Genomic DNA, 144,179 nt, shown 5'->3' on the forward strand with positions numbered 1-144,179 from the left:
TACAACGCCAGAAAATAGTAGACGCGCTCTCCGTTTTTCAAGCTTATTTAAGGCATTGTCAGACTTTACAATAAATTGCCATCAAGGCACAACTTACAACAAATGAAACAGGGGTATCTCGTACCCAACCTACTGGGCCATAGCAGAAAATAACAGAATAAGTAATTGGCCCGCAACACCAAGTTGAATGGAGGCGTGTACTTGCACTCCTACATGAGACTTCTTAAATCCTAAAAGGCGCTAGGCCGATGAAACAGGGGCTATTAACCAAACTATGGAGGTGACCCGTATAAAGAAGAAATTTAAACATTAAGGAAAAGAAAAAAATCAGTTACCAAAATGTAGTCACCCCAGTTCAAAATGAAGCGGAGCTCGAGAGGATAAGGCACTCTCTATCCCCGATTTATAGTTAAAAGTATTTACATAAGCCGGCAAAAATTACATTACAGAAAAGTAGGTTACATGGTAAAAGTTTCGGGTCTTTCCCGCGGGTTAAACTGCTGAGCTAGCAAGAAAATTAAGATGTTAAACGGCCATTACCTTACTGAAGAGCTGCTTCCTGATGAAAGAGGCGCTTTCCGCCTCCTGCTACACGTCCATACAATAGGTTAGATGTCGATGAAGTGGCCGAGAGACAAGAAAATCAGCAGTTTTTATACCCTCGGGGAAATTTCGAAACCTTTCATGAATAAAACCGACACACCCATGTAATTTTATTGGGTCGCTTAAAGTTACACCCCAAAATCGAAGAAGAACCCTGTGATTGGTAGAGAATTAATTACAGAAATTCTTGATTGGTTAAAATCAAAACAGGCGGAAGGACAGGATAAATATTGCCAACCCAAAAATGAATGCACTAAATTTAGTAAAGAACAAACAAAGTTCCTTCACTTAGCACCAGGGTGCATGATCATAGTTTTTTGCAGAGGCATCTATGAGAGAATGTCCACAGTTCTAGATAAATAGGAAACAAAACAAGTCGAAATTCACACAATGACATTTTCAGAGGAAAAATTCAAATAGGTCCAGTTTTAAGTTCAGAGTTTCTCCTATAGAGGAGGATTTATTGGCGCAAGATTTAAAGGTGCGGCGTAGGGGTGTACCATTTATTTCATATCACCGCAGAGAGCCCAAGAAATGCCATTCATTTGCTCTCTATTCTCCCATTCTTCACGTCGATTAACCTGAGACATTATAACTTCCGAATTCCTCAGTTAATATATCATTGGAGACTCTTTTGGGCATTCGGCCTTCTCATTACTTCTCATACCGTGTATCCCAGTTTCTCGGGTACAGGGGTTATCATTATTTTTTTCCTCAGCCCTTTATACTGTATATCTCTTCGCTCACTGTAAATATTCCGACCACTCTTTCAAGCACCCGGTACCACAGCACTTCACAATGATTACGCACAAAAAGAACACTCCAGACAGATTCTGGTAAATATCAACAATCAACCTAAACTTGCATATTGTCCCTAACATTATCTACCTAAATAACACAATTTTCTATCTCTGTCAGAATTCTTCAGACTTGATGTTCATACCTTTATAGTACGTATCAGTTAGGCATGCATTGTCCAAATTGCCCGTGATCTCCCCGGCTATTATCTACGACAACCATATTGAACATGAATTGCAAATTCTTGGACATGGTATCCCTCATTCATCACTCACTACTGTTTCCATTCGATATAGGGAAACTCAAAACGCTGTTCTATCCTCGTTTCCAATACTCGCTGGCATATTACTAATTACTAAAAATAAACTACCCCTCACGATGGACTTATCAGAAAGAAAAATATGGTCCGTCCGGAAAGTTTAGCTCTCTTAATTTTACGTTAACATGACAAATAAAAACTCAAATTCCATATTAGGACATGCATTATTTACATTATTATTCTTTAAAAGAAACGAATGACATCATCTCATCTGTTTGGTGGTTATTTTTCCTTCCACGGGACAACAAAGGTAGAGTCCTACTCGTCCATCTTCTCGACGCTATAGACGAGAGTATCAGCCTTCGAACCTGATCTGCGACAGTCCATCATCCTGAATGGCTCGTTAAACTGCTACAAATCTTGAAGTAATCCAATTGATATCAGCTCCAGCACTCGTCACACGTTCTCTTTGTCTACGACGACACATACACAAAATTTACGCAAGAGTTCCCTTACGGAGGCAGGTCACTCTAATCAAGGGCGGCACCCATTAACACAGTGAGTAGGGTGACTCATAAGGCTTGAGAAACCCTTATTCCGAATAGCGGATTGTACCTGTCGACGCAATTCTACCGCCGAACGTTATTGCCCTGAATTGGATACCACTAATTTACTGATAGTGGGTACTAATTTATGCCGGCAATGTTCCAGCCAACTCCCGCTATTGACTTCTACAACTTTTTCTAGCGGCCTACTTAATTAATTACGCACAGCACTGAGACTTTGCCTAGGCTCGCTTGGCTATTTTTAAAGTTCCAACACACAGTTCACAAGGTTATAAAGTTTGTGATCGCGATTGGCAGTGACTTCGTCTGTTGGTAGTTGCCCAGAGACTCTGCCCATTGACTGCGCAGTGTGGACTAAGACCGGCCTTATATTGTCAGCTCGCTGGCCCTGGTGTGGGAGACACCTTGACGCTGAATTAAGGAAATCGGCTCCGTTAATACCTGAAGTTCAAGACATTCAAATGGTGCGTATTGTAGACCTCCATTCTCTCTTACACCTGACCCGAAATGTGATCGCAATCTGATCGGCAGTTTTAAGCAATCAAGCTCCCACCGTTAATTAGAGCACTCGCGTCCCTTCGTGGGAGGAGTTAACTTTGGGCGCAATTCTCGGCTTGGGAAACGCGCTATATTCACAGGTGTTAGCAACACATTATAGATGGACACCTGGTGACCTCAATTCGCCCCGTGAATTAAGTATTCCATATTTTCAATCTGGGATACAGAGAAAATTCAGCTCTAGCTCTATTCATTAATGTGCCTCACATATTTTTCTTTAGTCTCGATCACAATATCACAGAATTTTGTGCGCCAAAATTCGGCGTTGTCACACGTGAAATATGAAAGAAAAAGCAGGAAGTTTTTCTGCTAGTGTTGAGTCCTGTAAAATAGGCCACACCTGTGCGCGTATTAGACTGTTCGTTGCATCGCATCTTATCTCCTACTCTGCCTTACACTTAAGAGCCCTTGTTTCGCGTGGCTTGGTTTCAGCCATACCTTCCCATTGTTTTCCGGGCTATCTCTCGCGGGTCCGGTTCTAACACGCCAATCGAGCCCCGGCAACGTTCCTTTTACCTTACATGCTGCAAATGACGTGACTTCTGAGATGATTTTAATGAGATGGAAAGATGCAGATACTGATGATGAACTGTACAGGACACTATACGGTTTCACTACACGTTTGACCGCCATAAATAGATTCACAAGAACAAGGAATCATATTCCAGGATTATCCTCCCACCATCCCCTAGTCCGTACTTTCTACAGCTAAGTTTCCTACATCCAATAATGATGAATGGGATGCGTAAGAGCCAGTTTTCAAAGGAGCGTTACAACGTGATGTATTTCGTATGTTATGAAAAAAATAGGAGTCATTTTACTACACTCATTCTGTAAACGAGTGCATTTGTAAATACGCCAAAGGTGCAGAAAATAAAGTTGAATAACGTATTAATTTACACGTGCAGACATTCCACTTTATAAAATAGGTGTTTGTATCAATGACAAGCTAATACAAATTATCTTTGCTTCAAAGCTCAGAAAATAAAAATAGATCTACTAGAACGTTTTCTTCTACAACAATAAATATGTTCAAAAGCATTTACTAATGGTGCGTGCAGGGCTGAACACGTATCGTAACGTCAGTATTTCAAGTATATCTTCAACACGGGCCTCTTCGAATTCGTTATTGTAATTGTTCAGGATTTTCTAGCTCGCTTTCGTACACTTTTGATTTGATATAGCCCCACATAATAATTCCACAGGGGGTTTGATCAGACGATCGTGGTGGCCACTGCCATGGTCTATCACGACCTATCCATCGCTCAGGATATCGTGCATCATTATGTTTCCTGTAGGATCGAAATTAGTGAGCTGGTGCATCATCATGTGAAACCAACGTTGCAATACTAGCTGCAGTGGTATATCTTCTAAAATGTTTTCTATAGACAAGTCGATCTCTAAATATTCCAGTGAGATTATTGGCTGCAAAAAAACAGGTCCAATGATGTAGTCTCTCAGACTACCGCCCAACAACTTAACCCCCCACTAGAGTTTCACATGCTGTGCTCGAAACCAATGGGGGTTTGCTGGAGCCCAATAGTAGAGATTGTGAGAGCTGATGGTGGAATCATTTGAAAAGTAATATTCATCGTTCTACAGAATATTCCTGGTAAAATGTGGATCTTGCTGTAATTCAGTGGCCAATCTTCGGCGATCAAAATCATCTCCATAGAGTTGCTGATGTAGGCGCGCGTTATAGAGTACCATTATCTCTCCTTCAGGATCATTTTTATTGATATCCGGGGCATCACACCAGCAGTCTCCTTTACCCTGAGTGACATTAAACATGTTCATATTATAATAATGATGGTTTATATATTATTATTTATTATTATTATTATTATTATTATTATTATTATTATTCATACACTTCTCCACAGGAAATATGGGTAGTAATGGGGCACGGGATGCACCAAGTGCCTTACATAATTAATGTATTTACACATTATAATACAAACGTTGATGTACAGGTATATACGAAACTTTAGATTACGGGATCTTCATTCTTGCAAGAGGAACGATCGCACAATGTTGCATGTTGACAGGAGGACAGAATGTTGCATAATTTTGTAGATGTTCGGTGGAAGACCCAGTTCTCGCAGACTCTTGTGAAGTGTGTGTGGAATGAGGCCGTTGACTGACAGAATCACACGAACTATTCGTACCAGTTTCATCTTCCAGATCCTCTTTATCTCTTCTGCACGTTCTTTGTACTTGGAGATTTTTCACTGTATTTCCTGTCAATGTTGGTGTCATTGGGGATAGCGATGTCAATAATGAAAGTCGTCCCAGTTTTCTTGTTTACCAGTATGATGTCTGACCTGTTATGATTGACTGTTTTGTCTGTCACTACAGCAGTGTCCCAACAAAGCTTCTTATTATTATTACTACTAGTAGTAGTAGTAGCAGTAGTAGTGGTAGTAGTAGTAGTAGTAGTAGTAGTACAGTAAGGTGAATTTCAACTTACCATGTGAAAGATTGCGTTCAAAGTACTGTGTTACATTCTACACAACGTCAGTTTTGTCGCAGATGGGTGCTTGTAAGTGCCTTGAACGATCACCTTTTAATTGCAGCACTGTTTGGCGAAATGCGTGTATAGAAGACAGACGTCTATTTGGAAACTCTTGCGCACACCGTCTGTGAGCTTCGGCTGAATTCCGTTTTTGCTGAGCACAACAGCCATTTGTCGATATGTTGTCAGCCAATGTAGTGTTGCTGTACTAAATAACAACTTAGTACTATGCGATCGAAAACGAGGCTTACTAATGCAAGGTGGTGCATTAGACGGATAGCGGTGAGAAACATGCAGAGGGCGACCGTTCGGTTGTAATCTCTTCATATTCTGTTGTAACCCGCGTGCAGGCAGTAGTATTCCTATAAAAATAGTTTGTAGTGAACCTATCCATCACTATTGCATGCAGAACACTCACAAGTGGAAGTTGAGGCACTGGGGGGGGGGGGGGGAATCTGGTATATCCCATCACAGTTTAAACCAATAGGATCTTTAAAAGATCTGGATAAATTGCCTGTGATGCTTTAGGCTCATAGATGTCCTTGATATTGTGTCTTGTGAAAATATTGCCAGTCCTATCCGTGGTAAGAAGCTCAGACTCAAATGATGGGAAATACTTGTCAATCTGTCTTTTGGCTTAGGATGTAGCAATTCGTTTCATTTAATAGGCATTGCTCAGGAATGTGCTGGTTAGGAATTCAAGTTCACCGTTTAATTTATCCTCCTCACAAACCTCTTTTGCTTGGGTGATAAGGGTATTAAGCACAGAAACCTTCGGGTAAGTATGGTGGTGAAGGATTCATGGTGATGTATATTAGTATCAATATCTAGTTTAAGAGATCAGTTATCAGTGACATTTAGGGGCATTTTGCTGATCTACTTTATAAAAATTAGGTCTAACAATAAGCTGACTTTTTTCTGCCCTTTTTTGGTTGTCATTTCGTCAAGCCGTAGCATTCAAGCGTATTCTGTTCTCCTTGGAGATAGATGGTCTTTGCAACATCGATGGCTTCCATGGGGTGAAGATTTTCAGTAAACAGAGTTGATTAATTTCCTAAACATTAGCCAAGGTATTCTTTCTTCAGTTAGTGCAATAAATGTCAACTTTAGTTTAAAATGACAAGAATAACAGCGTTGGCTAAGTACTAGTCAAATTTGTAACTTTTCGTCTGGCACCGGTATATAGCCAACGCAACGTGCACTCACAGTGTTGATTTTTTGAACGACATTTCTCCCCTTGTTGCTTCTTATACGTGTGCATCCATGGGTTCGTTAAGACAAACGGTACTCCCCGTCTATATTCTTTCTTTCTTAATCCGTATACCTCCAGTGTTGGTTTCTCCTTCGGACCTCAAGAGCGGTATCCTGGAGCGTAAGACTTTGGGTCGTGGTATATAATTTGCTTTACGTCGCTCCGACGACGATGAGATAGGAAAGGGCTAGTAGTGGAAAGGAAGCGGTCATGGCCTTTCTTATATACAGCCCCAGCATTTGCCTGGTGTGAAAATGGGAAACCATCAAATCAAACCCGGGCCTCCGGTGATGGCAGGTAATCACACTAACTAGTACACCACAGAGGCGGACTTCCCAACTATTTTAAGGAAGAAAATAGGTACGGTATATTCAGGGCTGCCGACAGTGGGGTTCGAACAGCTGCGCGCCCCTAACCGCACGGTCAACTCGCCCGGTCATTGCGATAAAACTGGTGTGGAGGACGAGTACCTCGCCCAAGCGGCCTCTCCTTCCGTGCTGAACTGGGTCCTTGTGGGGGGGATGGGAAGATCGGAAGAGATAGACAAGGAAGAGGAAAGGAAGCGGCCATGGCCTTAAGTAAGCTACCATCCCGGCATTTGCCTGGAGGAGAATTGGGAAACCACTGAAAACCACTTCGAGGATGGACAAGGTGGGAATTGAAAGCCCCTCTACTCAGTTGACCTCCCGAGACTGAGTGGAGCCGTTCTAGTCCTGGTAGCATTTTTCAAATTTCGCGCAGAGCCAGGAATCAAACCCGGGCCTCCGGTGATGGCAGGTAATCACACTAACTAGTACAGCACAGAGGCGGACTTCCCAACTATTTTAAGGAAGAAAATAATTACGGTACTCTAAACCAGCTGCATAATTTGCAAATTCGGTAGATACTGAAAAATTCACGCCCATTATTGAATAGAGGGAATCGGTTTGATTTCTTACTTGATCCGTCATTTCTTCATATATTTAGTTTATTGTGAATCCTATGTTCTGTATCCTCCATTATTTAAGTACAAATTTTCCTCGTAGTTCAAGACCTTGGAACATCCCACATTCATGGCATTATTCCATTTGTGTCCTCTTTAATTTTTTCTTTGTTTGCTTGGCTTCCTGTGAAAATTTTGGAATCTCCATTGTGTAAAATTAATCTCACATTAAATCCCAAATTCATCAAAAATTATCTTGAGCTAACTTCGAAATATTTTATTTTAAAATGATAACAAGTACTTATCAAGCATAGATGAAGCATTTTCTTTCACGTATGGGAGGAATACGAGGCCAAGTGAAGCTGTAAGTTTGAATTAAGCAGATAGTTGGTTATGGGCAGATATAAAGAAGGCTTTCCATGTTTACACATTTTCACAGCAGGTAAATGCTGGGGCAGCGCCTTAATTAAGACCACGGTAGCTTCCTTCTCAGTCCTATTCCCTTATTATCCCACCGTCACTAAAAGAGCTTGTCTGAGTTGGTGCGACTTTATCCCCCAGCAAGGAAAGAAAAGGAAATAGGGAAGAAAAAAATCCATATTAAAGCAGAGGCCGCATTAAACTGTTGTGCACTACGTGACACTCCTCTCCACTGATTTGAGCTAATGTTGAGAGAGGGACAGTAGGCAATGGCATGATGATAAACGGGGTTAAAAGTCAGGTTGTGAGTTTCACAAATAGGAAAAGTCCTCTCAGTTTTAATTACTGCATTGATTGGGTGAACGTTCCTTATGTGAATCATTGTAAGTACCTAGATCTTCATTGGGTTAATCACATAAATGGGATTGTAAATAAAGGGTACAGATCTCTGCACATGATCAGGAGGGTGTTTACGGGTTGTAGTAAGGCTGTAAAGGAGACAACATACATAATTATCTGGTAAGACCCCAACTAGAATTTGGTTCCACTGTATGGGACTCTTAGCAGGATTACTTGGTTCGAGAACTGGAAAATCCAAAGAAAAGCAGCTCGATTTGTTCTGGGTGATCTCCGACAAAAGAGTAGCGTTACAAAAATATTGCAAAGTTTGAGCTGGGAAGATTTGGGAGAAAGGAGACGAGCTGCTCGACTAAGTGGTATGTCCCGAACTGCCAGTAGAGAGATGGCGTGGAATGACATTAATATACTAATAAATTTGTGTGGTGTCTTTAAAAGTAGGAAAGATCACAATATGAAGATAAATTTGAAATTCAAAAGGACAAATTGGGGTAAATATTTATTTGTAATGAGTTAGGGATTCGAATAACTTACCAAGGGAGATGTTCAACAAATTTCCAATTTCAATGCAATTATTTAAGAAAAGGCTAGGAAAACAACAGACAGGGAATCTGCCACCTGGGCGACTGCCCTAAGTGCTCATCAGTGGTGACTGACAGATGATTGAAGAACTAACAGTGACTTATTACCGCAATAAAATTTGGAAATAATTTATAATGTTTAATATTCAGAGCAAAATATAGGCTACTTTTATTTGATTTGTAACGTAATATTTTATTATATTTAAATGGCTTAACAAAGACACAGTTGATATTTTTCAATTCATTTCATATTTGTTTGCAGCGCTTGCCTGGAGGTCTATGAGAAAGGGGAATTTCTCACAAATTATAGCATGTTCCCTCTACATACTAGCATAAACTAACTCTGTGTACACGTAATGTGTTCATGCACTATAATTATAGGAGTTTGTCTCCGTTTCATTATAGCTATGGTGCCTGTTGTGATGTTAGTATTTCTAATAAAATCGGGGAGTATTTGTACAAAATTCATTCCACTATTATGATTTAAGCCGTAAGCTATTAAAATATAGGCAAGTACCGACTGCCAGATACTCATAGGAAAGAGTCTATAGCCACCCACTTGCCCAATCTTATTAGTACCTAAATAGTCAAGTTGATTAAACAATCGAGAACTTTGTTTTTAGTCTTAGGCAAACTTATTGCGCTTTAATAAAATGACTTTGCAACCATTTATGATAGCTTCCTAACATGATTTTGTGATTCTCCTCCACATAGATATTACAAACCTATGTTTTTATTCATTTAAACAGGCCAACATCCCCCAATGTTCGATGTAAAATTCCAAGGATCAAATGCAAATTTTATGTACTTACCAGATAGGACAGGGCTCAATACGGGTAGTCGACCCATTCGAGAACGTGCGATTCCCTAGGTTGGAACGAGCCGAAAGACGTGAAAGACGTGATTTAGCAGGTAAAAATGTTTAAGGTGATATTTTTGTCCATGTCTAGCGTGTTAAATGCGATCCCCATAGGCTTGGTGTATGTAACAAAGAAGCAAAGAAAGAAAGAAATAAAGAAAGAAAGAAAGAAAGAAAGAAAGAAAGAGGCCTGTACTGTTTCTGCATATAGCGAGCAGTTCATCCTAAAATTCGTGTTAAACAAGCCGCTCCTTCTCGGATTATGTAACGGTCGCTGTTTGACAACAACACTCTTAAATTAACGCTTGTATGTCTGCAAATAATAATAATAATAATAATAATAATAATAATAATAATAATAATAATAATAATAATGGCGTATGACCTTCGGAGATGTAGGCGACTTGCATGTCTGTGAGGTTGGGGCCCTTTTAAAGATGATTTATAATGTTGATGACAACACAAACACCCCGTCCCCGAGTCAGACGAATTATGCAGTTCAGGCTCAAGTCCCCGATCCGACCTGAAATCGAACCGAAGACCCCTGGGCCAAAGGCCAGCGTGCTAACCATTTAGCCATGGTGCCGCAGTATGTTTGCAACGTCATGTTTTCGGAGATAGCAGTGATAATTTGAGCCAGTAAGCACTACTCCCCTCCATTTTCCTCACAATGGACGTCGTTTGTAAACTCTCTGCGTCCGTTCACCTTGTTTAACAACATTACAGTTACAAATATCGCTCTGAGCTTGTAGGGTCACATAAACTATACAGGTTGGGAGATTGTACGTTGTAACAGTGTTTGAACGATGGCAGTTGTCACGAGTACTTCGACATGCAACTAGCGCATGGTGAGGCATGGACAGAATATTCGTCGTGCAAAGCGAATTTATCGGGATGAAATCGCTAAAAGACTGTTGCTGAACCCAGCAATGTTGTTTGAAAGTAGTCAGCGTATTCGCGATAAAGGTTGTGTGTCACTGTAGAATGAACATCGAGGGCCTATACGCCCACGTTCAATCTTAGACCTGGAAGAAGATATCCTGGTAATGGAGGAAGATGATCCACGGTCCAGTACTCGAAGTAGAGCCTGGGTTGTTTATCCACCGATATCGTGAACCGGTCTGAGTAGCTCAAACGGTAGAGCGGTGGCCTTCTTATCTCAAGTCGGAGGGGTTCGATACAGGCTCATCCGGTAGTAATTGCAGGTGCTCAAATACGTCAGCCTCGTGTCGGTAGAATTACCGGAACATTAAACAACTCCCTGTCGGACAAAATTCCGACAACTCGGCGTTTCCAGTAACCGTAAAAGTAGTTTGTGGGAATTCAGACCAATGACATTATTATTATTATTATTATTATTATTATTATTGTTATTAATATTATTATTATTATTATTATTATTATTATTATTATTATTATTATTATTATTATTATTATTATTATTATTATTATTATAACACTATGAGGGGAGCTAATGTGCCCGTACCATAGTCAACACGTGTAGTGTCTCTCACAGGCTGATTGTCTAGCCCGCGAGCACATCTGCCATTGGTTAATCGATCAAACACGCAGTCCAGACTTTCTAACGAGTGCGCTAGCGACCGACGAGGCTATTTTCACGTGGCAAGGAGAGTTTAGTGTGTGCAATACTCACACATGGGCTGTGAAACATTATAACAAGACAAGAGGGGTAACTTATTACGTAGCTTGTCAGTGAAAGTGGAATTAAAAACTGAGTGTAAGAAGGATGTTGAGACCTCTGGAGTCTAGTGTACGTCAGTTAATGCTGGAAGAAGTTAGAATCGGCTCCTTATTCTAGCACAAGATGCACGAATATATTTTGGCGTATGTTCTTCTTATCCTAACAACTTAGCAAAGATATTAAAAGCGAGGCTAGTTCACTGAAAGGACGTCAACATATTAGCAGCCAGATTTCCTCTTCCGGAGAGCCACGTAGCCATAAGTTTCAATCAGGTTACATCACAAATGAGTACCAGCTTAATTCCAGGGTTCAAGAGCAGCCAGGCATAGAGATAGCCTTCTTCTTCTCTTTCGTAATCGTATTATCCTGTACTACTACTAATAATAATATTAATATTAATATTGCAACACCGCCAGTCGAACCGCACAGTCGTCACTTTAGTAGACTTTAAAAAAGCATATGATTCTATTGACCGCATCACTCTGTTCAATATACTGCATGAATGTAGGGTGGATAGCAAAAAAACTGCGTTAATTGAACAGCCTTTGACAGATACAAGCTTTAAAGTAAAATTCATGGGTGATATCTCCGAACCTTTTCAAATCAGAACAGCAGTAAGGTAGGCTCATGGGTTGTCCCACTCTTGTTTAATCTGGTACTGGATAAGATCATCACAACCTGGGAGAAGGAAGTAACCGGAATAAGAATGGGAACCAAAGATAAGAGAATCAACATAAAGTGCCTTGCCTTTGCTGACGACCCAGCAATAATTATCCGGACTCCTGAGAAACTTCATGTAATCGCCATCAAAATTGGCCTCCAAATACGCAATATATGGACTCCAAGAACCAAATCCTGGCATCACTTTCAACCAATTATGGCAAGATCCCACAAGTTAAGCGCCTCATGAACTTTGGTGTAATTATCGGCAATACTGGAAGCGAAAAAATTAGGTAATATACCACGTAAAGAAAAGAATATGTAAAGCCTGCACAATCACTTGGAATATTATGTACGATAAGAAATCGCTTTTCAGGAAAGCCAAACTCCGCCACTACTACACAGTTGTTCTCTTAGAAGCACTCTACGCGATTGAGATGTCACCCTTAACCATAAACATCAAGGACATAGTGAAAATTGAACATCACATACCCAGGAAGATATTTGGACCCAAGATACAAGACGGTATCTGGATACGTAAAAGCTCAGAAGAACTATATTTTATGACCTAGTGATTCTTCTCAGTAGCACTGAAGAGGCGTATGGAATTTTAGGACACATAGCACGAATGTACGACTCTCTACTGACCAAAAACCCAAAAATTATTCTTCATCATTAACGGAACCCGAAAAACCGATTTACGCTGGTTGGTATACACTCAAAGCGACCTCGCAGAAATTAATATTGACCCACTGGCAACTACACGGACCACATTCAGAAAGAAAATAAATACACAACTGGCAACTGCACAGACCACATTCAGAAAGAAAATAAATTCACAACTGGCAACTACACGGACCACATTCAGAAAGAAAATCAATTCACATAAGTTCACATCCAAGAACCCAACAGCCAGGAACTTGAAACTCAAAAATGCTTGAACACAAGAGAGAAGACACCACGAACCTACTACGGTAGCGTAGCAGGGGGAGAGGTGATACTCCCACGTGGCGCGTCCAGGTGGCGGATAGGGGAGTCCTAACCGGCTTGCCGGCGGACTTGAGGGAAATAAAATACCTCTCGCGGACCAAACACACAACCCCTGTGGGTGGGGAGGGCAGACGAATAATACCCCCACGGTATCCCCTGCATGTCGTGAGAGGCGACTAAAAAGAGCGACCAAGGGATGATTGCATTTGAACCATGAAACTACTTGTGATTAGTACCACCACGCGGAGAACACCAAGGGTCGCTTTTACTTGCGCGTAGTACCACTATATTAGGTAGGAAATAGGTTTGTGATTAGTAGCACACAGGAGCACCGTGCGGTCGGCTTTTGCAGTACCTGTGATTAGTACCACCACATGAGCAGGGCCATGGAATGATAGCTACCATGGTTCTGCCTTGCCTGTGATTAGTACCCACTATATGAGGAACACCACGGGATAGGGGAAGGTCCCTGTGATTAGTACTCTTATGTGATGAACACCATAGGTTTGCGTTGCCTGTAAATGGCGCCGCAAAGTGAGAAAAACATAGGTCTGTATTATACGTCGAATTTCATAACCTCTGAGTAGTACAAGAATGTGTGGAATACTGCAAATCTGCTACTTTTGATTAGTACCGCAACATGACAGATACCATGGTTCTACATTACCAGCGATAAGTATCATTCTGAGGGGCCTTTGACCTGTATTTTGGACCCATTCAGACACCAAGCATCCTCGATTCAGGATTGTGCTTTGGAAGTGGTCCCTTGGTCAGTAATGCTATTAATTATGATCCACTGATTGTTTTAAATTCATGTTCATTCATTCATTCATTCATTCTTGCATTCATTCATTCATTCATTCATTCATTCATTCATTCATTCATTCATTTATTGTTCATGAAATTTTTATTTTGGTCAGTGGATGATTTTAAAATTTTACTTTGTCGTTTCATTTGGTACCATTAGGGGCCGATGACCTCGATGTTAGGCCCCTTTAAACAACAAGCAAAAAAAAAAGAGAGAAGACAAGCCCATAGTGAACGGATGAGGAAGTTTAGGGAAGATGTAAAGAACAATAGGTGCAGTGCTAATAATGGTTCTAGTGCTCCTTAAAGGTCAAAACGTATTATATAATAAAAAAGACAGGATACATGACCTGCAACAAACAAATACCAAACTTCATGGAGACAATATATGGCAAAATTAAACGAGTATCACAATTTAAATATCTTGATGGAACAATTCAGGAAAATGGACTCGAAACAAGAGCCAGTGGAGTTAGTCGCCAAAAAACTGAAACTGCATATCGACTTAGACCTACCCAAAATATCTATAACAAAATATGTATCCCAAGCAAACAAAGTAAGGCATCACACTAGCGGCATTAAACGAGAATTCTTCTTCTTCTTTTCCTGCCGCTTTTCCCACACCTGTGGGGTCGCGGGTGCGAACTGTGTCGCACAAGTGGATTTGGCCCTGTTTTTACGGCCGGATGCCCTTCCTGACGCCAACCCTCTATGGAGGGATGTAAGCACTATTGCGTGTTTCAGTGGTGGTTGGTAGTGTAGTGTGTTGTCTGAATATGATGAGGAGAGTGTTGGGACGGATATATACACCCAGTCCCCGAGCCAGAAGAATTAATCATAAGCGATTAAAATCCCCGACCCGGCCGGGAATCGAACCCGGGACCCTCTGAACCGAAGGCCAGTACGCCGACCATGCAGCCAACGAGTCGGACCGTCATTAAACGAGAATATCTTTATGAATAAGAGACGCTGATTTTGAACAGGAAAGCAGACATTGAAAACACAGAGAGAAACGCAAAATCATAAGAAACATTCTAGGCCCAAAACTCACCGATGGACAGTACCAGCTTTGAGGCGGACAGGAAATTCAACAATACACAAATATTCACGGTGACATTAGAAAATGCGGGCTAAGATTCTATGGGCATGTTAAAAGAATGGATCCAGACAGACTTACCAAACTAATAGTCGAATTCTGTGAAAACAGGATTAAAGCCAAAACAGACGCAATGAAATAGATTGGAGAAATCAAAACCGATTTGAAACTGGTAGGAACTACACCAGCATATGCCCAAAACAGGGAAATCTTCCGATCCAAAATTCACAAATGGCAAGTTGACCAAGAGGAAAGAACAAAGAAAAAGACTGGATGAACCTGGTCTGATGACAGGTAAAGGAATCTTACAGTAAAAGAATGAAAGAAATATGGGCACAAAGAAAGGCACTGACTGACAGAGCAAATGCAACACCAAGAAGGAGTGGTCAGAACATTATGCCAATTGCAGGGTAGACTGACGTCACTGAGGTATGCTCATGATGTGAAATACGCCGCTGTGCTGCGCACGTAGCGAACGATAAATGGGACACGGCGTTGGCGAATGGCCCACTTCGTACCGTGATTTCTCAGCCGACAGTCATTGTAGAACGTCTTGTCGTGTGCCACAGGACACGTGTATAGCTAAGAATGCCAGGCCGCCGTCAACGGAGGCATTTCCAGCAGACAGACGACTTTACGAGGGGTATGGTGATCGGGCTGAGAAGGGCAGGTTGGTCGCTTCGTCAAATCGCAGCCGATACCCATAGGGATGTGTCCACGGTGCAGCGCCTGTGGCGAAGATGGTTGGCGCAGGGACATGTGGCACGTGCGAGGGGTCCAGGCGCAGCCCGAGTGACGTCAGCACGCGAGGATCGGCGCATCCGCCGCCAAGCGGTGGCAGCCCCGCACGCCGCACGCCACGTCAACCGCCATTCTTCAGCATGTGCAAGACACCCTGGCTGTTCCAATATCGACCAGAACAATTTCCCGTCGATTGGTTGAAGGAGGCCTGCACTCCTGGCGTCCGCTCAGAAGACTACCATTGACTCCACAGCATAGACGTGCACGCCTGGCATGGTCCCGGGCTAGAGCGACTTGGATGAGGGAATGGCGGAACGTCGTGTTCTCCGATGAGTCACGCTTCTGTTCTGTCAGTGATAGTCACCGCAGACGAGTGTGGCGTCGGCGTGGAGAAAGGTCAAATCCGGCAGTAACTGTGGAGCGCCCTACCACTAGGCAACGCGGCATCATGGTTTGGGGCGCTATTGCGTATGATTCCACGTCACCTCCAGTGCGTATTCAAGGCACTTTAAATGCCCAGCTCTACGTGCAGCATGTGCTGCGGCCGGTGGCACTCCCGTACCTTCAGGGGCTGCCCAATGCTCTGTTTCAGCAGGATAATGCCCGCCCACACACTGCTCGCATCTCCCAACAGGCTCTACGAGGTGTACAGATGCTTCCGTGGCCAGCGTACTCTCCGGATCTCTCACCAATCGAACATGTGTGGGATCTCATTGGACGCCGTTTGCAAACTCTGCCCCAGCCTCGTACGGACGACCAACTGTGGCGAATGGTTGACAGAGAATGGAGAACCATCCCTCAGAACACCATCCGTACTCTTATTGACTCTGTACCTCGACGTATTTCTGCGTGCATCGCCGCTCGCGGTGGTCCTACATCCTACTGAGTCGATGCCGAGCGCATTGTGTAACCTGCATATCGGTTTGAAATAAACATCAATTATTCGTCCGTGCCGTCTCTGTTTGTTCCCCAACTTTCATCCCTTTCGAACCACTCCTTCTTGGTGTTGCATTTGCTCTGTCAGTCAGTGTACTTTGCATAGTTCTAATGGGCTTATTCGCATATAATAATAAAAAATTATTATTATTAGTATTATTTTACAATCTGCTTTACGTCGCACCGACACAGATAGGTCTTATAGCGACGATGATTAATTAAGGTACAGCCCCAAAATTTGTCTAGTGTGCAAATGAGAAACCACGGAAAACCATCTTCAGGGCTGTCTACAGTGGGGATCGAACCCATTGTCTCCCGAATGCAAGATGATAGCTACTTGACCCAAACCGCACAGTCACTTGCTTGGCAATAATAATAATAATAATAATAATAATAATAATAATAATAATAATAATAATAATAATAATAATAATATACGTACCTGTATCTACTTTTACTGATACACCGATGTACAGGAATTTTGTCCCTTGGGAGTTCCTTTACGTGCCAATAAATCTACTAACCTGAGACTGACATCTGTCTGTTAGGCCATCAGCCCAAAGGCTGGTTGGATACTCAAATAGCACCACCAAATATTATGAGTTGGAAACCTCAACAACCGATGTCGGCGTCAAAATTAGGCGTACTAGGGAAGACGAGGAGTGAGGTAGTTTGCCATTGCTTTCCTGTTCGGGCCAGAAAGTGCTGATCCTACGATCCTACGATTAACACATTTCATAACAATGAGATACACTGGTCGTGCTCTGTATGACATTACTCAGCACAACGCATACCCCAGCAGCTTCCATTTTTGCCACAGCCATGGACGAGACTGGGACTTCGGTGGCAGCTACAATTTGCTCTGGGCTGTCTCATAAGAGAGATGCAAAAGGAATGCATCCGTCAAGAAATGGCTGTAGGCCTAAATACACGTGTGTTACGTGATATTAAGAAAAGGAGGGGCACACTTAGAGTTTCTTAGGAAATGAAAAACCATGCTTATTTAAAACCTCGTTATTTCATTTCTTCTAGGCCAATTCTATCCTCCTCTTATTAGCTGAATTGGACTTCCCTATTACCCGCTTACTGAAGTCTGGATTGAAGTGTACCATCTTCTTCTCAATTGATAACATTACCAGTGGTTCATTCTTCAACAGCAATAAACCCTGGGAGAATGTTCGCGACATGTTACTGCCATTATAAAAACGGAAATGACCGGGCGAGTTGGCCGTGCGGTTAGGGGCGCGCAGCTGTGAGCTTGCACCCGGGAGATAGTGGCTTCGAATCACTCTGTTGGCAACTCTTAAGATGGTTTTCCGTGGTATCCCATTTTCACACCAGGCGAATGCTGGGGATGTACCTTCCCACTCCTAGTCCTTTCCTGTCCCATCATTGCCGTAAGACCAATCTGTGTCGGTACGACGTAAAACAAATTGTAAAAAAATAACAAAAACGGAAAAGGAGGCATTACGCTATTGTTTGCGATTTTTCAATTATGTTAGCAATTTTGTAGCTTATAGTTTAGGATACATTTTGAGGGGTTATTTGAGAGTCTTTCTCTGTATTATGTTGCGCTATTGGGAAATTTTCTCAACCAAATAATTTTGAAAGACAATCACGATCTAGTTACTGCAGAAGTAACTATACAGATAGAATTATGACAGCGCAACAGTGAACAACCGCAGAATTAGTCGCCCTAGACCAATGGACAACAATTTGCTTTTCGTCGCACCGACAAAGATAGTTGTTATAGCGATGATGGGACAGGAAAGGGCTGGGTGTGGGAAGGAACAAGCCATGACCTTAAATAAGGTACAGACCCAGTATGTGCCTGGTATGCAAAGAGGGAACAGAGGAAAACCATATTCATGGCTGTCGACAGTGGAGTTCGAACGCTCTGTCTTCCAAATGTAAGCTCACAGCTACGACACCCTAACCTCACGGCCAACTCACTCGGTTAGACGAATGGTAATTATCGTAGTCCCTCATCTCACCTCTCCCAACTGAATGTATGAGATCTTGTAACAGAATGCGTCGGAAAGTCCGCACTGGTCTATGTGTCCATTCCTATGTTGCCAAGTTTGCAAAGGCGTACATATATTGAAATAAATAAAAAATTGGCGATTTTTCTTACAGAGGATCTATTTGAATCAAGTGGCATATTTTCGGATAGATTTAATATCCTTTGATAGAGGGGCACGTGACCTTGTGTTTCAAAGGCAGCAACGCCTCTGCCTTCATATACTATTGGATAAATCGAGGGTCGATCCAGCCAAATTGAGTTCAGCTAATCAGCATCACGAAGAAAATTAAATTTCACCACAACATGCATTCTGAAAAACTACTTTCGTAAACTTGATACCGTCTAGTGATGGAACATAATTGTATTTGCTCTACAAGTGTCCATTTACGGCTTTAAGTTCACTGGTGCTTATTGTTATAAATTTGTTGTCTTTCTTTCATTGTATTTCGGATAATGAGTTGTATTTCAGATTATGAGTCATGCTACATGATTTATGTCGTATATATAAATTAAACGGCTTCTACACGTATTTACTATTGAAAATGATCCTTGATTAGCACTCAGATATGCAAACCAATAAAACTGAACAGCTGTATTTTCGTCACATTTTTCGCATCTCTATTTCTGAAACATTGTGGTCATCTTTAGTGTAATAGTAAACTATTTTGTTTACCATTTATACGAGTGATAAAATCTGAGGAAATGTTTACATTCTGAAATAGCCTACGAATTCTGTTATAAACTAAACTAAATTAAACTAAATGTACTAAAGCCTGGGATAATTTCAGTGTGTTTAAAAGTTATATCATCACATCCGTGGAAGTAAGGAATATACGAAGAAATTTCTCTGATGAACTGGAATTTATCTTTGGTGTCTCTTAGCTCAATCGGCTTAACTATCGAACACTTAGCAAATTATCTACTTACCATTTCAACAGTTCGTTGCTTGAGTCCAGCGTACATTCGTCATTTTTCGTATGTTTATTGGATTCTGGGTCACCGGAAGTGTGTAACTGTTGTTCGAGTGGACGAAAGAATTAAGGAAAGGAAGTTGAGCGATGAGAATATGGAGAAAAACGGGAGGGAATGATATACAGATTCATATCCGGTACAGTAACGTAATATGAAGCTACCTATATATTATATCTAGGGGAGCTGAATGAAATATTCATTAGAGTTTTGAGACAGAAAAAGTATTGGTGAGAAATGGCTCATGCTCTTTCTATGTAGCGGAGTCCCTGAGGCATGAAAGGGAGAAAAATATCTCCCAAAGTCATTCCGGATCTATCATCACCATCGAAATTAATTCTATAATAACTAAATATAAATGATGTAAACAAAGATATGGGATCACAGTTAAGGCTATTCGCGGGTGATGTTATACTGTATAGAATAGTAAATTAATTGTAGGACTATGAGCGACTTCAGGGGGACTTAAGCAATATAAGGAGATGGACAGCAAACAATGATATGAATATAAATGGGATGAAAAGTCAAGTTGTATGTTTCACCAAGAGGAAAAGTCCTGATTATTGTGTTGATGGGACTATAGTACCTCACGGGAAACAATGTAAGTACCTAGGTGTTAATATAACGAATGATCATTGGGGTAATCATATTAACGAGATAGTTAAGAAAGGTTACAAATCTCTTCACATGGTTATGAGAGTATTTAAGGGTTGTAGTAAGGATGTAAAGGAGAGGGCGTTTAAAATCGCAGTTAGAGTACGGTTTCAGTATATGCGACCATCGCCAGGACAAAATGATACGGAAAATTCAAAGGAAAGCAGCGCGATTTGTTCAGGGTGGTTTCCGACAAAGGAGGAGTGTTGCTAAAATGTTGCAAACTTTAGTTTGGGAAGACTTAGGAACAAGTAGACGAAATGCTTGACTCCGTGGTATGCTTCAAGCTGTAGATGGTGAGCTGGCGTGGAATGTCATAAGTAGAAAAGTAAGCTTGAGTTGACCTTTTAAAAGTAGGCAAGATAAAAATGATATAAAGCTGGAATTCAAGAGGACAAATTGGGGCAAATATTCAGTTATAGGACGAGGAGTAATGGATTGGAATAAATTATCATGGGAAGTGTTCAATAAATTTAAAAATATTTAATAAAATGTTTGGGAAAAATTGTTAGGGAATCTGTCACCTGGGCGACAGCACTAAATGCAGATCATTGATTGATTGATTGATTGATTGATTGATTGATTGATTGATTGATTGATTGATTGATTGATTGATTGATTGATTGATTGATCGATATGGGATGGCCCCGCGGTGTAGGGGTAGTGTGCTTGCCTCTTGCCCGGGTTCGATTCCCGGCCATGTCAGGGATTTTTACCTGGATTTGAGGGCTGGTTTGAGGTTCTCTCAGCCTACATGATTACAGTTGAGGAGCTATCTGTCGGTATAGAAAGCCAAGAATAGGGGCCGAGAAGTTCCGTCGTGTTGACCAAACGACACCTCGTAATCTGCAGGCCTTCGGGATGAGCAGCGGTCGCTTGGTAGACCAAGGCCCTTCGGCGCTCCTGCGCTATGGGGTTTGGTTAGGGACAGATACGCTAAGATCAGATTACAAATTAGTAAGGCAATAACATACCTACCTACTTACATGTAGGGCAAGCTGGTAGTATCCGTTTTGTGATCAGTGGACCAATCTAGGAAGGGTATTACCAAACTACCAGTGAAAATACACTCGTTCTTGTGTCCTTGTGGCAACCTGTACTCGTCAACATTCTCGACAATCTACAGGAGCGTTATGAAAAACGTGAGACGTGAAAGTGCTTATTTTGAACACATATTCTACAGAAGCCATTTAGATACCTGTTGCCATCGTCACCTTGCATATCGCAATGAGTTCAGTTCAGAGCGTATTTTTAATTTCAGTACTCTTTATTTTGCCAGATTTTCTTAGGACGCCGTCTCCCTGCGAACGTTGGCAATCCATTTGATTGTGATAACTCGCGAAACAATGGCTTGAAAGATTCCAATAGAAGTTCGGCGCAAATCTTTAAGCGATAAATTTCACAATCTTCCCACTGATCGTAGTCCTTCAATTTGTCCCTCCATGATGAGTTGGAGAAGTTCATATCCTTCAACTATTATGATGTACCCGCTGTACCTGAGCACCTGAGCCTTCCATACTTGATGGTTGTTATAACCTCTTTATTCTTACTTAACAAGTTGCGGACTTTCTCATTCGTCTTCCTTTCTATCCAGGATATTTGAAGAAATATTTTGTACAGCTACATTTAGAAAGCTTCAACCCGCCTCTCCAGCAAAGGGCATATCAAAGGGCGGAGAAAACATTGCATCGCAACATCCGAACTCGGAGCTGAAAGTTCAGGTCTCTACTGGCGAATGGAGCCCTCATAGTCTTGAACAAATATTTGGCTTGCTCAATTCTCGATTTCATTCTTGGGATTGAAATGTATCTATGACCACCCTTGATGAGTTGGCGGTATTATGTTTTTAAAAATGTAGGAAGTCTATCAATATGACGTACTTCGTGGTCTTTCCTTTCCCTTACCAATAACCACATTATTCAAAGGATCGGACTTCTTTCGTTTTCTTTTATGAGAATTGTTAAGAAGGGGATGATTATCTAGTTGTTATTCCCTTAAAACAATAATCACCGTTACCAACAACCTTCCTGGACTTTCATTTTCTCGCCTCTTTAAGGATCTTATCATTCTTCGAGTTGTTGGAAACCTTTATGTTTCTCTAATTAATGTCGTTTTTATTATCGAGTAGTTTTTCCGGCTTTAATAATCACCATAATTATCCATAGGCCTGATGATCACTACCTTATGCAATCCTGGAATCTCTGAGGTGCTGCAATGCGTAACTTGCGAGAGATTTCTGAGTTTGAGCCGCAGTGGTCGCGATTTGTCAATTGATCTGTTGGATCCCTCTCTCTCGTTGACCCATACCTAGTCTGCCATCACCATTCCGGAGGGGTTTCTATCCCGCCTGAATTATTTACCACTGAGTTTCCGTAAAGTAGATGTTCGACGCGTGACCCGTAGCTCTCCGCCTTTTGCTGCCAACTCAAGAGACACTTGTGCCAGTTTGCTTTAATATCTCCGAGAATCACGTCTTCTGGATCTCTCGATTAGCGAACAAATTCTATACCTACGACTTCTGAATTACATGACGTGGTATAAGAATGTTTACTTTCTTTACTCCCCTTCCAAAAGGGATAAATTTTGCTCTATTATTAATTATTATTATTATTATGATTATTATTATTATTATTATTATTATTATTATTATTATCATCTATGTATTAAAAGAATTTACTAAAACAGACTTGGCAAATCCGTCCGTCCATTCTACTGGACCGATTTGCTTCATTGTTGTTTTATTCTCTCCGGAATTACCTGCCGGTGAGTCATGAGTAGAGTCCGGATTATTAGGTGCTGATAGGTTAGAATGCAAACTGACTTAAGCCAGTAACAAGTATAGCCTACACTGTACACGGTTATGCTATGAGCTTTGCATATATATTAGGGGTACAGCCTATAGAACTTCTTGAATTTATGCTACTCTTCCTACATTTTGGTAGAACGGGTTGCATAACACTTCCTACATACCAAATTACTTTGCATTCTAACCTATTACCACCTACAAATCCGAGGTATATTCCTGAGATATTGATAGCTCTCTATGATCAACCTACTTTGAGTAAACTTAAAATCAAATCATTAAATAAAGAAAGAAATTAAATGATCGCTCCAATAATTTCAGGAGAATGCCTACCAAAACATGCAATACATCCTGCACTTAAAAGGTTGGTAAGCGACTACCACTTTCATTAATATTCTGATATATGTGATTTTCACCCTGAGTAATTTCATTGCATGCATCCATGTTTGATTACTACCTGTGAAGCCAGAGAGTATACACTTTCCCTTTTCACGGAAGAATACCATTCCCTGCTAGATACTCTTTGATTTTCTAACCTTTCCCAGCTCTTAAATATATTCAACAGATGTCAGAGCGTTCCTTATAACTTACATGCTGCTATGAGAAAAAACAGTCTACGTACAAACAGACCCCAACATGACATACGCTTTAGAACAGGGCCTCTCAAACGCCCAAAATTTCACGCGTGCGGACAGCGGCGCAAGGTTCCTGTGCACAGTGCATCGGTCCCGCTCGGCTCAGCTCGGACCGAAGCTTCGTCTCTGGGCTACTCGGCTAAGCTCAGCTCAACTCGGCTCAACTCGGCTCAACTCAGCTCGGATTTGGAGCTCTACGGAGCAAATGAGGAAGAGGGAGAGAGGGGGAACGAGCGAGACAGGCGTGGGGAAAGAGAGAGACAGCGCTGTTGCTCCAAATCGAGGAGTTGGGGTCTGCACTCTGGTCAACCAAGCGAAGTCGTCTTTTGCACCGTGCACAGTGCATGCACTCTGAGAGGCCCTGCTTTAGACATTACCTGGGAACACCTATCGAAGGACAACCTAGCTACACTAGAAAGAGTGAAGGCCATGTATCTTGAGAAAGTTCTCTCTCTGGCAAAAAACGCTCCTTCGAGACTAACCTTTGAGCTCTCAACACAATCGTTCTATATAGAACTGCGATTAGAAATACCATTGCCTTCTACGACACAATACCAAGCTTTAAATCATAGACTGCAGGATAAAAGAAGCGAATATTTGGATAGATTTTCACCAAACAGACGGCATGATACCTGACTACGAACTGCGCCATACGATAACGCGCTTATGAAATATTCATAATATAGGCATATCAAGATCAGTTATCTGATTTATAACTAATGCCTTGGAGCAGCACAGGTCCTCTAATTATTATTATTATTATTATTATTATTATTATTATTATTATTATTATTATTATTATTATTATTATTATTATTATTATTGTACCGGGCGGTACACCTCCACGCCGCTAATTCAAAAGGTGCGCCAGTTGAAACTCCTCTGCTGGAGGAAACCTGAACTTTATTGACGGTATTAATTTTCTACTTTCTCAGAAGATGTCACTACCTGTAAATTTTGGAGTTTTAGAACTGTGTCATTTTTGATGTGTTTTTGTTTTGCTTGAAGTAAGAAGTGTGAACTTTCTCTTCTAGAGGACACTACTGAAGAACTACAATAGTGCACCCTAGTGCGAAGAAAATAACTGTTCTTTGGAGAAAATTTTATTTCAAGAGTTTGTTCTGTGTTAAATTTCTTTCAGTTATTGGTTAAGTTGGCAATATTACCCCTTTCTTTCCCCTTGTTTTAAATCTAGCCAATCCCGAATTTCTGAAATTAATTTTCCACCAATAATGTGTTTCTTCTTCATCTTGTGTAGGGGTTTCTCTTTATTCTCCAATAAAGTGATTGTGAGCGGGTGTTCTCATTCCCCTAACGCCTAGAACCTTCCGCGAGAGTATATAAACTGCTGATTTTAGGGTCTCTGCGCCACTTCTGTTCCATCTTTCAGTGTGTAAAGTACATAGCAGGGGGCGGGAAGCGCCTCTTTCTTCTCCAGCTGTTCAACACCAGGTAATGGCCTCTTAATAACTTCTTTTCTTGCTAGGTCGGCAGTTTAACTCTCGGGGCGGGTTCGAAGCGTTTCTACTATGTAACCTTTTCCTAAAATGTAACTACTCTTTTCATCTATTCTCTTTTAAAGCTGCATATTGGGATAGAGAGTGCTAACCCTCTCAAGCTCCCATTCATATTGTTTTGAGGTGAACTTATTTTCTCAACCTATTCTTCGTTAACGTAAAACAAATTGTTCTTTTCTAAAGTCACCTCTGTAGTATGGGATTAGCCCTTGCATTAGTGGCCTAGAGCCAGATTAGGTTTTAAAAACAAGTGTATTAGGAGTGCAGATCGCCTCCTCTCTAATTGTTATTTTAGAGGTCATTTAATTACCCCTTTTCATTTAATAGACCTCAGTAGGTTGGGTATTTTACCCCTGTGTCTATGTCCAGTGAGGACAACTTGAAGGTGGAGTTTGGTGTGGCCTTTGAGAGGCTTAAAATTGAGAGCGAGTGGCTCGTTTTTGAAAATTGAGTGTTGTATGCCTCGTGGAGGCTTTTCTGTGTAATTTGGAGCAAGGGCTCCTAGGCATGAATGGGGTTTTCTGCCCCTCTGTTGAAACTTGTGTTTGGGGTAAAACTGAGCTGATTGCCTAAGCATTGTGAAGTCAGGGCGCGAAGCCCAAATCATGTAAATATTGTAACTACCCTTTTGACTTGCTACTTTGTACCTGCCATGCTTGTTGTTTCCTTATTTTGAAAAGAAAATATAACCTTGTTAAATTTTAAATTAATTTTACTTTCGTAGCTTGAGACCCGTTCACACCCGCACCTTCTTTCACCTCTACCTACCACGGAAAGCTCCGTAACAATTATTATTATTATTATTATTATTATTATTATTATTATTATTATTATTATTATTATTATTATTATTATTATTATTATTATTACCTATGGCATCGACTGTCATAGTGTAATTCGTATGATTTGATAACACACGTGTTTGCTATCTATAGGAATTAGAGTTCCTTTACTTGACGGTATGAATGGCACGGCGTGTTATGAATCTTTCTCCATCTTCAAATATCCAGCAACATCGGTCGCGACAGAACAGGCAACATTAAGAAAATAAAAATCTAGCACAGTAACCACACAACCTTTATTAGAGATGAATTTCAGCTTCCAATTCAGTAATTAGTTTTCACGTTGCATTTTCCTTCAAATAGGCTTGCAGCTAGCAGGTCGTGTCAAGGATATATTACGAGCGATGTTAACATATCATAAAATATATCGTACACCAGTGAGATTTGAACCCAATGAGAAACGATCGGCGACTACACTTGAATCCACAACCATAGACTATTTACCATATACCATATGTACTTGTTACGATCTAATAGCTGAAAGTTTATCTGCACTTCAGTTCAAAATAACTGACCACTATAGTTACCCCCAGACTTCTCACTAGTTAGCCATTGACATGACACCAAAGGAGATGTGGTTGTTAGAATTTCGAGCAATATACTTGTGTGTTTTAAAGTCACGAGGATTCCTTTATAATTTCCCCCTGTGGGTGGGGGCGGTAGAATAACACCCACGGTATCCCCTGCCTGTCGTAAGAGGCGACTAAAAGGGGCCTCAGGGGCTCTGAACTTTGTAGCGTGGGTTGGCGATCACTGGGCCCTTAGCCGAGTCCTGGCATTGCTTCCACTTACTTGTGCCAGGCTCCTCACTTTAATCTATCCTGTCCGACCTCCCTTGGTCAACTCTTGTTCTTTTCCGACCCCGACGCTATTAGGTTTGCGAGGGCTAGGGAGTCTTTCGTTTTCACGCCCTTCGTGGCCCTTGTCTTCCTTTGGCCGATATCTTCATTTTTCGAAGTGTCAGACCCCTTCCATTTTTTCACCCTGATTGGTGTTACGAGTATATAGAGGATGGTTGCCTAGTTGTACTTCCTCTTAAAACAATAATCACCACCACCACCACTTCCTTTATAATTCCAGATAAAATATAAATATTCGTTGGTTAATAATAATCATAAATTTAGCATTCATGTAAAATTGTAAATTTTTTAAATTTTCCCACGGTTATATTGGCTTTCCTTGATACAGAGGACTGGAATAAGGGCCAGTCAGTCCTGTAAGAGCTATTAAGAACTCAGATGGTTGTAAACGTACCTAGCCTCTTGTCGAAAATAGACATAATAGCTGTAAGTTAAATACTTTAATCAATCCAGTGCATACCAGTGTATACCTGTACACGTGAGATAAAGCAATATTGGGGTTAGTAATCTCGGCCTATCTATTGACATAAGTGCCTCTAAGTTTGAAAGAACTAGACAGTGTGATCCACCCTCTCAAATACATGCCTATGCATTTGCAATGAGCGTGATTTGAGTCGCGGATTTCAACCCCACTATACCCAGAATTGATGCTGACAGCTACGCGATGGTTTTACATAGTTTCCCATTTTCATATCAGGAAAATGTTGGGACTATACCTTAATCAGCATCATTGTCGATTCCTAACAACTTTTCTGTCGCATCGTCGCCAGATGACCTATCTGTGTCGGTGCGACATAAAGCGAATAAAGAAAGTGGAGTGAGTTTATAGTAGGTTCGATATTTCGGATTCTCCCATAGGAGTGAGGGGTTCTGAACTTGACCTTAGCATGTAGTAAGATTCCTCACTGGCATCTTTCCACTGAGATAAGTGCTGAAGGATTTGAATGGCATGTATTACCCGTATTTTCCAGTATTTTTAAGGTCCATTTTGAGTAAAAAGAAAAGGTGAGAGGTTGTGTAATTCACTATCCAAATCTACTGCTTAATTTACGTCAATTTCCTCTGATATCAATCCGAATTGTACGTAAGATTCGTTGTTGTAATTAAGAGTACCTTACGACAAATTTTAGTTATAATCGTGAATAGGACATCTAATGTGATTTTTACTTTTTGTCTTTATGTGAAGTCCTGTTAACAACTACGGTATTGCACCGGGGTTCTCTCCTCATTCCATACAAAGATGAGAAGCTTCATTTTATATTCAATCACTTTTTCATTCCATAAAGCAGACCTCGGTCATGATTTGCCTTCAAGCTAATGGATTTCCATGACACAGGTAATTCGGACTATGGAGCACAAGGTGGTCTTTAACATCCGATATGTCGCTTCTCCTAAAGATCTTGTAGTACAGCATGACATTCCAGTGTGGGATAACTTAACACATTGAGCACGTTCAGCTCTGAAAACACACCCCTATTTTAGTTGCGGCTTAAGAATCACTTCTATGAAGACAATTTACCTGCAGGCCGGAGACAATTGAATTGACTGATACTAGAAATCTCCATATCACTTCTAATATAAGTTTGGAAAGGGCTATGTTTTGATAGACGTACCAGTTGAAAATCAACCGAAGTTCCGTTGAACATTATTACGGGGGAAGCAATACAATTGATGGCAGACAGTGAACACAAAGAGGTACATTCTGACGGATACCACTTTACATAATAGAGGAGGTTGATGGAGACACCTAATACGATTTGGACTGCTTACTGGAACGTCCATCTGCGACCTACCGTATAATCCTGTCTGTGAAATTTGAGAAGCAGTGGCACAGTGCTGTAACTGAACAGTTATTTCGAATGTTCTTTTATAAGTATTTACCGTACACAGTTCAGCTATGAAGATTTTAAATACGGTCGGATCAATAGAATAACTGTCAGAATGATGTGCTAGTATATCGTCGTGAACTATGACACTGTCCAACACATAAAATGCAATGGATATGAAATGAGCCAAAATATGTTAATCTGGTGATACTGAATACGAAAGAGACGTTAAAATTCATATCTTGCCTCTATTTTTTGAATTTCAGACATTAACATTAATTACGATTTTTGCACTACAAGTGGAGCCTCCATGTATAAGCAGATGGCGGCACTGCCCGAGCATGTCATAATAATTATAACAGCATGGCAATCCTTTAGAAATGTTTCGAATGGTTTCCTGGGTACCTTCAAACTGGAACATTTCAAGGAACTTCACATTTACTTGTACGATAGGCTACATAGAGTAAATATCATTCTCATAAAATGAGAGCCAATCAATATGTAAGCTTCATGTTTAGGTTCTGTTTCCAATAAATATAATGAAACCATATTCTCTTTCTTCTTCTCCTTCTTATTCTTATACATTCGTTAATGCCTCTGTAGTACCATAGTCAGCTTTGTCGTAGTTTGGTTTTCTTCTCTTCCTAAAACCTTTTCATCCTCTCTCTCTCTCTCTCTCTCTCTCTTTGTCCTTCGCTCCCGTTCTTCATCTGATATCTCCAGTATCCTCTTCTCTTGTCTCTCCCACTGGTGCTTCTCTATCCTAATCGTATACCTATCTCAGTCATTGAGATCTAGCATATTGGTTGATGTGAATTTATTTCTCCAGTTCTCTGCCCCTTCCACCTTGATCCCCATCCCAGTTCAGTCCTTCCGAAGTTCGACAACCCACTTAGTTTGCGTCTTTCCTTTCGTCCTACCCCTTGTCTACCATATTCTAGTCATTCTCTCCATGTCCATCCTGATCATATTTCCAGAAAATCTTGCTCCTTTGGGTCGTATTTCTTCGGAGTTCGTCCTCATATTTCGGTACAGTTCGTCCTTTAATTTTAGTTCCCACCTTTCACCTCCTGTTTTTGGTCCCTGTATCCATCGAAGAATTTTTCTTTCTTCTCTCTCCACGTGCTCTGCCCCATGTCTTCCTAGTGTTATCTTCTCGGCCGCGTACTACACCGCGTTCCTCACTGCTGTTTTGTAGTGCCTCACCTTTGTGTCTGTTGATAAGTTTATTTTATTGTTCACTTCTCTGGTCGCAAATCCTCATCTTCTTCACCCTCTCTCTTATCCCATCGCTGTTACATGCTCTCCAAGGTACATAAACTTTTCTACCTTCTGCACAGTTTCTTCTGGCTATCTTGCTCATGTTGTCGAGTTGTACCTTTGCATCTTCTTCCGTCTCACTTACTATGGCTATTTCGTCAACAAAGGCTAGGCAGTCCATGTGTGCCCCGTTATCCTATTCCCTTTACCATACCATTTGACTATTCTAAATTTGTTTAACAGTGTTATACGCAACAAATCAAATGCTACTGAATGGTTGCCTGAACATATTTCACTGAAATCCAAGGATGCTTTGCTGTTTGACATACGTTGCATGCATGTCCGAGGAAACCCATTTACTCGGTGTGAGTTAAGAAGGCTTATTATGGTTGAACTGACTGTCAATATATTATTCATTAACGCGTAAAATGTATTCGTAAATTGTTTATATACTAGACTTTCAACAACAGCATACTAAATGACGTAGAACCTACCGCTGTAAACTGTATGAGCACCATTTTTCTGATGACACTGGGGGCGTATGGGATGGCATTCAGTTGTGCATGCATCTATAGTCCAAATACTTAGTAAATATCCTTCTGAGTGACCGGCGGGACGTGATCATGTAGGTAGTGTGGGAGGTTGGCTTAGCGCGCGCGCTATCTCTCTTTCCGGTTCGCTATCTATTAACTCGCGTGTTGACACGTTGTGTTCATTATTAATAATCTTGACCATAGTGGTCGGTATTTGATCCGTATCGACATGATCACAACGTATATGTAGGTGGATACTAAATATTAATTATTTATATTTATTTACATAAGTGTAGTACATGTTTCGAAAATCTTAATGCTTTCCCTTCATCAGCTAATCAAATTAAAATTAAAATTCCTGTACACAAAAAGACCTAATTAAAAGGGGAGGCCCATTAAGGAATCCAAAACTATTGCCAATGCAAATGGACATTTTAAAAATCGAAGAGTGGATGCAGGGAATTTAATTACATCCAGTCGAATATGATAAAACACAATAGAATAAAGTCTGTATGAATTAAAATATTGAGCGCAATGTTCTTGTTGTGGCGTTAGATCACTGTGTACTTGATGATCCGATGATTTCTTGTAAAATTCAATTGGAGTTAAGAATAAAATAAAATAGTGCAAAAACTTGTTGTCGTGCCGAAACCACCCGTTAATGAGTGTGTTATGCAGCCAGGTGAAATGAGCTTAAAATGAACTGTAAGAGGGAAAAGTAAAATAGAAACTATAATCGGAAGACTGTACAGTAGCATAAACAAAACGAGAATACAACGCGTAAAATTATTAAAACTTACCAATATAATGATACAAGAAATACGTGAGACTGTCATGTAACTATTAAGGATATATAAAATTGGCTGTAGTTGTTCCACGGCTGATTGCGGAGTTGCAGTGGGAGGCGCGGTGAACGCACGGAGGATGGGAGAATAATGCCCCTGTGTTCTAACGTCATACTTCCCCTCTAACGCGCTTTTCTTCCTTCTCTTTTGCTCTCTTCATAGCGTATTGAGTCACCAATTTAAACAACTGGTTATCCTCAGCCATGTGCTCGTTAAGGCAATTTTCATTATCACGTTTTTGTAACATGTAATTTTCTAATTTCTCAAGGGTATTCATTTGTTTACCTTTGTTTAGCGGGTGTAATAGAAACATGTCCCGTTCAAAGTTAGTGAAGTGATGATTGTTTTCGTGCATGTGTTCGCACATGGCAGAGTATCTAGAATGTCTTCGTGCATTCACATGCTCTTTATACCGTACCGACACACTCCTTCCCGACTGTCCTACATACTGTTTTTCGCATTCTTGGCAGTACAATTTATATATTCCTAACTTACTGAAAATGCTACTGGTGTTTACGTTATTTGAGTTGAATAAAATTTTATTATTATTATTATCGGTCCTAAAGGATACATGGATTTTGTGTTTCCTAAAAAGTTTAAACAAGCCATATGATTGTGTACTAATACAAGTGAATGTAGCAAATTTCTTCTTTTCTTTCCTATTTACAAGTAGAGTGTTAGGTCTATTCACGACCTTATTCTTTATCCTATTGACATAGCTCATAGGGTAGCCATTTCTTCTGGCATTGTCGTGGATAATATTTATCTCATTATGAAATTCACTTTCATCTAGTAGCGTTCTTACTGCTCTATTCATCAAGCTATAAAATGCCGCTTTCTTGTGTTCTCCCGGGTGGTTTGAGTCTTTCCTGATAGCATCTGTATGTGTAGGCTTTCTGAATACATGATAAACAAGGTTTTTATTTTCTCTAGTTACTGTTACGTCTAGGTAGTTCAGACTTTTATTGTCTTCCGATTCAATTGTAGACGTTATGTGTTTATCTAAGTTGTTTAACTGGTCTAACAGCTCGTTTGGTTTGAGATCCTGTTCGTTAATGATAACGAATGTGTCAACAACATACGTCAACCATAAATCTAATCCCCTTATTTTATTAGATTCCATGTGGTCCATATATATATCCGCAAGGATGCCAGACGCTGGTGATCCCATGGCCAACCCGTTAACTTGTTTATACACCTTGTTATTAAAAGTAAAAATGTTGTTTTCTGGTGTGAACGTTAGTAAGTTGATGAATTCGTCTATCTCTACTCTACTCAACGAGCTGTGTGTATTCAAGTTATCTTTAACGATGTTAATAGACTCCGTAATCGGGATATTCGAGTACATATCTCTAACATCAATGCCATGGATGGTATTATGTTGCGATAAAATGACGTTTTTGTCCTATCACAAAATATGTGGTTTTTTGCCAGGGGCTTTACGTCGCACCGACACAGATAGGTCTTATGGCGACGATGGGATAGGAAAGGCCTAGGAGTTGGAAGGAAGCGGCCGTGGACTAAATTAAGGTACAGCCCCAGCAATGTGTGGTATTGCGGAGGCTAGTGTCTACATTGAATCTATAACATTTCTTTAAAAACGTGTGTATAAATTTGGCCGTTTTATATGTGAGACTGTTTCTGAAGTTTACGACTGGTCTAATAGGTATACCTTCTTTGTGTACCTTAGGCATTACCCTCAATTTAGGTAATCCTGGGTTCATATTTACCAAGCCCTTTGCTTCTTTCGAATCCATCAGGAAGTTAGTATTAGTTAAAATTTGCTTAAATGTGTTTTGCATATTGTTAGTGGGGTCGTTCTTTATCTGACGAAAATTATCTCCCTTCATAAAGTCATTCGTTTTAATAACGTAATCTTCTTTATTCAACAAAACTATAGTATTACCCTTATCAGCTTTCGTAACGATTATGTTGTTATCTTTGATCTTCTTGTTGATCATTCGGAGATTATTATTTGTTTTGACATCTGCGTTAGTCTTGTGTTCCATTATTTTACAAATTTTCTTTTTCGCCTCGAAGCTCATATTCTCTTGTTCGTCTATAGGGACCTCTGCAACTGCTACTTCAGACTCCGCTATTAGTTTCACTAATTCCCCGTTTGGAATGGTCTTACTCGTGTGTGGCCAGTTATGTTTAGGACCTTTAGTTAAGATCTCAACCTCATCTTCGTTGAAATCAACATTGGTCAGATTTTTAAGTGGCGGATAAAATGTGTGTTTTGTTGTGTGTGTTATATTGTTTCGCATTTTCTTTCTTGTGATGCGCTTGTCATCAATGAGCTTCTGGTATTTTCTGTCCAAAACTTCTTGTTTTTTCTTTAGTATTGAAAGTAATGAGAGATTAATATTAAATTGCGCCTCCTCCCACTCCAAAACCGAAATCTGACAAGTGATGAGTAGGTGTAATTCATAAAGTGTGTTGTTCATCTTCGTTTTTTAAGGTGGAAAAACCTAATTTCGTCTCTAATCCACAAGTGGTTAACTATCCGCTGTGTTCTCATTTCGTGATACTGCAATCTACCCCTCTTTTGTACTGAATTCAAATGTTTAGGTGTGACATTACTTTTAATATATTTCTTGAGAAAGTTCAGGTCTTTTGATATACTAAGAATTTTAACTTTAGTATTCTTGAATTTATTTATCATTTTTCTAGTCTGGCTGGCATAATCACTATTAATAATCCTGACCATAATGGCCGGTATTTGATCCGTATTGACTTGATCCCAACAAATATGTAGGTGGATGGTCCGCCTAGTCATTACTAAATATTAATTATTTATATTTATTTACATAAGTCTAGTACATGTTTCGAGAATTTTAATACATTCCCTTTGTTGTATGTCCGGCGCTCCCTTCTCGCTCCGCCAGCCAGCTGCACGCGCGCCTGTGTATCATTCTGCTAGCTTCGACGCGCAGCCCTCAGTGCGCGTGCCTGACCATCGAGTGTACTATAAATAGGAGCTCCCTGCCTGCTCAATTGCCCACTTGCCCGGTGTCCAGCTCCAGAATACACCCTACGTCGAGCACGGAGGCTACTCCTCTTGAAAATGTGCTTCGACCAGGTGGACTGAATTTCTGGCAGTACGAGGTTTCACCTCTGGTCACCGCTCCCTTTCCTGTTTCCGCTGCCTATGTTCTGTAATTCTTTTACAAGCCATTTTCATTCCCTAATTTACGCAAGCTCCCTTAGTTTCGCTAGGTGGAATTTCTTCAATCAATTGAACTTGCTTTTTAGGAATTCAGGCACTTCAACAAACAAGGACTCTCAAAGACATTCATGTTAGTGTGCCAGATAGTTCTCGACTATCAACGTGTCAGTTCACAAAGACTATCTTTTCAAGATAGAAGTGTATATAAAGACTGCAAACCTGTACATATTGTATAAAGACAAACTTTTCTCAAGATTCAATATTCCTTTTTGCTTCAAAATAAATTTCAGTTATTTATGTAAATATTATAAAGTGAAGCAATAAAGTTGTGTTTTGTAAACTTCAACCTTGGTTACAACACCCTTCATCAGCTAGTCAAATTAAAATTAAAATTCGTGTACACAAAAAGACCTAATTAAAAGGGGGGCCCCATTAAGGAATCCAAAACTATTGCAAATACAATTTGACATTTTAGAGTATTAGGTATCCTGTAGGACCGATAATAATAATAATAATAATAATAATAATAATAATAATAATAATAATAAAATTTTGTTCAACTCAAATAGCGTAAACACCAGTAGCATTTTCAGTAAGTCAGGAATATATAAACTGTCTTGTCAAGACTATAGGACAGTCGGGAAGGAGTGTGTCGGTACGGTATAAATAGCATGTGTATGCACAAAGATATTCTAGATACTCTCCCATGTGCGAACACATGCACGAAAACAATCATCACTTCACTAACATTGAACGGGACATGGTTCTATTACACCCGCTAAACAAAGGTAAACAAATGAATACCCTTGAGAAATTAGAAATTTACCTGTTACAGAACTTTAATAAAGAAAATTGCCTTAACGAGCACATGGCAGAGGATAACCAGTTGTCTAAATTGGTGACCCAATACGCTATGAAGAGAGCAAAAGAGAAGGAAGAAAAGCGCGTAAGAGGGGAAGTATGACGTTAGAACACAGGGGCAGTACTCTCCCCTCCTCCGTCCGTTCACCGCGCCTCCCACTCCAACTCCGCAATAAGTCGCCGAACAACTTTAGCCACTTTTATATATCCTTAATAGTTCCATGACAGCCTCACGTACTTCTTGTATCATGGTAAGTTTTAATAATTTTATGCGTTGTATCCTCATTTTGTTTATGTTACAGTCTTCCGATTATAGTTTCTATTTTACTTTTTCCTCTTACAGATCATTTTACGTTCATTTCACCTGGCTGTATAACACACTCATTAACGGGTGGTTTCGGCACGACAAGTTTTTGCACTATTTTATTTTATTCTTAACTCCAAATGAATTTTACAAGAAATCATCGGATCATCAAGTACACAGTGATCTAACGCTACAACAAGAACATAGTGCTCAATATTTTAATGCATACAGACTTTATTCTATTGTGTTTTATCGTATTCGACTGGATGGAATTAAATTCCATGTATCCACTCTTCGATTTTTAAAATGTCGAATTGTATTGGCAATAGTTTTGGATTCCTTAATGGGGGCCCCCATTTTAATTAGGTCTTTTTGTGCACAGAAATTTTAATTTTAATTTCACTAGCTGATGAAGGGAATGCATTAAGATTCTCAAAACATCTATTAGACTTATATAAATAAATATAAATAATTGATATATAGTATTGACTAGGCGGAACATCTACCTACATATACGTTGTGTTCAGTTACTACGTACAGTACTAAGCACGAGGTGTAGACAAAGATTGGTCAGCGAGAGGAGTGGAAGACAAGGCCGCACCCTTCAACTGCCCCTCCCCATGCGTGCGTTCGATTCTCGTGCAGGACGTTTACAATGTATTTGGTCTCTACCTGTCTGATTGTGGGTAAATTTGTTTCACCTACTGCGCTACTGAGGCGAACGAATACACTATAGCTGCAGAAGTCGATTGAATCGAAATGTCACAAATGTCGAATTGAATGCCAACTGTATGGCATAATGTTTGAACGGGGTCATTATTAGCTCCTCACCGAAACAGTTCAAATTCCTACCAACGCAAATGTGAATTTTAAATGAAAACTTCAGGTCGTTCAGTATATAAATTCTATGAGAAGAATAGGCAGTTATTTTTATGTTTAGGAGATTTAGAGAAGTCATATGACAGAGCGGAAAGATATTAGTCATAATGGGGTATTAGTGAATTAGGGATAGACTGTTATCTTAACAATCGGGAAGCAGTGAGAATTGATAAAAATGGCGGTGTTGTTAGGGGCACGCAGCTGTGAACTGGCATTAGCGAGATAGTGTTCGGACCCCACTATCGGCAGTCCTGCAGATGGTTTTTCCTTGGTTTCCAATTTTTACACCATAAAAATGCCGGAGCGGTACGCCTAGCTGCGGCGTAGCTGAGCAGTATGTCAGAGACACCAGTGTTGTGAAAATGGCAACACATTGCGAGTTAACCGACTTCGAACGTGAGATGATGATCGGCGCACAACACACGCGTCATCGCATTGCGGAGATTACAAGCGAATTCGCGTTTCCGAGCTCAACAGTGTCAAGGGTGGATTTTCAATATCGCAGAAAGAATGTAACCACCCGCGTAAACCGCTGCACGGGAAGACCACTGGTGTTTAACCAACGGACAGAACGTCGCCTCCGCAGAACCATACTGAGCTCTCGACGGGCTACTGTGAGTCAGATCACCACCCAGTTGAATGTTGGAAGTCAGGAACCTATTTTTTCCAGGACTGTAAGGAGGCAACTGCACCACATAGGTTTCATCAGCTGATGACCAACTCGTGTCCTTTTGCTGACACCTCGACACAGAGCTCAACGATGTGCATGGCCCGTTAACATCTGCAATGGTCCATGGAACAGTGGCGGCGTGTGGTATGGTCCGATGAATCCCGGCTCAAGTTGTATCGAACTGAGGGGCGCGTTAGAGTGTGGCTATGTCCATGAAGCTATGGATCCTGCGTGTCAACAAGGATGTCCACGTGTGAAGTGGTTCAGTTCTGGTCTGTGCGGCGTTCTCATGGTCACAATTAGGCCCTATTTTCCGACTGCAGCAAGTGCTGACAGGTACACATTATGTGGACATTCTTTCAGACCATCTGCATCCCTTCCTTGCCCTTGAGTACCCTGATGGATATGCTATGTTTCAACGGGACAATGCACCCTGTCGCCGCTCTCTGAGAGCACGCAGGTGGTTGGAGGAGCACTACATTGAAATTACAACCATGGATTGGCCCTCCAGATCCCCCGATCTTAATCCATTCCAACTTTTGTGGGATACTGTCGATGCTGAAGTTCGCTCCACGAGCCCCGTACCAAATAATACCTAATGTGCGTAGCAGTGCAAGAAGCGTATGTCCAGATCCCTCCATGATGCCACGAACCTCCTACGCAGGGAGCAGGGGGAGAGGTGATACTCCCACGTGGCGCGTCCCAGGTGGCGGATAGGGGGGTCCTAACCGGCTTGCCGGCGGACTTGAAGGAAATAAAATACCTCTCGCGGACCAAACACACACCCCCTGTGGGTGGGGGAGGCAGACGAATAATACACCCACGGTATCCCCTGCCTGTCGTGGGAAGCGACTAAAAGGGGTGACCAAGGGATGATTGGATTAGAACCATGAAGCTACTTGTGATTAGTACCTCCACGCGGGGAACACCATGGGTCGTTATTACTTGCGCGTAGTACCACTATGTTAGGTACCAAATAGGTTTGTGATTAGTAGCAATCAGGAGCACCGTGCGGTCAGGCTCTTACGGTACCTGTGATTAGTAGCACTATATGAGCAACACCAGGGTTCTGTCTTGCCTATGATTAGTACCCACTACATAAGGAACACCACGGGATAGTACGAGTCCCTGTGGTTAGTACACGTATGTGATGAAAACCATAGGTTTGCGTTGCCTATAAATGGCGCCGCTATGTGTTAAACACCATAGGTCTGTATTACCTGTGCGAATTTCATTACCTGTGAGTAGTACCATAATGTGTAGAATACCGCGAGTCTACGATACTCTTGTTTAGTACCGCACCTTGTCCAATACCATGGCTCTTCTTTCCAAGCGATAAGTACAATTTTGAGAGGCCAATGACCCCTTTAGCTTGCCATCATCATCAATTCAGTATCGACCTCTAGAAGTAGTCCCTTGGTCTGTATTACTATTGTTCTCCGTCAGTTCCTGAGACTGAGGCATTGCGGGTCGGCTCCACTGATTGTTTTAACTTCATATCCATTCGTTCATTGTTCGTCCTCACGTTTTGAATTCTGGTCAGTGGAGGATTTTGTATTTTATTTTGTCATTGCATTTCGTCTTATTTCGTACCATCAGGGGCCGATGACCTCGATGTTAGGCCCCTTAAAACAACAAGCATCATCATCACCTCCATGACGATCACAACACCTTGTAGAGTTGGTACCTCTCCGTATTGCTGCCGTTTAGAGAGCTGGCAGCGTAGAAACTCATTATTAACCTCACATTCAGAGTCTTCCCATGACTTTTTGCCAGTCAGTGTACAAGTAGTGGCACATTCTTCGCCTACTGCACTATCATTGCACTGTCCTACATAGAAGGCTACTAGTACAGTCTAGTTTACTAACCCTGTCGGAAAATGCACTCAAGATGGAAGCCCGAAGGGCTATAATTGCCCAATGAATCTGAGCTCCACCCATATCTGTCGAGACGCATGATTTGTCTGTGTGTTAATGGCGTACTAGCCGCCATCATCTCGAAGAAGTGTAACAATCCAACTGATGAGCCCGCTGCTATACTGGGGCGAAACACTGTTAATATCACTGTATTGTGATACAACTATTCTGGATTTACATTGCATATCCCCGGAACTGCATTCTAGAACTTCTTTCGTCCAATCTTGTTCCTCACATACTGGCCACCATTTTGGTCAATCACTTGACTTTCCCGCTCCCCTGACGTCAGATCTATTTCTCGTGATTTACAGAACGAACGTACATATAAATATGTGCCACCGCCCTAACCCGGGAGTTTCAACGAAAGGCCGATCCCTGCATGATGTGCGAACACCTTAACTTCTTGGACAGAGCTGGTCCTCTGCTTCATCTACTGCAACTATTTTCCAGGTGAGAAGTAGAAAGAGCAAATAGTGTGATATTTCTTCTCTTATTACTCTATTCTTCCGTTGCCGACGGAGTTGGGGGAGTCATCGACTTACAGGTCACTATTTGTCAACGTGCTACAGACGTTAGAACTACTGTTGTCATTCAGTGCATACGAACTGTTCTAACCTTCAACCTATTATGGATATCCTTGGGTGTTTTGGACTCATTGCTTCGTGCATCGAACAAGAAAATCTTCCGGTCGTGTCTCTCAGTCCCCTAACTTCCCCAATCTCCACCCTTTACAATACCTCGCTAATTTGTTTGTATCATTCAGAGTGTATGAACGCCTATGATACTTTGTATAAGAATTTAAAAATTTCAGCCACTACTTGCTTACTTGTTTAGGAATTTTCAGCGGAATTTGATTGTTGATCATGTTAAATTAGCTATTTTTTCTTTCCTAAATTTATATTGCACTTATTTACTGTCCAAATAATGTATATTCCCTTTGCATATTAGTGTTTGTCCACGAACCGACTTCGCTGGCGTAGCAGGGGGAGAGGTGATACTCCCACGTGGCGCTTCTCAGATGGCGGATAGGGGGGTCCTAACCGGCTTGCCGGCGGACTTGAGTGAAATAAAATACCTCTCGCGGACCAAACACGCAACACACTGTGGGTGGGGAACGCAGGCGAAGAATTCACCCAAAGGTATCCCCTACCTGTCGTAAGAGCCGACTAAAAGGGGCTACCAAGGGATGATCAAATTATAACCATGAAGCTACTTGTGATTAGAACCACCACGCGAGGAACACCATGGGTCGCTTTACTTGCGCGTAGTACCACTATGTTGGGTACCAAATAGGTTTATGATTAGTAGCAACCGAGAGCGCGACGGCTTTTACAGTACCTGTGATTAGTAGCACTATGTGAGCGACACCATGGGATGATGGAAACCATGATTCTGGCTTGCCTATGATTAGTACCCACTATATGAGGAGCACCACGGGATAGTACGAGTCCCTGTGGTTAGTACCCTTATGTGTTGAACACTATGGGTTTGCGTTGACTGTAAATGGCGCCGCTATGTGCGAACACCATTGGTCTGTATTACATGTGCGAATTTCATTACCTGTGAGTAGTACGATAATGTGTGGAATACCGCGAGTGTACGCTACTCTTGACTAGTACCGCAACATGAGAAATACCATGGTTCAACTTTCCTATCGATACGTACCATTGTGAGGCGCTGCTGACTTGGATTTTGGACCCCTTTTGACTACAAGTATCATCGATTCAGTATTGTGCTATAAAAGCAGTCCCTTGGTCAGTACTACTACTGTTCTACGCCATCTTCTGTGCATGTGAGGCCCTGTGGGTCGGTTCCACTGATCGTTTTAAATTCATATTGTATTTGTTCCTAACTCACTGGCTATCTTTTGAAACATATCAACATATCAAACTCTGAAAACTCTGAAAATTAATATTCGTTAAATAAAATACACCATCGTCGCACCTTGTACTCACACTCATTTCTTACCTGTTTACTTACACATACGTTATTTGATGGGCGCCAGCTACCACTCAATGCAGCAATAATAGAATGAGAATCTTGACTATCTCTAGGGTGTGGGGTAATAAGCTTACTTTTGACAACATACCATATAAGTTCTGGGAAAAGGAGATTGGCGTTCGGTTTCCGCATTAAATTTGAGGTTTATGTTATTCCATTCTGGAAATGAAACGCTAAATAAATTTGATAGAACAAAATATATTCTTGAAATAATTTCAATAAAATGAGTGAGAACTGCTACGATTAAAACAGGTGAGAATATGAAATTATGCCATTGCAACTGAAAGAAACTAGGCATGAATTTGAATTCTTCTTGACCGGACATTTAACAATTATACACGAAATATATCCCTCACTTGTTCACTTGACTGTACCTTCAACACTTTGAGTGTAATTACGACGTATTCCTTAGATCTGGTGTTTACTGTAGATGTGTCACGCCTAATTTGGTGATGTATCCCTGTGACTTCTTCTTCTCCATATCATATGACTTCTTTGTAAGTCTATATGGTATGACTTCATAGCAAGCGTTTCCTTCTATGACCCCATGGTAAGCCTTTCCGTCTGTATCTTCAACTAAGTGACAGACCAAATGTGGCCTCACTCTCTCAATGACCAATGACTAATGGCTCACTGAGTCTTCTTCATCTCGTTCACTCTCGTTGATTCTCGTTGACTGACCGACTGAGACCTCTCCATCTCGTTCACACTCCGACCAACCGTGGCTTCTGCTTCCAATTGAATAATGACTGACGCTACAAGATACAGCCACCTTTTATAGACGTTGGTTGACGCACCTACGTAACCTCGAGAAATAACTATGATCTACTCCCACCTCACGACAAATATCACACACTATGGCGAAATCGCCGGCGGCTCCCAGTAGGTATCTCCAAGAACGTGAACTCAGCGCTAAATACGCACGATGACGTAGCAATGACTTAGCAGTAAACCCAGCAGTATTGCACAATGTAGCAATGCCATATCCACATCTGATATACATCAACTCTCACTGTACATGTTTTTAGTGTTAATCTACGCACACGTATATATGCATACATTTAACTACAATCACGCAAGCGACAAGCATCGCAGAATGGAATTGAATAATAATAATACAATAATAGTAATCTCACAGATAAAATCAATATAGTATGGACATAATAATAATAATAATAATAATAATAATAATAATAATAATAATAATAATAATAATAATAATAATAATAATAATAATAATAATAATAATAATAATAATAATAATAATACAGATATCACCTTGTAACGGGATTTGAACCGTTACAATATCCATCCATTTATTCTTCGTCCTCACGTTTTGAATTGTATCAGTGGATGTTTTAGGGCTTTTATTTGTCATTTCATTTCGTCTCATTTCGTACCTTTAGGGGAAGGTAACCTAGATGTTAGGACCCTTTAAACAACAAGCATTATAATCATCATCATCATCATCATCATCATTAGTGTTTTTAAAATAACCAGCACAGATGTGTGTACATGCATGACCTAGGTCAACTGCTTTACTCAAGTTGTCTTCACCACCCTTCTTTTGTTGTCTAATCAACCAACCATCTTCGCATAATATTTTTGTGTAATTTTTCTTATACTCACATTGAAAATTATTCTTTATATCGTCAGTTGTTATCTCCCGCTAGTCGGAAATGTACACAGTATATTTATTAAAGTAAAAGTGACTATTATTATCGAAACTATCACTTTCTGTAATTTAAATACATTTATCGTTACCACTCTCTACTTTCCCGGAACCCTCTGGGCATATGATTTGATACCCCACTGCCTATTCCTGCTATAATAACTGTTTTATTATTATTATTATTATTATTATTATTATTATTATTATTATTATTATTATTAATATTATTATTATTGCTTTCCTTATCCGTTCTCAATTGTCAGACTCGACTCGCCTAACGGCCTGTTACATCACGATTGAAAAAGCCTAAATAGCTTAAATTGTTTTCACATTTGCAGTCGATGAATTTAAATTCTAGTTTTCTTCTGGGAACTTAATTTTTGATTAAAAAAGGCTTTGGTGTTAAACATGGAGGAGGATAAGTTACCTAGGAGAAAAATGAACATGACCATGGATAGTAAAATGGAGGTCGATAGCGAGATTCAGTATTTAATGACACCAAGATAAATAGTTATGGAAGTAGATGAAACCACAAAGCTAGTTACGTAAGCCACAGAAGTTTTCTGATTTCGTCTAGCAACAGCGTCATCTTAATTAGAAGAACAAATCATTAATAAATAAATAAATATTGTTTAAACGAATATTGCGTTCGATTTGTATTTACATAACCCACGTTTCCATTTTATTTCAGTCAAAATTGCAAGAATCATTACTTTCCTCCTCATTGGATCTTACGTTTGTAAGAGCCAGAGTATAGTGAACTTCCCGCGAATTTGAAGGTAGAATTCGTTTCTCGCCAGCGATATTTCGTTTAATTCTACGTGTATGATTACTCAGAAAACTACCTGCAATGTGTTTAGAAGTTAGCAGAATTTCCTTTCTTTTCATCTTCGAAGGATGTTCGCAGTTTTCGTCACCCGTGGATCATTGTGCTTCGGTCAATATGGTAGAACTCAAATAAGAGAAAGTAAATAAATATGCAGAGCAAATCTTATTCGTGCACCTCCACTTTTGACCACGCTTATCTTCTCCTTCTGCTTATTCTTCGACTTTACTCACAATTTTATTGCGTTGGCATTCCATGTGTATTTGATCCAGTTTTCTTCCTTTCTTTCTTTCGTTGTTTCTTCCTTTATCTGTTTACTTTCCAGCGTTGGTTTCTCCTTCTGACTCAACGAGGTGGAAACCTTTAGCGCCTTAAGGGCAGTGTCCTGGAGCGTGAAACTTAAGGTCGGGGATACAACTGGGGAGTAGGACCAATACCTCTCACAGGCCACCTCACTTGCTATGCAGTACAGGGGACTTGTGGGAAGATGGGAAGATTGGAAGGGTTAGACAAGGAAGAGGGAAGGAAGTGGGAAACTACGGAAAGCGACTTCGAGGATGGATGAGGAGGGAATCGAAACCCTCTCTACACAGCTGGCCTCCCGAGGCTGAGTGGACCCCATTCAAGCCTTCGTACTGCTTTTCAAATGTCGTAACAGAGCTGGGAAATGAACCCGAGCCTTCGGGGGTGGCAGCTAATCACGCTAACCGCTATATCACACAGGCGGACTTGCGAACTTGCACTCTTCTTGCTTGAACATACCTCTTCACGGATAGAGTCATACATCCACATGCTACACTGAAGAGAATATTTTAAAAAATTAAAAATAAAACAACCCGTTCTCAGAGGGGGTAAACTATGACTACCACGACTCCTATCCTCCTCCTCGCCTCATTAGCGAGTGCAGGAAATCTTGCAAGGAATAACCCAATGGGTGGCGCGAGTCGCAGCCTACTTTCTGGCTTACAATCGTATATTTTCTGCCAGTGGTAAACGAAATATAATGGATTACATTGACGAGAATAGCAGGAGACAGAGTGAGAGAAAACAGAAAGATGGAAAATATTAAGTTTGGTTAACTTTAGTTTGAAGTTGAGTTGGCAGCCGAGAGTTCTCCACTTTTCTTTTCTACGTTTTAAGACAAGGAGCATGTGGCTGACGCGTGAGAAAGCACTGTCTCGAACTACTTTGCGTGTCCCAGGAGAAATGCCGGTCAGCCAGCTAGTCTCACCCACGCTGACGCAGTTTAATGGAGTCTTCACCGCCCTCAAGAGGCTACGCTGATATACAGTGGTTAACCTGCTTGTTTCCCAACACTTACTGCAATATAGATTCACCCAGTTTACTGCTACAGTGTGGCAAAATAGCGCACATCTCGCTTTAGATACCTCAAAATCAGCTCTCACTCCTTCAGAGTGATGAGCACTGCGACAAGTTCTTGCATGAACTGGGAGACAAAAGACCAGTGGCAAGTCATGGTACACGACAATTATTATGTGGTTTTAGGCAAAGGAAAATATGTTAAAGGTTTCTCAGATGAGTTATACATAGTGTTACACCACCGAAAACGCGTTCTTTAGACGGGTGAAGGAAATCTGTGATGTAGCGGTTAGTGTGATTAGCTGCCACCCCCGGAAGCCAGGGTTCGATTCTAGGCCCTACCACCAAATTTGAAAAGAGTTTCGAGGGCTGGAACGGGGTAAACGCAGCCTCGGGAGGTTAACTGAGTAGAGGCGGGTTCGATTCGCACCCCCAGCCATCCTCCAAGTGGTTTTCCGTGTGGCTTCCTACTTCTTGTCCAGGAAAATGTCCCGGGATGGTACCTAACTTAAGACCACGACCACCAAGACCACGAACCCGGACACCTGAGAGTGGCATCTGAAACTTAAGGCCACGGCCGCTTCCTTCCCTCTTCCTTGTCTATCCCCTCCGATATTTCTATGCCCTCACAAGGTCCCTGATCAGCATAGCAGGTGAGACCGCCTTGGCGAGGTACTGTCCTCCCCAGTTGAATCTCCCCGACCCAACGACTCACGCTCCAGGACACTGCTTTTGAAGTGGTAGAAGTGGGATACATCGCTGAGTCTGAGGGAAAAATCAACCGTGAATGTTAAATGGAGTAAGAAAGAAAGAAAGAAAGAAAGAAAGAAAGAAAGAAAACAAATGATATTAGCAATAGTACTAAATCTGCATGTTTAAACGGACATATAACTCCTTATGTTGAATTTGGATGAAAGGAAATACGCAAACTGGTTTCGTGATGCACGATTTGGAGGCAATAAAAACTGCACTTACTTTATTTAATCTACTGTACAATGTGTAAGTGCTTTGATTAATTTTTGACAGGTATTAGTGTCAATTGAATGCCTGTGGTACAGGAAATTCCATTACTGAACGTATTTGTGAAGGTTATTTCCAAACGGTGCCATATCCAATCTAGAAGGTGATGGAAAATATATTTCTAGGCGAGGTCCATAATATGCAAGAAAAATAGTTTATTATTATTGTTACGGAGTATATTGGATGTGCAGAGGTGAAAGAAGGTGCGGGGGTGAACAGGTCTCAAAATACGAAATTAAAGTTAAGATATAATTTAACAAGGTTATATTTTCTTTTCAGGATTAAGAAATAACAAATAGAACAGGTACTCAGTAGCCGAAACACAATTCGAAAATGTACAATTACAGTGATTACAGGATTCGGGCTCCGAGAGCCAGACACACAATTCTTGAGCTATAAGCCCAACCTTACGATATACAGAATTCAACAAAGGGGCAGAAAACCCCAATCATGCCTAGGAGCACTTGCTCCTCTTTACACGGTAAAGCCTCCTCGAGGCATACAACAACTCAATTTTCAAGAAAGAGCAACTCGCCCTCAAAATTTAAGCCTATCAAAGGCCACACCAAACTCCACATTCAAGTTGTCCTCCAAGGACATGAAAACAGGGGTAAAAATACCCAACCTACTGAGGCCTATTAAGTAAAGAAACAGGTAAGTTACATGGCCTCTAAAATACCAACTTGAGAGGAGGCGTTCTAGCACTCCTAATACACTTTATATAAAACCTACTTGGCACTAGGCCGTTACTGCAAGGGCTAATCCCATACTAACGAGGTGACTTTTAGAAGGAAACAATTTACATTACGTTAAGGAAGAAACGGTTGTGAAAATAAGTTCACCTCAATGCAATATGAGTGGGAGCTCGAGAGGGTTAAGCACTCTTTATCCCAATATGTAGTTTAAAAGATAGAATTGATACTAAGTGTCTTTACATTTTAGGGGAAAAGTTACATGGTGGAGAGGCTTCGGACCTGCCCCGAGAGTTAAACTGCTGAGCAGACAAGAAAAGAATTTATTAAACGGCCATTACCTGGTGGCTGAACTGCTGCCCAAAGAAAGAGGCGCTTCCCGCCCCGTGCTACGTACTTTACGCACTGATAGATGTTACTGAAGTGGCCCGGAGACCCGAAAATCAGCAGTTTATATACCCTCGTGGAAAGTTCGAGGCATTTCAGGAATGAGAACACCCTCCCACAAAAATTTTATTGGTTAACGACAAAAACCCCTACACTAGATGAGGAAGAAACCCCTTATTGGTAGAAAATTAATTACAGAAAATTATGATTGGCCATTTTCAAAACTGGCAGAAAGAAAGGGTTAATATTGCCAACTTAAACAATAACTGAAAGAAATTTAACAAAGAACAAACTTATGAATTCAAAATTTCTCCAAAAACATAGTTCTTTCACTTCGCACTAGGGTGCACAATTGTAGTTCTTCAGTAGTGCCATCTGGAAGAGAATGTCCACACTTCTTACTACAGGCAAAACAAAAATACATCGAAAACGATCCAGTTCAGAAACTTCAAAATTTCCAAGTAGTGACATCTTCTGAGAAACTTGAAAGTTAACACAGTAGATAAAGTTCAGACTTCCTCCAGTAGAGGAGTTTCAACTGGCACAAAGTTTGAATTAGCGGCGTGGGGGTGTACCACCCGGTACAATTATTATTATTATTATTATTATTATTATTATTATTATTATTATTATTATTATTATTATTATTAAATCCGCGTACACTCCATGATTGGTTCCCCACCCAAACACCTCTACCGCCTCAAGGGCAATGTCATGGAACGTGAGAAATTTGCTCGGGAATACAACTGAGGAGTAGGACCAGTACCTCGCCTCGCTGGCTTCACCTGCCATGCTGAACAAGGGACTTGTGTGGGATGGGAGGATTGGAAGGGATAGATAAGGAAGAGGGAAGGAAGCGGCTGTGGTCTTAAGTTAGGTACCACCCCGGCATTTGCCTGGAGGAGAAGTGGGAAACCACGGAAAACCACTTCGAGGATGGCTGAGGAGAGAATCAAAACCCCTTTTAATAAGTTGACCGCCCGAGGTTGAATGAACACCATTCCAGCCCTCGTACCAGTTTTCAACTTTCGCGGCATAGCCGAAAATTGTACTCTGGCCTCCGGGTGTGGCAGGTAATCACAGTAATCACTACATCACAGAGGCGGACACGAACATTATCACAGCTGTATATTATATTCATTGATTTCATGTTATCAACGAATGTCTGTTGTTCTTCCCATTAATCTGAAACATCTAAAGTCTGTTTGAACACGTGAAGCAAAATGCGCAAATCACTTAATGAAAATGTCGCCAAAGAATTAAAACTGACACCATTGTGTGACGACAAACCGTGCTGTACGTTCCTGTCTTATTCACTGAATTTTACAATTGAAAAACTTAATACAAAATAACCCTAACATCTTACAAAGTTTAGGCTTGAAAAAACTGTAACCTTAATGAAAAATTATAGCTGAGCTAGAATAACCATGTGTTCTATACTGTTTGCCGTTGGTCTAGTTCTCTTGACAGCGTGGATCAATTCACATGTTTCTCAGTATATCGTAATACGCGGGACAGATTAATTTCAGTATCTACTTCCCTTGGAAAATTGCGTAGCCGCTTGTTGTCGACACCTTGAACCAGCAGACACGATAAAAATTGTCAAATCATTAACTTTTAGATATTAGTATGTTAATACTCATAGGTTTTGTTCATGGCAGGCAAATTGGCGCTGCAGTAAGCGAGGCAAATGAGAGTTGTTTTGTAAGAAACCACTACCTGAGTGCTGATGAACTGCTGATGAGGCAAAGGCCTACCTGTCAAAATCATGTAACTAAAAATTCGGTGCTTCTACAGATAATATTCCCTTATACCAATCTCAGAGATGAAAAATAATGACATCCTGGATCTGCTTCCTTTCATTTCGACAATATTTTACGGCTTCTAGCAAAACGTGCACAGAGAGGACCTGCGAGTATTGAACCCTGGTAATATTGAAGAAATTTTAGATAAGGTAATATTATAGACCTTTCCCCAGATTGGAAGAAACACGGCAGACGGCAAAACGTTTGTTCAAGTGAGTATATTTGAAGTACGCCGGAATAATTAATTTTGACGATTAATGGCTTTTCTAACTTCTTCTTCAGAAACATATCAGGTACACCCAGGCGTTGGTGACCACTGTGTCGGGTGCTGTCCGATCTCTTGCCAGATGTAAATAAAATATTTCTAAAGTGTGAATTGCTGTCCATTCCTTGATGTTCCTAAGACATGATGTTCATCTCCGCACGACATGGTCATTTCAGAGGATGTGCCCTAGGTAAGACATTTTGGGGCGCTTTATGGCTCATGTAATTTCCCAAACTGACCTTGCTCTTATGAATAGTCGAGCAACCCACAAAATCCTGAGCATCCTCCGGTCGTTCAAAATTTCAAGGCTTCCAAGCGTTTCACTGACATGCTTATGAGAGCCCATGCTTCCACAAGACTGGCCATATAATAACATTTGCTCATCCTTTGCCTATGTTTTAAATTCAAGAATTTTATGTCAATGATTTTCGTGCTAATGTTATACTCAGTTTCATTTCCTTCTGAGTAGTAAATTGTTCAGTGATAATGCCACACATATGTTTGAAGCTAGTTACTCTCTCAATCTGTCAGTTTAAAGATTGCCTCAGCATCGACTTCTCTACTTAAAATAGCAAAGTTGGTCCATTTTTAGTCCTATGTCCTCACTTATTGTACTAATATCTTTGAAAAGGAATTGAAGACCACCAAGAAGACCATATCATCCACACATATGATGTTAATTACGGCAGCTCTTAAGCCAAACTGGTGAATGTCTAAATCATTTTTGATTTTTCTGGCTGAAGGTGTAATAATAATGGAGAAGACAGCCTTGTCTGACTCCTCTTTGGATGACTGTCTCACCAATGGTCCTCTTTCCGATACAAAAAGGGGCCTTTTGCCTCCAGTCAAGATTTTGTATAAAGTGGATATCTTTGCTGTCAACGCCTGTAATTTCTAAGACTTTCACAAGTCTTTAGTGTTGTACCCTGTCAAATGCTTTTGGGAATCAATAAAACAAGCAAACACGTCCTGTTTTCGATCCAGACAGTTCTGAAATAAAATATTATCTTTCACTTGTAGCAAAATATTTTTTGAAAAATAACAATGTTTGTTCGAGATTTTCTGTACACTTGGTCCTGATCCTGTTATGTATTATACGTAGAAGCTTATAATCACTACACTTATGTGCCTTCCTGCAGGCTGATGAATGTTGTTACCAGCCTGTCAGATGGGACCCCTCCGGTAATACAAACTGAGTGGCCAAAAATCATTGGAAGACACTGTATGTGAAGTTAATAACGTCTTGCTCCTCCTCGAGCTCTCAAAACGGCAGCAACATGGCGAGGCTTCGACTCTGAAAGGAGTTAGAATAGTTCTGGAGGGACCTGGACCCGCGCACTTTGCACTGTTACCCACAATTGGTCTTGTGTATTTGGTGCGGGGTCCATGGAGCGTACATCAGCATCGACAGCATCCAATAAAAGCTCGATTGGATTAAGATCGGGAGATGTGGAGGGCCAATCCATAATCGTAACTTCACTGGTGTGCTCCTCCGACCACACCACGAACCTGCTACGCAGGCGTAGCAGGGGGAGAGGTGATACTCCTACGTGGCGCGTCCCAGGTGGCGGATAGGGGGGTCCTAACCGGCTTGCCGGCGGACTTGAGGGAAATAAAATACCTCTCGCGGACCAAACACACACTCCCTGTGGGTGGGGTAGGCTGACGAATAATACACCCACGGTATCCCCTGCCTGTCGTGCGAGGCGACTAAAAGGGGCGACCAAAGGATGAATGAATTAGAACCATGAAACTACTCTTGATTCGTACCATCATGCGGGGAACACCATGGGTTGCATGTACTTGCGAGTAGTCTCACTAACATGGTACGAAATATGTTTGTGATTCGTTGCAGTAAAAAGCCTGGCCTGGTGGATTCCAGTACCCGTGCGTTGTACCCATGTGGGCAACACCGCGGGTCTGGGCGTAGCCTGTGAGTTGTACCACTATATGAGCGACACCGTGGGTCTGCGTTGCCTGTGATTAGTACTCACTATGTGCGGAACACCCCGGGGCCCTTGGGACCGGCACCCGTGACTAGTACCCTAGGTGAGGAAACTCATCGATTTGCATTGGCTGTAAGTGGCGCCATTGTGTGCGAAACACCATAGGTCTGCGCTACCTGTACGAAGTACAGTACTTGTGAGTAGTACCATCTTTTGTGGAACACCGTGAGTCTTCGCTACTTCTGATTAATACCCCTACATGACACATACCATGGTTCTATTTTACTCGCGACATGTACCATCCTGTGGGGCCTTAGACGTGGATTTTGCACCCCCTTTAGACACCAAGCATCATTGTGCTTTATAAGTGGTTCCTTGGTCGGTAATAATGTTATTTTCGTTCTCTATTGAATCCGATCCACTGGTTTTGTTTTTGTTTGTTTGTTTTGTGTTTTGTTGGGTTCCTGTCCATCCATTCATTCTTCATGACATTTTTTATTTTTATTTTGGTCAGTGGATGCCTTTGTAATTTTTGTTCTTTCATTTCGTACCATTAGGGGCCGATGACCTTCGCTGTTAGGCCCCTTAAAACAACAAGCATCATCATCATCATCAGCCTCCGACCACATGCGTGCCACCACGGAGCGGTGACATGGCTCAATGACCTTTCTAAACATGGCATCTCCATCATTGTACTATAGGACCAGAAAGGGATGTAGATGGTCTGCCAACGATCACTGCAGCCGAACAATGGGGCCTAATTGCGACAATGAGAACGCCGCACAGACCAGGACAGAGCCACCTCCCGCCTGGACACAACCTTGTTGACAAGTAGGGCTTCATGGGACGTACGCCACACTCTCACGCGTCTATCAGCTCGATACAAATGGAGCCATAATTCATCGGACCATGCAACACGCCGGCAGTGTTCCATGGTCCATGTTCGCGGGCCCATGTACGTTGTGGAGCTCTTTGTCGAGGTGTCAGCAAAGGGACACGAGTTAGTAGTCGCCTGGTGAAGCCTATGCGGTGCAGTAGCCTCCTTATAGTCCTGGTATAAATGGGTTCCTGACTCCCAACATTCAACGGGGTGGTGATCTGACTCACAATAGACCGTCGAGCGCCCAGCATGGTTCTGCGGAGGTGGCGTGATTTCCGTTCGTTAAGCACCTATGGTCTTCCCGAGAGGTGGTTTATGCGGGTGGTAACATTCTCTCTGTGAAATTCAAGATCCACCCTCGACCCTGTTGAGCTCGGAAACCGGAATTCGCGCGTAATCTCCGCAATGCTACGATCTATGTGCCGTGCGCCGATGACCATCCCACGTTCAAAGTCGGTTAACTCGCGTCGTGTTGCCATCTTTGTGACCCTGTTGTCTGATACAGACTGCTCAGCTGCGCTACAGCTAGCCGCAACGCTCTGGGGTCATGCACGGCAGATTTTCTAATAGCACATCCCTTCCGGTGACTTTTGACCCACCGAGCTCGATAGCTGCAGTCGCTTAAGTGCGGTCAGTATCCAGTATTCGGGAGATAGTAGGTTCGAACCCCACTGTCGGCAGCCCTGAAAATGGTTTTCCGTGGTTTCCCATTTTCATACCAGGCAAATGCTGGGGCTGTACCTTAATTAAGGCCACGGCCGCTTCCTTCCCACTCCTAGCTCTTCCCTGTCCCATCGTCGCCATAAGACCTATCTGTGTCGGTGCGACGTAAAGCAACTAAAAAAAAAAAAAAAAGACTTTTGACCACTCGGTGTATATGCCATTTAAAAACTTCGACAAGAACTGGGTATCATCGTCATCAATAATTTTAAGAATTTCTACGGGGATGTTATCTAGATCTGGTGATTTCTTGCCTTTTTGAAACATCACAGAATATATCACTTACGATTCAATGTCAGGGTCTTCACAGTTAGTCCGTTGATTTGTTTCCTCAGCTCTCAGAACACCGGAAAGCTACATCAGATCTATTACTTTCTCAAGCATTTAAAAGTAATTATTCTATTATAATAGGTCTATCCGTGGTATTAACCACCAGGTAGCAACTTTATAATTGAAAATTAACGAATAAAATAACAATTCAGTAAAACAATCACACATACTGTTTGAAGAGTTTGCTCTCTATTTATTAGTTTTACTCCCTCAAATCGTTTCTTTTGTTTTGTTTTTTGGTTCCTTATGACTCTCCTGAACAATTTATGATTTTTGGATTACTACCTTTCGTGGAAACGGGAATTACGGACATCTTCGGAGCTGAAATTACTTAACATTCATAATCCTTTCTCATGTAAGACCTTGCAAATGATAACCAATTAATTATATGCAGTACATTTTGAAACGACATAAAATTAAACCTAACTATTTATTACAGTACGGGCTGAATAATATGGATATATAGAAAAAGAAACTTGCAATGACTCATATTCGAACAAATTTCTCTTTAAATTCCTTTTGGTGTTCACACAGCTATAGAGGATAAACTTCCACTGCCTGTCGCTGTGAGTAGTGACTGCTGTAAGTACAACACAGCTAGTTTAACGCTTGCTTGTTCATTTCAGATTTTTTTTTTTTTTTGCTAGTGGCTTTACATCGCACCGACACAGGTCGGTCTTATGGCGACGACGGGATAGGAAAGGGCTGGAGTTGGAAGGAAGCGGCCGTGGCCTTAATTAAGGTACAGCCCCAGCATTTTCCTGGTGTGAAAATGGGAAACCACGGAAAACCATCTTCAGGGCTGCTGACAGTGGGATTCGAACCCCCTCTCTCTCGGATGCAAGCTCACAGCTGCGCGCCCCTAACCGCACGGCCAACTCGCCCGGTTCCGGAAATGTAGAATTGAATCGCGGCTTTGTTCACTCCTGCTATTTAAACGTTTTCATGTGGGAACTCATGTCTAGTGAGTTTTCCGTGCGGTTACGGTCGCGCAGCTGTGAAATTCGTACCCTATTGTTGGCAGCCCTGAAGATGGATTTCCGTGGATTACCATTTTCACACGAGGTAAATGCTGGGTCTGTACCTCAATTAAGGACACGGCAACTTCCTGACCACTCCTATTCCATCGTCCCCGTAAGGCCTATAGACAACAAAGAGCTAATCCCACATACCTAGTTCATAAGCGTCAGCATGCAATAGGAAACACCACGATGAATCACCGGACTACTGCATCACCACATTTGTATCAAAGATAATTGATAGACATTTCTTGGCTGTCCTATTTGTGTTCAGCTTAAAATTTAAGTCCTCACGAACATCACATGTCTGTTAATTTATACCTTTCTCTTTTTCAGTCTTGAAAAATTAAAATATTGCCTTCGAGAACCAGTTTCGAAGGTGGGGCCAGGTTAGGTGAATGGAATAGATGAATGGAGTCGTTCATGGAGGGTAAGAGAATCAGAGGGAGAAGAAGGTGATGATATTAGACTAAGTTTATAGATTTAAAAATAAGAGTTGTAGAATGCAATGAGACTACAGTTCTGGTTTAAATTGAGGAATGTGGAAGGGCTTAGTTAATCAACAGGGGCTTGTAGATTGAACGGACTGTGAAGATTCTATGTATCCATACAATAACAATTCGTGCCATAAAATATTGGCTTTTAAACATTGCCACACCAACGACTTGACAGGATATTGACGTTAGTCTCACTGTAGAAAAATGTAACTCGTTACGATAACAAGAACCAAGTGACTCACCAGAGGTATGAGCGTAGTGGTGACATGCGATCAAAATGTAGGTTAACGAATCCTGTCCAGAGCAAACGATAAAAGTTTGAGGTGAACCCTTTCCCCTAAATCAAGGCACAAACTAGTTAACTGTTCTTGACTATCTGAAGGGAAGGGAAAGCATAAAGAAAGAAAACAAGGTTTAATAAAATAAAATTCGAAGGAAAGTGTAGATGAATTCAGAGTAGGAAATTTAAATGTATCGCCGGAGCTAAGACTCACAATCAATGTCTTCGTACAAGCGCATCAATATGTGGTATGATCATTTCTTTCGTGGTGCTTTTCTGGAACATTGTAGAATCCACGCATAAATTCAGTATTCAGTATTCCACCTCATTTGAAATGACAAATAATTCCGAGATTAAATAATTCAATTCCCCTATTGAATTTTATTCGTATCAAAGAATTTAAAATTACTTTAATTAATTTACCTATTTATGACAACAATATCATGTTGTAATATTCGACACCTGCACTACGTTTCTTGTAATGAAGAAGTTCTTAGAGTGGCTGTTCGGTTTGGGTCATGTAGTTATCAGCCTGCATTCGGGAGATAGTGGGTTCAAACGCAACTGTCGACCGCCTGAAGATTGTTTTCGTGGATCCCCATTTTCACACCAGTCAAATGCTTGGTCTGTACCTAATTAAGGTCACGCTCGTTTCGTTCCCACTCCTAGCCCTTTTCTATCCCATCGTCGCCATAAGACCTATCTGAGTCGGTGTGACGTAAAGCAGCTTGTATAAAGACAGTAAAAGTTTGGCTTATTTTCCAACGTGTTGTTGATTTCTCCTCCTCCATCTCTTACTCAGCATATTACAAGGATTGAAAACTTCTCGGTATACGAAGTCGTCTGCAAGACAAGCACATGCTCCACTTCTACGTTTGCCGGACAGTTTAACGGGGAAAAAATATTTAAATTGGTAGCAATCAAACTGAACTTAGTGTCACAAACTTGCTGTAGACATTCGTGTATTTATTCGTTTTAGGAATACACAGGAAATGTTTAGGAGCTTTGGTTGGTGGCCAAGAGGGAAGAGGGTTTGTGTAGGGAGATAGATGGAGGGGGGGGGGGGTGGAGTTGGAGGACAAAAACTTTTAAAAGGCCAAGTTACTTCCACCTCTTTTTCCTTTTCTTTCTGAGCTCCACAGTCGCGCGAAGTCTCTTCCGTACTTCTTATTGTGACCTAGCCCAACTGCCAAACTGCATTAGAGTTAAAATATTGAGGTTTGTACCATTATTATTATTATTATTATTATTATTATTATTATTATTATTATTATTATTATTATTATTTTGCAATTTGCTTTACGTCGCACCGACACAGATATGTCTTATGGCGACGATGGGACAGGGAAGGGCTAGGAGTGAGAAGGAAGTGGCCGTGGCCTTAATTAAAGTACAGCCCCAGCATTTGCATGGTGTGAAAATGGGAAACCACGGAAAACCATTTTCAGGGCTGCCTACAGTGGGGTTCGAACATACTATCTCCCGAATACTGGGTACTGGCCGCACTTATGCGACTGCAGCTATCGAGCTCGGTCATTAATATTCCAGCCCTTCTCATGGGGTGTTAGGTGGACTTAGAAAGAATGTACTAGATTGAAGAGAAGTGTTAATAATTTACGGGGAATATTAGATACCTACCGGTAAATTAAATCTAATAGTTCCGAATTGATGATACTTGGTTGAGTCCCTAGACTGTGCCCGGCATATTTTTCTGGCCACTTCTGCTGTGTTTCAATTTATTCGTAGCCGAGGAATAATATACAGGGTGGTCGGAAACAACGTGATCCAAGTATCGTATATGACCGTTAGAGCGTTGGTCATACTGCTATGTAATTTGCATCTGCACGTGGCTTGGTAGGGATTGAGAGCCATGCCGAGAAATGAGCATCAAAGCCGAACACACTTTGGCTTTCAGCCAATGCCACCGTAGCGTGCTTGCTGTGCACCGAGCCTATCGGCAGGGGTGCAGGGGTGTCCTTGTTCAAGTCCCTCCTCTCGAGTAGTTTATTTCTTCTATTGGCGCTTTCAAGCCGGTCATAAGCCTCGAGCAGGTTTAGCAACACCGCCTCGCAAAGCCCATCTGAAGTCGCGCGGGAAGCGATCTGATTGGCTGACTTCAGCAGCTGATAAAATGACAAGGGCGCTAGATATCGATGTATTGTTTTCAAGTGTCTTATCGCTCTAACGCTCATATACGCAGTTCACGTTGTTTACAAACAGCCTTTATAATTTATACTCAATCCTTCGTAGGTACCTCTCATTCTTCCTCTCTTTCTTTCATTCCTTAACAGACGTCCTTATTTTACGAGGGTTCAGAACACTTAATTTCATATATCCATGTTCACAAACATATATCCATGGTAACTTTTACTTGTCAAAAGAATAAAATAGTTTGATTTTACAGCTCTCCTCCTCAAAGTTTACTTTGAATAATAATGAAAGAATTTCATCTGAAAAGAATCACTGCTAGGGAATTCACATTACGGGGTGTTTGAAAAAGGACTCCCTAGTTTTAATGTGTCCTAGAATCTGTACAAAGTGACATACACTATACTAGTTCGTGGTGTGTGACTCATCAACTCTCCAAGTTTAGCTTCCCTGCAGGTTGCAGGTCTGCTTGACCTTGAGACGGCACCAGTGTTGTTCGTTTCCTCTGTTCCTCAGTTCAGTCGAGGCGTGCGTGCAGTGCAGTGCAGAACAGAGATAACAAACAGCACTGGTGCCGTCTCAAGGTCAAGCAGACCTGCCAACTGCAGGGGAGCCAAACTTGGAGAGTTGATGAATCACACACCACGAACTAGTATAGTGTATGTCACTTTGTGCAGATTCTAGGACACATTAAAGCTAGGGAGTCATTTTTCAAACACCCTCTATAGTGATTTCGAGCAGTTTATAACCTTCATCCATTTTCCCTTTGTTCACTGATTTCGAAAATAGCTAATCTTGTAGTTCTATGCAACCGTTGACAACGTGGTCATAGCCACGTGACATTAATTTTTAGGAGGAACCGCAACCACAGTAATGTTCTTTTCGATTTCAAAATTTTCACATGCATTTGGCGTAATTGCAACCGCGACCGCCTTAGATGGTGAAGATTGATTATTGTTTCAGCCCACACAGCTATCACGTTCTTCTACTGATTTTTGGAAGGGTCATCTGGACATTTTCCATTTGATATCCTTCGAACATTCATTTTTCATATTCGGAGTGCCGGCCTGGTAGCCACGATATTTTAGTTATCAAGTCTGCAAAGTCTGACACTGTGGTTTTCTGGTTTGAGACTCGTTGGTGAAAACAATTTAATTATCAGCATGTTGGTCGGAAGAGTAGGAGAAGCGAGAAATGAAATATATGTGGAAGTGGCAATCCTAGGCCCTGTAACATGACAGTTGACACTGAAGTTTTATCACACTCAGGCCTTTAAACAACAAGTATTTACAGTGTGGTCGGAAGCAACGTGAACCGAGAAAATGAGAGACCTTCGGTCATACTGATAAGTAATTTGAAAAAATACGTTGATATCTCGCGTCGCTGTCATTTTATCAGATAATGAAGTTAGCCAATCAGATTCACTTCGCGGGCGAATTCAAATGGGCTGTATGAGGCGGTGTTGCTGCATCTGCAAGTGGCTTCTTATTGCTTGAGAGCCATGCCGAGAAATAAGCACCAAACACTAATACTCCGTGAGTTTTAGCCAATGCCACCGTTGCGTGCTTGTTATGGGGCAAGCCTATCAGCAGGGAGATCCTTGTTCAAGTCCCTCCCCTGGAGACGTTTATTTCTTCTATTGGCGCTCTCAAGCCGGTCATAAGCCACGTGCAGATTTAGCAACACCGCCTCACAAAGCGCACTAGAATTCGCCCGCGAAGTGATGTGATTGGCTGAGTCCAGAAACTGAAAAATTGACAACATTGCGAGGTATCTTGTAATTTTTGGAATTATTTACGAGGGCGAAACAAAAAGTTAGTTAAACTTCCAAGTTATGGCCGGAGTCGTCATCCACCGAGATCCTTTTCCATCTTACCGAATACATGATAATCGCATGGCGCTAATTCTGGACTGTATGGAGGGTGTTGCCATACCTCTTACCTGAATCGCTGCAGCAGTTCGGAAGTTTGGCGGGCCGTGTGAGGTGTTGCGTTACGTGCAACAAAATCACACCAACGCTCAATTTTGTGAAACGATGAGCCGGTGAAAGCAGCTGTCTCCAGATGGAAGCATAGCGCTGGAGGTGATATCTACGCATCCGGAATCGAAACGTTGGTTGACCGTTCCGAGGATTGTTTAGAGTCTCTTTGGGAACTATGTGGAAAAGTGAAATTACATTGTATGTTGTCATAGCCGTGGTGCCTATGTGTAGGTGGTTTCATAAATGGCCATAACTTGGAAGTGTAACTTACTTTTTGCTTCGCCCTCGTATCAGTACCACCAACCCTGTAACGCTCATATGCCCAGTTCACGTTGTTTCCGACCAACCTCTATACTACTGAGGAAGTTATAAATAGAAAATATCGGAATGATAATGAGTCATTCAATAATGTTTTGTGGTCTCTAATTCAAAAATATGTGTTTATTGGACCTAGTACGCTGTGGTATTTAGGTATTTAGATGCAATCACAAAAATGATATTCAAGGCTAAAACTCTTTGTTAATGTTCATCATTCAATTGAACTAACTGAACATCTCTTTGATTACGATAGACGATATCCTGCAATCGGGTTAAAGTTAAGCTAACAAATTAGTTTGATATTGGCGACTGATGAAGGTGATGAGTAATTATTTGCATCTGTTCGAATGTAATAAAACATCGTTGCTATTCAATTCGATGGTCTTCATCAGAAGAGCTGTGATCTGCTTTGCCTCTGTTATCCCTGCAAGGCCAGAACGGACAATACAAATGAGCAACAGCCTCATCATTTAAATTGGAAGTGAAGTCTCACGGAAATCATTGCCTTTATATATCCTCCACGAACCTTTTACGCTGGCGTAACAGGGGGAGAGGTGATACTCCCACGTGGCGCCTCCCAGGTGGCGGATAGGGGGGTCCTAACCGGCTTGCCGGAGGAATTGAGAGAAATAAAATACATCTCGCGGACCAAACACACAACCCCCTGTGGGTGAGGGACGCAGACGAATAATACACCCACGGTATCCCCTGCCTGTCGCAACAAGCGACTAAAAGGGGCGACCAAGGGATAATTGTCTTGGAACCATGAACTACTTGCGATTAGTACCACCACGCGGAGAACATCACGGGCCGCTTTTACTTGCGCGTAGTACCACTATATTAGGTACCAAATAGGTTTATGATTAGCAGCACACAGGAGCACCGTGCGGTCGGCTTATGCAATACCTGTGATAAGTACCACCATTCGAGCAGGGCCATGGAATGATAGCTACCATGGTTCTGCCTTGCCTGCAATTAGTACCCACTATATGAGGAACACCACGGGATAGGGGAAGGTCCCTGTGGTTAGTACTCTTATGTGATGAACACCATAGGTTTGCGTTGCCTGTAAATGGCGCCGCAAAGTGAGAAACATATAGGTCTGTATTATATGTCGAATTTCATAACCTGTGGGTAGTACAATAATGTGTGGAATATCGCGAGTCTCTGCTACTTTTGATTCGTACCGCAACATGACAAATAACATGGTTCTCCTTTCCTAGCGATAAGTACGGTTATGAGGGCCGATAAATTGGATTTTGGAACCCCTTTAGACTGCAAGTATCATCGATTGATTGTTATGCCATAGCAGCAGTCCCTTGGTCAGTAATCCTATTGTTTTACGTCAGTTTCTCTGAATGTGAGGCATTGCGGATCGGATCCACTGATTGTTTTAAATTCATATCCATCCATTCATTCTTCGTCCTCACGTTTTGAATTCTGGTCAGTGGGGAATTTTAGACTTTTGTCATTCCATTTCGTCTCATTTCGTACCATTGCGGGCCGATTACCTCGATGTTACGCCCCTTTAAACAGCAAGCATCACCATCATCATCAACATCATCATCATTTATATACCCTGTTCCATATGGGAGAAAGAATACACACTTTCATACTTTTGGGAAATGAAATGTACTGTTGAGTTACAATGTTATTCGTGATTATATATAGTTAAGGCAACGGTGAAGTATGAAACGATAGAAAAATTAAACTTGCGATGTTTAGTTACATATCTCAGAAATTAATTTTCTTTCGATATATTCAGAATACATTCTTCACTCTTATGTAAAATATAAAGCTTCTATGTTTGATATTTTGTTTCAGAAATACCATTATAAAAATAATATCTTTAAATAATAATGTTAAACATTCTCTTATCTGACGAACCTTTTTCTGAGAAAATACTCAAACTAGACCCAAGAAACTAGGCATGCATAATATTTAAAGCTATTCTGAGATGCTGAAGTAAAATTATTGTACTATTATATACAGGAGTTGATTAATTTTTATTAGATCCTAGTTGGAAACTGGACTTTTTTGTAAAATTTTCAGTGCTTTTCAATCTTGCCTCATGAAATAATCAAGTAATCTGATACAATTTTCTTACGCAAGCAGATATATATTGTGTCGAAGAGACTATCAAGTTTCAAATTCATTGATGTGATAGTTTCTGAGAAAAAGGTACACAAACTATCAAGAAATATTACGGAAAATCCAAAACTGAATGTATGATTGGTAGCTGGCATCTAATGATATTCAGCGTGCAGACTTATGTATTAATTCTCCCACAAAATTTAAACATATGTTCATACATTTTGGAACTGAAACACACTGCTGAATTGCAATGTCATTCATGATTATATGTAGTTAAGGCTATAGTTAATACTGGATAGGCCTTTACACTTAATATCTGTTAGACTAACTGCCTGAGGAAGTCCTTAAAAATGATTTAATCTGGAATGGAACTGCAATTTTATATTATATCAGATATTTACTGTAAATATAAGCAATACAATGAGGAAATAATATCATAGATTTATTATCAGATCATAAACATGCAAAGTAAAATTAAAATTAAAACAAATTATAAAACCCAACTTTATCAGATCAAAAAACTTTTTAATTTAAAATTCATCTCTGTTCTGACTCTCACAGTCACGTGATTCAGAGGAAATGGCCTTAGTATTATTGTTCATATCCCACTTATTTTCATATTATCGAAGTTAAGGATAAGCCTGAGACGGGTAACGAAGGTAACAAATGTGATATATCCGTAACCATCATAATTCAGTGTAAATACCATCTCATTATCCCTAATGGTGCTTCTTGTGATTATTGTCTTAAGGGAAGTTTAACAAGATAGTAACCTCCTTTTAATACTAGTCAGAAAGGCCCAACCCTTGTAGATGTCGACGAAAGGAAAGGAGGCGCCACGTAACGTGTGAAAACGAAAACCTCCCTATATCTCACAAATCTAACACGGGCGGCGTCTAAATAGAACAGGAATTGTAAAGGAAGGTCGGATAGTAAAGATGAATCTGAATACCCTGAGAGAAGTAAGTGTAAACAAAGCCGTACTCAGGTATGGAATCGGTGGCTACCAAGGTGCTCCGGAGTTCGCACTCTATAAAGGGCACGTTATAATCCTCTGAAGTGTTAGTAGCAAAACATAGATAAAGGCGTTCTGCTGCAGCTTCAGAGCAAGGAAATCAGGATGGTGTTTCCTGAAACCAGACACATCTGCGAAATGACTTACTAGATGGTTAGCAACCGTGGGTGGATCAGTGACCATATTGTATACAATGGAACTCCCGGTACTAAGGATGAAGTTAAGTCCACACTACAGATGACGGTGTACGTGACGTCATGGACGATATATACCTTCCTCGTGAAATTTACTTACTCTGTGGACAAATAACTCGCGCCTTAGCGTGTGGGCTAGGTACGAGAGCGTTTATGAGCACGATGTCGCTCTTTTATAAAAGCTTAATGTTGTCGTTACACGAAGGAACGAGTTTCCATCCAGCAGTCCCAGAAAAAGACAGCAGCACGAATAACTTGTGTGATATAAGTTATATAAATTACCGTCTGCACTACGGCTATTCGGTTCGTTAAAGGCAGCTGGAGTTGTGTACTTTGGCCAATCACCACGTTTTAGAATCATTAAATTTTAGAAATTACTTTGCGTCTCACCGGCACAGGTAGGTTTTATGGCAACACTGGGACAGGAAAGGGCTACGAGTGGGAAGGAAGCGGCCATGGCCTTAATTAAGGCGTGAAAATAGGAAAACATAGAAGACATCTTCAGGGCTACCGACAGTGGGTTTCGTACCCACCATATCCCGAATGCAAGCTCACAACTGCGCGACCTTAACCGCACCATCAACACGCACGGTCGACTTAGAATCCATCGGTGAAATGTCCCAATGCATTTTTGTTTCAACAAAGTGAGAACGATGGGGAAATGGCCAATGTCACAGAGGTCGTCGTGTACATCCCGCCGAAGCAGGGGAACGAGCGCACGACTGCACAGACTAACGTAAAAGCGGGAGAATTTTCGATGTACTATGCTGAAATGTGTTCGTTCCCCTGTATTCAAAAAGTATAAATCCAGATCTCCCATAACTTCTCCAGCTCCGTTGCTCTAGAGCAAGACATATCAGAGCCCCATAATGTGTGATGTGTGTTAAAATCACCTAATAATTGGAAAAGAGGTGGGAGCTGATCTATAAAGTCAATTACCTCATTGATATTAAGAGGCTGTGCTGGTGGGAAATAAACATTGCAATCTGTAGTTATGACAGGCAACAGCAGATTCTTAGTGGAGCCGCTTTGCTGTAGGTTTCAGAACTAGTGAAAGTACCAACGCCATTGGAAGCCCGGTTGGCATAATCCCGTTCTTTCGAGTGTAGTCTAAAATTTCTCAAGACCTGATGATGATCTGGCACGAGATTAGTTTCCTGAATACAGTCTGTACTCGCCGCTATCTTACTCAAAAGCTGGCGCAGCTCAGTAAGATGCCTGCCATGACCGTTACAATTCCAATATAACAGAGCCATAGTGTGGACTTAAAAAGGTTGTAATTTGCAAGCGGCGCGAAGCTTCTTAGACACTAGCATCTAAGAAGGAGATGTATGTTCGACTTCCAACACTTCGAACGAGGCGACGTACGCTGAGTATTCCTTCGAAGCTTCTCGGCGGCGGGGGTCCTCCTACAAAGGAATTGGGGGAGGTTTTGCAGCAGGTGGATCTGCTGACGCTGTCGCATACCCTCCGGATGAAGGGCAAGATTTCTGCTTCATGGAAGGGGGTAAGGGAGCTCTTAATAAATGCTCCATTCTACGTCAACTTCTCTTCTTGTTTAGACAAGCTGGGAGGTGCATTTCCAGCTATGGTTGACGATGCCACCTCCGCCGGCTTGGTGATGGCTTTCTGCGACCTCTTGGGGGAGGAAAACTTCTCTGTCTTAGTGTTCTCAGTGTTCTGTGTGATCGAAGGCAGGGTGGTCCACACCTTCGAGCTTTTCCTGCTTGCTGCGTTGCTAACAGAACCTAGGTATTGCTGGAAAAAACGACGAACTGGTAGACTGTGCTATAACGCTGAAGTCTAGTGGCATGGCAGGTGCATTTAGGGGATCGAACGTACGGTGCACTTCCGTGGTGTGAAAGAACATCGAGTGTCTTGTTCTCCTAGATTTTCTTCTCACTGAGACAGAGCATGTTCTATCTCGTGGAGAATGAACACCAGGGGAGTTAGTGCACCTGTTCGTGCCATGAGTTTATTTTCCATATGTACCACAGATAGACTGATTTGAACACCGAGATACCACGCAAGAGGCCTTTCCCCAAGCAGTACGCACGTAAATTTGGATTAGTCTACAAATAACCCTCGAGAGGAGACCGATGGTCACATGACCTTTTAGTAGCCTTCTACAACAGTCAGGGTTTACCTGCGTATGTATTCAAACCTTCCCACCCACAGGGATGTAATTCAGGATCCAGTATCATAATCCATTTCCGCGCCTATGTGCCTCTTTTCGTCACGTCTTACAACAGAGAGGGAATACCTGTATATATTCTTCGTCTCCGGGCCCCACTAACAGGGGTGCAATGTTACCCGCGAATCTCCAGTTTTTAATTCTCTTCCATTTCTATTTCTATCCCACGTTCTCTTCTTGTTTAGATGTGCTGGAAGGTTGACGATACCACCTCCACTTGCTTGGTGGTAGCTTTCGCTGACCTCTTACCTTTACCCTTTTGACTTACCTGGTTTAGCACTGACAATTTTCTTCCTTTCTTAAACAATTCATCCTCCAGGGTTGGGTTTTCCCTCGAGCTAAGCGAGGGATCCCATCTCTATCACCACATGGGCAGTGTGCCCTGGAGCGTGAGATTTTGCGTCGGGGTTTACAACTGGGGCGAAGGAGCAGTACCTCGCACAGGCGGCCTCAACATCTATGCTGAAAAAACACGGGGCCTTTGGAGGTATTGGAAGATTGGAAAGGGTAAGTAAGCGGTCGTGACATTAAGTTATGTACCATCCCGGCATTTTCGTGGAGGAGAAGTGGTAAACCACGGAAAACCATTTCGAGGATGACTAAGGTAGGAATCGAACCCTCCTCTACTCAGTTGACCTCCCGAGGCTGGGCAGACCCCGTTTCAGCCCTCGTACGACATTTGAAACTTCGTTGCAGAGCCGGGAATCGAACCTGGGCTTACGGGGGTAGCAGCTAATCAATCTAACCACTACACCACAGAGGCGGACAGCTTTGATAATTACGAAGAAAAAATCGATGTTTTACTATTATCTATAATTGCATTTTAAAATAAATACTAAAATTTAGGCCAATTGTTTTAAGGTAAAGCACCATCTTCGTTACTGCTTCTCTCCTTCTACACCGTTTTCAATATCCTTCACTCTTAGAGGGAGTGGGTGTGCTCTCCTGAGACCCCGCAAGGATATAACCACTCATCATTCTGGCACGATGCTGTGACCGTAACTTCACCGCAGGTTTCCATAAGCGAGGGCTGTTTCGCAGGTCGTATGTCAACGGGCTCTGCCGTTAGAGTGATACCCCTGCTGTTTTGCTCTGTAATGTACTCCTCGTTGTGAAATTGAAATCTTTGCCAGAAGGTTGCAAGTGAAAGCATCTTAAGAAGTTTGTATTTATTTCGCCAAACCTCTACCATGCTTAAAACCTTGAGTACCAGCGCTGGTACAATTAAACTAAACAATTTGACCCTTTGAAATAGAATAACATATAACTTCTATCTGTATTGACTAAGTACCCCCTGTTCGAGGGGGGCGCAGACGAATAATACACTCGCAGTATCCCCTTCCTGTCGTAAGAGGCGACTAAAAGGGGCGACCAGGGGATGATGACATTAGAACTATGAGACTACTTGTGATTAGTACCATTACGTGCGGAAAACCATGGGTCAACGTTACTTGCGACTAGAACTATTTTGTGAAGAAAACTATGGGTCTACGTTATATAGGAACAGTACCATTATGTGAGGAGCATTATGGGGGCTGGGCGTCGCTTGTGATTAGTGTCATCGTGTGCATTCTGCCGGTCGATTCCACTGCGTTCATGAAATGAGTCTGCATGCCCTATGAGTTGTACCACTTTATGAGGAACACCAATGGTCTACGTTGCCTGTGATTAGTACTGCTATGAGAGTTACACCACGCGTGCTTAGTATCACTGTGCGAGGAAAACCATAGGTCTGCGTGAACTGGGAGTAGTACCAATATGCGAGTAACACCATGGGTTTGTGTTGCCGGTGGGCGTTAGCATACTGTGTTATACACAGTGAGTCTACATTGTCCATGATTTGTACCACTGTGTGAGCAACGTACGAGTGTGCGTGGCCTATGATTAGTTCCAATAAGTGAGGAACACCACGGGAATAAGGCGCCCATGATTAGTCCCACTATGCGAGGAACACCATGGGTATGCGTGTTGCTGTTGAGTTGTACGCTTATGTGCGAAACACCATGGATCTGTGTTACCTGTGAGTGGTGCCATTGGGTGTGAGACATACCTTGGGTCAGCATTGCCTGTGATTAGTAACATCATGCGAGAAACACCATAGTTCTGCTTTACCAGTGATTAGTACAATTATGAGGGAACAATGACCTGGACTTTGGACCCTTTTAGGTAATATCATCTCGGTAATTAAGACCTTGTGAATTGAATCCACTGATTGTTTTTGTTTCACGATCATATTTTCATCATCATTCGTTTTAGATTTGAGTCAGTGGATTTATTTTGAAGTTTTAATTTACATTTAGTTGAACTCATACCATTGGAGGCAGATGACCTAGCTGTGATGCCCCTTTAAACAACAATCATCATCATCATATTGAATAAATTAACATTGGATAGAAAGAAATATGGACAGTCGATAACTTCTGTGAGAATTTAATAAATGAAGAGACAATTCATATAGCAGCGTGAAATCCCAAGATTTCAAAGCTTACGTACTTCCATTTCCCAAGTTGCTATTTTTCGTACACCAGTAAAGGACATATCATTAAGATCATGCTGTTAATATTAACATTTTGCTGTCGAATAACTTAACGTCATTACATAACTCTATTCGTATCTATTTTGCTGAGAATATATACTAATCTACACTACGACAGAAATGAAATACTTTCATGATTTCATAAACTGGTCTGACTCCCTGGCTGAATGGTCAGCATACTGGACTTCGGTTCATGAAGCCCCACGTTCTATTCCTGGACGGATCCTTCTGCAAGCACTGTTTGACTACCTGGCGTAGAGACAGGTCCGGTGAGCATGGTGAATGTTCCAGTGCTTCCCATTCCCAGCGCTGAAGATGCGTCTGTGCCATTTGTGTTCGTTTTTCAATGCCTGCTTTGGCTTGTAACTCAAGTAGTGTCCACCTTCTGTACACGTCCTTGCACTGGGTAATTACTGCACGTGACACATTAGTCCGGACATAACAGGTCTTCCGGACCGTTGCTTGCTGCTGCTTGTTTCACGTCCGTCCTGAAATGTTGCTGCCCATCTCGTAACAGTCCGGTACGGAAGGGTATTTTCCCCACAGCTTCCGCAAGCTCTGTATAATATCATTTGGCAATGCGACCCGGGAGGACGGCCAGTGTGATGTACACACTCTGTTCTTGCCTCGTCACCTCCATTCTGCACGGAGACTGTCCGGCTCCATGGCTAAATGTTTAGCGTGCTGCCCTTTGGTCACAAGGGCCCTGGGTTCGATTCGCGCCAGGGTTGGGAATTTTAAACAACATTGGTTAAGTCCGCAGGCAGGGGGTGTATTTCTCGTCTTGGTAATCATTTCATACTCATCCCAACGAACTAAAGCATGAATTGCAAAATTCACACATGGTGAGGGGACTGGTAGACAACTTTCCCTGCATCGTTGGAAACACGTTGTTAACGATCTAGGGGACTACTAGGAGCGTTTAACCTAAAGGTTTCTATATTCTCTGATAATAAACTGTAGCACAAGGATTTCTTGGCCGGTAAACCTGCTCGGCATTATCCATATATTTCACAGCATCTTACGCTCCCCACTCCCATCTGCATATTTCCATTTGTCTTGTAGATCCCACATTCGCGCGGGGAAAAAATTGTTGACGTGATCTTGTATTAAGAAACTGGTACCAGAAACAAGACTTTGAGGTTTGCTAATGTATGGTTTAAATTACTCCATTTTTATATATCTACCTTTCAATGCCCTCATTTCCAAAACAAAGTGACAGAGGAGGCTGTGGTTTTCACTAAGTTAAATAAATACTGCCCGAGAGTATTCGTCGTGCTGACCACACGACACTTCGTAATCTGCAGGCCTTCGAGCTGAGCAGCGGTCACTTGGTAGGCCAAGGCCCTTCAAGAGCTTGCAGTGCCATGGGGTTTATGGGGCGGTTTAAATAATTACTGTAACTTACATTCCCACAAACATATACCTGCATAGAATGAGGCGTTTGGTTCAATTAAATGAGAACACATAATATACATTTGGTGGCATTCAATACTTTTAATATAATATGTTTCAAATTACTGAATAGATAATTTGCAATTTCACCAAAGCTCTAAAGCAAATAGAAGTCACCACAAACAAAATCGTTGCAAGATTTTCTTACTATCTGAATTAACACGTTTAACAATATGTTTTCTTTGTACAAATTGATCTAATTTAATCATATATCATTTTCACATAAGCAAAAAAGCTTCATTCTGGTTGAGTAAACTCACAAAAATTGCCCAAAACTTGTAAACAAATTTTAAAATTATATCTCACGGTATATTAGAGAGATTAGGGAACATCATTTTGACAGTTTTAACATTGGGAATTCTCATCCGGCTCCTTGGCTAAAGGGCCATAGGTTCGATTTCAGGCAGGGCCGAGGATTTTTTATGCGTACAGTTAACTCCTCTGGCTCGGGAACTGTGTATTTCTGGTAGTTTTAATATACATCGTCAATAATAAATCACACAACATCACACTAGATAGATAAGGAATGGGCGAGCTCTGCCTTCGCAGGTCCCCATACGTAGGTCTATGAAGAAACTGTGTGTCCCTTAAACAGGTTTGCCTAGTATAGCCCTAGTGCTCCTATAAAGGATACCAGTGTCCGGATGTTGGCGTTCCTGATATCTTCCAGGTGAACCAAGGTAACGATGTCTAGTGCGTGCAAGAGCCTCGCACTGACACAGCACATGGGCGGAGGTCTCTTCTTCTCTTCCGCATCTTCTACACATCGCATCTTGGCTGATTTTCATCATGTGTAGGTGTCTCTTTAATGTGTTGTGGCCTGTCAACAGTCCAACTACCATTCGTATTCTGGTCCTATTCAAGTTCATGAGAACCTTTTTTGTATCTTATCTAAGCCCTCCGATAAGTTCCCGTGCCTGCCTTGCCGTAGTTAACCTCTTACAAGTGTCTAAGTGAGACTGGTTTGGCCACTGGGATATTACCAGTTTCACACTATGGAGTGATACTCCCAGGAAGGGCTCTGGTCCTATGAAGGAACCTTTTGGCCTTGTTTCGCTAGTTTGTCAGCTTCTTCATTTCCACTGATTCATGTGTGCCCGGAAACCCGTAACAGGGTATCTGAGCTGAGTTCACACACCTTATCTAGCACCCTTTGACACTCCCATACCATTTTGGATGTTGTTCTAACTCCACATAGTGCTTTTAACGCTGCCTGGCTGTCGCTACAAATGTGATGTATCTTCTGCTCCCCGACATGTTCCATACATGTACAGCGCAGGCCAGTATTGCATATACTTAAGCCTCGAAGACAGTAGCATATTTACCCATGGGAAGGGAGAGCCTTGTCTTAGGCCCCCAGATCCCAGCGCCTGTGCTATTCTCCGTCCGCGAGCCATCTGTGTACCATGTACAGCCCACGGACTTAAGGGCCCCAGCATCCGTGACCCGCTTTCCCCTCGTGGGTATCATCACTCTGAACTTATAGTTCAGATTAAAACTAGGCTTCATCAGGTCCCCGATCATCATTGTCATGGGCCTTATCTGATGAAACCTTGTAAGAATAGGTGCATGACCTCTAATCGGATACTTGAAGGACCATCCTCCGAGTGACCAGTGGCGGTAGACACTCACTCCTGCCACATCCTTAACATATAAATGTAAGGGGTTAAGACATAGGATGGCCTCCATTGCACATACCGGTGTGGTTTCCAGTGCCCCTGTCAATCCTAGATACGCAAGTCTTTGGACACTGTTTAACTTGGTGGTCACAGTCTTACTCTCAGAACCTGGCCACCAGACTAAAGATGCATAGGTGATCGTGGGCCGTATGATAGAAATATAAAGCCACTGGACCACCTTAGGTTCTAGGCTTTAAGTCTTACCGACGGCCCTGTGACAGGCCCACATCATCTTGCGAGTCTTATCCACCTTATAATCTGTATGCTTTTTCCAACTCGGTCTTGCCTCGAGGATTACTCATTGATACGTAACTGCAGTTGTCTTAACCAGTTTTTTTCCCAAATGGGAGTGGCTCAGGCAATCCACCTAGCCTCCTCCTCCTGTTAAACACCACGAATTCCATCTTGCTGGGATTGACCGACAAGTCCGTATCGTGGCACCATCTTTCCACCCTACGTAGGGAGCTCTGTACGAGCTCCGAGACCGTACTGTGAAAATTTCCTACCGCCATTAGGCGATGTCATCTGCATAGCCTTGGGCATAGATTCCTCCAACATTTAACCTGGTAAGTAGTTCATCCACTACTATGCACCATAATGTTGGTGATAATACTCCTCCCTGTGGACATCCCCTGTCTATATTAGCCCTCAACGTTATTGAGTTGAGGGTAAACAGAACTTGGCGGCCCTGCAGTAAGGCATTAATCCTTCTTATGAACATCCTGCTCACACCTCTTCTCTCTAGACTAAGTTCTATGGGGCCTAAATACGTATATAGTTGAAGGCCCCTTCTATGTCTAGGAATACCACCTTATCAAGTCGTTGTTGATCCAAGGTACTCTTCAGCCTAGAGACGAGCTGGTGTAGTGCCGTCTCAACTGACCTCCCTGGTTGATATGCGTGTTGATGAGAGTGCAGGGGACGATTGCTTAATACTTTCTCCCTGGTATGTATATCCACCAGTTTTTCCAGAGTCTTAAGAAAGAAAGACGTCAGACTGATGGGTCTATAATCCTTAGGTCTAGTGTGTGATGACCTTTCGGGTTTAGTTATATATACTACTTTCGCCTGTCGCCACAAGGAGAACACGTACCCCATAGTGAGACAGGCTCTAAAACGTCTGACCAGGTTACGTATAAGAACCACTCCCGCCTCTTGAAGAAGCACTGGGAAGATCCCATCCATCCCTGAGCAAAAGATTTAAATGCCCACTTTACCCTTCTTGAGGTAACGATCTCTGCGGCTTCCTTCCAACCACTTCTATCAGGTCGGAAGGCGCCGCTCGATTCTACTCCACAGTTCGTGACTGCTGAACCTAGAAATTGGCCATCAAGCAATAAGCTCAGGATCTCCTCCTCTGTGGATGTATGTCCACCCGAGGGAGACTACAGTGAGCCCAGCCTTGCCCCTCCATTCAAAGTTAGAATTCTATAAAGCCTTGCCGCTTCATGTTGACTCCCAACTGAGTCACAGAACTGCCTCCAACATTTCCTAGATGCCTTTTTGACTTCTGACTTATACTTTCTTTGAGATTCTTTGTAGGAATATAGACTTTCTTGATCTTTAAGGTGCCTGTATTTGTTCCAGAGCATTCGTGTATTTCTCCTCAGGTGTTCCAAATAGCTGTTCCACTTGAATCTTCCTGTTGTTCTTTTTGCCCTAACAACTGGGCAGTTTAGCTCGTAAGAGGTAACTAGTGTGAAAAAGCTCACACTGAGCTCTAGCTCTCCCTTGTTCTTAATTATATTTGAGGGCCGTCTTTCCAGTCCCCTCCTCAAGTCCTCCCTGAAAGACGCCCAGTACGTTCGTCTGGGATTCCTACAGGACGGGATCTCGAAGGAGCCCTCTTTATGGAACACAATGTGTTTGTGATCTGACAAGGAAGGTTCCAAAGAAACCTTCCTGTCTTTAATGTATGATATCCATGGAACTCAGGGTAAGGTCTATGATATCCTCATTCCTATTATTGACGAAAGTTGGGGTATCACCTATATTCGTGATCTCAAGATCGGTTGTACATAGAAATTCTATGAGGTCCTCTCTCCTTCGGTTTGTATTCTTACTTCCCCAAATGCTGTGGTGAGCACTGGCGTCACATCCTGCTATGAGGGTGAGTCCTTGTTTCCTGCAGTATATCACCAGTCTCTTGATTTCCTCCGGCGGGGGTGGAAATTCAAAGTCTCTTGGGAAATATGCCGAGCATACAACCAAATCCCTTTGTTGTCCGCCCTCTTCATATCTCACCAGGACTGCTGCTAGGTCTCTAGTAATGAAACCCGGTATAGTCCAGTCGGTATTATCTTTAACTAGTATACAAACATGTTCTAGGCTTCTCTTCCACTACCCCACTGAAGAGAGTGAAGCCTCCACATTTTAGTCCCATGATTTATCCCTATCTAAGCCAGAGTTCTTGTATCAAGGCGACTGAAAACCTACCTTTCTGGATACTTCTTGCAAGTACCGTAGATGCCGCTATACAATGCAGTATATTTGCTTGTATGAAAGTAATCCTTCTTACCTCCATGCAATACTTTACCTTAATGCAGTCTCTGGAACTTGCGGCTCCAGCTCCGGCGATGGATTTTGAGGCTTGACTGACACCGGCTCTTTTCCGGGCTCCTGCTCCTTGCCCCTGTTGCTCTCGATGATGTCTGTGTGGGAGGGGTTAGTCCTCTGCTTATCGGGCTTACCCTCAACCAAGGTGAAGGTGGCAACATGCGCCCCACTGAAGATCCTCTTCCCCATCATTTTCTCTACATCCCATGGAGTCCATGCTGACCACAAGGCGAACACCTCTCTCCTCCTCCTTACGGTCGTCGATACTCCAGCTACTGGGATTTAATACATAGTTCTGGCGTGCCATTCTTCGCAGAAGTTTATCATTGCCCTTTGGTTGTCCTGGTATCCAGACCATGAGTTTATCCATACCCACAATTGTGAGCATGGTTCCTACCCACGGCTGCATACACATGCTTGTAACAATACTGGGGACCCATGCTACGGTCTCCTCATTTTCTGTGATTATAATGGCAGCACCTCTCGACAGAAAGCAATCCAGGAGCTGAGGTTTAATTGGCCCCTGCTCCGGAAGCCTATCTATTAGGTTGATGATAGCCTCCTCTATTATCTCCATCTGTTTTTCCCTTAGCTGATGATCAGGATATTCTTCAGGCACGATGGACCTCCTGATCCCAGCTTTGGCTATTCTGGGATAATCCACCCTAATTTTCTTGTAGGCTTGCCGATCTTCATCTAGGGTTGCCCTCGGCAGGAGTCGTTTTTCAACCGACGCCTTGGTGGGAGGATTCCTCTGTGCCCGGGATGTAGAACCCGCTTTAGGGTTCTACCTCTTGTGCCCATTGGATCCCTCCTCAGTCATCATTGCCGTGGAGGTAGAAGGCCTCTCAGCTCCAGGAACAAAGTCCTCTTTGGTCTGCTTCCCGACCCTTAAAGCCTTCTAATCTTCTCTTCTCAGCGCCGGAGCGTTGTTTCTTCTTTTTCTGAACTTAACGATTGGCCACCTCTAGAGCGAGCTCTCTTAAGGTCGATGTAGTGCTATCCGAGGGAATCTCTGAAGAATCCCCATCAGTTGAACGGGTGTTTCTCTCAGAGGCCCCAGAGGAGCTCTCCGGTTTTGGGTTCACTACAGTACTCATGTAGGTCCCACGAGAAATATGGTGTACGCCCAGGCAGAGCCCAGCATACCTGAGGAAGGCTGCTTTCTACAAGAGAACGCCAGGAATCTCGAAGGCTCCCTTCAAGACACATCTCCCGTGTACCATGCACCCCATCGGCACGGGTCACGTTACACCTTAGGGTTGGGTGGTGCTTTAGCTTCCTCCTCCTTGTGTGCCGAATGGTTACCCAACATCACTCTACTAACTAACATATAAACATGCAACAGTAAATACATCGCTCCACATGAGGATACCAACAGGAAGAGCATCCAGATATAAAACTGGCCTTAATCGTGTTAGTTCTTTAGCATGAGAAAAGGCCAGGAGAGAACGAGCATAGGAAGAAAAGATTGGATATTCCAGCTCCCCTTACGTCTTAAAGCAAAAACGGAGAACCCCGTGTGGGTGGGGGTGTATAATAAAACCCACGGTATGCCTTGCTTGTCGTAAGAGGTGACTAAAAGGGGCCCAAGGGCTCTTAACTTGGGAGAGTGGGTTAGCGACCACGGGGCCCTCACCTGAGTCCTGGCATTGCCTCCACTTACTTGTATCAGGCTCCCCACATTCATCTATCCTATCTGACCTCACTTCATCAACTCATGTCTCTTCGACCCCGAGGTTATTCTGTTGCGAATCCCCAGAAGTCTTTCATTTTTACGCCCGTCGTGACCCTTGTCTTCCTTTGGCTAATATCTTCTTTTTTTGAATAGTCGGATCCCAACCATTTTTTTCTCTCTGGTTAGTATTGTATAGAGCAGCTTCTGGTTCTCTTTATAATTTTTCTCCATTCTTTGTCCGAATTCTTCCCAAGACTGTCTTTTCGCTGTTTTCACTAGGTCTTTAACCTTTCTTCTTTGTTCCTTATACATCTCATGGTCCTCAGCATCCTTGCTTCTTAAGTATTTCTTCCACATTTCCTTTTTCTTACTTCTTCCTTGATATCTTCATTCCACCAGCTTGTTCTTTTCTTGTACTCCCCCACCTTTGTTGTTCCACATACTTTACTTGCCATTTATAATAGTATCTTCTTGAACATGTTCCACTTTCCCTCCAGGTCCATTTCCTCGATCCTCTCCTCTATCCTCTGACACTCCTCCTCCACTTCCTGTGTGAACTGCTCCTGTACCTCCCTGTTCTCTCTTAACTGTTCTATAGAGCACTGAAAAACATGAGAAAGGAGAAACAGTGCCCTCTAAAGTTTATAAAAGATAAGGAAGGGAAAATCTTAACAGAAGAGAAAGAAATAATGGAGAGATGGAAAGAATATTTTAATGATTTACTGAATGGAAATGGGAATGAAGACAGCCCATGGTCAAGTGAGGAAAGAGAGGAGACGGGGGGAGAAGGAGAACAAGAAGAAGGAGAGGACTTAAGGATAAATGAAATGCAGTTGGCTATTAAACAACTCAAGAATGGGAAGGCCCAAGGACATGATGGAATCGCCCCAGAAATGATTAAGAACTTGGGAAAGAAAGCAGAAAACTTTCTATTCAAGATTATGGTGGAGGCCTGGAGAACAAAAAAGCTACCTAGAGATTGGGAAGTAGCAGTCATCGTCCCCATCTTTAAGAAAGGAGACAATCGAGAGTGCAGTAATCACCGTGGCATATCCTTGTTATCAGTGCCTGGGAAGGTCTTCTCAAAGATCCTGGAGACTAGATTAAGAAAGGAGGTAGAGGCTAAACTTGAAGAAGCCCAGTGTGGCTTCCGCCCAAATAGAAGCACGCAAGATCTCATATTTACTGTTAGGATGGCCAGTGCAAAGCTACTGGAAAAGAACAAGACCCTTCATGCTGCCTTTATTGACCTGAAACAGGCATTTGATAGAGTCCCGAGGTCCAAACTCTGGAAAGTCCTAAAGGAGTATGGAGTTAGCAAGTCACTTTGCAGTTCAATCATGAGTCTGTATAAGAACTGTCGGAATTACGTGCGGACAGGAAATGTGAGGTCAGCAGAGTTCACTACGAGACAAGGAGTCCGGCAGGGCTGCAGTCTTAGCCCTCTTCTTTTCATCGTATACCTCGACCATATTATGAAGCTGTGTCATGAGAAAATCAAGAAATTGACGGTCGGAAATTATCTCATGCGACCAGTACGATTTTCTGACCTGGGATTTGCTGATGACCTGATTGTTGTTGCCTCCAGCGAACAAAACCTGCAGCACAACATCCATGTATGGGTGGAAGAGCTTAAGGAAAAAGGTATGGAGGTGAATGCGGACAAGACAAAGACTATGGTTATCAGCAGGAATGAGGAGAGACACTGTATCATGGTCGATAGTAAACCATTAGAACAAGTCACCAAATTCAAGTATCTTGGCTCAATCATCAGCTCAGATGGGAAGATGGAGGAAGAAATAACAGAAAGAATAGGAACAGCAGGGCGCTTGTTTAATGCCATCCGAACAAACTTCCTCAACAAGAAGGAGATCTCAAAGGGCACAAAATTAGCCGTTTACAAATCCACCTTTATTCCCACATTGACCTATGGCTGCGAATCCTGGGTGCTAACAGAAAGAACCAAGAGCAGAATCCAGGCGACAGAGATGAGGTACCTCCGGAAAGTAGAGGACAAAACCAGGAGAGACAGGATCAGGAATACAGCCATCCGGAAAGTATTGAATATGAAGCCACTGGAGAAAACCATCCAAGAATATCAATTGAGATGGTTTGGCCACGTCCACCGAATGTCGACAGACCGCTTGCCGAGGTTAATGAGGGAGGTGAGAGTGGAAGGAAGGAAGGCTCGAGGAAGACCACGGAAGACATGGGAGGAGGGGATTAGAGAAGCACTGCAGGAGAGGGGACTCTCGGTACGAGAGGCCGTTGCCATTACCGGAGATAGGAGTAGATGGAGATCTCTCGTATCCTCGACACCTTATGGTACAAGAGGACCGGATTAAGTAAGTAAGTAAGTAGTATTGTATAGAGGATGGTTGCCTAGTTGTACTTGGTCTTAAAATAATAATCACCACCACCTCGATGGAGACCTAACTGCACTGTTAAATGTTTTGAAAAAGAGGTGGGATTATTTTCACCTTTCATCGGTCTGCCTGCTGCTACACTGAATATAGTTCTTTGTAATCTTCTAAGCATGCGGCTAGATGATTTGTTACTTTCCCTTCAGAGGCTCCTCGTCTGGTCAGGAGCAATCCATTTAGGGGGCCATGAACAGCAACTTTATAGACGTGATGTTGCCCAAGAGTTTCTACAAGCTCAGATAGTGCAGTTAAAGTGCGCTGTTCTTAGAGTAAACATAATATATTAGAAGAGTTCCGACATACGAGCAAAACAGGAGAACTGCTGCGACATTCAAGACTGTGTAGGCGCTTGAATCGCATGCCATATGTATCTATACACGCAATAATAAAAAAAAGAAGTAATTCAAAGAACTGTTCTACAAAGAGAGTCCTGTTTCTGGAGGAGTAATGTGTAATTCTCAAAAATATTTTAACGCTGAATTCAAATCTGGTTTTAGTATTCATACATCAGGGATAGTTTAAGAGTGATCCGATTTTTAATTTCTTTTAATACTTTCATATAATTACAGCATATATATATATATATATATATATATATATATATATATATATAGCTTTAACTTAGAGTAATGGACATAACTTACTGACGGAAATTTAATTAAGAGGGTTACTATAAGCATTAGGAGAGTAACAGGAGGTGATATTGATAGGAATGTTTATAAAGGTTAATACAAATGGAAAAAATGGACAGAAATTTCCCTTGATAAAGTTTCATGTCTTATTTCTTTCTTTAGTATCGAGCTTCCTTCTTGTCCAGAAATATACTGCAGCAATAATCGGCTAACATAGTGGGCATTCATTTCCTTTCATACCGTTCCTCCATAGTAGCTATGTCTTATTTGAAAAATTTTCTCCATACTCATCTCATACATCACCACAACTCTCTGGAAAGAAGTCTAGATGCGAGTCCATGAAACGTAGTTTCAAGGACATTTTGCATCCTAAATCTTTATGAGCTTTGATCATTTCTTTCAAAACCTGTATTACGAGCTTTTAAACGTGGGATTTTTAATAGAAACGTATTCTGTAAGTCCTCCGCAGTGTGTGCAAAATCTTGATTAGCAATTTTGCAACCTGTCACTTTTCTGAGTATTAATAAGTGCTAAAATGCAAAGACCACCTGTGCCAGCCGTCGTTTTTCCTTGACAGTGTAATGTTATAATTGCTTACAGGCTTAGCACATTGCAGGCCATCACACTATTTCCTTGCGAGTTGGCAACAATAGAACGTCTTCAGGCCTAGGATATCTCTTGTGCCTCTAACGGTTTTATGGTGCATTCTCTGCCAGTTATCTGATTACCATTACAACTCAATAATATTTTCACATCAGCTGTTCTCGCTATTGATGAACTTCGCAATGAAAATCGAAATTCTGCTATTTATCCATACTCCACGAACCTACTACGCTGGCGTAGCAGGGGGAGAGGTGATACTCCCATGTGGCGCGTCCCAGGTGGCAGATAGGGGGGTCCTAACCGGCTTGCCGGCGGACTTGAGGGAAATAAAATACCTTTCGCAGACCAAACCCACTAACCCCTGCGGGTGGGGGACGCACATTTAGAATACATCCGCGGTATCCCCTGCCTGTCGTAAGAGGCGACTAGAAGGGGCGACCAAGGGATGATCCAATTAGAACCATGAAACTACTTGTAATTAGTACCATCACGCAGGGAACACCATGGGTTGCATTCACTTGCACGTAGTACCACTATGTTAGGTATGCAATAGGTTTGTGTTTAGTAGCGATAGTTTATGAATCAGGATGTGGGTCCTACAGTACCTGTGATTCGTACGACTATATGAGCGACAGCATGGTTTATGCTCAGTTCCCGCTATGTGAGGAATTCCACGGGATAGTACGGGTCCCTGTGGTTAGTCCACTTATGTGAGAAACGCCATAGGTTTGCGTTGCCTTTATAGGTTTGCGTTGCCTGCAAATAGCGCCGCAATGTGCGAAACTCCATAGGTCTGTGTTACATGTGCGCATTACTCTGCCTGTGAATAGTAACATAATGCGTGGAATGCCGCGAGTATCAGCTACCTTTGATTAGTACCGCAACATTACACATAGCATGGTTCTACTTTCCTAGCGATAAATATCACTATGAGGGGCTGATGATCTGGATTTTTGACCCGTTTCAACTATACGTATAATGGATTCAGCATCGTACTATAGAAGCAGTCCCTTGGTCGGTAATACGATTGTTTTGTGCCAGCTTCTGTGCATGTGAGGCACTGTGGGTCGGATCCACTGATCGTTTTAAATTCATATCCGTCCATCCATTCATTCTTTGTCCTCATGCTTTGAATTCTGGTTAGTGGAGGATTTTTGAATTTTAAGTTGTCATATCATTTCGTCTCATTTCGTACCATTAGGGGCCGATGACCTCGATGTTAGGCCCCTTTAGACAACAAACATCAATTATCAATTTATCCATTACTAGATCTCGAGAGATAAAACTGTTGAACAGGTCGGGCATTGTACTTTCTGCAAGTTCAGGTATGTATATAGCTTTCCTTTAATACCGGGTGAGTTGGCCGTGCGGTTAGGGTCGCACAGCTGTGAGCTTGCTTTCGGGAGATAGTGGGTTCAAACCCCAACATTAGCGGCCCTCAAGATGGTTTTGCGCGGTTTCCCATTTTCACACCAAGTGAATGCTAGGTTCATAGCCACTGTCTTCCCAATACTAGCCCTTTCCCATCCTTCCGTGACGAAAACCTTAGACGTTAAACAAGCAGGAAAAAACACCATTATTTCAATCCGGTTAATATTGACGCAAGTATTCGGTGTTTCCCGCTTTGGCGACTGTACAACTGCAATAATAACAATAAAAAGCTAAGCAAAGTCTTCTCCGTACAGGCCATGACGGCCCTTCGTGGGCTGGAAGGTAAAGAAAGTAAAGGCTTCCACTATACATAACCTCGGCAATTAGTAGGGTAGAGTGGTTAGCTCTTACGCCCAGCTGCCTTTGCTCCCAGGAATAAATCTGGTATTCATTTTTGGTGTACGCTGAATGAACCTCAGGGCCATGTGCACCTGCAGAATTGAAGATTTCGTTTCTTAAATTTTTCGACTTTCTTAGGGGGAATCGAACCCACGTACTTCCGGGTGAACTGAGCACACCTTCACCAACTCGACCAGGAAAACCATGCAATAATAGTAATGGTAATAATTGTTGTTTGCGGTGCTGTTTCACCGAAACGCCTGTCCGGCTCCATGGCTAAATGGTTAGCGTGCTGGCCTTTGGCCACAGGGGTCCCGGGTTCGATTCCCGGCAGGGTCGGGAATTTTAACCTTAATTGGTTAATTTCATCTTCATCACGACGCGCAGGTCTCCTACGGGAGTCAAATCAAAAGACCTGCATCTGGCGAGCCGAACTTGTCCTCGGACACTTCCGGCACTAAAAGCCATACGCCATTTCATTTACCGAAACGCCGACGTAGCGAAAGTTTGAGTCATAGGAGTTCTTTTACGTGCCAGTCAATATTCGGACACTAGGCTGACGTATTTGAGCACCTTCAACTGCCATACTCAGCCGGGATTGAGCCCGACAACTTGAGCTACGAAGGCCAGCGTTCTACTGTGTGAGCTAACCAGCCCGACCATACAACTACAGGGTGTTTCCTAGATGATTATGCAAACTTTCAGGAACGCTGGAGAAGGGTGCGTGTACAGATGAGATAGTGAACCCCGTCCCGGAAACGTATCAGTCTCTGGGTATAAACAAAATTTGGTGTGGTATACTTATAAACGTGGGATTTAAACAAAAATATTATCATTTTTGCTTGGAGATGCAATACGTTTATTTACCTGCAATGCATGCATACGCTACGAAGACATGTACGCCAGTTGTTCACTGACATTCATTAATAACTAGTGGTCATAAATATCCTTTTTAGCAAGGAAATCTGTACAGCCCTCAAAACTGCCCAGTACATTCTTACACTTTCTCTCATTGGTCTGAGCAAACACATCCTCATGCACACAACTGAAGAGAGAGGAGTGACAGAGAACGAAGGAAAACATGTCAGCTCAGTGAGTGACAAATTGTCCTGTTTCTTTGTAATACTTGCTCACTGAAATGTTAGCGGTCTCCATCACGATTTTATTATCAAATGGCACTATACTCAACCTTTGAAAGAAAGAATCACCCTTATTTTCGTCAATGTAGGCCTTATGAAATTAAACTACATTCGTGAATACTGTCAAAAGAAAAAGTAATATACTTTGCCCTAAATTATACTCGGATATATAATTTGAACACAGGAAATTAAGATGAAATAACATTCACTAAAAATTTAGAAATGCGATACTCCTTTACTGAAATATAATTCCATCGTGGGAAATGGGAGAGAAATTAAATAGGTTACAATGACGTATACAAATAAAAGACAGAGACAATGCTTGCATTTATAATTCAAAACTGAAGAATATTCTTCAAAATAAAGAAAGTATAATGGTAGGTGAGTTGTAATATATAAAAGTGTTATATTATTATCATATACTGTCATAATGAAATAAAGGAATGCTTTTTAAAATTAAAAAGTAAGTAAATATATTGCACGCACAATTACTAATAGTTTTCCTTAATTGGGAAAAGCCAGTATAGCCAAAAGGTAGAAGGAGTGATCAGTAAGTGCGTGGCGTCACAAGCTACATCTCCTGGAAGACGAATAATTAGACGTCGTTCCGCTTGTCTCTTGTCAATCCTCAGAATCCCATCTTCGGCAACGTCCCATAAGTTCTTGCGTATCTGGTCGAACACCTCCAGCGTCGTTCCAGCAATGTCACTAGTAGTGAGGATTCTTGCCAGGAACTCTTTTTCAGCCCATTCAAACGTCTCGCACCCAATGTTCTTCCCATAACTGTGCAAGAAGAAATCAAGTGGGATGAGATCAGATGAACGTGGTGGCCACGCAGCAGAATATCTGTTTCCTATCCAATTTTTGGGAACTTCTGATTAAAGTATTATCGAGTAACATACGAAAAGTGTGCTGAGATGCCATCATGTTGAACCTACACGCAATGAAATCATGCAACCTATGAAAAACGGCGTATAGGGTACATGTGCCCTTCTCCAGCAATCAAGTTTATGTTGTCATCACGAATAAACTCTGTATACTAATGAAATAATGTACAGTCTAAAGAAAAACTGGGCTTCCTCTGGACTTAAATAATACTGCGCTTCTAGAAATTGTTTGCTGTTTCAGCATGGTGTAACTAAATAAGCTATAATATAAACAAACATACCAACAAATAAGCAGTCAAACAAAAAATCAAAAAACAACCATGCAAGCAAGCAAACAAGTAAACAAAGAAACAGGTATTACAAGTAATGAACTTCATTCCAGTTCCGTATTCTCCATGAAGAAATTAAACTTTTTTTCTAAACTTCTCTTCGTTTCCAGAAGCATGATAAATAGAACAATATTTAACAGTCTTCACAATTTTTAAGTATTTCCTCCAGCCAACCAATTGTTGTATTAAATACGGTTGGACCCCACACTTACAACTAAATCCGTCCAATTTTGAAGATATGCATATTTTAAACACAGATTTTCACACCATTTGTTGATTGCATCTTATCTCAAGTATTTTATGCATCACTATTTTTGTATATGTCTTTCTTCTATATATTATTTTAGCTGATGATGACCTCTAGGTTAGGTCGAAACATGTTTTATGTAGCTCTTTAGACAGACCATTTATTGAATGGCAAACGTGTATTGAACAGTGCACTTTATACAAATAAGTGCTTAGATAAGAAGCAGGTAGACAAATTTGAAGTGGACCCCCTTTAGAAATTTATATATACCTAAAACGCCAAAAAAATTCGAGGTTTGAGGCAAGGCTTCGAAGTGTACATAAATATATAATTTTAGTTATGTTGGTAGTACAGTTATGTTGGTATACAGTACGTATAAGCAATAACTATTAGCTTAGTTGTATCGTATAATATTAACCGGGAACTTCTATCACCATACCAGGTTAAAAACTAAAGATATTGTATGCTGCATGCTTGCAATCGTGAGGAGAGTAGATGAAACCTTGCCACCAGCGGCCATTAAGGTCGTCTTGTCTGGTTACCTTTTGTTTTAGACCAGGCTATTACTACATTTCCTGTGCCAATGTTGCTAAAAACAATATTTAGGGGGACATTAATAGCATGAATATATCAAGAACTTTAATACTACATTAAATATATCCTGCTGTAGATTCGAATCTAATGAAAGCTGGTCTTGACACACCACTGTTGATGTATCTCTCATGAAAAAAAATAAGCCAGATGTATAAAAATACTTCTCCATGAGTTCCCAGGAGCAGGAGTTAGTTCCCTGAAAGATAAAGTTTCCTCTTTGATCTTCCTGTTGTATCCGTAAAACAATGTTTTGCTACAAGAGAAAGAGCAGAACGTTTCGTTATAGATGAATGAGGGGATTAAAAGATGTTTCTCTGTAGTATAAAACTGTTTCTCTGTACTTGTTTCAATCGTACTGCTACTGTGAGGCCATGCAGAAAAGTGGTAGTGGATCGTTTATCTTACAGTAGGCTATACATTAACTGCATTAATGTGCCAAGGCAGCTCCGTCGTACTCATCTAGGTTTAATGTGCATACATTTCCGGAGGGGCTACTTCTACAACAACCACGTATCATCCTAATTTTAGAACTAACAAGTGTTATAATTATATACAGGTAACTTGGTGAGGAAGGCAAACAAATTGTTAGCGCCTGCTAGCTAAAAGTAAATATTAGCTCCCAAGTCATGAGCAAAATCTACACCGTGGTAATTTGTGAATAAGTCTAACCTGGCTAAGTAGTTTCAGTTCTTACGATGATGACCACGGATGTGAAAGAAGATAGCCAATATTTACCAATTTAAAAATTATCTTCTCATTCTCTGGCGATTGCAACCTACAAAATGAGGAACAGGATCAAGTTTACAGTAAATGTTGTACCTCTGTGATATTGTGCTTATCAAGGCATCCACGGTTTGAATTCTATTTAATATACTGTATATATAGTGCCCTAAAATGAATTAGGGATATAGGTGAGCATGGAAATCTCGGGTCAGTACGGGTCAGTATGGAACAATGAATGCTGTTGGATGAATATACTCACAAAAGGAAGGTTATAGTTGAATGAATAAAACACAACATCTAAGAATATATGTATATTAGAAAATACAAAATTTGGAAGATAACATTACATCAAAATCCAGCGTGATACGAAACATAGCATAGCAGCCTGTCATAAGTGTACTGACAAGTTCAGGCAAACATCCATCAAAAATAGAAATAAAACTAAGAGATTTGAAACAGAATGACATCTCTTTCGCATTGTGCTTTTCCCTCCTTTTTCTGGCAAGTTACATTACTGATAAACCAAAATAGGGCTATGGCATAATCATCTGTGATTAAGAATGTATTTCAACTCAACAACAGAACATAAGTTTTGTAATCAGCTGTGGCTTTACTTCCTTTTCTATTACAATTCAACTATTAAATTGTTCACTTTATTAACACACATCGTCGTTTGAATGTCCTTTTCTGTTTGATTTAAATACCTTCAGACCATTAATTTTACTACTCCATAGTCATCTTCTGAAAATTAGGTCAAAGATACTTAAATAACATATATCACACTCATCCAGGTAATCCATAAATATTTGAATGTTAATTAACCAGTCCAAAATAATCTTGCATTGATTTACATGTACTCTTACCAAAGTACACCCGTTGAGAAATGTGCACACTAATTTAAAATACAATTCTGAATCTAAACTTCACACCAATGATAAATGTTGACACATGGTTTGGTTATCGCCTTAACTCGAAAATATAAATTTGAACAACATCCCCATTTAAATCCAAAATACTCATACAAAAACTAACCTCATCCCTGTCATCATGTAAACAAATGCTATGCAGGAATTGTGGTAATTGTGGTAAACACTTTCTTACATGGAATGTGCGAAATGCCCTCAATTAGCATTGACAGATATACTCTAAGGATACATCATCGCATCCAGGATTCAATGCGACAGTGGAATGATGAACGTATCATGTGGTATGCTGGCGAAACTTTGACAAATTAGTGATATAGTAAATCCCAATTTAAAACATCAACTTTGTCTTTCTGATAGCTCTTCCTTATGATACTAATTTTACGTCCCACTAATTAATTCGAGAGTTTTTACAGACACCGAAGTGCCGGAATATTGTTCCCCAGGATATACTTTTACGTTCCGTTTAATCTACCGACACAAGGTTGCTTTATTTGACTACCTTGAAATACTACTGGACTGAGCTGGAATCGAGTCCGTCAAGGTCATCCACCGCTTCTACCGTCCGAGCCATTCCGTCCATCTCCTGATACTTCTGTGTCACTTAAGAGAAAACAAAAAGTAGGCTGAAAAAGCTCACATTAGATCTTCTGCCCCCGACATGTGGTCAATGTGGTCTCCACGATTCGTACCTCATTGCTGGCCCTTTCGGAAGTCCTTCACGACATGTGTGTTACTCTTCAGCTCTCCTCCAATATTTAAGCTTCCATCTTGGGACTGAAAAGGGTTGCTGGTTGGATGGTCGTCATCGAACCCCTGTGCATGCTAAATCCGGGTGAAATGGGATGTGAACTTCTTTGTGAATTCTTGGAGGTCATAATATGATACCGTATGCCTTATGAACTCGTGCCACGATGAAATGAACATACAGATTTGCACTTCATTTTTGCGAAACGATCACTTCGAAATTTTTCGTTACCTAACACCATAAGTAATGTGAGGTGATTGTAACTTAATTTTGTACTTCAATACACGATAACCTCTTCGTTGAAATAATAATTATGTGTATCCGCTTTCCACATTGCATTGTAAACTATTCATGTTTAAACACACTCAAGTTCAACATGATGAACCACATAAAATAAACTGTTGCGTGACTATATGTCAAGGATTGATGTGCACGTGTCACAGTTTGTAAACACAAGAACATTGTTTTGTTAACACAATCACTGGGTATTTATACTAATTTTTGTTCCTTCTCTGCATTTGACAGTTCATTTCAAAGTAACTCACATTAATGTTCCAAGATGCGCTATCCAAATGTGCGTGGTCTTCGACTGTCATACTTCAAGATTACTGTTCAATTTAACAAATTCTCCAACACATTTATACACTATAGCGCTTGCATGCTCGTATTAGTGTGGGTTAGTGTTCAAAATTCAAGCACCTTAATGGACATAGTAGAAACTACTGTCTCGAACAATGTAAAGTTCATGAACACATTCTTAAATCTTATCTAACTTCATTGCGACAACAGAATAACAGACAACGTACAGACACTTCACTGTTGTAAAGACGGTGTTCCAGAATGTAAAGAGAACAAAGTTCTTCTCTGCGTTCATTTTATTGCCCTCCAAGTTGTCCAAAGACGTCATGCGGAAATATGTATAATTTCCCAGTATAACTGTGTGGTCCGGAGAACACATCGTGAAGACGACACACATGCGCCCGGGAAACATCGGGCTGAATTCATGTGTGATCATTTCGGATACAATATACATATTGAACTTTATAAGAAAACAATCACACTACACTCGATTGGAAGATAGCGTAACCAACATTAGTATTTGGCGAGGTGTATTCCAATAGTTATGCCAGGATTTTTAAATCGTCACCAGGTACTGACTATGTGTGAGCCTCAATTCAGGAGATGGTGGTTTTGCCTATCCAATCACATCGTTCCTATTCTAATTCTCTAAGTCATTCCTAGTTTTCTTCTGCCACTACGGCATTAGGTTCGCGAGGGGTAGGGAGTCTTTCACTTTAAAACCATTCATGGCCCTTCCCTTTATTTTGCCAATAAGGTCAAAAATGTATTCATGTAGTAAGTGTTAAGGCTAGATGGTTACCTAGTTATACTGTCCATAGCCATGGGGAGCACACAGGAATGGAACGTACCAGCATACCGCATAAAACACTTTCGTACATGGAATGTGCGAAATGCCCTCAGTTAGCATTGACAGATGTACTCTAAGGATACATCATCGCATCCAAGATTCAATGTGCCAGTGGACTGATGAACGTATCATGTGGTATGCTGGTACGAATTGCCAATTCGGCGAAACATTGGCAAATTAGTGATGTATTAAATCCCAATTTAAAACATCAATTTTGTCGTTCTGATAGCTCTTCCTTATGATACTAATTTTACGTCCCACTAACTAATTCGATAGTTTTCACAGACACCGAAGTGCCAGAATATTGTTCCCCAGGATATACTTTTACGTTGTAACCGTACAACAGGGTTACAGACTCCATTCTGTATTTATTATTATTATTATTATTATTATTATTATTATTATTATTATTATTAACCAGATTCATTAGATTTTATATATTCTGTTTCTCATCATTTAGACTGTAATAATTAGGTATCGCGTATATTATTGTATTTAATCATAGGTAAGTGAAATTAATTTGTAATTATTCTGTATTGTAGTAAGTGAGATTTGTTGGTTTCATATTGTCATGCTGTGGCTTGTAACTTTGGCTAGATGAGCTGGCATAGTATTTTGCAATCGAGGCTATGTTTAACTGTGCAAGGAGATTTCCCGGTGACGCATTCGGTACAGTCATTCTCGGACCGCTTGGGTACGCTTAGACGACACATGACTGATGACATCAGTGCGTGGACACGTGATTGCGACCAAGTGTCAGTATTCGCCAGCTACTGTATGTGGAAGTGGAAGGGATGAACAGTGAGTGGGGAGATGAGTCGTCATCGCGAGGTGATATCAGTCGAGGCAACGGTAGTGAGAGGTATTCAGATCATATCTACTCAGTTGATAGTTCTTCAGTTCATAGTACTCAGTTCATAAGCAGTTCATATCGTGCAGATCATATGTAACAGTCAGATGTATCAATTGGAAGACCACGAACCTGCTACGCAGGCGTAGCAGGGGGAGAGGTGATACTCCCACGTGGCGCGTCCCAGGTGGCGGATAGGGGGGTCCTAACCGGCTTGCCGGCGGACTTGAGGGAAATAAAATACCTCTCGCGGACCAAACACACTACCCCCTGCGGGTGGGGGACGCACATGTAGAATACACCCGCGGTATCCCCTGCCTGTCGTAAGAGGCGACTAAAAGTGGCGACCAAGAGCTGACTGAATTAGAACCATGAAACTAATTTTGAATCGTACCATCACGCGGAGAACACCATAGGTTGCCTGTACTTGCGAGTAGTGCCACAAAATTCGGTATGAAATAGGTTTGTGATTAGTAGTAGTAAAAGCCTGGCCTGGTGGATTCCAGTACCCGTGCGTCGTACCCATGTGTGCAACACCGCGGGTCTGGGCGTAGCCTGTGAGTTGTACCACTATATGAGCAGCACCGTGGGTCTGCGTTGCCTGTGATTAGTACCCACTATGTGAGGAACACCACGGGAATACCGGCGCCCGTGTTTAGTACACCTAGGTGGGGAACCTTCTCGGTTTGCGTTGACTCTGTGTAGGGCCATTGTGTGAGACACAACATAGGTCTGCGTTACTTGTACGTATTGCAATACTTGTGAGTAGTACCATCTTTTGTGGAACACCGTGAGTCTTCGCTACTTCTGATTAATACCCCAACATGACACATACCATGGTTCTATTTTACTCGCGACATGTACCATTATGTGGGGCCTTAGACGTGGATTTTGCACCCCCTTTAGACACCAAGCATCATTGTGCTTTATAAGTGGTTCCTTGGTCGGTAATAATGTTATTTTCGATCTGTATTGAGTCCGATCCACTGGTTTTTGTTTGTTTGTTTTGTGTTTTGTTGAGTTTCTGTCCATCCATTCATTCTTCATGCCATATTTTATTTTTATTTTGGTCAGTGGATGCCTTTGAAATTTTTGTTCTTTCATTTCGTACCATTAGGGGCCGATGACCTTTGATGTTAGGCCCCTTAAAACAACAAGCATCATCATCATCATCATCATCAATTGGAAGAAGTGGTCTTAGTGTGATGGTCAGAGCTAAGAGTTGTGTTTGAAGAGGTAATCATCGAGGAAGTCTACAAGTGGAGCTTGTATCCGAGCAGAGACGGGTACTATGCTGATAAAGAAACATCATCTTCTTGTGAGGATGGACTTCACAAGATGTTTCAATAATATTTTCCAATTATTTAAAATATATTGAGTGGACGTAATTACATTGGAGCTCCCTACACGCGTACATGGTATGTAGGCCAACTCCTTGTGACATAAGAAGATTACAGCAGACGGCTCCCGACTTCAGCTCACAGGTTTTCCCAAGAATTTCAAGTTCAACAGCGGTGTATGCAGACAACAGGTAATTAAAGCATCAGACATGTTATGCATTCATAACATGAAGAAGAGTGTAATCAGCGGCGATATCATATCTCACTTCAAGTTCATGCCAATAGCTTTTTTTGTTTAGATTAAATTTTCCTTTTCTTAATACCGCAAATCTCACGATATATTTCTTGTGTTAAATTAAAAGACGTCAATGATTGTTCATTGTGACGTAAATTATAGTCATAAACTCAGTTTTATTTTAATTATAATAAGTGATTCCAGTTCCATGTACAATCCTCAATTGTGGAAATGCAATAGTAATTTAATATTTTCCTGATCCATATCCCTGTATATTGCCAAATATGTGAGTTTATCACCTCACGCCTTGAGATAATTGATATAAGAGGTATGCTCTACCGAATTTTGTTGTTTTTCTTAAAAAAGCAACTGGCGCTCAAACAAATGTTATGTATATTGTGTGAAGGAGATGTAAGTATAAGAGTAGTGGTCGGAGTAGCCACAACGTGTCGCCAGCAACGTGGGACCCGAAAGGTTCAGAAAAAGTGTTTCTGAATGGCAATATACATGGATCAGTTCTTTTAATGAGTACGCACATGTTAAATTCACCGAGTAATGTTCGGAAGGTCATTTTGTTGAAGTTTGTATTTAAGGGGTAATGTCAGAGGAAGTGCAAGGGGAAATAGCTTTGAGATCGCGAAAAATTAGTAGGAAACCGAAGATGGACAAGGATAGCAATATGCAGTCAGGTGATGAGGCTGAGGTTATTGTGTCCAAGGAAATCCAAGGTGGTAACATAAATAGGAAGTTGGTGACTAAGTTGGGACCTGCTGAAAGTCAGAAAATAGTACAAAGTGAGGAAAACGCTGTCACGCAAGATCAAAGTAAAGGGGTGATTGACCTGGGTTTATTTAATTTGCTGATGTCCAAAATGACTGAGCAGAATAATGCCATTAGTGAGAAAGTTGAATCTCAGAATAATATTATGAGTGAGAAAATTGAATCTCAGAATAATATTATTAGTAAAAAAATTGAAGCTCAGAGTAATGCCATAAATAGTATTAATAAGAAGATTGATGATGTTAGTAATAAGATAGATCATAAGGTGTTAGAAATAAGTAAGCAAATTAATAATTTAGAAAGTAAAGTAAATAAGGAGTGTAGTGATATCAGAGCTTAGATGGAATTGGGTCGGAGCAATCTCCATACGGAAATAGAGCAAATTAGTGAGACATGCATCAAACAGATTGATGAATTAGGCGCCAAGATCGAGTCCAATAAAGGAGAAATCAATGAGTTAGTAGAAGAAAGGTTTGAAAAGATAACCAATACAGTGGGGCAAGAAACTAGGAAATGTATTAGTAGGGTAGAACAGGTGGAAAGAAAACTTGGAGAAGTAGGTGATCTAGGGAGTGAGCAGAAATCATTATCACAGAAGGTGAGAGAATCGGAAAAAAAGTTGGAGGAATTAAGAAAAATTCAAGAAAAGACTGAGGAAACAGTGGAAGGAAAATTTCTGAGTTGCCAGAGAGTACTCCAGCAAGAAGTGCGTGATAGTAGAAATGTACGTGAAATAATTGTAAATAATGGTTTAATCACTAGAGATCATGACTTACCTAAGTTTTCTGGGAAAGAATTTAACCCGATGGAATTTATGAGAGTAGTAGAGAAGAAATTTGCTGTTCAATTAAGAGACAATATTATTAGCTGGTAAACTGTATTGGAGATCTTATCTAATGCTTTCGTAGGAGAGACTAAGTCTTGGTTTCAAGTATATAAAAGCTCGATGTCTAGTCTAACTGAATTTAAGGAGAAATTCGTGGCTAAATTTTGGAGTGAAGGTGTTCAGAGTAGAGAGAGAGAGAGAGTAATGTTTGGCAGGTATAATTCTAACGAGGGTGTTAGAATGACTGAATACTTTTTGGCTCATGTTTTGGTGTGGAGAAATTTAGAATGTATTGGACCTGAGGCTGATATAGTTAGACTTATGGCTAAGCACTATCCCGATAGAATAAGAGAAGCTGTTTGTATGCAAAGAGTGGAGACTATTAAGGAAATGGAGATTTTGTTGGAAAGTTTTGATGCTTTAGGTAGTAGCTTGAATAATAGTAGGACACCTAATAGGAATGTAGAAGGAAGGGGTAACCAATCTAATAATCAGGACAGGACTATGAATAATCGTAACTACAGAAGAGAATATCAGGAGAGACCTAATAATAATTTCCACAGGGAGAGAAATTATCAAAATAGTTCGGAATATTTCAGGACTGGGAGGCGTGATTATGGTAATCAACCAGAAGCTGGGAGGCGAGAGAATACAGGCCATAATAATAATAATAATGACGCTAGAGGAAATAGGCAACAGGGGAGGCCGACTGAGGTGTGTAACCAACAAGTTGTAACCGAACCAAGTACTTTAAACGCGCAACGGACTGTATAAACAGGTCACTGAGACAGTCCGTAAATGGTGAGTTCACGTATAAGGTAGATAAGCATGTTAATGTCGACCAGCCTATAGTTGTAAGTGAACATGATTGTGACCTAAGTAGCAATAATTCAAATGTTTTAAGTGACGACTTAATCGTAGACAATAAATTTTATAAGTGTAATTTAAATTTAGATATAAGGCAAGATTTGTTAAGTGATCTTATATTATGTAATGAGGATAATTTAAGTAGTGTTACTGTTACACCGACGATTGAACTGCTGATATGGGGCAGAAAAGTTAAGATTTTGTTGGACTCTGGTAGTGAGAAGTCATGTGTAAATTCCAAGCTGTATGAGGAAGTTTTAAGAGAGAAGTATGAGGTAGCGGAAATTCCAGTGAGGAATACGTTCATCGTAACAGCTGTTGGAAACAAGTCTCAAAGAGTGAATAAACAAATAGCTGTCCCCATTAGCATAAGTGGAGAATGTATTTTCCAACCATGCTTAGTAGTGCCTAATTTAGTTTATGCCGTTATTTTAGGTACCGACTGGTTAACGTGTCACAAGGCTAAATTAAATTTTGATCTGTGTAATGTCAATCTTATTTGGGGAAAGAGTAGCAGGGAAGTCAGTTTACCATATGATGTTTTGTCAGAAATTAGTGCGACTAAAGTGTGTTCTAGTACGGAAGGATCTTGTGAAATTCCTAATATTAGGAAAAATATTGATGTCTGCCATGTGTCCATACAGAGAGATTCTAGAGATGAATTGTATGAGACAGTGGAGAAATGTAATTTAGCGGAAAGTCAGAAGGACGAATTGTGTGAATTATTGATATCACATAGTGATGTTTTTAGCGATCGGCCTGGTAGAACACATCTTTACGAACACAAATTTAATGTTATTGATAACTCAACTTTTGTAGGACCGAAATATCCCATTCCGTTAAAATACGCTAGCGCTGTTGAAGAGCAGATTGACATTATGCTAGATTATAATATAAATGAACCATCATGTAGTCCTAATTTAAATCTACTTATTATTATACCTAAGAAGGATAACACGGTAAGATTGTGCATGATAATTTTTGTAAGACTATATTGGATAATTTGAGCTTGGTGACAAGGTTTTACTCAGAGTGCCACTCCCGTCATCAGCAGAAGCTGGTCAATTTTCTAAGTTTTTCTTGTTATATCAGGGATACTTCACCGTAGTGAAACGGATTGGGAAATGTGCTTATTCATTGGAAGACAAGGAAGGAAATATCGTAGGCACATACAATATAAGAAATCTTAAGAAATATATCATGTGAGTTTGTTGATTAATTTTCATTATTATGTTAATTCACCATATTTTATGAAGCTGGCATTGCGAACAGGACTTCAGTGAAATTAGCGTGTGTTGTGATAATAAGTGAAGCACGGCAGTGCAATAAACTCCAGTGCTTGGAGACAGTGTATATAATGAAATGTCTTCGAGAATTACTTTTGAACACTCAATGAACGTTTGAAACGACAGAAGTGAGAAAGAAATGTAATCTGTATGTAAATAATACTGTATAATCAAAGTGAAAATGATAATTGATAAATGTTTTATATGTGTAACAACGAACATCCAGATGGATGATAATATGTACCAAATTTGTAAAGGGCATTTTTATACATGTATCTATGGTGTACTCGATTTCAGGTGATTGTGTAGATATTTCATGAATCAATCGATTCATTTAATCGATTATTTCATGAGGGAGGCGTTCTGTAACCGTACAACAGGGTTACAGACTCCATTCTGTATTTATTATTATTATTATTATTATTATTATTATTATTATTATTATTATTATTATTATTATTATTATTATTAACCAGATTCATTAGATTTTATATATTCTGTTTCTCATCATTTAGACTGTAATAATTAGGTATCGCGTATATTATTGTATTTAATCATAGGTAAGTGAAATTAATTTGTAATTATTCTGTATTGTAGTAAGTGAGATTTGTTGGTTTCATATTGTCATGCTGTGGCTTGTAACTTTGGCTAGATGAGCTGGCATAGTATTTTGCAATCGAGGCTATGTTTAACTGTGCAAGGAGATTTCCCGGTGACGCATTCGGTACAGTCATTCTCGGACCGCTTGGGTACGCTTAGACGACACATGACTGATGACATCAGTGCGTGGACACGTGATTGCGACCAAGTGTCAGTATTCGCCAGCTACTGTATGTGGAAGTGGAAGGGATGAACAGTGAGTGGGGAGATGAGTCGTCATCGCGAGGTGATATAAGTCGAGGCAACGGTAGTGAGAGGTATTCAGATCATATCTACTCAGTTGATAGTTCTTCAGTTCATAGTACTCAGTTCATAAGCAGTTCATATCGTGCAGATCATATGTAACAGTCAGATGTATCAATTGGAAGAAGTGGTCTTAGTGTGATGGTCAGAGCTAAGAGTTGTGTTTGAAGAGGTAATCATCGAGGAAGCCTACAAGTGGAGCTTGTATCCGAGCAGAGACGGGTACTATGCTGATAAAGAAACATCATCTTCTTGTGAGGATGGACTTCACAAGATGTTTCAATAATATTTTCCAATTATTTAAAATATATTGAGTGGACGTAATTACATTGGAGCTCCCTACACGCGTACATGGTATGTAGGCCAACTCCTTGTGACATAAGAAGATTACAGCAGACGGCTCCCGACTTCAGCTCACAGGTTTTCCCAAGAATTTCAAGTTCAACAGCGGTGTATGCAGACAACAGGTAATTAAAGCATCAGACATGTTATGCATTCATAACATGAAGAAGAGTGTAATCAGCGGCGATATCATATCTCACTTCAAGTTCATGCCAATAGCTTTTTTTGTTTAGATTAAATTTTCCTTTTCTTAATACCGCAAATCTCACGATATATTTCTTGTGTTAAATTAAAAGACGTCAATGATTGTTCATTGTGACGTAAATTATAGTCATAAACTCAGTTTTATTTTAATTATAATAAGTGATTCCAGTTCCATGTACAATCCTCAATTGTGGAAATGCAATAGTAATTTAATATTTTCCTGATCCATATCCCTGTATATTGCCAAATATGTGAGTTTATCACCTCACGCCTTGAGATAATTGATATAAGAGGTATGCTCTACCGAATTTTGTTGTTTTTCTTAAAAAGCAACTGGCGCTCAAACAAATGTTATGTATATTGTGTGAAGGAGATGTAAGTATAAGAGTAGTGGTCGGAGTAGCCTCAACGTTCCGTTTAATCTACCGACACAAGGTTGCCTTATTTAACTACCTTGAAATACTACTGGACTGAGCTTGAATCGAGTCCGTCAAGGCCATCCACCGCTTCTACCGTCTAAGCTATTCCGTCCATCTCCTGATACTTCTGTAAGCATATATATTATTTCAGTAGTATAGATCCCTTTTGCCACGAACCTACTACGCTGGCGTAGCAGGGGGAGAGGTGATACTCCCACGTGGCGCGCCCCAGGAGGCGGATAGGGGGGTCCTAACCAGCTTGCCGGCGGACTTGCGGGAAATAAAATACCTCTCGCGGACCAAACACACTACCCCCTGCGGGTGAGGGACGCACATGTAGAATACATCCACAGTATTCCCTGCCTGTCGTGAAACGCGACTTAAAGGGGCGACCAAGGGATGACTGAATTAGAACCATGAAACTAGTTTTGATTAGTGCCATCACGCGGGGAACACCATGGGTTGCCTGTACGTGCGAGTAGTACCACTATTTTTGGTACGAAATAGGTTTGTGATTAGTAGCAGCAAAGAGTAGGATCTCCTGTGGGTTTCCAGTACCCGTGCGTCGTACCCATGTGAGCAACACCGCGGGTCTGGGCGTTGCTTGTGATTTGTACCACTATATAAGCGACACCGTGGGTCTGCGTTGCCTGTGATTACTACCCACTATGTGAGGAACACCACGGGAATACCGGCACCCGTGACTAGTACAGCTAGGTGAGGAACCTCATCGGTTTGCGTTGGCTATGAGTGGCGCCATTGTGTGAGAAATACCATAGGTCTGCGTTACCTGTACGAAGTACAATATTTGTGAGTAGTACTATCTTGTGTGGAACACCGTGAGTCTTCGTTACTTTTGTTTAGTACCCCAACATGGCAAATACCATGGTTCTACTTTACTCGCGACATGTACCATTCTGAGGGGCCTTAGACCGTGATTTTTGACCCCTTTAGACATCAAGCATCCTCGATTCAGGATTATGCTTTTTAAGTGGTCCCTTGGTCAGTAATACTATCATTTATGATCTTTTTTGAGTCGGATCCACTGTTTTTTTTTTTTTTGGGTTCTTGTCCATCCATTCTTTCTTCATGACATTTTTATATTGGTCAGTGGATGATTTTGAACTTTTTGTTGCCATTTCATTTCGTACCATTAGGGGCTGGTGACTATGTTAGGCCCCTTTAAACAACAAGCATCATCATCTTCATCAGATCCCTTTTGTGGCGCTCACAAGTAACCGATCGTGAAAAATGAGCATTCAAAAGAAAGAAAATATACATTATCAGTGACGAATTGCACTATCATTATATAAATATTGATCATTTCTTTATAATATTAGTTTTTTTAAATGTTCAAAGTGTGCGATTTGCAAATACTGTTGCTGTGGGAAAATACTCGCCATCATTGCTGTTCACTTCACATTTTGGCCAGTGGGACGCCTGTTTTAAGTGATTATAATCTTCTGTAATTATCAGCTAAGAAAAGAATGATAGTAAAACCAATAAGTACTTCCGGAACTTTTGTCACTATAATAATGCACTTGCATTAACTTTCATTCAAGTGGATACCATAAATGTTCAAAAATCAAAGATTACATTAAGTGGTAAGTAATACTGTCTAATATTGTACTGATATGTGTATTCCATAGTTCACCAGTAGTTCACCAAGAAGCTACTCCATCACACACTTTATGAACTTGCGAGATTTCTCACACGGGTTCCCTAGTTAATCTGTAGTTTAAGTATCATAACAATATTTTTGAATACATCAGTTGATATCACCGAAGGTTTTGGCTTGAAATTTAATTTCAGCAAACGTTCAATCACTCAACGAATCAATTAATCAATCAATCATCATTTATCTGCATTTAGGCCAGTCGCCGAGGTGGTAGCATCCTTATTTGGAGGAATTTGGAAATTTATTGAACATCTCGCTTCGTGGGTTGTTCCAATCCCTAAATCTGCTTCCTGCAAACGAATATTTGCCCCAATTTGTCCTCTTGAATTCCAGCTTAATCCTCATATTGTGATCTTTCCTTGTTTTAAGAACGTCGCTCAAACTTATTCGTCTACTAATGTCATTCCACGCCATCCATCCACTGACAACTTGGAATATACCACTTAGTCAAGCAGATCGTCTCCATTCTACAAAGTCTTCCCAGCCCAAACTTTGCAACATTTTCGTAACGCTACTCTTTTGTCGGGAATCACCCAGAACAAATCGAGCAGCTTTCCTTTGGATTTTTTGCACTTCTCGAATCAAGTAACCCTGGTGAGAGCCCCATACATTGGCACTTTACTCTAGTTGGGCTCTTACCAGAGACCATGTGCTGAGATCGGTACCCTTCTCTTACAGTCCCATTAATGTGATTACCGCAATGAAGATCTTCCCGTATATTAACACCTATGTTTTCCTCCTCAGTTTGAATGCTGCTTGTATCTGAAAATGCCATTTAGTCACTCTGGCCCTGTACTGTAGAGCTCGTACTTCACTAAACTGAGTGCACAGGGTTTTGGACCTATTCTTCCCAGGTTCCTATTTACGACGCTACAACAAATTTCTCAGAAATTTTATAACTATGTCCTTGCATAACAAATAAAAAATGATACGTTAAAAATTTGGAAATTATATTTACAATAAAATAACTAAATATTCAGCACAGTGTAACATCTAAGTTTGAAAAAGGCTGTATGCCGCAATTTCTCCCGATCACTACATATTATAGGCCGTAGTCATTATGGTTAACTAACGAACACAGAGATCATTTTAGAGTCACCGGCGGTTTGAAGTTGGATGCCCTTCTTCATGCTACATTAGTTATGTGTTGAATATTGCACTCCAGAAGCGACCGGAATTTGAACTTTCACCAGATTAAAAGTACATTAGCTTAATAATAATAATAATAATAATAATAATAATAATAATAATAATAATAATAATAATAATAATAATAATAATAATAATAATAATAACAATAATAATACACGGCTTTGAATATACACAACTAAGAACAAGGAATAACCCATTTGCTTCAGCACAAGTCGCCTCAGTCCACTTTTACTTCTTTTCTCGTAATATTACCAGCTTCCTTCCTAAATTCATTTCATATCCAAAAAATCAAGATAATTGAGCATTAACATAAATGTTAATAAAAAATATTCTTGCGAATATATTCTCCTTTAAAAAAACAGTTCTAGATTATTACTAAATTTTTACGTTTTTAATCATTATATATATATATTTATAACTTTCAGGTTCTTCAGCTTGCTAAAACCGGAAAGAGATCGTTTCAGATATTACAAAAAAGATTAAGAACAAAAATTCCAATCATTATCATAACTACTTTCTCGTGTGCACTTTATATGCTCCGAACAAATAATAATTAATTAAAAATAGTACTTTTCAGAACTGTTACACTTCAACCTTGGGCCGTGAATTTCCCCTCTCAGAACTTTAAATTTACTTCCCTGTATTTGACCGTTGAATGAGAAACTAGAAATATCAGTGAGATATCAATTAAATTGTTTTACATTTACTTTGTTTGGAATGTGATCGAGAAAAGAGTACAAAGTGTGCAGTTTATATTTTGGACCTGTATACACACTTCCATTTACAAAATATGAAAACAGGCAATCACATACGCGTGTGTCATGGGATACTGTTGACCAGCTCTTCAATGTCGAAATTTTTTACAATCATAATATATTTTTCACGCCAAAAACACCTATCATTTAATTTATTCTAGACAGAAGAAATTCTTAGTAAACAGAAAGGTATAAATTACTTTCATTATATAAAAACGAAGTGGTATAGTGCACCCATATCTCGAAAGTGAAAGGGTGCAATATGAAACTTAGATCTCATTTAATGACAAAGTAAGTTCTTGCGAATCTGTCGAACATCTCCGACGTCGTTCCACCAATGTCACTAGTAGTGAGGATTCTTGTTAGGAAGATTACCAGGCGTGTTGGCCGTGCGGTTAGGGACGCGCAGCTGTTAGCTCGCATCCGGGAGATAGTAGGTTCGAACTCCACTGTCGGCAGGCCTGAAGATGGTTTTCCGCCGTTTCCCATTTTCACACCAGGCAAATGCTGGGGCTGTACCTTAATTAAGGCCATGGGTGCTTCCTTCCCGCTCCTAGGCCATTCCTGTCCCATCGTCGCCATAAGACCTGTCTGTGTTGGTACGACGTAAATCAAATAGCAAAATACTCATTAAGATTTCTACATCTTTTGCAGTTTTATATGACGTTTTAAGTACCTACTACTCGGAAGTCAGGACGGAAATCTTTTCACAGTTCTCTTCTGTTAATTTGATTTAATTTTTATTTAGCATACCATATGGCTGTTAGTGCCGGGAGTGTCTAAGGTATATTAGGCTAACCTGGTGCAGGTCTTTCAGTTCAACGCCCATAAGTGACCAGAACTTCTGGGTGTGAGATGATGATGATGATAAGCATTTGAATAATAAACAAGCATCCCTCCCACGTGTCTCCACATTTGTATTTCAACTATTCCAGCGAAATTGTCCGTGCAAAACAGAGTTATATTTTTCATTATTTGCGAAGATCCATTGCCGGACCTCAAACTGCTTTCGCTCATGCTCCATATGAATAGTTGAAGACTTGGCTAGGACAGGACCGCTCACACGACGGCCACTGTCCCAGCGTGCACTGCACAATGGTATCACGGGCCCTACTTCGAAGACGATTATTAGTACAAAGCCAAATTTATTAATTTACAAAAGGCGACTCTCCTTTCAGGACATCATGTTCGATGTGTTCGTGAAATTACTATCCCTAAACACAACAGACGTGCCAGAACATTTACAATTAGAGCACATTGATTTGCAACGGGACATATTTTACGTAGAGACGAATTTGCCTGCATTTTATCGCAGGCTAGACTTCCTTGAGAAGCAGAAAAGTATTTTACATGTACGGGTCCGCATACAAAACGTATGTCAACGGTGTTTCTCTATTCTCAAAAGTAATACGCTCGAGTCAGACGTACGCAAACCTGAAAAACGTTTTGAGGCTCCCCGTTAGTCCAATAATTGTTCCTGATATCACTGCCATTATAGCTAGACGATTTCACTAGAAATTAAGTAAAAAGTGCTCTATAGCGTCAGCTAGAAAGACCTGCACGAGGCCTTTTCGAAGGCCGCACGCCATTGTTAATTACCCCTGATGATTCAATTATGCGATTTTCCATTTCCGCACACGACAAACGGTAAATTAATTAAGTCTTGACTGGGTTAAGAGCGCTCTCCTTCTGAGCATAAGTGGGACGGATCGGTCCCAACTCAGTCCGGTGGTACTTGAAGGAATTCAATACGTCAACCTAGTGTCAGTAGATTAAACGCCACGTAAGGAAACTCCTGCGCGCCAATGTTCCGGTACCTCATTGGCTCCGGCTACTTTTAAAAGTACGTAATTATTGGGAAGTGTCGCTTCTGTGGTGTAGTGGCTAGTATAATTAGCTGCCACCCCGCAGACCCAGGTTCGATTTCCGGCTCTGCCACGAAATTTGAAAAGTGGTACGAGGTCTGGAACGGGGTCCACTCAGCCTCGTGAAGTCAACTGAGTAGAAAAGGCTTCGATTCAGCCATCCTTGAAGTGATTTTCCGTGGTTTCCCACTTCTCCTCCAGGCAAATGCCGGGGTAGTACCTAACTTAAGGTCACGACAGCTTCCCTCCCTATTCCTTGTCTATCCCTTCCGATCTTCTTATCCCCCGGCAAGGCCCCCGTTCAGCATAGCAGGTGAGGCCGCCTGGGCGAGGTACTTGTCCTCCTCTTCAGTTGTATCCCCCGACCCAGCGTCTCACGTTCCAGGACACTGCTCTAAAGGCGGTATAGGTGGGATTCCGCGCCGAGTCCGAGGTAAAAACCAACCTTGGACAAAGAAGAAAGAAAGAAAGAAAGAAAGAAAGAAAGAAAGAAAGAAAGAAAGAAAGAATGAAAGAAAGAATTATTAGGAAGTAAAACCAATAGCATAAATAATTAAGTACTCGGCAGCTACCTTCCCAGCATTAGCTTCTACTAGCTTTTACTACGTAAAACTTGAGATCCGTTATGAAGAGTCAAGTACAACTACAAGCTTGCTTGCTTCCTGCAATAGTGTGACGATCAACAAATCTACCTGTAATACACGGGTGTGCCGGTCCCGCGTTGTAGGGGTAGCGCGCCTGCCTCTTACCCGGAGGCCCCGGGTTCGATTCCCAGCCAGGTCAGGGATTTTTACCTGCATCTTAGGGCTGGTTCGAGGTCCACTCAGCGTTCGTGATTACAATTGAGGAATTATCTGAGGTGAGATGGCGGTCCCAGTCAAGAAATCCAAGAATAACGGCCGAGAGGATCCTTCGTGCTGACCACACGACACCTCGTAATCTGCAGGTCTTCGGACTGAGCAGCGGTCTCTTGGTAGGCCATGGCCCTTCGGGGCTGTTGCGCCATGGGGTTTGGTTTTCATTAATACAAGGATGTGATAACCGCCTGATGTTGTTACTGTCTTCCTGGTAAGGTGGCCGCGGTTCGAATACAAGCATAATGCAAGTGGGATATTTGAAATGAAAAGTCATGTCCCTATGGTTCGGATTTCACGTAAAACTTGAGATCCGATATGAAGAGTCACGTACAACTACAAGCTTGCTTCCTTCCTCCAATTACCGGGCGAGTTGGCCGTGCGCGTAGAGGCGCGCGGCTGTGAGCTTGCATCCGGGAGATAGTAGGTTCGAATCCCACTATCGGCAGCCCTGAAGATGGTTTTCCGTGGTTTCCCACTTTCACACCAGGCAAATGCTGGGGCTGTACCTTAATTAAGGCCACGGCCGCTTCCTTCCAACTCCTAGGCCTTTCCTATCCCATCGTCGCCATAAGACCTATCTGTGTCGGAGCGACGTAAAGCCCCTAGCAAAAAAAAAATACCTTCCTCCAATAGTGTAACCGTCAACAACCAACAAAAATAATAAATAACAGACCTGACCTCTCTGTTAGGCCACTTTAAAAACTAATCATCATTATCATCATCGTCGTAATCATCAGCTCATTGGGCTCGGTTTTTGTAAAGAATGAGAGGGAAAGTATTGTATATATGAGAGTGCGACAGCAGTGAAATTTATCTTCGTATCAAACCACTCAACTTGATGTTCTCATTTCTTTTCCCTTAGAGCTCGTTTATGTGTGGGAAGCGGCAGCAATTATAACGCAGGTGGGTGAGGGAATCTCTCTCCTGCCGCCTACGTTCTCAATGCCACTCGCTCCATTGAGCTCCCTCTGCCCTGCCCCATACAAATCATTTCTGGTTCGGCCCGGCTTTGACACATTGAGGCGATGGGTATTGACATTTGTCTTGGGAACAGAAATAAAAAGAGAGAGAGCGAGAGACGTTCAAAATGCAATACGATTTAGATCTTGGGCCGCGTACTTGACAGCCACACCAAAGGAACGTCGCGGATGTCTTCTTGCAAAGGAGGCGAGAACAATACTCTAAAATGTAATACAAAGAAGTATTGAAGAAGTTCCGTTAAATAGCACTGTTACACAATTATCTTCCCATCTTCTGTTGTGATATAAAGGCGTGGAATTCTTCAAAAAAATCCTCTATAAAGAAAAAATACTTTCATGAGTCTATAAAGGGATTCAATAGGCAGCAATTAAAACAGAACCATAGTTTGCCACTTTCATGCCGTGGCGCTTCTGGTAGTAGAAGTCTGTTTCCATGAACTTATATTTAATTATTCGGTATGTGGCAAAAGAAATGTCATTGAAATGATTGCTCATCTGCTGTCCACATGCCCCTTGCAACAAAGTACAGTGAGTGTAAGAAGTATTCGAAACATTAACGATTTCTACTAAAAGGGCAACATATCACCCGTAACATAGTCATAATTTTAGTTGCTGTCATCATAAACATTCCTAAAGGATGTTTACGGATAATTAAGCAGGAATGTTATCCTGGCCGTGCAATAAGAAGTACAACTTCATATCTCCACTATTATACAAGCCAAATACTGTAAGTTTTCGAATTGCAGAATTTTATGCACTTCACTCCCTTCACTGTGGGTTTTCTCAACGCGCCATTATTACACTACCTGTCCTTGTACCTGTGTGATGATTCAGTTCTGCGTTTTTAGCGTCTTATGGAAAACATCCCTCTAAAATGGTTCAGAAGGCGAAAGAAACGACTTTGGTAGAAAGAAAGGAGGAAAATTATGGGATTGTACAACCAGTGCAAATCATTGCGAGATATTTCTGGGACAGTACATAGACCTGTAGGTACAATCCACGATTTCATTGACAGGTTCGGAAAACGAAAATCGTTACAAACTTTGCCACGGACTGGACGGCCAAAAAAATTAAGTGAGCTGATGGCCGAGCTATTCTAAGAAAAATCAAACGAAATCGGAGGAACGAAATCACAGCGGAGCTGAAATAAGATTTGAACACAAAAGTATGTCACAGCACGGTTCGCAATTTTCTTAGACAGAACGACTACAGTGGAAGTGTTGCTCGTTGAAAGTATAAAATTAATGAGATCAACAGGAAGAAGAGGTTCCAATTTGCAAAATCATCTGTAAATTCCTCCATGGACCTGTGGAATAGGGTTATTTTTACTGATGAGGGCAAAATTTAATAATAATTTTGCTTCTGATGGGAGATGCAAGGTGTGGAGAAAGAAGACACATAATTGAAAGAAGAGGGAGAACCTATCTGCTACAGTAAAACACGGTGGGGCCGATGACCTGGATGTTAGGCCCTTTAAACTACAAGCATCATCATCACAATCAAAACACGGTGGAGACTCATTGATGGTATGGTGATGTAGGAGTGCCGCAGGTGTGGAAACGCTGCATTTTATTGAAGGAAATATGAACCACTGATACTACATTCATGTATTAAAGCTTCATCTCGTACCTAGTGCAGAAAAACTGGGGCTTAAAGACAATTTTGTGTTCTTGCTAGGTAACGACCCCAAGGACACAATACAAGAATATGGATCCTCTACAGCACACCGAAGTACCTCCAAACTCCTCCCGCAGTCTCCAGATGTAAATCCTACTGCACATGTACGGGATTACCTTGAAAAAAAATTCGCATTTCATCCAAAGCAGATCTGAAACGAGCATTTGCAAAACAATAGAACAACATTCTCTCTGCTACCAAATCTAATGTGGTTAATTCAATGTCAAGAAGAATTCAGATTATTATCCAAACCAAAGACTATCCCACTAAGTTACTGAACAGGTGATATTATCATTGCGGTGTGTATTTAAGAGAGTGAAATTTCCTGTGAACTGAGACTGTTCGAATACTCAATGTGCCAGTCTTTTGAATAGATATTCAAAGTGTACCTTGTTTTTCCGTTATTATGGAAATATCTACTTTAATTTCTGTAATTATACACTGAGTGTCCAGAAGTCACGAGAAGGGGTGTCCGATTAGAAAATGCGCCGTGTATGTGCCCTGATCGTTGCGGCTAGCTGCGGCGTAGCTGACCAGTCTGTCACAGACACCAGTGCCGTGAAGATGGCAACATGTCGTGGAGTTAACCGACTTTGAACGTGGGATGCCACGAACCTGCTACGCTGGCGTAGCAGGGGGAGAGGTGATACTACCACGAGGCGCGTTCCAGGTGGCGGATAGAGGGGTCCTAACCGGCTTGCCGGCGGACTTGAGGGAAACAAAATACCTCTCGCGGACCAACCACACAAGCCCCTGTGGGTGGGAGACGCCGACGAAGACTACATCCACGGTATCCCCTACCTGTCGTAAGAGGCGATTAAAAGGGGCGACCAAGGGATGATTGTCTTGGAACCATGAAACTACTTGTGATTAGTACCACCACGCGGAGAACATCATGGGTCGTTTTTACTTGTGCGTAGTACATTAGGTACCAAATAGGTTTCTGATTAGTAGCACACAGGAGCACCGTGCGGTCGGATTTGCAGTACCTGTGATTAGTACCACCATATGAGCAGGGCCATGGAATGATAGCTACCATGGTTCTGCCTTGCCTGCGATTAGTACCCACTACATGAGGAACACCACGGGATAGGGGAAGGTCCCTGTGGTTAGTACTCTTATGTGATGAACACCATAGGTTTGCGTTGCCTGTAAATGGCCCCGCAAAGCGAAAAAAACATAGGTCTGTCTTATATGTGGAATTTTATAACCTCTGAGTAGTACAATAATGTGTGGAATACCGCAAGTCTCTGCTACTTTTGATTAGTACCGCAACATGACAAATACCATGGTTCTACATTCCTAGCGATCAGTACTGTTACGAGGGGCCGATAACTTGGATTTTGGACCCCCTTTAGACTGCTAGCATCATTGTTTCAGCGTTATGGTATAGCAGCAGTCCCTTGGTCAGTAATCCTCTTCTTTTACGTCGGTTTGTTTGAATGTAAAGCATTGCGGGTCGCATCCACTGATTGTTTTAAATTCATGTCCATCCATTCATTCTTCGTTCTCACGCTTTGAATTCTGGTCAGTGGAGAATTTTGGACTTTTAATTTGTAATTCCATTTCATCTCATTTTGTTGCATTAGGGGCCGATGACCTCGATGTTAGGCCCCTTTAAACAACAATCATCATCAACGTGGGATGATCTTCGGCGCACGGCGCATGGGTCATAGCATTACGGAGATTACACGCGAAGTCTGGTTTCTGAGGTCAACAGTGTCGAGGGTGGATCTTCAATATCACAGAGATAATGTTACCACCCGCGTAAACTGCCGTACGGGAAGACCACAGCTGTTTAACGAATGGACATCACGTCGCCTCCGCAGAACCATACTGGGCGTTCGATGGGCTACTGTGAATCAGATCACCACCCAGTTGAATGTTAGGAGTCAGGAACCCATTTCTACCAGGACTGTGAGGAGGCAACTGCACCGCATTGGCTTCACCAGCCGATGACCAACTCGTGTCCCTTTGCTGACACATCGACACGGACCTCAACGACGTGCGTGGGCCAGCGAACATCGGTAATGGACAATGGACCATGGAACAGTTGCGGTGTGTGGTATTGTCCGATGAATCCCGGTCCCAGTTGTATCGAGCATGGGCGCGTGAGAGTGTGGCGCATGCCGCATGAAGCTGTGAATCCTGTGTGTCAACAAGGGTATGTCCAGGCGGGAGGTGGCTTAGTTCTGGTTTGGGCGGAGTTCTCACGGTCGCAATTAGATCCCATTGTCCGGCTGCAAGGAGCGCTGACAGATGCACGTTATGTGGACATTCCTTCACACCATCTGCATCCCTTCCTGGCCCTAGAGTACCCTGATGGAGGTGCCATGTTTCAACAGGAGAATGCGCCACGTGGTGGCACTCAAGTGGTTGGACGAGCACTCCAGTGAAGTTACGACCATGGATTGGCCCTCCAGATCACCCGATCTTAATCCAATGGAGCATTTATGGGATGCTGTCGATGCTGGTGGACGCTCTATGAACCCCACACCAACTACACAAGACCAATTGTAGGTAGCATTGTAAGATGCATTGTTTCCAGGTCCCTCTAGAACGTATCCAACACCTTGCAGAGTCGATGCCTCGCCGTATTGTTGCCGTTTTGAAGGCTCGCGGAGGAGCAACTCGTTATTAACATCACATTCATTGTCTTTCCATGACTTTTGGCCGCTCAGTATATAACATTTACATATAATGGAGCATTTGTGTTATGTATTTGCTACAAATACAGTATATACATGGCCAAGAAGGTATAGACACTTCGTTAAAAATTATTAGTTTTCGAATAGTTTTTACACAATCTTTATTTATTTATCAGTGGTGGCGCGTGTATAAACCGTCTGGGAGTTCACTGCTTTGGAAAATAACGTATTTATTGTTACTTGATGTTTACACAGATGTAAAATAATAACATCGCCTGATTATTGAAGCGACTTTCCTTTTAAAACACGGCTACAGCTTAAAGAAGTTACCAAAACAGTGAGGAACTGATCCAGTTTCCTTTTATTTTGAAGTCCTATCTTGCGTAGGAATAACTGCTTCACGGATATGTTATGCAAACTACTGTTCTCAGTGTGTTGACGTACTTTTTGTTTTCTTTTCATAAAACACGTATTACTATTTTAAAGTGGCATTAATTACATAAGTGCCGGGCTGAGTGGCTCACACGGTTAAAGCGCTGGCCTTCTAACCCAAACTTGGCAGGTTTGATCCTGGCTCAGTCCGCTGGTATTTGAAGGTGCTCAAATACGACAGCCTCGTGTCGGTAGATTTACTGGCACGTAAAATAACTCCTGCGGGACTAAATTCCGGCACCTCGGCGTCTCCGAAGACCGTAAACGTAGTTAGCGGGACGTAAAGCAATTAACATTATTATTATTAATTACATAAGCTTAAGCTACGTGCGTCTACTGATGCTATGCAAACCATATTTACCGAAATATTCTGGTTCATTGACGTTAATTGCATCGGAACCACAATAACGTGAAAAATAAGAATAAACACACGGCAAATTTCAACCGCGCACTTTGACAGTGCTTCGGCCAGGGGTGCAAAGAATGAGATACTGGCCCACGTCCCAAACCAAAATTAAAATTCGGACCCCTAAAAATAAAATGTAAAATCCATGAATAATTTAAATTTAATTACAACAGCTAAGTATATTGTCAAATTATATAAACAAAGTGATTATTTACTATTGTACGATAATTAAATAATAATGTGTAATACATTTTATTTGACTTCCTCCGTGATTTAATGGCTAAGGTGCTGAACCATACAGAACCTTAAAATTGGTTTCATTTTTCAATAACTGCGGAACTATATTCTGCAACCGATACTGAAGTCTTAGTTATAACACTGATACGCATTCCAAAGTTTTTTTCTGCGACAGAGGAAAATATTACTGACTCCTGTTAACTACAGTGCCCTAAATCCATATCTGTGTTGAGATTTTCTGCATAACGTCAGAATTTTTTGTAAACTTGAAAAGAAAATCGAAAAATCTATAAAATGTGCACACTTCATCATTTAAAAATTTAATATAATTTAATAAAACAATATACCTGAAATGAGTGCTTAGGTATTGAGGGATGTAGGATCCATGTCTGTATGCGTACTTTCTCTGTCGTGTCCCGTTTTATGCCATTTTTATAAACAAGAACGAAAATCTTCAAAATTTGAACTAAGAATTTTAATAACGTTACTTGTTTTAAAACCACAATATAAAATTTCCTTGTATAAAATTTACTAAAACGCATTGGAACATTGAATTGTATTCATAAAAAGTACTTACAGCCATTCAGGTGCTTAATTTGTCGGTCGAAATGTTGCACTGTTTTGATGCCCTGCTGTGACTTTGACATTTTCTCCCCTTTAAGCACCAGCAGTAATCCGCCAACATTGCTTCATTACCACGTATCTTATTTCCATCGTTAATGAAATCTTTCAAGAAATGGCATTCATACAAATGTAGAAATAAATTACGGTTTTTTTCAAGTTTCGTTGCAATATTAAGCAAGAAAAAATAATTATAGGATGCTTTGTTCATAATTTTTAATTTAGGCTGTTTTATATGATTTTTGGGATTGAGTTATGTTTAAGTTACCAGTCTTAACGCAATAATAATACTATAATTTATTTAAAGATATATATTAATTTCAGTATTTAGACATTTTCTGAATATTGAAAAAAGTTGTGTTTTAAAAAATTGGACGTGATGAAACGAAACTACATATGGTCTTTGTAACTACCCATAGGGGGGAACTGAAAAATATGAACCCGTTCTCTGTAGCAAAATGGTTGCATATCGTGTAATAATTTATTTTTTACAACCCAGGAAATTATACGGATAAACTTGAATAAAAACTGTTGAAATAAAATTTAAATAGCAAACAACACAACTGATAAGCCTATTACTAATTTCACGGAAAGAGAGGCCGTTCGTAACGGAATTGACCAAATGTTACTATACTGTATACGCCCTACTTATTGGCATTATACATCGTCGAATAAATGTGTGATAAAAGTTATCTGTTCAGTAAATTACGATCTCACATCAAGAAACTATCATTTACCAACTGAAATATTATATTTTTGTATCAATTTTTACTGTTATAATTATGTTTAAATAATTTGGCACAGCTCTTGTGCGCAGCTCTTGAGCTTGGGCAAGCGTTCTGTACAGCTGTGCTGTGTTATACTCAAAACAATTATATTTGCCGGTAGATACAATAAAATTGTAACACTTCTACGTACAAATTGTAAAATAAACTATTTAGATTGATTCTGCAAACCTTCCCTGATCATTTCCGTGCGAAGTGACATTAGATATACCAAATGGCTCACGGACGCCGTACTTTCTACTTAAAAATATCCCGCATGCATAACTGATGTGTGGGGTGTCTTCCAACTGATTTTAACAGGGGAACTACTGCCAGCGGGCAGGTTACGTCAGAATATGAAGAGATACGAAACAGAGTCACACTCGCAGCATGTTACTCAGCGCTAGCGGTCGAATGCACCCCTTGCATTAGTAAACATCGTTTTCGACCGCATAGCTCTAGGCTGGTGTATGGTACAGCCGCACCATATTTACTGTCTGCTTATCGCCAATGGTTATTGTGTCCAGCAGCGACGAATACATAGACATTATTTTAATCTGGACAACCCGATCGGAATGCAACCGAAGCTCCAAACAGACTTATGCCTTCTACACAAGTATTTCACCGAACAGTATCGTTTTTGTTTCATACAAGCAACTCTTTTATCGAGTGGAATGCCTACACATGTATAAATTAACAAGTGATTAAATTTCCTTTTCTGCATCTTTGGCGTGTTAACAAACAGTAGCGGCGATTAGGGGGTGGGGCGTGAAGGCAAAGTCGCCCCCGCCCCTCGCCATTTTGTGGAGTAAACATTACATATTCACTTTAGCCACCTGGAAATAGGAATTATTATTATTTGTTTTGCTAATTGCTTTACGTCGCACCGACACAGATAGGTCTTATGGCGACGATGGGATAGGAAAGGCCTAGGAGTTGGAAGGAAGCGGCCGTGGACATAATTAAGGTACAGCAACAGCATTTGTGTGGTGTGAAAATAGGAAACCACGGAAAACCATCTTCAGGGCTGCCCACAGTGGGATTCGAACCCACGATCTCCCGGATGCAAGCTCACAGTGAATTATTTGTAAAAGAAACGTTATCTGTACAAGCCTTTGTGTCTTATCTGCTAATTCTTTCCTTTATTTTCCTTAATTATTAACATAATTTTTGGCGGAAATAAGCACCAAATGCCGTTGGTCGCGGCTAACCGATTTTTATAGCGCTACGGCAAGTAGTGGAGATTTAGCATGTGCTGTGGGGAAGGGTGGTAGGGGTATAAAGTTTTTGCCAAGGTCGTGGACACTGAGTTAAAATTCACCGGTATGCCGCACGCATTCCTCAGTCTGGCAGCCTCTTCAGTGTCTGTTAATTCCTTAGTATGTATTAAAATACTAAATAACTTTTAATTGCATGATCATGCCGTACTTCTATTTAATTGTACCGGCTGAGCTAGCCGTAGAGTTAGGGCCGCGCAGCTGCGAGCTCGCACCCGGGAGATAGTGGTTTCGAATCCCACTGTCGGCAGCCCTGAGGATGGTTATCCGTGATTTCCCATTTTCACACTAGGCAAGTGCTGGAGCTGTACCGTATTTAAGGCCATGGCCGCTTCCTTTCCACGTGTAGCCCTTCCCTGTCTCATCGTAGCCATAATTCCTATCTGTGTCGGTACGACGTAAAACCAATCGCAAAAAAAATATTCTACTATTTTGCTTTACGTCGCACCGACACAGATAGGTCTTATGGCGACGATGGGACGGGAAAGGCCTAGGAATGAGATGGAAGCGGCCGTGGCCTTAATTAAGGTACAGCCCCAGCATTTGCCTGGTGTGAAAATGGGGAACTACGGAAAACCGTCTTCAGGGCTGCCGACCGCGGGATTCGAAACCACTATCTCCCGGGTGTGAGCTCGAAGCTGCGCGGCCCTAACTCCACGGCTAGCTCAGCCGGTACAATTAAATAGAAGTACGGCATGATCATGCAATTAAAAGTTATTTAGTATTTTAATACACACTAAGGAATTAACAGACACTGAAGAGGCTGCCAGACTGAGGAATGCGTGCGGCATACCGGTGAATTATAACTCAGTGTCCACGACCTTGGCAAAAACATTATACCCCTACAACCACCCTTCCCCACAGCACATGCAAAATCTCCACTACTTGCCGTAGCGCTATACAAATCGGTTAGCCGCGACGAAAGGCATTTGGTGCTTATTTCCGCCAAAAATTATGTTAATAATTAAGGAAAATGAAGGAAGGAATTAGCAGATAAGACACAAAGGCTTGTACAGATAACGTTTCTTTTACAAATAATTCGCTGTGAGCTTGCATCCAGGAGATCGTGGGCTCGAATCCCACTGTGGGCAGCCCTGAAGATGGTTTCCGTGGTTTCCGATTTTCACACCACGCAAATGCTGTTGCTGTACCTTAATTAAGGCCACGGCAGCTTCCTTCCAACTCCTAGGCCTTTCCTATCCCATCGTCGCTATAAGACCTATCTGTGTCGGTGCGACGTAAAGCAATTAGCAAAACAAATAATAATAATTCCTAGTTCCAGGTGGCTAAAGTGAATCTGTAATGTTTACTCCACAAAGTGGCGAGGACGGGGGCGACTTTCCCTTCACGCCCCACCCCCTAATCGCCGCTACTGTTTGTTAACACGCCAAAGATGCAGAAAAGGAAATTTAATCAATTGTTAATTTATACATGTGTAGACATTCCACTCGATAAAAGAGTTGCTTGTATGAAACCAAAACGATACTGTTCGGTGAAATACTTGTGTAGAAGGCATACGTCTGTTTGGAGCTTCGGTTGCATTCCGATCGGGTTGTCCAGATTAAAATAATGTCTATGTATTCGTCGCTGCTGAACACACTAGCCATTGGCGCTAAGCAGACAGTAAATGTAGTGCGGCTGTACCATACACCAGCCTAGAACTATGCGGTCGAAAACGATGTTTACTAATGCAAGGGGTGGATTCGACCGCCAGCGCTGAGTAACATGCTGCGAGTGTGACTCTGTTTCTTATCTCTTCATATTCTGACGTAACCTGCCCGCTGGCAGTAGTTCCCCTGTTAAAATCAGTTTGAAGACACCCCACACATCAGTTATGCATGCGGGACATTTTTAAGTAAAAAGTACGGCGTCCGTGAGCCACCTGGTATATACGTTTTTAATTTTTTGCAAGGCGTCAATCGGACTCCTTAAAGGCTCGGGCCCGCTTGCATTGAAGGCCATGCAGGCCCTAATGTTACGCCCCTGGCTTCATCTAATTTTGGGGCTGCTCGTGTCTGTCACTGGTCTACTCACCAGCGATACCTCAGCTATGCGTCCCTTGCTCCTCATAACCCTGCGCACCCTCCTTACGTTCCACAGCCCCGCGCCTCCAGTCCTGAAATTGAACCTCCTCGCTGGTTCCGGAGGGCAACCCAGTGTTTATGTCAAAATTATCGCTGCGTTCGCGACTATACACAGCTAATTAAATGAATAAGCTCTTGATAAACCGCTTTACTAAGATAAATCCATTTCTATAGATCATTCCGTGTTAAGAAAAGTACTGCTCTTATGAACCTACAAGGGGCGAAAACGGCGCCCCTTAGACACCCATAATATCTCGTGTTCAAGGAATATTGTAGTATAATTTATTTTGTATTAAGGAAGACATAATAAAGGATAAGGCATTTTTTGCCCGTGCGTTATTAAAAACTACTGAAGCTTACCTTTTTCATAAATACATTCGTAGGGGGGAAGCGCAATGGTAGAAACAGCCGTCGCTTTGTTGACTTCATTAATTTCTCTTCTGTGTCGCTCTGTTACATGTAATGCATAATCAATTACTCTGTGAATCCTGGCAGTTCCTTACTGTAGTAGAGAAAGTCGTCTATTTATGTGTTTCGTATGTTGTTTAGTGTTTACATTTGTGTGTACTTGTCTTGCATTGGTGAGTGTAATGTTAATAATCAGACTGTGTCTGATTTCTATCTTTAACATTAATACAGTGAATTGTTTATTTTACGGTTGAGGCTGAGGAAGAAAGAAAAGTAAATTGTGCTTAATTTGCATCTTCCTTTCTCCCCCTTTTTATTTTTAACTTAAAAATTGCGTTTCACAAATTTATGTTCCTCCGTCTTCCTATCATGGCATGAAAATCTAAATCATCCCCTATAACAACATTCCTCCTCACAAACGCGTAGAGTTCATGAATATAATTTTCAGCATAGTTTTTCCTACCTTTTATCTTGAATTTCAATGCTCAGTTTCACTAATGTACGTGCCGCCATTTTCCCATCATGTTGTGAATATAAAAATAAGCCCCCTCTAAATCCCCAGTTCCGTTGAGCTCATAAAATGAATTTTCAGCGTAGTTTCTTCTACCTTTTATCTTGATCTTAAATACTGAGTTTCACAACTTTACGTGACACCGTTTTCCCGTGATACTGTTGAGCAGAGCTGTTCAATATGACAAGCTTGTTGTCATAACAGCAATAGCCTACTGTCGTAAAAAAAAATTAGAAAGGAGATTTCCACTTCCGGAGGTGCCTATGGCCCTGGGGTTCACTCAGCCTACACCAAAAATGAGTACCAGGTTAACTCCTGGGGGCAATGGCGGCCGGGTGTAGAGCTAACCACTCTACTCCATCACGTGCCGAGGTTAACAATGGTGGAAGCCTTACCTTCCGCTCCTCCAAGGGCCTTCATGGCCTGTACGGAGGTGACTTTGCTTGCTTTGCTTGATCTATAGGGCGTTCACTGAACAAATAAAATGCGCCGCTCCTGGTATTTATTGCACATACTTTGATATACTGTGAAACCTGTGTTGTCTTTATTTCTGCATTACAGATCTCACAACAAAGGAGAAGGTGTTTTCTACTTTCTTCGTCCATTTACCGTCCAGAGTTGGTTCTTCCATCGGACTCGGCGAGGGATCCCACCTCTACCGCCTCAAGGGGAGTATCCTAAAGCGTGAGACTTTCGTTCCAGCCAAACAACCGGGGAGGAGGACCTGTAACTTGCGCAGGCTGCCTCACCTGGTATGCTGAACAGGGGCGTTGTTGGAGGAAGGGAATATTGAAAGGGATACACAAGGAAGAGGGAAGGAAACGGCCATTGTTATGTACCATCACGTGATTTGTCTGGAGGAGAAGTGGGAAACCATTGAAAACCACTTCGAGGATGCCTGAGGTAGTACTCGAACCCAAGCTGAATGAAACCAGTTCCAGCACTCGTACCAATTTTCAAATTTATTGACAGAGCTGGAAAACGAACGCGGGCCTCCGGAGGTGGCAGAAAATCACGCTAACCACTACACCACAGAAGCGGACTAGTAGGTGTTTTCGTGGAACATTAGTTCCGGTCATACAGAGTGGGGCGTGGAAATGAGATTGCTTCATGTTAAAGATTACTACGAGGAGTGACTTAATAAGGTGACACCAAATAACGGAACAGTGCTAGGTATTGTTGACAAGTTCCGTCATACAGGATCAGTCCTATATCAACAAAAACCCAAGAACCGTCAACACAAACGAAAATCGTGGATCATTTCTCCAACACGTGTTACAGACCCCAAAGCGCAGTCTACGACGAACATCGGTTTGAGCAATTTTTAAAGACCTGGAACCCCCTGTGGGTGTGGGACGCAGACGAAAAGTACACCCATGGTATCCCCTGCCTGTCGTAAGAGGTGACTAAAAGGTGCCCAGGGGCTCTCAAGACTGGAGCGTGGGTTGGCGATCATGGGGCCCTTAGCTGATTTCTGGCATTGCTTCCACTTACTTTTGCCGGGCTCCTCACTTTCATCTATCCTGTCCGACCTCCCTTGGCCAACTCTTGTTATTTTCTGACCCTGAAGGTATTAGAGCATTGGATACCTAGGCAGTCTTTCATTTCCACGCCATTCGTGGCCCTTGTCTTTCTTTGTCCGGTACTTGATTTTCCGAAGTGTCGGATCCTTCTTGTTCTCATTCTCTCTACTGCCTTTGGGAAGGGACGCAGACGATGAGTACACCGACGGTATCCACTGCCTGTCGTAAGATGCAACTAAAAGGAGCGACCAAGGAATGATAACACTAGATCCATGAGATTACTTGTGATTAGTACCAATACGTGCGTAACACCATGGATCGACGTCACTTGCGACTAGTACCATCTTGCGAGGAAAACTGTGGGTTTACGTTACATAGGAACAGTACCATTATGTGAAGAACACTACCGGTCTGGGCGTTGCTTGTGCTAAATATCATCGCGTACATTCCACTGGTCAGTTCCACTCTGTTCAGAATGGGGTCTGCGTTGCCTATGAGTAATACTACTTTATGAGAAACACCATGCGTCTAAATTGCCTGTGGTTGGCACCAGTGTGTGAGGAAAACTACGGGTTTCGGTGGCGCCGGTGATCAGTACAACTATATGAAGAGGAGGAAGAAGAATAAGAATAAGAAGACGATGGGTCTGCTTTACTTGTGGGCGTTACCAGTTATAAGTGATACACCGTGGGTCTGCATTGCCTATGATTAGTGCCACCATGCTAGAAACACCATGAGTCAACGTTACCTGTGATTAGTACCACCATAGGGGGAACACCATGGATCTGCTTTACCAGTGATTAGTGCCATCATGAGGGGCCGGTGACCCTAAATTTAGACCCCTTTGGATAAGTATCATCCCAGTAATTGTCCGACTCGTTGGCTGAACGGTCAGCGTACTGGCCTTCGGTTCAGAGGGTCCTGGGTTCGATTCCCGGCTGGGTCGGGGATTTTAACCTTAATTGGTTAATTCCAATGGCACGGGGGCTGGGTGTATGTGTTGTCTTCGTCATCATTTCATCCTCATCACGACGCGCAGGTCGCCTACAGGAAGACCTGCACCTGGCGTGCCGAATCCGTCCTGGGAAATCCCGGCACTAAAAGCCATACGACATTTCATTTCATCCCAGTAATTGAGGCATTGTGAATTCGATCCACTGATTGTTTTTCTTTCACGGTCATTTTTCATCATCATTCGTTTTAGACTGTAGTCAGTGGATACATTTTGAAGTTTACCATTTCGTTCACCTGGTACCATTAGGGGCCGATGTCTTAGCTGTTAGGCCCCTTTATATACAAACATCATCATCATCATCATCATCATCATGATCATGATCATCATCATCATCATCATCATCATCATCATCATCATCATCATCATCATCATCATCATCAAGAGCCGGATGGATTTGCATACCATATTCAAGTGGACCAGGTAGTCAACAGAGACCTTATTATTACCTCATTTGCGCCACTTTCATCGCGTCAGAAACGTACTCCTCCTAAGAAAATGCATCCAGAAAGATGGAGCTTCAGCCCACATTGCGCGTAAGTAAATTACCCTTCAGCAACGGCACTTCGGAAATCGCATAATTTCTCTTGGGACTCCATTCCTTTACCTTTCCCGCTTCCTTTAACTGCCCGGGTACCGCAATAACAATACAGGGATCCGGTCTGAAAGACCTGTGTCAGAACTTACTTTCAATATTAAGAAGGGCCATTATTCCTTTGTTATTTCCGTATTTTATTATCGAGAAGTACCTATTACAACGTTCTGCTACAATGAAAAAGCGAAATACTTTAAGAATATATGAGCAGTGTTCTTCTAATATAATTTCAAAGGAACACTTATTTGCGCATGTGTGCTCCTATGCAATAATGAATATTTACAATACGGCAGAGATGACGTTCAAGCATATTTGAAAAGCTAACGCATTAATAGAACACAAAGCAAAAGACTATTTGAAATACACAACGCTTTCTTAAAAATTGCGAGCGTTTTACATTCATATGTCTTTCGTCTTACATCATACTCCTGGTAGTTTCACCACGATGTTGTGTTTTCTCGTTCTGGAGTGGCTAATACAGGAAGAGGAACTTCATTTTATCTTGTTTTCACCATAAAACGCTTTGGGAGCTGTGCTAGAGTCACCAGTATCATCTTATGAATTGCACGAATAATCATCACTCAGATTTTTGCCCTCCTACACATCAGCCTCCTTGTTCCAAAACACCACGAACCTGCTACGCAGGCGTAGCAGGGAGAGAGGTGATACTCCCACGTGGCGCGTCCCAGGTGGCGGATAGGGGGGTCCTAACCGGCTTGCCGGCGGACTTGAGGGAAATAAAATACCTCTCGCGGACTAAACACACACCCCCTGTGGGTGGGGGAGGCAGACGAATAATACACCCACGGTATACCCTGCTTGTCGTGAGAGGTGACTAAAAGGGGCGACCAAGGGATGACTGGATTAGAACCATGAAACTACTTGTGATTAGTACCACCACGCGGGGAACACCATGGGTCGTTATTACTTGCGCGTAGTACCACTATGTTAGGTACCAAATAAGTTTGTGATTAGTAGCAATCAGGAGCACCGTGCGGTCAGGCTTTTACGGTACCTGTGATTAGTAGCACTATATGAGCGACACCAGGGTTCTGGCTTGCCTATGATTAGTACCCACTATATAAGAAACACCACGGGATAGTACGAGTCCCTGTGGTTAGTACACGTATGTGACGAAAACCATAGGTTTGCGTTGCCTGTAAATGGCGCCGCTATGTGTGAAACACCATAGGTCTGTATTACCTGTGCGAATTTCATTACCTGTAAGTAGTACCATAATGTGTGGAATACCGCGAGTCTACGATACTGTTGATTAGTACCGCACCATGTCAAATACCATGGTTCTACTTTTCCAGCGATAAGTACTATTATGGCCTATATTTTGGACCCCTTTAGCTTGCAAGCATCATCGATTTAGTATTGAGCTATAGAAGCAGTCCCTTGGTCAGTATTACTATTGTTTTCCGTCAGTTTCTGAGACTGAGGCATTGCGGGTCGTCTCCACTGATTGTTTTAACTTCATATCCATCCGTTCATTTTTCGTCCTCACGTTTTGAATTCTGGTCAGTGGAGGATTTTGTATTTTTATTTTGTCATTTTGTCATTGCATTTCGTCACATTTCGTCCCATCAGGGGCCGATGACCTCGATGTTAGGCCCCTTAAAACAACAAACATCATCATCATCATGTTCCAAAACACTGCCACGACCTGAGATCAAACACACGTACTCTTCTCCAGATACTTCACTTCCTGAAACATCATTTACCCGCTTATGTACTATTTTATCAAAATTACTGTCACCAAACCTAACAGTTACCAACATCCCCGTAGCATCCCAACGATAATTGGTTTATGTTATACGGGCTGATTTATGGAGAGTAACAACAAACCGAGTTGATTTCTGAAGACATTTTAAGCAAACGAGAAAAAAGTTTTGATCTTGTGTTCTTTCATCAAATGTTAAAATGTCTCTACAAAGCAATTGAATTATTCAAAACATAATACTGAACTGGAGAACACGATCAAATTATTCCTAAATGAAGGACTATTTCATTTTACACTACCATCGAGCGAGTTGGCCGTGCTGTTGCGGGCTAGCAGCTGTGAGCTTGCATTCTGGAGAGAGTAGGTTTGACTCCCACCGTCGGCAGCCCTGCAGATGGTTTTCCGTGGTTTCCTATTTTCACTCCAAGTAAATGCCAGGGCTGCACCTAAACTAATGCCATACCTGCTACCTTCCCAATCCTAGCCCTTTTCCATACTTCCGTCACCAAAAACCTTCCAGGTGTTAGTGCGACCTTAAACAGGTAGCCAAATAAAAACACTATCTCTCCAAATAAAAGGAATTCATGTTTTACAAATAGCATTCAAATTATTGTTAACACTGTAAATATTGAAAACAAGACACAGGTTAGTACGAGGGCTGTAAAGTCACAATGACTCATGTCTGGTGAGTACGGAGATTGTTCCGAAACCTCCAAATACCACCGTTGCAATAAGAGCTTGCTTGCGATCCTCAACAAATACCTTAACTCATCGTGCAACCGTCCTATACGGTAATGCATTCTCGCCACAGAATTTACGTAATACTCGATAACATCCTGATGCATTTTTAACAAGGGCAACCTCGATTAAATATAGGAACGCTGACCATCTTTTGAAAATATGCCTTAGAGCGGTGAAATCGACACTCTTCACTTCAACGCCACACAACAAGAACACTCCCAAGTAGATGGCCGTCAAATGCACACTAGAGGTCGACAACAGCGCCACCTGACCGCTCCCATACCCTACTTGCGTATGCCCGATCTCCTGCGAGTTGCCTCCACTTTATTAACAGCCCCCGTATTGCTCAAAATGTCTTCAGCAATCAGCTCCGTATGCGACAGTAACTCCTCATGAAGCACCCAGTATTTGGTTTACGCCTTAATACCGGTGCATTATGTATGAAGAGCACACGACTGATTTTGTAGTCATGGATATCACATACAGTAATTGGTTATTTCCTCATTTGTATTATCTTTTGATGCTCATATTTCAAAGCATTCGCGATACAAGAGGAGCAGTCTTGCAAAGCCGGCTGTCATACCTGTCGTACGAGAGGAGTAAAGTCAAGGGTCTATAGGTGTTCACAAGAACGAAAGGCACATTTATTACTCTAACGAGGGAGGTCAAGTGGTTCTTTGCTAGAGTTAAAGATCTAATTTCGATCATTAACGTGCCAGGATAAATATGAAGGGAAGTGGTCAATCACCAGCCTAATAGAAAGAATTGTGCGGAGTAAATTGATAGCTCTGTTTATTACATAACAACAGCAGTTGCCGCTAGAATTTCGAAACCAAACACAATGCTTCTTATTTGATTCAAGAAGTAGGTAATGAGGCAGAATTTCACAGCTCACTATGCACGAAACATCCTCCGCAACGATATAAAGATAACATTCATGAAATATCATGGATTTTGGTTCTAGTGAAAATGAAAATACACAGCCTGTTTCCAATCATTCGACCGGGTCAGGAATGGAATGAATAAAGCATCCATCTAGCGGTGAGAATAGGAATTGTGCCGGCTGCCGAATCCTGCCACACTCCTCTGGGGCAATGATTAATGACTGGCAGAAAAATGAAATTATATTGCAGAGTGTTGCTGGAATGAAAGGTGACAGGGAAAACGCAGAGTACCCTGAGAAAAACCTGTCCAGCTGCCGCTTTTTCTAACACAAATCACACATGGAAGACCGGGATTTCAGCCACGAAGGCCCATGTTGTACCCTTAGGGTCCTTAATTAAGTCAAGGTTCTAGTGAAACGTGACTCTCTATATAGTGATTGAAGACACAGGACCTGCAATTTTACATAGAATACAAACCAGCGGGGCGTGACTTTTCATTCAAAATACTCATTGTCTTATGATAAATGGTATAACTTTAGGTGCATTCGTAGCCTATATAAAATTTATTTTTTGTTTGTTCGTCTGGACTGGACTCAAAACCTACTGGACCGATTTCGATGAAAATTTCACCATCACAATTTGTTCTTATTACTTCTGAGACGGTTTAGGAAGTGGTTTGAACGAAATCGATGGGTAGTATTTGATTATGAGTAATTTTGTGGAATTAATTTAACTGCAAAGCCGCACCAAGATTGGATCGTCTTGACGGGCAGACTGTCGCTAGGTGACAACAACTTACTCTGTATCATTATAGTGCGGTAAGAAATGCTGTATATAGCAGGATGGGAACACGCCGCCATGTTTTATAAAGTACGTTTCTTGCTAGGAGGTTCAGGACCGTGCAAATAAAGATGGCTGACACTATGGGCTGGCTCTTTGACGTAGGCAACGTAGTAAATAGAAAGTAGAATGCACATCTTCCTCATGGTTTCCATGTTAGTGATGGCAAAAGAAACAAAATGGGTGCAATTGGTAGATCTACCTGCGGAGTACTCATTAAAAACTGTTAAACGGTACGTAATTTATTTGTTTGTAACTTACAAACTGTGTTCTATTACATTTACAAATATATAATTAACAATGTTGTTTCTTTCCCTGCAGTTGCTGTTACATTCTCCGTTAAAATAATCATGACTTCGAAACCCTCACCAGTTGGTAGATTTGCCAGCGGAGTACTAAACGAGAAGCGTGTACGAGCTTCTCAAACAAGCGAGAGGAACGAGAAGCAAGCAACGGAGCAGTACGATTACGGGTTTCTCAGTCGCGTGCATTACAATCAGAAGAGTAACAAATAGTAAGAGTCGAAGAAGAAAGTTAGGTGCTGCTCGATGACGTGCATTGGAATCAGAAGAACAAAGAACAGCACGAGTCGAAGAAGAAAGTTTAGGATTTGATTGCGGTGTTAGAAATTTCAACAATAAAACACCATTAATGTGCTGTGAAAATTGCAAAGTTTTACTTGCAACTTTGCAACCACCACATGAAGTCATTACTTTCGGGAAACCCAGCCAATTTGAAGCACTTTTTACTAAGGATTCGTAAATACAATTCGGCGTTTCAAGTGGCATTCTTTGGAGCCGACAAAGTATTCCAAGAGCAATATAATCCTAACTTTCAAAATGCAAGGGCAAATACATCATCGCATAGGATTATTTCTACCAGTTCCCGAAGGTGGGCATAAATTTTACAAATCTACTTCATGGGCGACGATGATGTAAATGTTCATCAGCGATGTAATGCGATTTCTTGCACCAATACAACGCCCTGATAGAATTGTTAAAAAAACATATATTTATAACTTGACGGTGGATAATTACGCCATTCGTATAAGAGCTGACAAAATACCAGTCGGACAGGATGCCGGGCGCTACAACGCACCTACCTTCAATGGAGTAGCGATTGTTATTGTTAAGGGGCTACCCGTGGACCAGCAGAGTGAAAGAAGTTGCCGGGGTGAATGGTTCTAACTACAACGTCACGAACTAATTTAAAACTTTAAAAAAGGTTACATTTCTTTAGAACTTCAAAAAATCAACAAATAACAATGTAACGGGTACCAGTAGCAATACACAAGTCTAGGAAAGACAAGATTGGTGGTATAAACAGATCTCGGGCTTCAAGCCCTCACTTTACAATTCCTGAGCTCCTAGCTCAAATTTAAAAAAGAGCACAATGTTACACAAGGGCAGAAATCCCCTAATACATGGAGCACTAGCTCCGTAATTTACAACATCGAGCCTCCTAGAGGCACTTTTAAAATACTTCAAAAAGAGCTAACGTACTCACCGTTTTCCAAGCCTATTCAAGGCGATATCAGAAAATTACAATCACTTGCCATCAAGACACAACTTACAAATTTGAAACAGGGGTATCTAGTACCCAACCTATTGGGCCGTGGATGAAAAGAACAGGTTAAATGGCCCGAAACACAAATTGAATGAAGGCGTGTACTTGCACTCCTAAATATGAATTCTTAAAACCTAAAAGGCACTAGGCCGATGAAACAGGGGCTATTCCCAAACTACGAAGTTGACTCGTATAAGAATAAATTAAGACTTTACGGAAAGGAAGAAAACCAGTTACAAAACGTAGTCACCACAAACCAATATGCAGGGGAGCTCGAGAGGGTACATCACTCTCTATCCCCGATTCACAGTTACAGATTTTATGAAGTTATTTCATAAGCTGGCAGAAGGTACATTTTCAGGAAAGTAGCTTACATAGTTAAAATTTCGCACCTCTCTCTCGGGTTAAACTGCAGAGCTAGCAAGAAATAAAGATGTTAATTGGCCATTACCTTGTCGGTGTACTGCTGCCTGATGAAAGAGGCGCCTCCCACCTCCTGATTGACACTCACACATTAAGTTAGATGACGATCAATTGTCCAAGACACGTGAAAATCTGCAGTTTATAAACTCTCGGGCACAGTTCGAGATCTTTCATGATTTAACCAGCCACACCCTCTCACCTAATTGGTGAATTTAAAAGTTACACTCAAAATCGAGTAGGAAGCCTGTGTTAGGCGGAAAATTAATTACAGAAATTCGTGATTGGCTAAATTCAAAACTGGCGGAAAGAAAAGATAAATATTGCCATAAATAAGAAACATTAATTAGTTAAAATAACTTATGAATACAAAACAACTTTAAATCAAAGTTCATCCACTTCGCACCAGGGTGCATGATCATAGTTTTTGTAGTGACATCTGTTGAAGAAAGTCCAAACTTCTTGATGAAGGGTAAACAAAACAAGTAGAAATTCACACAGTACTGGAAACTTCACAATATCAAAATTATGTCAAATTACTGTAGTGACATCTTCTGAGTAAAGGTTTAGGTAGGTCTAGTTTCAAGTTCACTGTTTCTCCTGTAGAGGAGTTTTTTTAAGCGCAAGATTTAAATGCGCGGCGCTGGGGTGTACCTCCCGGTACAGTTATAGTTAGAGATGAACTAGACACTCGCATAATTATCCAGCGACGAAATAACCCAGAATATTGTACATCCCAAAGCACTTGAATAAACATTTTTATATTTCATTTAATGCAGAAAATGTCATTGTCTTTCATTTCTTTTGTAGGTACATATACGTGTGTCAGCTTTCTATATGAGTACCTACTTAAAAAGGGAAAGAGGCATTGCAAAAGCGAGTAAAATAATGGAAAATAACCTATATTAATGTCAAATCCATTTTTGTGTCGCTGAGATGATTTTGACAATCCGGATACCGTTTAAATCCACGTTCAGCCTCTATTGGGACGGGCGCCGAAATAGGATGAAAAGTACATAGTCTAAAATGGCGGAGATAAGTGTTGGATCCGCAGTTTTTGGCTTCGCAAGGCTGATTGGTGTGAGTCCTAATGGCAGCTGCAATCGTGAAAATCATATATAGGACGTGATTGGTAAATACATAAAATTATTACTTCATCTTTCGAAGTGACGGATCGCTTCTTTCTTCTTCTTTTCTCTCCTTACCCCCTGTGGGTGGGGGACGCAGACGAATAATACACCCACGGTATCCCCTGCCTGTCGTGAGAGGCGACTAAAAGGGGCGACCAAAGGATGATTGAATTAGAACCATGAAACCACTTTTGATTCGTACCATCACGCGGGGAACACCATGGGTTGCCTGTACTTGCGAGTTGTACCACTATATTCGGTACGAAATGGGTTTGTGATTAGTATCAGTCATGAGCTTGGCCTGGGGGTTTTCAGTACCCACGCGTCGTACCCATGTGAGCACCACCGCGGGTCTGGGCGTTGCCTGTGAGTTGTACCACTATATGAGCGGCACCGTGGGTCTGCGTTGCCTGTGATTAGTATCCACTATGTGAGGAAAACCACGGGACCCGTGGGACCGGAACACGTGCCTAGTACACCTAGGTGAGGAAACCCATCGGTTTGCGTTGGCTCTGAGTGGCGCCATTGTGTGAGAAACACCATAGGTCTGCGTTACCTGTACGAAGTACAATACTTGTGAGTAGTACGATCTTGTGTGGAACACCGTGACTCTTCGCTACTTTTGATTAGTACCCCAACATGACAAATACCATGGTTCTACTTTACTCGAGACATGTACCATTCTGTGGGGCCTTCGTCGTGGATTTTGCTCCCCTGTAGACATCAAGCATCGTTGTGCTTTATAAGTGGTCCCTTGGTCAATAACACTATTATTTGCGATCCTTTTTTGAGTCTGATCCACTGTTTTTGTTTGTTTGTTTTTTGTTTTATTTTTTGTTGGGTTCATGTCCATCCCTTCATTCTTCATGACATTTTTTATTTTATTTTGGTCAGTGGATGAAACTGAAATTTTTGTTATTTCATTTCGTGCCATTAGGGGCCGATGACCTCGATGTTAGACCCCTTCAAACAACAAGCGTCATCATCATCAATGGCAGTTGAAATCGTGAAAATCATTTATAGGACGTGATTGGTAAATACATAAAATTAGCATTTACTATAATTTTGAAAGGATCAAATACTTCCCAGTCAATTCGGGCTTCCACATAGACAAAGTTTTACTCGAAAATGAAATAATATAAAACTTGAAATCGAACACATAAAAATAACTTTGAAATGAAATGGCGTATGGATTTTAGTGCCGGGGTCCGAGGACATGTTCGGCTCGCCAGGTATAGGTCTTTTGATTTGACGGCTGTAGGCGACTTGCGCGTCGTGATGAAGATGAAATGATGATGGAGACGACACATACACCCAGTCCTCGTGCCAGCGAAATTAACCAATGATGGTTAAAATTTCCGACCATACCGAGAATCGAACCCGGGACCTCTGTGGCCAAAGGCCAGCGCGCTAATAATTTAGCCAGGGATCCGGACAAAATAACTTCAAAATGACATAATAGATCATGAAATATCGATCAACTTATCAATAAGGAACTCAACAAAAATTCACTTCAAACATAATTAACAATTAATACATATCGTGAAAGCATTAATTCAAAAACAACACGGGTAACACCGGATACTACAGTACAAGTGATATTGAGCCCATAATTCTACCTTGACTTCTTGCGGGTGGGGGACGCTCCTGCAGAATACACCCGCGGTACCCCTGCATGTCAACAAGAGGCGACTAACAGGGGCCCAAGGGGCTCTCAACTTGGGAGTGTGGATAGGCGACCACGGGACCCTTAGCTGAGTCTTGGCATTGCTTCCGCTTACTTGTGCCAGGCTCCTCACTTTCGTCTATCCTGTCCGACCTCCCTTGGTCAACTCTTGTTCTTTTCCGACCCCGACGGTATTACAGCATTCCAGGCCTAGGGAGTCTTTCATTTTCACGCCCTTCGTGGCCCTTGCCTTTCTTCGTCCGTCACTTTATTTTTCGAAGTAACGGATCACTTCTTTCTTCTCATTTATACTCTCCCTTTACACCCTGTGGGTGGGGACGCAGAAGAATAATACACCCACGGTATCCTCTGCCTTTCGTTGCCATGGGTTGCCTATACTTGCGAGTATTACCACTATATTAGGTACGAAATAGGTTTGTGATTAGTAGCAGAAGACGGGGTTCTTCTGTGGGTTTCCAGTACCCGTGTGTCGTACCCATTTGAGCAACACCGCGGGTCTGGGCGTTGCCTGTGAGTTGTACCACTATATGAGCGACACCGTGGGTCTGCGTTGCCTGTGATTAGTACCCACTATGTGAGGAACACCACAGGATAGTACGAGTCCCTGTGGTTAGTACACCTAGGGAGGAACCACATCGGTTTGCGTTGGCTATGAGTGGCGCCATTGTGTGAGAAACACCATAGGCCTGCGTTCCCTGTATGAAGTGCAATACTTGTGTGGAACACCGTGAGTCTTCGCTACTTTTGATTAGTACCCCAACATGACAAATATCATGGTTCAACTTTACTCGCGACATGTACCATTCTGAGGGGCCTTCGACCTGTATTTTTGACCCCTTTAGATATCAAGCATCTTCGATTCAGGATTATGCTTTATAAGTGGTCCCTTGGTCAGTAATCCATTATTTATAACCTTTTATTCAGTTGGATCCACTGTTTTTTGTTTTTCTGTTCGCTTTTCTTTGTTTTTGGTTCATGTCCATTCATTCCTTCTTTATCTTTTTTATTTTGGTCAGTGGATTATTTTGAACTTTTGTTGTCATTTCATTTCGTACCATTAGGGGCCGGTGATTTCGATGTTAGGCCCCTTTAAACAACAAGCATCATCATCATCATCATCATCATCAAATCTACCTTGCTGAAATTTGACCTACAAGATGGAGTGCATTCATATTTTTATTGCAAGGTCATCCCGTGTTCCGAGGCGTGCCAGCTCACAGCTGGAGGCAACCCATCAAAACATCGAACGAGTTCGGAACATTTCGGAAGACCTCGGGTAATTAATAATGAAATTCTGGCTAATAACCCTCACTGTGAGAGATTTCGGCACTGGCATTATCAAAGAAATAAGTAATTAAGAAATTTGGGAAATATTTGATGAAGCCAAGTCCACATGGTGGAAATGCTTTTTAATTTGGCTTGGAGAGAAGGTAGCATCTAACCTGGCCGAATGGAACACACGTGTCAAGCACATACGGTAAAAAATTGCGGGAACTATCGTGCACGAGATTAATGAATTACGCCCGGTAAAGAAACAGTAAGAATCAGCGAACAACATCATCGCGACTGGAAAAATAGGTGTAATCTCTGGGGTAAGTCACAAAGAAATATGTCCAGCGGTCATCAATTTGAATGATTGCACAACAGCTGGTAACGCCACGCAGTGCGTCTCCAGAGAATGCATAAATACACTTTCCTCAAGCACGAGAGGGTCATCATTGTGAACCTACGTCGCGTGACATTAAGAATCTCTAAAGCCAGTTGGCTTGAGGGATGAATATTTTACCAAGTGGCAATGATGAAGGAAGACAACTTACATGTTGAAAAATTGTATTTACGACATCCATCCCGGTCGGGAGAAGAATCATAAGTTTAATAATGGTAGTATTCCTGAACTTCTGCGTAGGGCGAAAACAGATTCATAGATAGCTCTTCGAATTATTGCGGACAAGGTTATTTTGGTAATCGCTAAGGGAGGAGTGTTGTAGTCTGGCAGAGACAAGGTTTTGATCACACGGTCATTCACATCTGTAGGACACCTGCAGGAAAAGAAGTTGAAAATTTCCATGAACTGGATCAGTTGAATTCTCGACACAAGGCTGGGCGGATTAATTGTTGTATATGTATACAGAATAAAAATTTATTGTTAAGTTTTATAATGGAAATCAATGTATGTTGATTCAAGTCGAGTGCAGAATTAGTGTGTTTATAAAGTAGTATTAAGCGAAGAATGTGTCCTGTAATTTGAGGGGCTGGCGTAAGATGAAGCCAAGGTGATGCCATGCCAAGCGGCACAACTATGGGTGTGTCTAATTTAAATAATATGTTTTGTAGTTAGAGATGAAAATGCTTGTCCCTTTAAATTACCGTAATTAAAATATCATAACATCGCATTGTATATATGGCGTGTGTAGAGTTAAGTATGGTGCGATGATAATGATGTGCCTTGTCGTTATTCCATTGTGGAGTCGAATTGTCTGTTATTTATGTCAGCACGCGGGACGTTAAACCGTGTTTAAATATCTTAAAAAAATAAAAGTGAAATTAAATATTTCAATGAAAATCATTGACGTAATGCTCGAGCCGGTAAAAGTTATAGTAAGATCACGATAAAATAACCATTAGGGGTGTGATAAAGTCAAATAACATATCGAATATTCATAATAATAGTAATAATAATAATAATAATAATAATAATAATAATAATGCGTTCAGCAGTTAGGTAAGCAATCTTTGCAGTTTATATCGAAATCCAGCGAAGTATGATAAAATTGGCATTTCTGGGAAATTTAAATTTTGTGACACCGTGTATTTGTGATACAGAAAATCACGGCATGTTATGTTGCTCCTGAGGTCCGGAAAACTTTCGAGAAGTTAATTGTGAGATCATTATAAAGTTGTTTGGTCATGGGATCACTTGTACTTAAAATCTTTCAAGCAAGAAGGAAATGGATTGTAATGGAAATGAAATATTATGAGAATAATTAGTAAGATGTTAAAGGCAGAGTAAGTCTATATCTTATGAGTAATGTAGAATAATCAGGACGCCGAGAATAAGATTCCATGTAGTTCGACGGAGGGGAAGTTTTGTGACATTATGTACAAGTTATGTGTAATATTTCTGAGACAGGCTGTATAAGAGGAGCGATGTCCTGTAGCAATCCAGAACGATTGAAGAATGTAAGGGATGTTAAATCCAACTGGGTGCATTGTAACGCCTATTTTAAGTAAAAGTTGATGTTTTCCCATGGTTACTATTTCATAATAATATTAATAATTTCGTGTGGCTATTTCTAGCCGAGTGCAGCCCTTGTAAGGCAGACCCTCCGACGAGGATGGGCGGCATCTGCCATGTGTAGGTAACTGCGTGTTATTGTGGTGGAGGATAGTGTTATGCGTGGTGTGTGAGTTCCAGGGATGTCGGGGACAGCACAAACACCTAGTCCCCAGGCCATTGGAATTAACCAATGAAGGTTAAAATCCCCGAACCGGCCGGGAATCGAACCCGGGACCCTCTTAACCGAAGGCCAGTACGCTGACCATTCAGCCAAAGAGTCGGACTACTATTTCATGGAAGACCGTAGGTAACGGCAGTTAAGTGTAGGTGACGGTGCTATTTGATACCAGCGAAGTGCATTTTGTGATAACCAACCTCACGAACAAAATACATTCTGGCACACGGTTAAGATAATAATGAATGTAAATTGAATTATATTAAGTATCTTTAGACTTACGAGAAGAAACATCGCTAACAAGAAACCTTGCGGGTGCGAAAATGTATTTCATTTAAATGAGAGTTGGGCTTGCGTAGGTTGATGAGAAGTTAATTCACTGGACAGTTCACGATGATTCATGTTTGGAGTGGTGAGATGGGAGGTCAGTTGGAGCCTCACACTCGAGTTATGCCGTGAATATCGTGATGGTGGTGATTGTTGTTTTCAGTGATATTACGTAGTACCAAACGAGATTTGAGTCTATTTTTATTTTGCGAACTTCATCGCATGTGTTTAAATTGTAATAAGGAATAGTTTAAACTACTCGAACATGTTGTTTAATTTCGATGTCACGCTTTATCGCAATAAATAGACACAGTAATATTTCCAGATTCGAGTTCATTTTTATAGCGAATTTCACTTCATATCTTAGAGATTCAACGAGAATTAGATTTAAATATCCGGACATTGTGTTTAGGTTTCTATTTCGCCTGGCAGTATGAATGATGTGTAGACTCCATAACGTTGGTTGAACGATAGATTTACGATGCCGCGTGTATTATATAACTTAAGGATGAGTAGACAATGTAACATTGATTCAAGGACAGAAAGAGGACGTCATCTGTACAAAGCCAAGTCATAGATTAGGTATTGTTGCGAGACAATGTAATATTGACTCAAGGACAGAAAGAGGACGTCATCTGTACATAGCCAAGTCATAGATTAGGTATTGTTGCGAATCGACTTGAACGATGTTAGTGTTCGCAGTACTGGATACATGTGTGAAATATATTAGCAGGTGCTTTTTAGGCCATTTTTGGGCATAATTCTTACTAGCCGGAAGGTGATCCCATAATAGTGTTGCATCAGCAGCGGCATGAATGTAGAAACCTGGCTAATGGAGAACGATCCCTACTACTGTACTTAGCCGCGTCTTTTCAAGTTCAATGAACTTTCGTTTATATTTGTTTCCTTGTTTACTTTAAGATTTATTGTTCTGGTGTCCTGTATATTATGATAATACCGTGTGTTGACAGTTGACCTGTGTAGAATTTACACTACGAATGCGGTTTCGATTCGTTAGCTGTTAATATACTCTATTCTCATTTTTCGTTATTCACATTATTTATGTGAGACGTTGATCTACCTATCACTTGTAGTTCGGGGTAATGGGACAAGTGTAGGTAGCCAGATTTGTAATTGTAGTCGTAGTTGTAGAAAATTGGAAGGATTTCCTTTTCTTTTTCTATGTTGTGGATTTGAATTTTAAAGAATTTAATGACGTAACTGTTTCATAACCTGAAGTTGATTTAGTAAGAACATTTTCAACTGATTTATCACTTTTATTTAACTTCATTACTTGGCGTTTCTTCTAAATGCATAATTAATTAATGTTTTCCTGCACTACGCAGTTTTGTTCCTTCAGAGCTATGTAACGTAAGATCCTTTTGCAAGTTGCTTTACTTCGCACCGACACAGATAAGGCTTGTGGCGACAATGAGACAAGTAAGGGCTTGGAGCGGGAAGGATGCGACCGTGGCCTTAATTAAGGTACAGCCCCAGCATTTGCCTGGTGTGAAAATGGGAAACCACGGAAAACCATTTTCAGGGCTGCCGACAGTGGGGTTTGAACCTACTATCTCCCGAATACTGGATACTGACCGCACTTAAGCGACTGCAGCTATCGAGCTCGGTAGGTAAGATACCCTCAGATCAAATGTCGTTGGTTCCTTCTGAACATCTGCTTGGGGAGATGCATGTTTCAGCATCAGAATTCCTCTGTAACTTAAGGGTGTCACGAAATGACAATACATTGTGGAATTTTATTTTTGATTGTGACATTTGCTGTTAACTTGTAATGAACACCATACTTTCAAGTTATATCTCGCAAGCTATCCAAAGCAACTGATAGTCGATTTGGTTCGATTAACCCTAGACCGGGGGCGCTAGTTGTTTTTGTCAACCAGTGCGCTATTTTACACCGTAATTCCCAGAAATGTCAGTCTTTCGCCACCTCGCAACTAATACCTTTTCTTTCACTCTTTTCCTTCAGTTCAATCGAGTTTCGACAACAGTGGAAGCGATACGTGTGTAATTATTTGGAGCGAACTCTTGCGAAGCTGGTTGACAAAGTCAACCGCGCGCCTGGTCATGTAAGTAAAATCTATTTATTTAAAATTTCCTTTCCTCTGTGGGTAATTAGGCAAAGTCAGGTGTAATTACATGTATTGTAATTATATTTTAGGTCTCATTTTGTCAATGATGAAAACATACCTGACATTTTGAGCCAGTTGTCCGATGAAATAGAGGACTCTACCTCGGATTTTTTGGATGAGGAGGAGGAAATTATAAACGTATCGGATCAAGATCACAACAGTGATACGGAGCAGGAGGCCGATTCGTACAGTGAGATCTATGAATACGATAACGAAAGGGACTTTATCTTATACTTCGAGCGTAAAAGCGAACAATATTGTAAAAATACTGCCAGGACCGCAAGGGGAGACGAGGAAAGTATCAACAGAAATTGACTGTTCCATGCAGTTGATGAACGCTGAGATGGTCGATGAACTATTATACTGGACTAATTTGTATATTTCTAGGAAGCGGGAAGAAGTGAATTACAGCCGTGAGCGCGATGCTAAATTTGCGAGCCGCAGTGAAATTATGGCATTTCTCGGGCGATAAAGTGTGAAAGATTCCTTGGACATGGCGACAAAGTTTACTTTTCATCCAGTCAATTTTTTGCTATTTGATCTGATCATTTAATTGTATAATTGTGCAAATAATAAAATATGACCATTATTTTAATTTAATTATCTACTGCTTAACTCATTTTAAATAGGAGCAGTATTCGTGTCCCTATCAGAATTAACTCACGTGTTTATGATTATCCATTTTAAGTGTATATTCATACTAATACAAGTTTATAATTTTGTTTGGAGAATAAAATTGAAACAAAAGATAAAACGCCGTTAAATGAAATGTTTATGCGATTGGAAGCCTGTAAACGACTGAAAACGTAACTGGTTGACAAAGTCAACCACGCGCCCGGTAGTGTGACAGGAATTGGCGCTCCCGGTCTAGGGTTAAGGATCCACTGGCGGGATGTTTCAATATCCGATAGGATAGTCGACTGGTGGTTAACCTTAATTAAATGTAAATCTGAAATTATAGTTGTTGAAAGTTGGAATTTCCACGAATCGTGTAGGTTAACTCTCATTTATTGTTTGGATCAATGGTGCCCGATTTTCAGGTTTTCTATTCTTTTTCTGGTTTTTGCTGTCCACGAATCTTACATTGCGTTTTCATTCTTTGGAAGAAAACAATACATAATGTCAAAGTATATTTACCACTCACATTATGCATTGTGACTGCGTTTTAACATGTTGTTAAAAATGTAACTAAATTTTCTTGCCTATTTAACAAATAAATTATCGTCATTTACATTTAATAAATATTTTAGTAAGAACATTGTTGCTCCTCATTTGTAGTAGTTATGCTCTCCTCTGAACCTTATCGTTTGGTCGATGATGTGACAGAAAAAAATGTCGTAACGACCCCAATATCTAGGAGTACGATATTGCTCTCCCGAAGCAGCCGAGGCAGACGACCAATGATGGAACGGTAAGTTTTAGGGTTCAGTAAATTATAAACATAACTGAAACGAGGGGAAGAAAATATCGGAAAGATAAGATTTCCTTATGATTCCAGATAGCTAAAATTGAAAGGAAATAATCTTGTTCTGTTTCTAGTCAGACAGTGTAAGGCTTGTACGACCAGAGAGGTTTCAAATTTCCCGACTTTTATGGCCCTCTCCTTCCATTTGATCGCTACCTTCATTCATCGGAAGGTCCGATCTCTTCTTGTTATTCTTTCGTTTATGTCATTTTTATTTCCATCAAACAATAATCACAATTATAAAATCCACCTCACCTGTGGAAAATGGCTTTCTTTTAACAAATTGCTTTACGTAGCACCGACACACTTATCTAGGTCGTATGGCGACAATGGGATAGGAGAGTGCTAGAAGTGCGAAGGAAGCGAATGTAATCAAGGTGCAGCCCCAGTATTTGTCTAGCGTGAAAGTGGGAAGCTATGGAATACCATCTCGAGGGCTACCGACAGTGGGGTTCGAGCACACTATCACCCGAATTCAATTTCATAGCTACGTGACCCACACCGTGCAGCCACCTTGCTCGGTTAAATCCTTCCTCTTCAATTGAAAACTAAGGGGAAAACGTAAAAAAAAATGGAAGAAAGTAAGAAAACGTAAAAAAAAAAGAATGTAAACTTTATATATTCCTTCCTGAAAAATTGGACAGTTGATAATTGAAGTACAAATATTTTAATCTAATGTCACCTCGTCTTTGGTCCTAGTTTTTTGGAAAATCCTGCTAGATACATCTCAGATTTTGTAAGTATTTCCGATGTGATAATCGGTGAAAGAACAGCGACATATTTTTTAGTAATTATGAAGTAACATGAGTCTCTGAATGTCGATCCCCTACTTCAGATAAAACGCCCGTGCTGTATGAAGAGAGATGGCTCGGAATTTGTCACAAATGAGTAGGACTTACTGTCATAACATAACTCAGGAAAACGTGTTCTTACATCAGTTAAAGAAAGGATTTATTGCTGAAGAATTCCCTTGCTACGAAATGATTTCGCTATCTGTACTGTACATACAATAACATTTCACGTGGGAACGGTGTTTGTGTGTTTGTTTCATAAGTGGGAAACATCTGCAGATTCATCAGTGATAACTGATGTAACTTTAGGTGCATTCTTAGGCTATATATTTCCTTCTTTCTTTCTTTCTTTCTTTCTTAATTCCTTTGCCCTCCAGTGTTGGTATTTCTCTCGGACTCAACGAGGGATCCCATCTCTACCACCTCAAGGTCAGTGTCCTGGAGTGTAAGGTTTTAGGGTGCGGGGAATACAGCTGGGAAGGAGGTCCAGTACTTCGCAGCCTCACATGCTATGCTCCACAGAGACCTTGTTGGGGGATGATAAGATTGGAAAGGATAGACAAGAAAGAGGGAAGGAAGCGCTCGTGGCTTTAAGATACCATCCCGGCATTTGCCTGGAGGAGGAGTGCAGAAGCCACGGAAAACCACTTCGAGGAAGGTTAAGGAGCAAATCGAACTCCCGTCTTGTCAGATGACCTCCCGAGGATGAGTGGACCCCGTTACAGCCTTCCTACTACTTTTCAAATTTCGTGGCAGAGCTGGGAATCAAACCCGGGTCTCCGGAAGTCTTAGCTAATCACACTAACTACTACTCCATAGCGGCGCGCCTTTGGCATTATATTGCAAAAAATAACTGAAAGGAGGTTAGAAGGGAAAGAAAATGTTGGATAAGTCGAAAAGATTGCTTGATTTTGACCAATAAAAGTCCTGGCATTTCCAAATGATTTGATATAGGTAAAAAGTAAGGAAATGGTTTATAGATCTTAGCAAAAAGTAACTGGAAGTTACAACAAATAGCCACAATTTTCACTTCGGCTTCTTGGCTAAATGGTTAGCGTAGTGGCCTTCGGTACATCAGGCCATAGGTTCCATTCCTTGCTCTGCCGGGGATTTTAACTGCATCTGTTTAATTCCTCCTGTTTGGTGGCTGCATGTCTGTGATCGTCTTACCACACATAATAGGTGGCCCTCTAGCCCCTACTTTCTACTTAGAAGTGCCCCGCATGCACTGATGATGAATGGGGTGCCTATCCGCTAATTTAATAAGGAGGGCTACAACATGCTGTATTTCGGATGTGAAAGAAATCGCAGTCATTTGACTACACTCGTCCTGAAACAGGGTGTATTTGTAAACACGTCAAAGATGCAGAAAACAAATTTTAATAACCCATTAATTTATACACGTAGAGAATTTCCATTCTGACAAAAGGTTGCTTGTTTGTGGTATGTGCCTTTAATGATAAGCTCTTAATTACAACTCTGTTCGGGGAAATGCGTGTATAGAAGGCAAACAGCTATTTGGAAACTTCTGTGCATACCGTTTGCGAGCTTCGGGTGTATTCCAATTAAATTCACCATAAATAAAAATTATGCCTGTGTTTTTGTCGTTGCTGAACACACCAGCCACTGTCGATAGTTGGCGACAACTTTAGTGCTACTGTACCAAATGCCAGCCTACTACTGAGTGTTCGTAAACGATGCTTACTAACGCATTTGAAGGATAGCGCTGAGGAAAATGCAGTGCTCGGCCGGCCGGGTTTTATTTACTCATATTCTGATGTAACTAAACTGCAGGCAGTATGCGGGACACTTATATGTAGAAAATACAGCGCTGGCAGGCCACCTGGTATATATCTACATACAACACATCACACTACCAACCACAACAGAGACACGAAATCTATACATATAAAATAAGAGTTTTATCTGTACCTTACTCAGAATTTAAAGAAGGATGGTATTTTTATATCGGTCGTGTCCATAGTAACAAGGAAATGCACTTTTTAATTTTCCGTAATTTCTGTCTCTCTGTATGTATGTACACGCATCACGAGAATACAGCTGAACAGAATGTAATGAAAATCGGTATATAAAGTCCAAGAATAAACCTCTACAATCTAGGCCATAAATAATCTTATTCACGCCGAGAAAAATGGTAGCTTAGGGGAAGGCCTAAAATTTAATTCTCAAATATTTGTTATTAGTGGTCATATGTTAATGAAAATCGGTATGAAAAGTCGGGGAGTAAGTCGCTACAATGTAGGCCATAAATAATTTTATTCACGCTGAGTGAATGGTAGTTTAGGGGAAGGCCTAAAATTTAATGGTCAAATATTTGTGTTATTAGAGGTCCTATCGACAAATACTACAAAACTAAAGTTAGCCTATATGGTATCAAATTATATATGTATATTTCCGATCATTTAGGTCTTACACATTTTTACCGTACCGGCTATGATAACAGAGATATTCATGAATTTGGATTTTTGTTACTAAGTCCATATCAGCACCGAGTCTTTAGAAAATGGGTAAAGAGAATGTAATGAAAATCGGTTTTTAAAGTTGGGGAATAAGGACCTACAATCTAAGCTATAAATAATTTTGTAAGACGCTCTAATAACAGAGTCGAAAGAAAACTAAACGTGAAGGACTACAATACAGAAAGTTCATAACATTGATCAAAAATAACATCACATTGGCCATTGTTTGTTTTGATGTGCTTTGTGTCTCTCTTGCCACTCATCTCCGATAGATGGTATTACTGCTGTATACCGAGTATTTTTAAAATTTGCTTTACGTCGCACCGACACAGATAGGTCTTATGGCGACGATGGATGGGAAAGTGCTAAGAGTATGAAGGAAGCGACCCTGGCCTTAATTACGGTACAGGCCCAGCATTTACCGGGTGTGAAAATACGAGATCACGGAAGACCCTCTTCAGGGTTGTCGGCAGTGGAGTTCGGACCCACCACCTCCCGAATGCAAACTCACAGTTGCGCGCCCCTAACCGCACGACCAACTCATCCAGCCGTACCAAGTATAACAGACTGCCTGAATATTGGCGGCAAGTAGCTGGGGAGATAGATAACTTTCCTTTTTTAGCATGCCATTCCTCCGGTTCATCAATATTCTGATACTACTAGTACGTAACAAACTGGTTCATCATAGTATTCGAGCTATTCAATTCCTACTCTGAGGCACTGATTGGAATGAGCAGTGTGCATATTTAACGGAATAATGGCAGAGGAGTGTCCACAGCTGTCTGCGGCCTGGTCATTTCAGGACTGGAACTTTGGACTGTTAATTCGGCACCATAGTACTGTTCGTTAAAAAGAATATGTGCGGTTTTTCATTTGACCGAGTATTTTATATGATAACATTGCTTTTAATCGCTATATTCCTACTGACGTTTTTGTAATGGCCTAAGTTGACTTCAGTTGGAAAATCACGAAGACAGTCCTTCTGAAAATCCCGTAGCGAAGCACGGGGACATTAGCTAGTTATAAATATTTCTCTCTGTGTAGGGTTGGCGTCATGAAGGGCTTCAGACCTTAAAAGTGGGCTTAATCCAAATTATTACCCATCCCAGAAACATGAGAGAGAGGTGAACAAAAACGAAGGAAAAAGAAAGATGGTTTTCATTTTTGCTATTTCCTGAACAGTAAAATCTTCCTGTGTTATTGGAAAACCCTAGCCGAGGCGGTAAAGGCGTGTTCGGTTCACCCGGAAGGACGTGGGTTCGAATCCCCGTCAGGAAGTCGTAAAATTTAAGAAACGAGATTTCCACTTCCGGAGGTGCATATGGCCTTGAGGTTCACTCAGCCTACACCAAAAATGAGTACCAGGTTAATTCCTGGGGGAAAAGGCGGCCGGGCGTAGAGCTAACCACTCTACCCCATCACGTGCCGCGGTTAACAATGGTGGAAGCCTTTACCTTCCACTCCTCCCAGGGCCTTCATGGCCTGTACGGATGTGACTTTGTCTTTTTGTCTTTGTTATTGGAAAAACATGAAAAATCTTCATGAAAATAATCCATCCGTAGTTGAGTAAACTTACCCAAAATGATTTCTACAGGAAGTATTTTGAATTCATAATCTTATATAGTAAATAAATCACCCAATAACGAGCAGGCGATTCGGTGAGTGTGCGTTCATTCGACAGAACAACATGTGCAGTCCAGCTCGTTTACAGGTTTGGTTCCTGTCTTCGAAGTTATACATTGGAAATATACATATATCGTTGAACATTTTCCTCCTAAAATTCGTTATGGTTTGTACGTGTAGTGAAGCTCCCGCACCGGTAAAGTGAACTGCACTCTAACCCAAATATTCCTTACTCTCACCCGAAATGTAACAAATGGTTTTCTTCTTCAATTTAAGCAGTTAATCTTTGCACTCTCAGTTTCCGCAGAGTTAAAAAGTTCGTGTCATGTAGTGTACCCTGTAGAGCAAGCAACTTGTATCTTCATCTCCATCTTCTTCTTCGTCTTCTTCTTGTCTTTCCTTGTTTCTCTATTTTTATCCTCCTCCAGACGCCAAGCGGTCAGCCGGCGCGATTCTCGTTCGTTCACCAATTTGAAGCGAGTTATAGAATACCGACGATGACAGGTAATTTCCTGAACCGGAGGAATCACTTTGAGTTATCAAAGCTCTCTCCACAGCTGTCAGCAGTAAATCGCTCGAGACGGTACTCAACCCTCTTGGACCTCCTCCACTTTCCCCCTTCCTTCCTGTTCTTGAGGGGGGAGGGGGGAAGCGGACGAACGCCCCGAATTGCGAGACACGATCGCATCCCCCTCCCTCACCCTTCTTTCGAATTTGATTACCTTCCTGACAGAGGTGAAGATGGTGGGGATGGATTGGCGAGACAAATGGCAAAACAGTGACATTTCTTTAATAATAAAAAAGGTGCTGAGTCTTGTGAGGGAAAATTCACAAAGTCTTTCAAGAAATTGTTTCGGTTTCACGACCTAACAAGTGTTCTAAAATGAATGTTTTATAAGTGCTTTGTCTCATAGCAGTTCTACAAATAATAATCAGATTTCATTGCTTTCCTTGTCTCTTTCTTTATGGTAATTGAAATCTGTGAAAGGAGAAACATTATTAAATACCTCCAACGTATATTATCATATATTTTAAATTAAAAATTGAATTCTTCAGTGTAGAGGCTCATCGTACGAATGATATAAGATTTCAGAATTAAGTCGACGTCATTACTGCATTATAATTGTAGCGCTTTTCGGTTGACTGGACCGCCAACTGAAAAAAAAGAAAGATCCAACGTAATAATGAAAACTAACTTAAGGGTGGACAAATTCTCTAGCTATGACAATGTAACATTACAAGTGTTCCCTTATTCATCACATGCCGGCCCCGCACTGTAGGGGTAGCGTGCCTGACTCTTACCTGGAGTCTCCGGGTTCGATTCGCGGCCAGGTCAAGGGAATTTAACCTGGACCTGAGAGCTGGTTCGAGGTCCACTCCTCCTACATTATTATAATTCAGGAGCTATCTGACGGTGAGATAGCGTCTCCGGTCTAGAAAGTCAAGAATAATGGCCAAGAGGATTCGTCATGCTGGCCACATGACACTTCGTAATCTGCAGGTCTTCGGGATGAGCGACGTTCGCTTGGTAGGCCATGGCCCTTCGGGGCTGTTGCGCCATGGGGTTTTATTCATCACATCCTGGATAATTCGGAGTATTACAGAGCATATATCGGAATATTCAAAATTAACTTACAGCCAGCAATGCAGTCTGCATATGCGACCACGAAATGTTGGTCAGTGAAAGACCTAGAAGGAAATTGCTATCCTACTTAATTTAATTTCGTGTGGTTATTTCTAGCCGAGTGCAGCCCTTGTAAGGCAGACCCTCCGATGAGGGTGGGCGGCATCTGCCATGTGTAGGTAACTGCGTGATATTGTGGTGGAGGATAGTGTTATGTGTGGTGTTTGAGTTGCAGGGATGTTGGGGACAGCACAAACACCCAGCCCCCGGGTCATTGGAATTAACCAATGAAGGTTAAAATCCCCGACCCGGCCGGGAATCGAACCCGGGACCCTCTGAACCGAAGGCCAGTACGCTGACCATTCAGCCAACGAGTCGGACGCTATCCTACTACAAAACAGCTATGGTCCACAATGTGTGATTAGTGGGCGTAGACGTTGAGATATTTGATGTTTATATCAAGATAACTTGGCATTTACTTATACTATCAAGTACGGTATGGAGCAAAAGTAGCCTAAAGCTCGATTGTACCAAGAGAAATGTGTTATAATTTTGATCATATCAAATCATGTAACTTATCTGCCATGTTAAATGTTTACAATCACTCTATTGTACTCTCCGCCGCTAGGCTGCGAAATACCCTCCCTTCTAACATTACAGATTTGTTTTCTCAAATAACCAGACTGAGTAAGATGGCATGGAATAGCATTTAATGTAACAAACCTTAACATCTTCATTTTTTATAAACATGGAAAGGCATTAGTAGACGAGTAAGTTTGGGAGGTGTTTTTAAAAGTAGCAGATATCACATTCTCTATAAATAAAATCATAACGACCATGTGTTTGTACATAGACCATTTTGGCGAAATTTTTATTCTATTATCCGTTTTAGATGTAATGATGACCATCTGCATATATTTTAGCTTTGGTGTCTGTTTGTTTGTTTGTTTGTCTGAGTTCTTATGCCTTGAAAACTACTGGATATACTGCACCCTTGAACTTACCATTCCATCGTTGGTCGGCCACGGCTGCTGTAGTAGAACAATTTAGAACTCTTAAATCTTGGGTCGTTGCGGGGATAAATTCGGTCACGATCTTAACCAAACGATGGGGTTCAGAAGAAAGCCTAACTACTTGAAATGAGGAGCAAAAATGTGCTTACTAACTTTTATTAAACTGAAAGAGCACGATAACATCGTTAATTTAATATGCATTCTTGCCACAAAAATATAAAAAAAGATTTTATTATTGATTTTTGAAAAGTTCCAAATACAGTCACATTACATAACGTCACTTCGTTTCTTCTAATGTCGAAGAGTTGCTTCAGAGAAGCTAATATGTTAGTGGACCGCGAAACTGAAAAACTGAAAAGGGGAAGACCTGAAAACCGGGCGCCTATTTTTCCAAACAAGAACTGAGAGTTAATCCACACGATCCGTGGAAAATCTGACTTTCAACAATTAGAACGCCTGATTTTCTCTTAATTAAGGTTATCCACCAGTCAAATACCCTTCACGGATACGGAACATCCGCCGAATGGACCCTTAATCGAACCAAACTGACTATCAGTTGCTTTGGATAGGTTGCGAAAATATTATGGGAAAGCATGGTGTTCACTGCAAGTTAACAGCATCATTCACAATTGACCTAAAATTCCACCATGTATTTGTCATTCATGACACCCTTAAGTGATACGTTAATCCCGATGCTAACTGTGCATCACCCCAAACAACTGTTCGGAAGGAACCAACAACAACATGATCCGAGAGGATCTTACGTTAAGTCGTTCTAAAGGAACAAAACTGCGAAATGCAGGAAACACTTACTAATCATGCATTTAGAAGAAATGCCAAACACTGAAGTTAATCAAAAAGTGAAAAGTCACTTGAAAATATTATTATTGAACCGATTTTCAGGTTAGAAATGGGTTTATTATGCTTAATAAATTTACCAGTCCACGCTAAAATTTACTACAAATTTAAGGAATTCTTTCCCTTGACAACAATGCTACCAGTACAGATCTCTCTATTTACTGTCTGTCCCAACACACTACTGGTAAAGTGAATACTTACTTACTATGAATAAGAATGAAAATATGACAAGGTGAAAATAAAATAAAATACTGGCTGACGAATCGAAACCGCATCCGCAACTCAAGTCTCATTCTAAAACACTGAGTGTCAATATGCACACCATCAAACGAAAACGGACGTTAAAACGAGAAACAATGAAGTTCGTAAAAATAAATTAACATCTCAAAGTCATACAGCTTAACACGCACGAAGAAACACAGTAAAAATATTTAATCTAGATCGGGTCGGTGTCCCATACTTGGACAGCCCTCATTTATCAACAACAGTCCCGTTATCTCAATGAGAGCTTCGCATAGACCCTCTACCATAAATCATATCATACTGTAACTGCTACCTTCCCCCAGGCCACTTCCACAAAAGAACAAAAAAAAAAAAAATCTAAACTGAGACTTGAGTGTGTACAGCTACCATCCCAGACCTATCGTCGGGCTCACTTGAAATCTGTACACCCTAAACCTAATCAGTATATACATGATGCCTTCCAAATCCTATCGTCGGGCGTGACCTAGGACGTCTCATCACCAATGACTCCAAGAATAAACACGTGACGTCCTAAATCTATCGTTGGGCGTCAAAGTGGGTCGCACCACGTCTCCCTTAACATATCAGGCGAACCGCAATTTCCAACAAACTCTGACATTAACACAAAATCTAGTCAGACAAAATACGCACGACGGAACTACGACTCTATTATCGAAGGAATGCAAGTTGAAATACAGTAAGTGCCTACCTCTCGGAAAATACAATAAGTGTCTACCTCATCATAATATGTGAACTCAAAAATAAATAGACGTGACGAACGATTCTCCACCTCGAACACTATCTCAGCCTGTGCACTGAAGTGTCAGGGCAGCCAATGAAAATTCCCAACACACGTTTCCCTTTTAGTGGATGCCTTCAAAATAATAATCATCACCATCACGTTCGAAATTCGCAGATCGCCTATCATCAATTCCAACCATCTTATCCATGACCTCTCCGATGAACAAATTAAATATGACCCAACCGCGTGTCCAAAGTGCTCTTCAATCCGTGAGGCCGTACCTTATCTTAACAAAAATCACTGGATGTTTACTACCAAGACCTTTACATTTGACTAGAGTCGTTTTCACTTGGAATCATTCTATAAATTTACAATGCTTCACATCATAGTCGTCTCGAGTTCGGATTGATTGCGGAAACAATACAGCCTGTTTCAACACAGCCTGTTCCTAAATACTTCCTCTACAAAAATGTCTCAACACTCTTTCTCATCGCTTGATTCCAGCGGTAACGCTTCTCTCTCATCTTCACGTACATATAAATTCATCGCTTTCAATCCCTTTTCCTTCAAGACCCCTTTTCATACTTCGATCCCCTGGTGGAAACGACAACCATTTTTAAGCACATCTCTGACTTTACTATAATTACGACTTTCGAACCTCAAAAATCCAAGAGCACACATCGACCTTTCGCAATTCAAGTATACACGATGTCTCAAAATTTTCTTCCCATTAATGACTGTGACTCTAACAAATTTTAATGACATTATCTAAATATGCCTACGATCCTTGTAAAAATAACTGGTTAAATGAAATTTGACATAGAAGAATTTCCTTATCCCGCGGTAGACATTATTATTATTATTATTATTATTATTATTATTATTATTATTATTATTATTATTATTATTATTAACCAGCATTTCTGAATGCAACTGACACCTGAGATTACAATATTCGCCACGACAAATTTACACTTATAACGTTCACAAATCCGTACTTTGAATGATATCTCATCTCAACACAAAATTTTAAGCGTCGCATTTTACCGTTCTAGACATGAAATTTACACACTGAAAATTTCACACGCTGACCAAAATTTACAACGCCTTTCGCCTGATAATTACGCATATCACCCGACAATCATCTGGAAATTTGGTTAGGACAGACAGTAACTAACTAAACTAACTACAACATAATATAAAATAGACAGACCTGCACATTGGTGACATTCTCAGCATTCTGATTGCATCATCCCAGCAACCTCGTACTTAGCCACTCATTTTCACAAATGACATTTTCATTTTCAAAATTTCACTCATCCAAACACTACCCTTCACACACACACGAGATTAAATTTACCATAAATAATGCACTTTCTTTGTAACTTGCACCACGAACTTCCCTCGTTCTGCAGTCGGCTATAACAGTCTGATGCGTCTCCCAGAGTGGTTTCTCTCCCCGTTGTTTCAACAAGAACAGGTGTTCGGCCGATAAGGGAGTCGAACTATTTGAATCGCTTCCCCCAGACCTTCTTCACTTACAAGAGTACAGGAAATGATAAAAATAAAATCTGCTGTGTATTTTCCAACCAGCCTACACCTTCCCAGTTCGTCTGCAAACGTTCACAGCTTCTCCAATCACTTTTCTTCTTAACTAATATATGGACTTTAGCCACGAACATGTATTGAATTATTGTCGGCCAATCTGGCGCGAATTTCTAATGACGACGGGCACGAGCT

This window comes from Anabrus simplex, chromosome 4, assembly GCF_040414725.1.
Source record: "Anabrus simplex isolate iqAnaSimp1 chromosome 4, ASM4041472v1, whole genome shotgun sequence".
In the NCBI taxonomy this organism is placed as follows: Eukaryota; Metazoa; Arthropoda; class Insecta; order Orthoptera; family Tettigoniidae; genus Anabrus; species Anabrus simplex.